General features: G+C 50.8%; 2 protein-coding genes across 2 annotated transcripts; one reads left to right on the forward strand and one right to left on the reverse strand.

Moving 5' to 3' along the window:
* Positions 1 to 3,521: 3,521 nt before the first annotated feature.
* Positions 3,522 to 24,496, reverse strand: ADAMTS8 (ADAM metallopeptidase with thrombospondin type 1 motif 8). The gene is made up of 9 exons (XM_058289520.2): positions 23,723 to 24,496; positions 15,909 to 16,148; positions 13,899 to 14,034; positions 13,258 to 13,425; positions 11,690 to 11,991; positions 9,333 to 9,516; positions 6,801 to 6,973; positions 6,509 to 6,684; positions 3,522 to 4,554 (listed from the first exon to the last, which is right to left on the reverse strand). Exons 1-9 carry the CDS (start codon positions 24,407 to 24,409, stop codon positions 3,984 to 3,986), a joined length of 2,637 nt encoding a protein of 878 aa, XP_058145503.1. The 5' UTR covers positions 24,410 to 24,496; the 3' UTR covers positions 3,522 to 3,983.
* Positions 24,497 to 40,539: 16,043 nt separating this feature from the next.
* Positions 40,540 to 65,172, forward strand: ADAMTS15 (ADAM metallopeptidase with thrombospondin type 1 motif 15). Its single transcript, XM_004453239.4, has 8 exons — positions 40,540 to 41,906; positions 52,311 to 52,443; positions 52,981 to 53,148; positions 53,650 to 53,933; positions 57,738 to 57,915; positions 58,836 to 59,017; positions 59,143 to 59,318; positions 62,264 to 65,172. Exons 1-8 carry the CDS (start codon positions 40,950 to 40,952, stop codon positions 63,030 to 63,032), a joined length of 2,847 nt encoding a protein of 948 aa, XP_004453296.4. The 5' UTR covers positions 40,540 to 40,949; the 3' UTR covers positions 63,033 to 65,172.
* The last annotated feature ends 76,290 nt before the right edge of the window (positions 65,173 to 141,462 follow it).

A 141,462-nucleotide genomic window follows, 5' to 3' on the forward strand; every position in this document is an offset into this window, starting at 1 on the left:
CTGCAGTCCCCGTGGGCGTGGCCTCCTGTGACCAGGAGAGCCTGGGGCTGCCTGCGGAAGCCCCCGCACCAGCCCAGTGCCGCCTCCTCAGCTGACAGAGCCTCTCCCTTGATGTGTCCTGGCCCACAAGTGGGACACCTCACGACCAAGCACGGGAGTTGAACAAGCAACAGTCAACATCTTCTTAAAAACATTCCTATTGCTCTTGTCATTTGTTATTTCTTCTTGGGAGTGGGGAGGGATGTGTTGAAAAATGAGGAGGGCTCCAGAGCAGGAAGAACTACATGCTGGGGTGCCAGGAGTACTCCTCAAGCTGGCCCAGTTGGTGAAAAAGCCCAGACATGAACTCTGTAGAACCCAAGGGGCATCATCCAAGATTAAGGTGTGGATCTAGTGGCAGCAGTCTTGGGTGTGATATTTCGAAGCTGTATGGATCCCAAAGAAGTATGTTCTTAAACTCAGCCCGTTCCTGGCTGGCGGCGGACTTGGCCCAGAGGTTAGGGCGTCCGTCTACCACATGGGAGGTCTGTGGTTTAAACCCTGGGCCTCCTTGCCCCGTGTGGAGCTGGCCATGCGCAGTGCTGATGCGCGCAAGGAGTGCCGCGCCACGCAGGGGTGTTCCCCACGTAGGGGAGCCCCACGCTCAAGGAGTGCGCCCCGTAAGGAGAGCCGCCCAGGGCGAAAGAAAGTGCAGCCTGCCCAGGAATGGCGCCGCACACACGGAGAGCTGACACAACAAGATGACGCAACAAAAAGAAACACAGATACCTGTGCCACGGACAAAGAAGATGCAGAAAATAGCCACAGAGAACAGACAACCAAGGTGGGGGGGGGGGGAGGGGAGGGGAGAGAAATAAATAAATCTATTAAAAAAAAATCAATCCCTTCTTGTGGGTGTGGACCCATTGTAAGTAGGCTCTTTCGGTGAGTAGGATCTTAACTTAAGATGTAAACTGCCTCATTCAGGGTGGGTCTTAATCCCCTTACTAGAGTCCTTCATGAGAGAATGAAATCCAGACAAAGAAAGAGAAAGTCATGGAAACAGGAAGCTGAAAGCAATGAAATCCGGAAGAGAAGGGAAAGACCAGCAGACACCACCATGTGCCTTGCCATGTGGCAGAGGGGTCCAGGGTTGCCAGCAGCTGGTCTTTGGGAGGAAGGTATCATCTTGATGACGCCTTGATTTGGACATTTTCATGGCCTCAGTCCTGTAAGTTTGTAAACTAATAAATTCTCATGATAAAAACCAACCCATTCATGGTATCTGCTTGAGCAGCCCAGTAAACTGGAACACTGGAAGAGGCAGGTAGTTTGCTAAAGTGATGTGGCATACGTTTGTCAATTCCTAAAACCCTCAGGTCACCTCAAAGGGAGCGAAGGGCAGGAAGCCACCCCCAGACTACGATCGACTCATCTTAAGGATGGAAGGTTGGAAATGAACTTGGATGCTGATGCAGCACCTTTGAAGTATTCCTGGCAGGTGCACAGAGGAACCAGGTTAATGACCAAGTCACCTGCAAAGTTAGGGCCTTAGGGATTTCCCATGAGGAGGCAGCTGTGCCGTTCCCATGAAGAACACTACTGGGAAAATGCAAACTCTCAGAGGAGGAAATGCAGCCTGCCCTTCTCTGGGGCTAAAAGGGTGGTCGTGGTGTGGTCTCTGCAGAGCTGTTTTCAGAGTCCCTGAGCTGCAGCTGTTGCATTTCCAGACACAAACAAGTATGTGTTCTGTGAGCCTGGCCGAGCCCACACAGTGCGGGAGAGCCAAGCTGGATTCCATTCCGCTTTGCACATAGCAGCTCGGCTGCCAGCTGAACTCCAGGGCACAGTCTGTGACTGGGAAGGGATGGAGACATTAGGGGTGGCACAGCTGGACTGGCGGGGGCAGTTCTGGGGAGTGCACTTGAACTTACTTGGGGAGAATGAAAACGGAAGGAGATAAAGAAACACACACAAACCTCGACAAAATGGGTGCACAGCGAGGAGAAATCTGATTTTACACGTGGTCCACAGTGTAGTTGAGTGTGCTTACTGATGTTCAGGTAGACCCAGAATCCCACTCACTAAAGAGAGAAGGCAGCCAGGAAGCTGTGGTCAACGCGAGCGTCCACTGCCACCGTGCCCAGCGGCTCAAGTCCGTGTACTACATAAGGGCCACCAGCGAAAGGGCCGGTAGGGGCTGAAATCCTGTGCTCCAAAGGTCTGGGGTACTTTTTCCTAACCCAAGCAAGGGCTCCAGGGAACATCTTCTCTGTCCAGATGCAGTGGGGGTCTCGAGAGGAACCAAAAGGGAAGGACAGAGGGGTCAAAAGGGGTGAAGAAAGGCCAAATGCGGAATTCGATCCTTTCCTTCTTTGGCTAAGAAGCTGTTTCCTCTCATCCGTACATGATGAAGGACGACGTTCCCACCACATGGACCCTAAGGAAGTCAGAGAAGGAGGGTTCCTGGGCCCAGGAGAAGCCGAGGAGATGTGTGGTGGAATACAGGATCTAGGGGAGACTTCTGGGGAAGGGGCTCTGAGTGGGACAACTGCAGGTTGCTTGGACCAAAAGAGTTGTGGAAGCGGGACTGTGATTTGGAGTGGGATGGGTGGAGAGAAGAGGGCATGAAGTTCCTGAGACAGGCTTAGAATTCCTGAGATCCCAGTAGGCTCTCGTGCCCTGGGCTGAAATAAAATAAGGCCGGCCCACGCGTAAGGGGACGAAGGGGAGGCATGCAGAGGGGAAGAGCACATTTCTTCTGGAGAAAAAGGAGCACAGAGTCCCAGAGCCATGGGCTTCTCTGTCATGAAAGTGCAGTGGTCCCCAGCAGCAGCTGCCCACCTGCAAGCTTATTAGACATGGGAATTCTCAGGCCCTACTCTGACCCAAGGAATCAGGGACCTTGGGGGTGGGGGTGGGGCTCAGGCCCTCCGGGTGGCTCTGATGCAGAAATTCAGGAATCACCGGTGCAGATCAAGCCCAGAATTGATGTGGAGTCAGTGGCCACGGGAGTTGCTGGGGCAGGGAGGGGGAAGAAGAGATGTGATGTGGAGGCATTTTCGGGACTTGGAGTTGTCCTAGATGATACTGCAGGGACAGATGCCGGACATTATATATCCTGCCATGACCCACTGAATGTACCGGGGGAGAGTGTAAACTACAGTGTAAACTGTAATCCATGCGGTACAGCAGTGCTCCAGAATGTATTCACCAAATGCAATGCATGTGCCACAATGATGAAAGAGGTTGTTGATGTGGGAGGAGTGGGCGTGGGGAGTGGCGTGGGGTATATGGGAACTTCTTATATTTTTTCAATGTAACATTTTTTGTGATTTACCTATCTTCAAAAAAATACAAAAAAAAAAAAAAGTTGCCCGAATGAGGTGGATTCTGCCAGGATGCTAGAACCCCAAGCAACGACATCACTATCTGCTCAGGAAGGAGATCTGAAGGCTCAGGCAAGATGCGCCCTAGCTCTGGTCTCTATCGCTCGGCTCGCGTCCCCTTTCCCAGAAAGAACGACCCAGGCCAGACCACCGTATCAGCACAAGATCACAATTTAGTTCTGAGGCACATTTGCATAAAGACTTGAAATGGACCTGTCCCTGCAGGTGGAGGCCCGAGAACACCTGGCCCCCACACCCCGCCACACTGGGGTCCTCGTGGCAACGGGTTTGAATTCTGCCGCTGCCACCACTTTCTAATAGGCAGCCCAGGGGCGCGGCCTCGCGCTTGCTCTGGAATGCACCAGGCGCTCCCTCCCCAGCCTTCTCCGTGCTCGACCTCCTCTGCTCTGAGGTAGATTACTTCTCGGGGAAACCGCATAGAAAAAAAATTTTCATTTAATAGTCCTTTGCAAAAAGGCTGACTCTAAGTCACCTGCTGGGGTCGATACATGTGCTTTTGACCTTGGAACCCAAGCCTTCTACTTGAACCCAGGCCAGGTCCAATCAGCCAGGCGGCTGGCTTGAAGATCTGTGGGTCCATGCCCCCTTCCAAATTCATGGGGGGCACGGGGGGCTTTCACAGGCCTTGGAATCCTCAGGCTTCAGAGCCTCGTTGCAGGTGGCAGAAGCCTGGCCGGAGGGGTCCCGGCACTCCACCGTCCGCCGCTGCCAGCCGGCGCCACAGGTGCTGGAACATTCCGACCAGTCCCCCAGCACCCACTGCGCGCTGAGCAGCGGCGGGATGATATTGGTGGTGGCTTTCTCCCTGCTGGTCGCGGGGCCGAAGTCCACGTCGTTGGGAACGAAGAAGGTGTACTTGACCTTGGGGGGGAGGACCTCGCCGGGGACGGTCAGCAGCTGGACGGTCAGGGGCTCGGGCAGGGGCCAGAAGCCCTGCAGCCGCTCCAGGCTGGCCATGGAGCCGCTGTACTTGAGGATGGTGCCCCTGACCGAGATGTCCTGCTCGATGGCCGAGATGGACAGGTTGCCGTTGAGCAGGTAGCGCCCGTCGGCTGTCCTCAGCGCCAGGTAGTTGCCGTCGTTCTGCACGCCGGGGTGGCTCCGCTGCTTCACGTCGATGTTAGTGGCGCCGGCTGGGATGGTGACGATGTCGTTGTAGCCATAGCTACAGAAGGAAGAGAGGGGCACCCTCAGGGTCTGCGGCTGCCAGCCGGGGTCGCCGTGGCACCCTGGGGTGGGCAGCCGGAGACAACCAGCAAGGAACGAGCTCGGCCCTGGGGCTCTCGCAAGGGACCTGCTGAGTCTGACTGGGACTTTTCGTACAGTTTGAATTTGTCTGCCTACTCTATTCCCAGCATCGGAGTTTGGCTATGTGGGTCTTTTTTTTTTTTTTTTAAAGATTCATTTTTAAAAATTTATTTATGTGGATCTTGATGATCCAGAGATGAGGGGGCCAGGACGCCTGAAAGCTGCCTAGGGCTGCAGGACCTGCGGCCTCTGAGCTCAGGTGAGTTCTCAGGTGCGTTTGGCTCCCTGCCCTCGTTAGGAAAACTCTCAGAGCTCAAACCCAGGTGGAGAAATCTGTTCTGCGGGTGCTTCCGGAGCCCTGCCGGGGTGGCGGCGTCATTTGGGCACTTTGAGCAGTCGGTGAGCTCCTCGCGTTGGAGGCACGTCCCCAGGGTGAGCATGGCCCCGCACGTGGGCGCCTGGGAGCTGTGCGGTGCTCCGGGACGGGTCTCAACCCTTACAGGCTCAGGGCTCTATGTGGGACGGAGACACCTTAGCTCATGGGCTTCTCTCCTGGAAAGAGTGTCGGGAATGGGCGGCCTGGCCCCTGACCACTCGTGCCCTGTCCCCAGCTGCGGCCACTGGCAGTCGTGAGAGCCCAGGCAAGCAGTGCCGGGACAGCCTGTGCTGCTCTTTCTATTGCCTTTGTGTTCAAATCTCAAAAGGTGCCCCATTTGTTTTTTGTCCACACATTCTGTTCTCTGAGCAGGGTGGGATGGCAGAGAGAGAGAGGGAAAGAAGGACAGAAAGGTGGGGGGGAGAGAAAGACTGAGAGGGAGAGAGAGGGAGGGGGAGAGAGAGGGAAAGAAAGAGTGAGGGAGAGAGAGATGGAGAGAGAGGGAGGGAGAGAAAGAGGGAGAGAGAGAGAAGGAGGGAAGGAGGGGGAGAGAAAGAAGGAGGGAGAGAGGAGAGAGAGAGGGAGAGAAAGAGGGAGGGGGGGAAGGAAAGAGAGAGGGAAAGAGAGAGGGAGAAAAAGAGGGAAAGAGGAGGAAGAGGGAGAAAAAGGAAGGGAGAGACGTAGAGAGAGGAGAAGGAGGGAAGGAGAGAGGGAGAGAAAAAGGGAGAGGAGGAAGAGTGAGAGAGAATGGGCAGGTGGGGACAAGCGTTCACCTGGTAGATACTAGTAAGGAAGTTCTAGGAGAGAGAGGAGCAGGGATGCTCACTTAGCCCCCAGGGGACACGGGCCCGAACCTGAGGCCAGCGTGGCCAGGAGTGGCCCACCTAAAGCACTGCCCTTGCCCCAACTCTTCGGGAATTGCCCAAGGAAAAGCCAGGAGCTAAGAGACTTTGTTTTTCCTCTTGGCTCTAACATTCACTCTCTTGGTCCTTAATCTTTTTGTGCCTCAGTTTCTTCATCTGTAAAATGGGGACCAGCGGCGTTGGCCCTGCCCACCCCACCGAATTATTTCGGGAATCAAATGAGACCACGGAAGTGCAAGCACGTTGGAAACCCTAGGATCGCCGGGACAGGGGGGTGAAGACAGGAGAAAAATGCCTGGAGGCCCCTGTCTGCACCCTCTTCTCAGCAGAGAGGCCTCCCTGGGGGCCCGGGATGATCCCCCAGGACAGGCGCGCTTCCTCCAAGGGGCTTGACTGCCAGCTGTCGCAGAAACGGCCACCCTCTCCCGCTGCATCCCGTGCTAATGAAAGCAGCGCTGGCCCAGTGCGGAGCCCTCGCAGGGACCCGAGACGACTGCCAGGATTTTCATCAAGAAACTGAAGCCCAGAGGGTTTAAACTAGCCAGCCGACGCCGCGGGGCGAGGGAGCAGCGGCCCCAGGCCACGCCGCCACCAGCCCCGGCCTGGCCACAGCAGTCCCGAGGGGGGCCCACCTGGAGGGGCTCAGGGCACCGGAGACCTTCCTGCAGGAGTTGCCTTTGCCCCCACACACCCCGCACTTGTCCAGCTTCCTTGGCGAGTCCACCACGTGGTCACAGCCGGCCTTGACGCACTGGCCGCGGACACAGATGGCCAGCGTCTCCGGCCCACAGAGGGTGCCATCGATCACCTGCGGCCGGAAAGGAGAGACGAGGGAGTGGGCGTGGGGAGCCCAGGAGCGGCCGCGGGGAGACACCCCCCCCCCCACCCCCAGCGCCGAGTCTGGGGTCCCGAGGCGGCGCTTGCCTTGGCCTCGAACACTTTGAACTCGCTCCTCCCCCGGGCGCGGCAGAACAACTTGCAGCGGTCCCGGGGTGACACCCCTGCGTATTTGGGGACCCACTGCAGGAGGTTCCCGTCCAGGTCCGTGTAGTTGTAGGCATTATACTTCTCACACTGCTGCTCTCGGAAGCTCTTCCCTGAAAAGAGGAAGAAGTGGCTTAGAGGAAACCCACCTGCCGAAGCAGCACGGGGGGACGGAGACACAGAACTGGGGAGACGCCTGGGTCAGGCCCCTCTCCTCCTCTGGCTCTGCACCCAAGCCGAGTCATCTGGACACACCTTGACCTTGATGCACGTGGGAGGCAAGGAAAAGGAGCTTCGGGGCCTGGAGGCTGGGCTCTCTGGGATAAATAGGCTTTCTTATTTGGGAAAGACATAGGCCCATTTTACAGGTGGATACACTTAGGAACGGGGAGATTTGGTAAGCCTGAAGGCAGCAGGGGTGCCTGGACTTGAGAGTTGGCTCTCTGCCCCTTTTGCTCTCTCATGGCTTCCTCCATGAGGTGAATCAATATCCAAGGCCCCCAAGCCTCCTTCTCCAGCCCTAAGCCTGCCCCTGCACCCCACTTCCTACCATTCCGGGTATCTAGGGGAGAACGCCATTGGTAGGGACTGCCCTCTCCTCCAGTTCAGCAAGGCCAAACTCCACCTGGCTCCTCCACTCGCTGGTTTGATTTTCATGTGGCGAACCCCTGGCGTATTCTGGATGTCCTAGCTGCTAGCCCCGCCGTTTCCAAGCTGTCGTGAAGTCCTGTGCTAGAGTCAGGACAATTTATAACTGAGCACGTCTCCTTTTCACCCTCATCAGCCCCGTGGTTTCACCCGGGACTCGGTCCGGCCCCTACAGGTACATCTTGCCCCCTCCCCACGCCTGCCGCCGGGCTTCCAGGCCAGGCATCTGAAGCAAGGCTTGGCTTGTTGTTTTTATCACACCCCTATCACGAGCATGCCGTGCCTACGGAGTTCCTCTGCTCCAGCTGTGCATCGGAATGACCATGGAGGGTTTTCAAAACGCTGTGTCCCCTTCCTGGGGATCCTGACTCAGTACATCGGAGGGGGGTCTGTGCCGCGTGCTTTGACAACGCTTCCCGGGGGCCCTGACGGCCCTGACGGCGCAGCCAGGACAAAGACTCTTCCAGCTTCCAAGGACCGTCACGGTCTGGCCTGGAAGTGCTAGCACATTCTGCTTTCTCCACCTGAACCCATCCCTGTTGTTCTCAAACCTTTCCCTCTCTCCTGGAATGTCCTCCCTGCACTTCGCCCCTCTCCGTCCTTCTAGCTCAGGCCTCACTCCTCCTTGACACTTTGACTAGCACAGGCCTTTCCTTTCCCGGATCTCCACATAAACCTAGAGCTGGTGCCACATAGATGAAGCCTTAACTGGTATGTAAATGCGGTTTGTATTTCAAACAGGATTGCGTGCTTCTTGAGGACAGAGTCCATAGGTTATCCATTTCTTTAATTTACAATATCTACTAATCACAGTTCCAGACATATAAGAGGTACTAAAAATGACTTAAGTGAAATGGCTCATCCTGGGGCAAAGTGACATTGTGATGCCATCTCTTGCCCTGCCTCCCCCAGCCTTCTACCTTGTATTCATCCATCCACCCACCCCTGCACTCCCGAGGGCCAGGAATGCCTCACCCTGTGCGTCAGGCAAACTCTCCTGATTCCAAGGCAGGGTTTCAGTGGTCTCATGCCATCACTGAGCTTTCCCATATTGCAAAACTGCAAAGCCGACAGATTCCCCTGTTAGACCCCAGCCCTGTGCCAGTCTGTTTTTGCACTTGGATCAATCTCTCTTAAAGCCATGCTGGTCTTTTCGTGCCTGGCAATATGCCCTGGAGCTGCACAAAGGGGAGCTGGATGGGGTGGTTAGGAAAAAAAACCCCTCCTGCTTTCCTCTCATGAGTTAGCCTGCTGCCCGACGGCCTCTACGGTAGTATGTGTGCTTCCTAGTGGGTACTGGGGGGAGGGCAGGGATATGCCAGGGAGAAGGAGGAGTGGGGCTGCTTCCTGGGAAGGTGCAGTGGGGCCACTGCCACGGCCACACGGAAGATGGGCAACTCTCTGCAGAAGGAATGTGTGTGGAGTCAGATTCAGAAATCCTTCCACCGCCCTGGGTTGAAAGTTGGCTGGAAAGCCACTGGTGGTCTGGCTCTGAAGCTTGCTTTGGAAAACGCTTCCATCCTGCACACATCCTGGCTCAAATGCCTCCAGGAGGATTACTCCCCGGGACCTGAGCTCCTCTGCAAATGCACCCTTTGGTCCCCCATCTCTTGGAAGATCAGGACAATCTCCCCTTGGCTTGCTCAGGCTCACTCAGCTTGAGGAGGGATGTCCAGAGTCCCTAAGGGCTGCCCGAAGATCGGGTGTCTTGCAGTGCCCATTGACGTCTGGATCACGGGCAAAGCTGCACCCCAGGAGATCCGGCCTTGCATCTCCCACGGGGAACCGCTGCAGCCACAGCGGCTGTGGCTTTGGGGGACCTACCATCAGGCGGGCATTCCTCCGTGTGGCATGACTGGTACTTGGCTCTGCGGCCCAGGCAGTAGCTCCCTCCATTCTGCGGCTCAGGGTCCTTGCACTCCCGGCTTGAGAACTGTACGCCTCCTCCGCAGGTCCTGGAACATTCTCCCCAGGGCCCCCACGGGGACCAGCCTCCGTCCACCGCAGCCTGCAACACACACGCATGGCCCTCAGCCACGGGTGGGGCGAGGAGGCCTCAGCGCTTAGGGCCCTGATCCCCTCACCTGGTTACTCTTGTCTTGGCATGTGGCGACCACTAATTTTTTTTTTTTTAATGATAGGAAATTTTTATATTACAAAAGTAGCACTTGTTTGCTATAACAAACTCAAACAACTTAAGAAGTCAAGGTTTTCCTTCCAATTTTCTAGTTCCATCTTACTGTGTTATATTTTGGAGTATATCCTTCCAAATACTTCTCAACACAGATGCAAACATAGAGTGAATTATATCATTCATGCATTTCATGTACACAAACCAACAGTACTGAGAAAATGAGAGAGGATAGACACTTTAAAAGTTGGAGATGATTATGCCAGCCTTTCCCCTCAGTGTCTGGGAGTCAGGGTGAGTTGGGAGAGCCACTTGCATCCCCAAGTGTGATGCAGGTTTAAAGATATACACTTTGCATGCACCATGATGGCCACTATTTGTCTAACGACCTTGTGGTCTGCATGCCGTACTCCCCAGCATCTAAGACTGTACCTCACCCTTGCTATGGTGCTCTATGGAATATTTGTTGCAGGAATGAATGAGTGAGCTCTTATGGGCATAAAGTTGGGTCTCCATCGTGGCTGATTTTGTCTTCCAGGGACACTGTGGCAGTGTTTGGAGACGTTTTGGTTGCCACGTCTGGTAGAAGGACAGGGTCTGTTCCTGGCAGTGGGTAGAGGCGAGGCAAGTTTCTTATCACCATACACTGCACAGACAATGCCCCACAACCAAGAATTATCCAGCCCAAATGTCGAGAGTGCTCATGTCGAGGATCCCTGCTCGGAAGGAATCACCACTGGGAGGATTTGCCTCTCGCCTACCAGCTACTCATTCCAATGGTAGCAGAATACTTGGGAAATAAACAGAGTCGCTTCCAGTTTTACAGTGGGCCCAGGACAACAAAGTTCTGCCCTTGGTAGGTTTACCTTGTTTTAAAAAAAATGCAACTCATTTTTAAAATATTATACAACCAATATTATATTATATTAAATATTATAAAACAAAAAGTAAAAAGAAATACAGAAAAGTGTAAAAAAAAAAAGCCCATTTAAAAAATACCACTACCCCCATAAGACCATTGATGCTGCTTTCGTGGCTATGTGTTCCTGTTTTCTACGCATGTATAATTGTAAAGATGTCTCTTTTTTAAACAAAGATATATCTCTATTGTAGATGTAGAACTTTAGGCTCTGCCTTTCCCCCTTAAGAGTTCAGCATAAACGTCATTTCCGGCCAACGTCTCTCCGTGTTTAGCTTGGCTCTGCTGCTGAGAATGGCTGCTTCAGTGACACGGGGTGTGCAGCTTGAAGGGCCCTCCGCCGACGAGGGGGAGGCTGGGAGCTGGCGGTGGACCACCCGCCCCTGCTCAGGCTGGGAGGCCGAGCCTGGGGTCTGCCCGGCCCATGCAGGCTCAGGTCAAAGCCCCTCTGCTGGAGCTGGCCCTCTGGGGTGCACCTGGGCCTCGTGTCACAGGGTTGGCTCAGGGACGCGCGGCAAGGGAAGTGCGCCTGGTCTCGTGGCCTTGAAGTATTCCGAGCGAGCGGGGTGAAGAGGTGAAGCGCAGGCGAGCCCGCGCTGGCACCGCTGTGCTTTTTTTGCAAGTGAGCTCTGTCGCGGGCCAAGTTTGCGCTGCCGGGGCAGGGGCGGTTCTGGTTCCTTCCCCCTCCTGCTCTGGCGTGGAATTCCCACCACCCCCTCGTTCCCTGGCCTCAGCTCCAAGAGGGGCAGGCCTGAACACCTGTCCCTCACCTCTCAGGGCACCTGTTCTGGCACCACTGGGCTCCTAACAGAATTCACGACGGCTCCCGTCTATTGAGGGGTCCCTGTTCCAGGCCTTCCCTGGAGCGGTTCACACCTGAGCCCCAATCCTGGTAAACGGGAAAGCAGTTCCAAAGGCCGGAGGCATGGGCAGCCTCGGGCCTCCAGGAGGGCAGCCTCGGGCCTCCAGGAGGGCAGCCTCGAGGGGGGCAAGTCCCACCTGCCCAGTCAAGACGCGCTGGCTTGCGGTTACCGCCTCAGTGCTCTGACTTCGGGGCGCCCCCTTGCACCCTGGCCTCGGGGCTCTCAGCACCCTCGGGCTTTGTCCCCCTGCCTCCCCACAGCCCCTCACCTTGGGCCTCTCCACGTCGCCCTCGGGCACGCAGCTGCCGTCCCAGCAGAGGTGCCTGGGCCCGCAGGGCGTCCCGTCGGCCCAGGGCAGGCTGCCGTTCTTGGTGTGGCAGAGGGGTTGGGTGCCGCCGCTGTGGCACCAGAGCTGCGCGCAGACGTCCTGCGCAGACGTGCTGGGGCAGTGGCGGAAGCGCGGCCCGAAGATCTGCCTGCACTGTCGGTCCAGCTCATAGAGGGGCCTGCGGCCGGGGGGGCCCGTGGGCAGGGGCAGGGCCGCCGTGGGCGCGTCCAGGAGACAGTCTCCTGAGCAGGGGACAGGGGAGGGGGAATCAGGCCCGAGCCCGGCCCCTCAGGACGCCCAGGGGCAGCTCTGCGCCGTGCCTACAGCACCTGGAAATTCCCACCATTGGGAGGGAAAGCTCTGGGCAGGGTGGCTTCCTTAGGCTCAACCCAAACCTGCCAGCACTCAGGGCTCCTGTGGAGCTCATCCAATTGTTCGTTATCCAGTCTGCCTTTCGGACTGGCTTTCTTCCATCCCCGGAACACCTGGGGTACATCTCCCCGATGGCAGGTGCTCCCGGGTTAGAACTGGCAATCGGCCAGCATTCCCTAAGTCATCCCTAATAGCTGGGGATGAGAAGCTGCTCTTAAAAACCAAGCATGCCACACGTAAAAATGGCAAACTTTGTGTTTTATGTATGTTACCACAATTAAAAAAGAAAAAACAAAAAACACATAGCAGGGAAGCGGACTTGGTGCAGTGGTTAGGGCATCTGTCTACCACATGGGAGGTCCACGGTTCAAACCCCGGGCCTCCTTGACCCATGTGGAGCTGGCCCACGCGCAGTGCTGATGCGCGCAAGGAGTGCCCTGCCACACAGGGGTGTCCACGCGTGGAGGAGCCCCACGTGCAAGCGGTGTGCCCTGTAAGGAGAGCCACCCAGCGCGAAAGAAAGTGCAGCCTGCCCAGGAATGGCGCCGCCCACACGGAGAACTGACACAACAAGATGATGCAACAAAAAGAAACACAGATTCCCGTGCCGCTGACAACAACAGAAGCAGACAAAGAAGATGCAGCAAACAGACACAGGGAACAGGCAACTGGGCAGGGCGGGAAGGGGAGAGAAATAAAGAAAATAAATCTTAAAAAAAAACAACACGTAGCAGGCAAAACAAAGCTGCAAAACTAAAGTCTGGATGAGCTCTTATGTTTGCATCCCACTTGTCTCCTGGAAGGGGAGGAATCCTGAAGCCAGCTGTGTCTTCATGGCTTCACAACCACTGTTTCCCCAGCAGCCTGACCCCTTCTCTCTGTTTGCCACCACCTCTTCCGAGCTGTCCCCGGGCCTCCAGCTCTGGCCTGGGCCCGGCTGCTGCCCCACATTTTTCCGCCCCTTTGTGCTCTGCTCAAACCCCCTGCTGCAGACAGGTTCCCAGGCTACTTCCACCCGCATGCTGCATGCAGCGGCTCCACCAGCTCAGCTCAGGCTGCGGGCTGTGGGGAGGTGGGGCTCGGCTAGGCGCCCAGGGGCCCGGTGGCGGGAGAGGGCGGCCGGCCCGGGGGCCTACCGTGCCCGCCATCGAAGAACTCGGTGATGTACATGGCGCTGCAGGGCGACCAGGGCGCCGTCTTGTTCAGGTGGACGAAGAGCGGGGCCATCATGTGGTGCCGGTCCATGGGCCCGAAGAGCCGCTCGCAGGGCTTGGAGTCGTCGTGGGGCATGCTGAGGACGTGCCCTGGGTGGGGGGAGGCTGGGTCAGCGCCCCCAGGCGCCCCACGCCCCTCCCAGCCCACCCTGGCCTGAGCGCCCTGGAACCCGCTCACCGTCAGGGCAAGAGGCCGCCCCCTTCCTCCCTCAAGAGTCTCATGGCAGGCCTTCCTCTTCCGGGAAGCCTTCCCAGGTTTCGGAGGAGCGCCCATACCCCTCGCCTTTCTGCCGCAGCCTGTCCCCACTCAGCTCTGCTACTTGCTCGCTCCTGGCACCGGCTTTACGGCTGACCTCCCCCCGCGTCCTGCCTTTATCTGAACCTTTGCTCCATGTTGGGGCCTTTTCGAGGTGCCCTTCAGGCCAGGCCAGGGCACTGAGTTTTAGTGTTTTGGCCTTAAGCTCAGGGGAGGGGCGCGCTATGTCTGGACCCCTCTCAGCGGGCAGCTGCCGGTGGCCCGGGGTCCGCGGCCTTGGAGAGGCAGCTCCCTGGGCGCGGCTTACCCAGCTCGTGGGCCAGCGTGTACGCCGCCTGCAGGCCCTCGTCCTCGATCACCGAGCAGCTCTTGCTGGGGTCGCAGATGGTGCCGATGTCTGCCACCCCCAGGGTGTCACACGTGCCCTCCTTCCCACAGAAGTTCTGCTGGGGGGAAAGAGAGCGGGAGAGGGAGGGAGGGAGAGAGCGAGAGAGTGAATGAGAAAGGGAGGGAGGGAGAGCAAGTGAGGAGAGAGGGAGAGAGACAGAACGAGTGAGAGAGAGCGAGAGAGAGGGAGGGAGAGAGAGAGGGAGGGAGGGAGGGGGGAGAGAGTGAGAGAAGAAGGGAGGGAGGGAGAGAAAGAGGGAGGGAGGGAGGGGGGAGAGAGTGAGAGAAGAAGGGAGGGAGGGAGTAAGAGAGCGTGAGTGAGAGAGAGAGGGAGAGGGAGGGAGTGAGGGAGAGAGGAAGAGAGGGGGAGGGAGGGAGAGAGTGAGAGAAAGGGAGGGAGGGAGGGAGAGAGGGAGAGAGCAAGAGAGCGAGAGAGTGAGAGAGCAAGAGAGCGAGAGAGAGAGAGGGAGTGAGAGAGAGTGAGAGGGAGAGAGAGGGAGGGAGGGAGAGAGCGAGAGAGAGAGCGAAGAGGGAGGGAGGGAGGAAGAGAGAGAGAGAAAGCACGGGTGGGAGAGGGTGCGCAGGTGCAGGTGAGAATGTGTGAGAACAAGGAAGAGCAGCAAGAGGAGAGCGAGAGAGCGAGGGGGAGAGAGAAGAGAGGGTGAGTGCAGGAGAGAAGAAGCAAGAATGAGAGAGGGAAAGGGAGAGAGAGCGAGGGAGTATGTGAGGAAGAGAGGGACAGAGAGAGGGAGAGAAGGGGGAACAGCAGAGAACAAGCAAGAACAAACAAGAGCAGAGAGAGTGAGAGAGCGTGCAAAAGAGAGAGAGAGAGAGTGAGAGTGTGTGAGAGAGAGCGAGCAAAAGAGAGAGTGAGAGAGCCAGAGTGAGAGAGCACGAGAGAGCGAGAGCGAGCAAGCAGCCGCAGCAACAGAGAAGGAGCGGAGAGAGGGAGAGAGCATGCGTTTAAGCGTGGGTGGGCAGCAGGCTCCCAGGAGGGAAAGTGGGTGCTGGGGTGCCCCTAAGCCTGGCCGCCCACAGGTGCATCTTCCATGACCCTGTCCTGTGTCCATGTTCCTTGGGTGAGGAGGGAGGGGCCAGCAGCGCCTCACCGGCCTGGGCGCTGATCCCGTGGCCCTGGGGCCTCGTGCCCGTTTCTGGCTTTTGGACAAGCCGTTCACCCGTCGCCCTGCCTCTCTGACTTGGAGAGCGACCCATGAAATTCACTTTTTAGAAAAGCAAAAACTGCATTGAAACACGTCCCAGAAGATATTCCTCTCTGCTCCTCCTGAGAAGGAGACTTTTAGGGCAGACCCGCTGCTCCTTCCGAGGCCGTGGGGGGAAGGCGGCCGTGCGGCCCTTCCCACGCGGGCAGTGTCAGGGGCCTGGGAGGCCGGGCGTGCCCACGCCAAGAGCGCCAGCCCCGCGTGGCCTCGGCTGTTGGCTCTGTGGCTGCCCGGTGTCCTCGGCCGTAAGCGGGAGCTGAGGGGACAGCTGCCCCCTGGGTGGCCGTGGGGCCCGGCGGAGGAGATGGGGCCTGGCACCCACGAGCCTGTTCTCCTGCTCCCGGAAGCCGCTCGCCTCTCCCACGCCCGCTGGGTGGGTGGCCCTCCCGGCTTGGGGATCCTGGGGAGACCCCGGTTCCTGGCGCCCAAGTTTAAAAGCCACAAGGACAGCCTTCCCGGGTCCCCACTCCGGGGCCCTCTTCTCGGCAGCTGAAGCCCCTTTGCTCGCGCCATGACTGCGGCGGACAGCTGGTGACCGGCTTTTGGAAAAGCGCCCTGGTGAGATTCTTCTCCCTCCTCGCCAATGCCTCCCGCCCCGGTGCTAGCCCTCGCCAGCTCCTCCTCAGGCTCTCGCGAGGCCGCACGTCCAGCCGGGGCAGCAGGGAGCCAGGTCCCCGGACGCGGCCCTCCCCCCGGCACCCGCTGACCTGTCTGGTGAGCAGGATGGCCGTGTCGTAGTGCTCGGGGTGGCGGTCACTGGGCTGGTTGAAGCGCTGCTGCCAGCTGCAGAAGCTGCGGAGCGTGAGCCCCCCGTTGTCGGACACCTCGGGACCCTGCTCCTCATCGTCCACGATCAGCACCTTGACCACCACCAGGTGGATGGCGTTCCGGATGCTGGGGTGCTGGTAGATCTGGGCCGCCACGGACGCCAGCGTCAGGACGTGGGTCTGCCGGGGAGGGGGCCGGGGGACAGGGAAGGAGCCGCGCTGAGCATCTGCCACCTGCTGCCTCCTTTAAGATTCGCCTCTCCCAAACCCGGAGACCCCTTCATTTTACAGAGGTGGAAACCAAGGCTCGGGAGCTGGCTGGGGTCACGGGGCTAATCAGTGCAGGGCCAGGATCCCAACCCAGACCGCCGGCCCCAAATCACGTGCGTTTAACATCCAGACCCAGGAAACGGACTTGGCCCAGTGGTTAGGGCGTCCGCCTACCACATGGGAGGTCTGCGGTTCAAACCCCGGGCCTCCTTGACCCGTGTGGAGCTGGCCCATGCGCAGTGCTGATGCGCACAAGGAGTGCCCTGCCACTCAGGGGTGTCCCCCGCATAGGGGAGCCCCACACGCAAGGAGTGCACCCCGTAAGGAGAGCCGCCCAGCGCGAAAGAAAGTGCAGCCTGCCCAGGAATGGCGCCGCACACATGGATTGCTGACACAACAAGATAACGCAACAGAAAGAAACACAGATTCCCAGTGCCTCTGATAAGGATAGAAGCGGTCACAGAAGAACACACAGCAAAGGGACAGAGAGAGCAGACAACTGGGGGGAGGGGAGGGGAGAGAAATAAATAACAACAACAAAACATCCAGATCCCTACCATCTGGTAGGGCAGCCCCCAGCCCCCAGTGGCCACGTGACTCAAAATGAATTGAATTAAGAAAAATTAAAATTCATTCGTTCCTCAGTTGCACTAGCCCCATTTCAAGTGTCCATAGCCACCCGTCCACCTGCTTGAGCAGAGGGACCATTTCCGTCCCAGAAAGTTCTGTGGGATGGTGCTGTTATGGGCCTTGACCTTGATGCCAACTGCCTCCTCCCCATGCCCCGCCCCTAGGTTTCATCCCAGAAGCAACCATCTCAGGGCGCCGCAGCTCAGGGCTGCTTTTGGCAATCCCAAAAGGTCGCTTGAGTAAGCCCCGCTCCCCTGACGGTCACGGGACAGGGGACAGGCCTTGGGATGAGCCGCCGCTTCCTGCTGTAACACCGCGAAGCAGGTGCCGCCGCCTCCCTTTCACGAGCAGGGCGGTGGCCGGGAGGTCCAAGCCCACACGGCTCTGCAGGGGGCATGCCGGCCCAGCCGTGGCTGCCCCCCGGAGCCCGCGCTCCTTCCGGGAAGTTTCCCGGAACTCGGCCTCCTCTTCGGCCCCGGGCGGCCCTGAGGGGTTCATTCCCTTCCATCTGGGGCTTGCGGCAACCCCCGTGGCCTGGGATCCCACCTGCTGCCAGTTCCACCCAAGCAGCTACGTCACAGCTTGGCTGCTGGCCTCCCCTTGGGCTGCCAACTGCTCCCATGCTGGATTGCGAGGTTTGGAGAGGAAGCCAGATGGGAGCGTGCTCTCCCGCCTGGGGCTTTTGAAGGGGGTCCTCGTGGGTTATTTTGCAGAAGTGGGGACAAAGGGGCAGGGCGAGGCACTGCCCTTGGCTGGGAGTGTCGGCCAGGCTGGCCTAGTCCCCTTGCCCTCCGCTCCTGTAACTCCCTCTTCTGTCTCCTGGGATCTGGAGGGTGGGAGGGAGAGGAGGGAAAGGCTGCAGAGTGACACTCCGCCCCGCGAGGCCCCGTGTGGGAGTTCCAGACGAATCCCATTATTTGTGAATGGGATCGGGCTGTTCACCCGGCCGGCAGGCAGCCAGGGCTTCGTGAGCCTCCCCGCCGGGGGCTGGCAGGTTACTCAGCGCCAAGCACTCCAGCTATGTTTAGGCTGATGTAAACATCTTATCAGCAGAGCTGAAGCTTGGCCCTTGCTCCCGGCGTCGTCGGATTCCTGAGGAAAATAAGCAATCACACCGTTATGCAACCCGGCGGGGGCAGCAGTGGTGAGAGATTTGGAAAAGCAGCTTGCCGAGGCCGAGTCGGGGTCCAGGCCCCCCTCAGTGCCCTTAAGCGGGGAAAGGCTCCTGGTCTTGCATCTTAGGAAGGCAAAGGGTCTGATGAGCCTCCCCGGCATTTCTTCGGGGTCAACCTGTCGTCACGGGGGTGGCGTCTCTCTGTGCCTCAGTTTCCCAGTCTGAAAATTGGGGAAGACGTCTTGGAAAGAAGGTGTGAAAAGAGGAGAGGTGCCGGCACTGAGGACCTGAGGGGCCCCTGCTCCAGAGGGGCCCTTGGCAGTGAGAACCGAGGCAAAACGGCCCCCGCCGGCGTGGGCACGCCAGGGGAGCCCGTTGGCAGCTTCCCAACACTACACGTTTACAGACCTTTGCTCTTTCAGGGCGCCTCCTCCTCAGTGGTTCCAGAAGGTTCTATAGTCATCTGTTCCAGGCGGATGGACTCGACAGCCCCTTTGCTTCCAGGCCCTGGGCTGGACGTGAGAGCACGTGAAGGTGCCTTCTGGCTTCTGACGGTCTCCGGAGATAATTTTCCTTGCATGAGGGCCGCCAAGGTTACGTGGCCCACGCTTGTTTACCATCGCCAGTCCTGCTTCTGTTCTCCTCCTCTTGGCTCTTCTTTCCTCGCGGAGCTTCTGGAGACTGGACGCACACTCCCCACTGCCGCCCCTCGCCGGCGCTGTCCAGAGGCGCCCGTGGGAAAGCCTTCGACGGGCAGCGCAGCGCCCGGCTCACGAGAGAGAGCTGCCGAGCCCAGGGCAGGGCGGGTGGCATGGCCCGGCCAGTCTCTGATTCTTGGCCAAGCCCCGGGGCCAAGGGGGCATGCCTGACGTCCCAGGGCCCGGGGAGCCCCTAGGAAGCAGTCAAGGAAAAGGTCAGAGCGCTTGCTCCACCAGCTGGTGCCTGTTCATACCCTCCCTGCACAACACCCAAGTGCAGGATGCTGGCTGAAGAATGTGGACAAGAACGGCTGTGCCCCACCCTGCACCCCCCGGTGGACACAACCTCCAGAAATCACACCCGGAGCCCCGAGCCCGTCAGCAGCCCTGCCCGCGGATGGTCAGCTGCCTGCTCCAGCGGCACTCGGGGCCCTCACTCCTTTAAGTGCAAGGTGGGCCTTCTTTGGGGAGCCTCCTCCTTTGCTGGTGCCCCCCAGACTTGCAAAAGAGAAAAAAACGCCCTGGCCAGCTTGGCTGGGGCATCATCCTCTTTGATTCTTCAAGATAAAGACCAGGAGACCCAGGGAGATCCCTGGCGTGGCCAAAAGCAGCTATGGCGGGCCCGGGGCCAGACGTGCTTCCAGCAGCTCGTCTCCTACCACACCCACTCCGTCTGTTCTGCTTCTTGGCGCTTCACGCAGCAGGTGCTACCGCTCTTCCTGCAGCCCTCCTGCAGTGGCCGGTGTAGGAAGAGGGACACAACGGGGACGCTCTGACCTCAGTAACTGGCACCATCGCGTTTCCTTCCTGGGGGTCTCTCCAGGGCTGAGATGGTGCCGGGGAAGGGGGGTCGCGGCAGAGGAGGAGTGAAGGAGCGATGGTGAGGGGAGGGATGGGCAGGGAGAGCCTGCACCTTTCCTCATTCTCACCTGGGCCAAGAGGGATGCCCCTCTCCAAAGCAGACTCTTGTGCTGAGCTGCAAGGAGCCATCAGCCTCAGACCCTTCGAGCTGGAGCAAGCCGGAAAAGGAGCATCTGGCCCTGCTGCCTTCCACACCGACAAACGGTTCCTGTCACCGAGGGCAGCTGCAACCCTAGGAATGGCTGTGCTGTGCTTAGCACCCGCTTCGGGCCAGCCTCTGGGGTGGTGCTTTCCATGTTTCTGGGGTGGTGCTTTCCATGCCCTCAAGACAACACTGGGGCATCAAGATACTTGGTCTCATTTTGCTGATGGAGAAACCCAGGTCCGGAGAGAGGCAACATGCTCAAAGACATTTTCTATTGCCCTCCCAACTCTATGCCGTTACTCACCACAGCAACGGCTGCCCGTCTCTGCTGCTGTGAGGAAAGCCGCAACCGAGCCAAAACAAACCCAAAGCGGGGAGCCGGCGAGCTGGCCTCAGCCTTGTCAGTGCTCCCCTGGGGGTGGTGGCGAGTTAAGACGTTTTCCTTGGGAAATACCTCACATCTTTGATCCCTCTGATTGCGGCAGACATAAAGAACAGAAAAGACCCCCATACTTCCGCCAGTGGGCAGAACCTAACTCACAGGGATGTGACACTTGTCTTTTGTCTGGGAAGACTTGGGCAGCTACAGAGCTAATAGCTGAGGCAGGGCGACTATATGATTTATAATCCAAGCCAGGATGCTTTTGAGAGGAAAAGAGGGTGTTGTGAAGAATGATGCCGGAACAGGCGTGAGCTGGGACTGTGTGGGGCAAACTGGGATGTGCGGTTGCATTTGAATTATGCCTTGTGGGAGACACTTTCCCCGGGGGGGTGTGGGCAAGGGGAAGAAGAAGAGGCTGTGGCTTAGCCCTTCCCTGGGATCTCTACCTGGTAGTTGGGCATCTCGGGGAAGCTTCTGGTCTGTTTTGGGAAAGATGAATGCCACCCCTAAATTCTCTGTGTTAGAAGAGAATTCAGAAGCTCAGCTCAGCGATTCCCAGCCGAGCTTCTGGCAGGACAGACTTCCCAGACTCAGCGTGGGCACTGGCCAGCCCACCCCTCACTGCCTTCAAGCTTCAGTGTCATCCAGGGTTCCAATTAGTGAGGTGGCCCCTCCTTTCAGGAAGCCCCTTTTGTGTGACCTCCTTGACTCTGACACCAGATAGGAAGGTGGGAGGCAGGGACCCTTTTGTCAAGGGATTAAGTGAACTCAATTGTACTGACTTCTGGAAAACCTCATGGTGGCTTAGCAGTGAGCACAGCCTCAAGCGTAGCGAATTCTCCCTTCTCTCATCCTTGCAGGTGGTTTTGTCTCAGGATAGGGCCCCCTGTCTCGGCTGGACGTCTTTGGACGTCTGGATTTTATGACCCATTCCTGAAACACGGACGAGTGCCAGAGGGTAAACAAAGTCACAAAGTCACAGACCCTCCTCATGCCGCACCTGCAGCATGGCACGATGCGGCTGCTAAGGTAGGGCTCGTGCTGGACCTACAGCAAGGCAGGACACAAAGAGCGCCGGATGCCCAGCCGGGGAGGTTTGGGTCGCTGACCCAGCCCTGCCATTTACCAGCCGTGTGACCTTAGGAAGCCCCATACACCCCTGCTTTCTTCCTCTGAGCTTTCTTCCTCCCTCACAGGCACTTCCGTTGTGGTGCCGTGGGTGAGACAACACTATAATGTGCCCGCCCAGAGACCGGCATCCTACATGGTGCTGGGGCTTCCGGAAGGTAGTTTGCCATGAACCAGCACGAAAGCCTGATTCTTAGGACGGAGGTGATGACTCAGTGGTCTAGTTCAGCTGCTTCACTTTACAGAGGAGGAAATCCCAGCCCTAGAGTGTCTTCCCCGTCACCCAGCCCCACACTGCTAATCCACCACCGAGCGCCTTCCATTGGTGAGCATGGAGTCTCCAGAGGCTCCGAGGAGAGCTCCGAACAAAGAGCTGCCTTCTATCTGGGAAGGTGGTCAGGACTTGCGGCCCCAGGACTTGATGCTCCCTCTTCTCACAGCTGTGCTCGTGGACCAGTTTTAGGAAGCCTAGGGGACAGAGCTGAGGCTTGTAAGACTGTCCCTAAGCATCTTCCTAGCTGGTGATGTTGGAGCAGAGGAGCCAGTGGGTGGTCACGGTGGAGGCTGTGCCTTGGCCCTCCCTTCTCCCAGTGGAGCAGGGCATAAGGACATCAAGGTGGGGGGTGGTTCCTTCAGGTATAAGTAGACTCCTAGGAAGAACCTGTCTGAGCAGCTCTCCTGCCCCAGGTTGATGGCCTTGGGCAGGGAGGCCCCTGTGTGTGTGTGTGGCTGTGAATGGTCTGCAAGTGAGTGCAGCGGGGTGGGGGACGGGCAATCTGAGCTAGGTCGTGGTGCCACTGAGTCCCTGGGGATGGCAGTGATCTTGGGTGGCGCCTGGACCTCAGGCTGAATCACACCAGCCCAGCTTGGAAGCAAGTCGTGATGTCTGTAGAAGGCAAGCGTGTCCCTGAGGTCCACACCCAGATCTCCAGTGCCTGTGTGCTTAGTTGGTGAGATGAAGGAAGGGCTCGAGGGGAGACACATTGGCTCTGAGGAGGGAAAACAATGACTTACTCCCCCCCTGTCACTTGCCCTTTTCTCGCTGGCTTTCCTACCTCTTGGTTCTCAGGTAGACGTCAGAAAGGAGTCTCCAAGTGGGGAGGGGCCGAGCATCTCTGCCCTGGGATAAAACGAGTGCCCCGCGGCGCCTGGCACCTGGAAAGAACCCTCTCCTCACCCCTCTCCTGCCGCCCTCTTGTGCCAGAAAAAAAACACAGTAAATCGGAGTAGATGTCTCAGAGCTGCCTGGCCCTGGAGAAGCGAAGACCATTAGAACGAGAGCATCAACGAGAGCGAGCGCGCGAGAGAACAGGTGGGTCTGCCCGCGGTTTAAACGTGCGGTGGCCAAACGCGCAGCACCTCTCACCCAGCATTTGCCACGCTGCTCCACCCAGAACGCACTTCCTCGGGGTTGCGGGGTGGGGGAGGGTGAGCGAGGGGCAAAGCACACACGGCCCCGGGTCTCTTCTGCCCACGGGGCGCGCAGGCCCTCGAGTCTCCACCAAGCCGGCGCCTGCTGAGCCGGGAAGAGGGTCCCGGGCCAAGGAAGCCATTCGTTGGACAAGCGCTAAGTGCGCCGCGACGGCTGCCAGGCCCCTGTTCCAGGGCTCTCTGCCTTTCTGGGTGGGTGGGCAGGCCTCACACTTGACCGGGTCCTTGGGGGAAGAGAGGGGCTCCGGGTGCCACGGTCACCTCCTGCTTAGTCCACAGCCTCTCTGAGTCCGGTTAGAAGTGGTCTGGCATTAGGACTCATCTCCTGGACTCGGTAGAGCCTGTCTCAGCCGAGAGCAGCTGGGCTGGCCCGAGGGCCCTTCTGGCTCCCGCAGGAACAGTCAGGGAAAGAGTTAACCCACTGCCTTCTCCGAGAGGCTTTGGTTTCCCGGGCTGAGCCCCCAGGCAGAAGCCCTAGTCCCCTCCCTTCTCACGCTGGATACTGGCACCGCCAAGTTCTGGCCGGGCGGAGCGCCAGGCTGGCGAGGTAGCCTGTGCCCCTTGATCAGAACCAGCTGGGCACAGGGAGGCGCGGGCAGCCCCCTTCCAGGTTCAGCTCCCTGTATTTTACCCTTGGTCGCCTGGGTTCCTTCCCTCAAGGGAACGGCAGAGCCACATCTTTCCATCCCCCTGCCTTTCCTTCAGAACCTGGCAGGCCCGGGGTGGGCCGGGGGCTGAGGAAATTGGGGACCGGCTGGACGCGGCTTCCCCAAGGGTCCGTTTCCATCTTGGTGCAGAGAGGCAGTGCCTGGGGGGTGGGGGGACTCTCCATCCCGCTTCCAATTCGCTTTGCCAGGTGCTGCAGGAGATGTGGGCGAGCGGCAGAGAGGAGGGCCCGCCAGGACCCTCACTCTAAATTGGAGGGGACCCTGGGGGAGGAGCGGGAGGTGGCCCACGCGAAGACCAGCGTTCCAGGGCTTTCTCCCAAAGGAATCGCCTTGTTTGGGGTCAGCCTGGGAGGGCGGGGACCGTGAAGGTGGGACTGGGAGGAAGAGAAGCATCGGCGACGCCGGGAAAGGCTCTCGGGGGTCCTACCTGCAGGTCATCCCCGTAGAAGGCGGCCATGGACGCGTCGGCCACCAGCAGCGTCTCCACGAAGCGCGCTTCCGACACCAGGCGCTTGGCCCGACTCGTGGCCCCCAGGGCCGCGGGGGGCTCCCCGGCGCCGTCGGCTTCTTCGCCCTCGCCCCCCGCCTCCTCGTCCTCCCACTCGCTGTCCTGCGGGGCCCGCCCGGGGCCGTCTTGCGCTCCGGGCGCGGGGCCGGCGCCCCAGCGCTGCAGGCGGTGCGGCCGCTCGAGGGGGCCCCCGGGGCGTTGCGGCTGCACCGTGAACTCCTCGCCGGCCAGGAGGAAGGCGCCGCGCAGCCCGCCGCACAGGCTCACGGCGGCCAGCGAGCCGGGCTCCCCGTTCACCGTGCCGGAGAAGAAGCAGCCGCGCACCCCGCGCGCAGCGCCCGCCGGCCCGCCGGGCGCCCCGAGGCGCTGCACGCTGAAGGCGGGCGCCAGGAAGCGCGCGTCGGGCGCCAGGCGCAGCTCGAAGGCCCGGCCGAAGGCCGACAGGTGGACGCGGAGCTGGCCCGCGCTGCCCCTCCGCGGCGCGGGCACCACCAGCGCCCAGGCCGGGCCCTGAGCGCCGGCGCGGGCCGGGGCGCCGCGGGCCAGCGGCGGCAGCAGCAGCAGCAGCAGGAGCGGCCAGCGGGGGCCGGCGGGGCCGCGGGGCATGGGGGCTGCGGGCGGCGGGGCACGGGGAGCGCGGTGGGCGGCCAGCAGGTGCGGCCCGGGCGCCCGACGCTCGCCCCGGGCAGAGCGAGGCACCGGGCGGGGCAGCCGCGGGGCGCCGGCAGCAGCGCGGGACCCCGGGAAGCGCACGGGGCGCGGGGAGCGGGGCGCGGGCAGCAGCGCGGGGCCTGCTCGGGCCCGAGGGCCGCGCGCCGAGCGAGCAGCGGGAGCCGCGCGTCGTCCGCCCCTTTCCTGCGCCGCGCGCCGGCCCCTTCCCCCCTGCGCCGCTGCTCCTCCCCACCCCGCCAGCCCCGAGGAGGCTGCGGACCTCCGTATTTATACTTCCCTCCGGCTTTGACATAGGAGGGTTATTTTTGATCTCTCACTATTCCCGATTCCCCTCCCCTGGGATCCGAGAGAGAAACCGAAAAGAGGGGGCGAGAGAGGAGGAAAAAAAAATTTTTTTTTTGGACTAAATGTAAAACCAATCGGGAGTCAGCGGGACCCATCCTCCCCCGCCCCCCGCCCCTGGAGCGTCAGCGCCAACTTTTTTCCCCTTTCCTTTTCCGCGCTCCATCCCACGTTAACTCCTCCCGTGCTGGGCCGCAGCTCCCGGGGACGTCCTCCCGGCGCTCCCTCCTCTGGCCCGGGCCGAGGACAACCAGCGAAGACGCTTCCGCGCCGGCCTCGGCTCTAGTGCTCGGGCTCCTGTGGTCACCCCCGAGACCCGACTGTGTCAGAAGAGGGGTCTCAGGAGAAGGTTCCAGGGCTTCAAATTGTACAGCCCAAGAGGGGGGTGGGAAAGGTCATTCTAGAATCATGCTCTCCACTGAAAACCGGGGCAGAGCTCTCCTAATTCTCCAGGCTGGTGATGGGGGGAAAAGTATGACCCGGTTCAAGCTGCCAGCAACACTCTGGTACCGCCAAGTCCCGAGGCAGATGGGGAAGTGGTAAGCTCCCGATACAAGCAGAGAGCTTGGCAGCACCGTGGGATCACCCCAGGGGAGAATTAGTGTTTCCCATGGAGGAAGACAGATCCCCCAGGAACCCCCTGCCTGGAGTCCCCCCAAACCTGTTTTCTCTTTTGGAACCCTGTTCAGTTGCCTGGGGGTGGGCGCTGCATGCAAGGTGATGGCAAGCTCCCTTGGCGGGCACTGCCCAGGGTCCCAGGTACAGACGCCTGGGAGGGTTTATTCATTCTGGTACCAAGTGGCCAGTGCCCCCTGGGGGTGGGGGAGACGGGCCTGGGGCACCCAGGGACGCAGAGTCCACAGCCTTCCCTTTCAAGACATCACAGCTCCCGACCCAGTCTTGATGGCACACCCCTTCTGCCCTTTCTCTGAGTTGTCGGTGTGGGAAACCCTTTGGGGTCATCACTTAGGACCCCCTGAAGTCCTCTGCCCGCCTCCGGCTCTGACAGTTGAGGTCATCTCTGCTGCTTTTTCAGCCCATCTCTCTTCCGGGTGACCGGTGAGTTCTGGAATTCCTATCACCGCCAGGGCTGTTACCTCCAGAGACAGGCTAGCGCAACCTCACAAGCATGTTTCCTAAAGCAGGATCCCGGGCAAGCCCCCCGGGCGTTTTGGGAGGCCACCCATTCCTTGTCTCTGCTTTCTCAGGAACAGGACAGGAAGGCTTCGTTCGATGAAATGGGGCAGAATCTCCTTTCCTGGGAAACTGGGGTGGGAATAACTTGAGTCCAGGATGGTTTGGGGGAAACACTTCTGGAGGCGGGGAGTTGGGAGAATGTCCTCTTCAACCTTTTTTTCCACAGATAAGCAGAGCGCCTCATCCCAGCACAGCTGTGTACTAGCCCTGGGGCAGCCTGACCTGGGCAGGCGAGGACGAATCCCGTTTGGCTTCAGGGCTCTTGGAACATTTCAGGAGTCAGTCATCAGTCTTTGCTTCTTTAAGTCCTCATTGCACCGAGTAAGATTCCTGACATTTCAATAGCAGTGAGAGCCTGTAGATGTTCATACTTTATCCTTTGTGAGCGTCTGGGCGGAGTGGGACCGGTGCTGTGTTCAGCCTTGCCCCCACCACGCTCCTGAATGTGTATCAACGGGGAGAAGTGGGAGACTTAACCAGACTAGCAAGTCTTGAATGAACTCGGAGCCCTCTGATCTCCCTGCGAAGGCACAGGTCTCTGAAAATTTCTTTTTTTAATGAATGAAATGCTCCAAGGACAGTCCTTTGAAAGCTCTTTTTGGAGAGAGAAGTCAGTTGGTGAACCCTGGACTTTATCCTGTCTCATTTCAACAACAACAACAACAACAATTGTTGGCTGCCCCTCTTGCCACCCCCCCAAACCTCAGGGGAAGTGTGCCCGGCTGGTAACTCTTAGGGTGGCACCTGCCTCTTCCAATGCAACCACAAGATGTCAGGCTTGCCTTAGCGATGATTTGAACCACGCACCAATGCGGCTGGGCCTGAAAAAGGGTCTGTGGTTTGTAGGAAAAGCCCACATAGAAATGTCAGATGAAAGAGTGTAACAAAACAAACACCTACAAAGCAACCAGTGAAAATCCCAGAAGGGTTTCCTATGTTACTTCTCCCATTCTCAATATATAATTACAGCAGGAGTTGTCAAACCTTGGCCTGCACGCTAAATCCATATGACTGCTTCTCTATTAGCTAAGATTTTTTTTTAATGGTTGGAAAAGAAAAAGAAAAAGAATAATAATATTTCATGGCACTTGAAAATTGTATGAAATTCAAAATTCTGTGTCCATGACTAAATTCTTACTGGAATGCAGCCCTACTATTCATTTACGAAATGGGTGCTTCTGTGTTACCAGGACAGGGTTGACTAAGCTTAAAATACTTGCAGTCTGGTCCTTTGGAGAAAAACGTTTGCTGACTCCTGAATTACAGTAAAGCAGCATTAATTTGGATTCCCCAGATTTGGAATGTGGGATTATTTGGACTCAGTGTATATGGTTCTTATGGGATAAGAAGCTTCAAAGCAATTTCCTGCTCAGATTAATGAAGGGGAAACTAGATGAAAATAAAAATAAAAATAAAAATATCTTAATTTTGTCCTTAATTCTGTATCTAGCAATTAATCCTTATTTAATTAGTTCTTAAATAATTAAAGGACTTTTATATTCATGGTGCCTAGTGTGAAGTTTAAGCTTTTTTTCCTCCCCCCCCCCGCCCCCGGTTGTTTGCTCTCTGTGTCCATTCGCTGTGTGTTCTTCTGTGACCGCTTCTATCCTTATCAGCAGTACCGGGAATCTGTGTTTCTTTTTGTTGCATCATCTTGTTGTGTCAGCTCTCTGTGCAGCGCCATTCTTGGGCAGGCTGCACTTTCCTTCGCGCTGGGCGGCTCTCCTTACGGGGTGCACTCCTTGCGCGTGGGGCTCCCCTACGCGGGGGACACCCCTGCGTGGCATGGCACTCCTTGCGCGCGTCAGCACGGCGTGTGGGCCAGCTCCACACGGGTCAAGGAGGCCCAGGGTTTGAACCGCGGACCTCTCATGTGGTAGACGGAGGCGCCATCCATTGGGCCAAGTCCACTTCCCTGAAGTTTAAGCTTATAATGAACTATTTTTTAGTTTATAACTAGAATTACATATAGTACATTGTAAATTAGAGTGGTTACTAGGCTCTGGTATTCTGTAGAATTCTAGACTTTTTAAGATTGGAAGAGACATCTAATCTAATATAATCTATTTCCACACACATTTTGCAGATAAGAAACGGAAATCCAGAAGTTTCAGTGTCTTGCTCAAAGTCACATAATTAGTGGTGGATCTCCCCCTCGCCCCCCAAATATTATGGTACCCCTTCCTGAAGGTAAAGAAAGTGTGTTGCTTTAAAATTTTATTTGCAGTCCCTACTTTCTCCTTAACATTGAGGGTTTACTATGGGCTGGGAATTGTTCTAAGCACTCGTTTTCATTTTAATTTAGTTTTCATTTAATCCTCAGTAGTAATTGCTTCTCTCTTTCGAGGGCTTGCTGTGGTCTAGGTACTGCGCTGAACAACTCACAAACATCATCTTGCACCTTCATCATGGCAGCCCACTGAAAAACACATACTACCGATGAGGAAATAAGGTTCAGAGAGGGTCAGTAACTTGCTTGGGGCTGTCCAGGTATTAAAAATAACTGGTAGAGAGAGGAGTCTTAACCCGGGCCAGATTCACAAACATGGCAACGAAATATTTTTCTGGTAAGGTTGTTTCCCTGGGAGTAGAACCAAAGATGAAATCATGGGATTTCAGGGCTGGAGGGACAGACCCTCAGCGTTCACCCAAGCAGATCTTCAAGGGCGCTGGTGCGTCTTTAAAGCTCTCAAAGGGAATGAAGAGCTTTCCCCAGAAGCCGGTTACAGCTCTTTCGTATAAACACAGTTGTTTCTTTCTAAACCAAACACGGTTCCCGTCAATGCTCTAGAGCGCTGGCTTCTGGGCCTGCCTGCCACCCACCCCCCACAGCCCGGAGAGCACGTCCCAGGCCGGCGGTGCTGGAGAGTAACCTCGCCCTACGTGCCGGCATTCACCTCGTCTCCTTCCACGACATCTGCATGTAGCGAGCGTTCTGTGTATTTTTTATCTGCTGAATTCTTTGATGGCTCTAAATATCCTTTCTTTTGGAACTTTTGGAGAATTACCCAGTATTTGGGAAACCATTCATTCATATTCTCGAGCCCACTTTAAGTTCAATTTCCTAGCTTCTGTGACGTGCCGGCTCCTCTGATTATTTTTCCTACTTTCCTTTGGCTGGCTGGCATTCCCAGAGAAAGTCTTAATTAGCATGCTAGCAGTCCTGTCATTTCCGAGGAAATGGTCCCTACCTTCCCAAGGTATGGTCTAATATGAGCATGCACATGGGTAAGTTGTCCAGGAGTCCACCTGAAATGCACCTGTGCGGACTAGTGTGACTGGCCAATAAGAGCCACTTGCACTTGGCAGTCATCAGAATGGCCACGGTGAGGACAAGAGGCGTGGGTACGCGCCTGAGCACTTTATGGCCAGCAGGTGTCACTGTTGGAACTCGGGTTTGACCCTCTTTTTTAAAAAATTACTTTGAGGAACTTTTTCAAAAGGTAGATCTCTACTCTCAGGGTATACAAGTCCGAGACCTCAGTCCTTCAAAACTGGACAAATAAAACAGCGACGTGTCTGTCGGATTTCTTGCAATCCCCGGACACCATTGCAGCAGTCACGGCTGTGTCTTGGTGGCACAACTTGGGTCTGTCCCTTTCCTGTAGCCCCTTTTTCACCTTTATCTGATCGTTTCTCTTGATTCAAAGGACCAGGCAGGCTGGGTGAGCTGCCAAGCGCAGCTGTCTCCAGGGTGGGGGACCACCTCCATCCTGAGAATAGCTTAGTTTCTATGTACCCTGGGTAACCCTTAACCCAAACAATACATTTCCCCCAAATCTTAGCTGTTGATTTCAACCACCAGATGGGAGTCTCGTCACGTTCCTTTTATAGCTGATGTACGAAGAGGGTCTGAAGTTGCTCTAAGCCATTGGTCTAAACATTTCCAAAAATATGTTTTTCTTATGGTTGTATCAACTTGCAAAACTGCGTCCAATCCTCCGTGTTTCAGAAGAGAAGACAAGAGGGGCAGGGCAGGGGGCTGGGATCTTCAGAACGGAGGGCAAGTCCACAGAGCAGGTGACACGTCTATTCAAGGCCATCCAGGAGCTTGTACTTCAAACTGGGAATAGCATGAGGAAAGTGCTGTCCTTTGACTCTATGGGTGAGCACAAACGAGGATTTCTGTGTGTACGTACATGTGATAGATCCAGTTTTTATAAAAGACATCGTGTCTTCACAGGGGGTTAGAATATGAAGTGCTAAGAAGGGCGCGGGGCACATCGCAAGCACTATATGCATGCTATTTTCTATCGTCATCATCATCATCGTCTCCCACCTGACCTGGTAGAAGAGTTAGTTGTAAGGACGTTGAGGAAAACAGGAGGAAGAAGGTATTGTGTAGATGTATGTCGTTTGGGCGTCTGTCCGTGTGGTGGGAACAATAGGCTTGTTTTCTGACCTGTTAGGGACTCCCTGGCACTACCGAGGTGGATACATGTCAGCGAAGCCCAGGCAGTGATGGGGACAGAAATGCAGATTCAGAAGCCAAATGTAATGAGGGTGTAGTTGAAGTGGGAGCGGGCGAGCACTCGGCTTTGTGAACGTCTGCGAGATTCGGGGTTCTCTGCCTTTCACGTTTCAAGTCTACCCATCCTTGCAGGTCTCCCCATTCCCCACTTCTCTCTCCTTCCGCCCTTTGAGGTGCACAGGGGAAGGTTGCTCCTGACGGCCCCTCGCCCCCTGCCCGGGGCCTCCCCAGAAGCAGCAGGCACCCTTGGGTTTCCTTTACAGAAATTACAGGCCTTCACCCAGGTTGGGCCGGGTGGTTTCCACAGGTCCTCCCGCTGGCCCAGTGGGAGATTCAGGGCCGGAGCTGGGCGCTTAGCTGCGTGTCTTCTCCACGTCGCATTGCCTTCCCCTCTCTCACAGCGAGCGGAAACTGAGCCCCTGCCCCTGAGCTGTGGGCAGGCCGCCGCGCTGCGGGCAGGCAAGCTGGCACCAGGCCCGCGGGGCAGCGCGCTTTCAGCATCGCCCGAACCGGGCCTACCCGGCGGGCTTCCTTTGGGTCTCCTCCTCTTTGTTCTTTTGGTTTTCTTATTCAGTTAAAAAAACACCTTCCACTACAGAGGCATTCGAAGTGCTTGACTTTAGGCAAATTTAGTGACTCACAGATGAGCGTTTCACCCTGTGTGACACTGTCTGAGAACGTGGAGGTATCGTCACACTGTCTTCGAAGACGATGGGGAGAAAGGAAAGGCCTTGCTTGGCCTTAGGAAGAGAGGGGGATTTAGGGTCCGGGGGTCAGGGGAGAAGGGGGGCGGGGTGGACGCGGCTGAGGCACTTGCATGGAAAAGTGTTTTAGTTAGTACTGAGCTTCCCCCTTCGAAGGCTTTTTTCTGTCTTGCCGTGTGTGTGTGTGTGTGTGTGTGTGTGTGTGTGTGTGTGTGTGTGTATGTGTACACATTCTGGTGGGATGGAGGGAGAAGTGGTAAACCTTTTCCATTTCTCCTCTTCCTTATGTTTCTTTCTTGTTCCCATCTCTGGGCATTCCCGCCTCCCCCCCCTACCGGGCTTTTGTCATCTCTTTGGATTTAAGGCAATTTTCTCCTCTTTCTGAATTTTTCTTCTTTCCTCCTTTCCTTCCTCATCTCCTCACTCTCTGTGTTTGCATTTTCTGTAAGTAATTACACAAACCTATTCAGCATCTTCAATGGTCCTGGGCACTGGGGGCCAAGAAATGCAAAAGACGATTCCCATGTTTTGATCATCTCTTTAATCAAGACAGCTCTTCTGATCAAAGAGGAAGTTTAATAAACAAATAATTAATATATCTAAAAGTATAGGCAAAATCCTGGTTTGTGGAATAGGAATTCAGTAAACATTTATTGAGTGGATTACTTAATTAATAAGTTATCAGAGTCCAGAGAAGGCAGTCATATCTGTGTTTTGGTGGGCATGGATCAGGTCGGGAAAATTTCCATTGGAGTAGTGTTTTTATTGGCTTTTAATAAATGACTAGAAGTGCTCCAATAGGGGGAAAACTCATTTCAGAAATGTGCATTGAGATACTCATATATATGTATCAATCCACAGGTATATGCCCTACAAATATATATACACACAAACATATATACATGCATAACCTATATAGTGACCCACTTACACACGACATGCATATATACATCACACACATCTTGATATATAGATATGGTATTTATATATACCATATATACATAAGCATGAAGACATTGCAGCCTGGTGCATTTGGGAAAGGAGGGCAGGGCAGTGAGTCTAGCAAGTCTGGAGTGTCAGACGGTGCCAAGCGGCAGGCGGTACAGCTGAAAGTCAGCTGGGGGAGCAGATGTGGCTCAAGTGGTTGAGCTCCCATCTCCACATGGAAAGTCCTGGGTTAGGTTCCCAGTGCCTCCTGAAAGGACAAAAACAAACAACAAACAGAAAATACACAAAAAACCAACTCAGGGAAGCCGATGTGGTTCAGTGGTTGGGTGCCGGCTTCCCACATATGAGGTCCAGGGTTCAATTCCCGGCCCAGGTACCTCAAAAAAAAAAAGCCAGTTGGGGCCACTGTGGGAAGGGGTGCACCTGCTACCCTGGATCCTGAGTTTTCTTTCAGAAGCACTGCAAACCCCCAAAAGAATTTTAAGTAGGGAAATGACATGACGCGTGTAGCAAGTATGTAGAGTAGGGCTGGCATTAAGGGAGCTATTGGAGTCATGGGACCTGCTGGCACCTGTTTCAAGAGTTGATGTGGGCCTGAGCCAAAGAAGTGGCCATGGAGGTGGGCAGGGTCCACCGGGGCCTTCTGGGCCCTGAGTGAGTGCTGCTGCTGGACTGGGGTGCACGTGGGGCCAGGGGCAGCTCAAGGCTGACCTGTTGAGAGCTGGGGCGAGGGGAGATGCCATTGGCTGAGCTGAGGACAACGAGAGGAAGGGGCTAATGCATCTATGTATGTTGTTTGGGGGTCTGTCCATGTGGGGGATAATAAGCTTGGGTTTTGACCTACAGACCCATGGGACTCTCAGTAGCGGTGGACACATGTAAATGGAGCCCAGGCAGTGATGGGGACAGAAATGCACATTAGGAATGTCGCATTATGAGTGCCTGTGAAATTCGGGGTACTCTGCCTTTCCTGTTTCAAGTCTCCCCACCTTTGCAGGTTTCCCTATTCCTCGACTTTTTTCTCTTTCCACCCTTCTAGGAGCACAGGGGAAAGCTGCCCCTGCAATCCCTCCTGCCGTCCCCTCTCCCCCTTCACCCAGCTCTTCCTAGAAGCAGGAGGCACCCTTGGGTTTCCTTGGCAGAAGGCAGTGACTTTCACCTATGGGGCTCTGTGGTCTACACGTGTCCTCACTTGGTCTGTTGGCTGATTTGAAATGTCAGGGTGGGATGTCAGGAGAAGGAGATTCTGGGCTCACTTGGGGAGAAAAGGTGGAAACTTGAATTGGGTGACTTGACTTTTGGAGCCTCTCCAACTAGAGCTTGAAAATATTGGGCAAGTGATGGGGCTGCTCCTGCCAGGTTGGCTAAGAAGTGACATTACTGGATTCCATCACGTCTTGGCTCTGAACCACTAGGGACAGAGGAGGCCGCGCAGAGGTGCAGAGGGAGAGAGGGAGTGAGGCGGAGCTGGAAGGGCCTTATGGAGGAGATAACATCTGGCCTTCAACGGAGCGTGGGGGAACCCTAAGTGGGGCAGCTGTGGGGTCTGCTGGGAGGAGGGCCCGAGCTGGGGCAGCCAGAGGCAGCTTTTCTCCTACCATGAGCCTGGGTCTGGGGCTCAGGTTACATTCTTTTTAGTTAGATACCCGAGTGTTCTATCCTCTGATTTCGAGTGTCCTTGAAGGTCAGAGAACACTCGGGTCTTTGAGCCTCCTGGGTGTCGGGTTGGGAGGCTCAGTTGGAAGTCTCCTCTGCCGCTTGGGCTCCCTGCTCTCGTATCTGCTGTTCAACGTGCTCATTGTCGTCGCCTGCTCCCTTCTCCAGGTGAAGCTGAGAGTCGTGAGCGTGGCGTGATGCAATGCACATCGACTCTAGGTTAACAAAAGATAGAAACAGATGAGGTATGGATTCTACAAAGCATTTCTAAATCACGCGTTGGACAAAAAACTTGAGGGCACTAGCTTAATAAGCGGAAACTCCTCTCGGTGCTGTCGGGATAGGAAGCGTGATGAGTGACAGCAGGGTGAGCAGATGCTATCAGTTGCTGCACACGTGGTTAGTCTCTGGGGTCCTCGTTTTTGAGAATTGTGCCCCCTAATGCTGGGCAGTGCACAACCTGCGCAACCGTTTATGGTGTCCCTGCTGGGAAGTTTTTCCTGTAACTCCTTTCTCCTTTTCCCCCTTGTAAAGGCCCTCCCTCTGTTGGCTGTTGTCTGAAACCCTACCACTGGAACTTTGTTCTCGAAAAAGACTTTGATCCTTTTGAGGTATAGATATATACGAAAGGGAAATATTGAAAATATTTTGTCAGTTATTTTTACCTTCGTGGAAATGAAGGCCCTGGCAGTGCATTCTGAGAAAGGGGAGTGAGGATGCAGGAGAAGGATGAGGGAGAGCAAGGAGAGTGAGGTGGTGGGGTGGGGCGCAGGCAGGGAACGGGGAGGCTGAAGGGGCACGGTGGGCACAGCAAGGGCTTGGAGCCTCCAGGTTTCCCCAGGCTCAATGCCAACCCCAGAATTTTATGTAGATGAAGAGAGAGAGCGCGAAGCCTGTTGCTCACCCCAGGCTTTCTTGGCAGAACAAATCAAATAAATTGCAAACTCCTGAAGGGCAAGAGCTGTTTCATACTTTGTCATGACAACAGTCCCAAACAATGCCGTTCCCTCTGTGGGCTTGCCCTCACGGATGGAAATAGGGACATCCTTCCTAATTCATAAGTGTAGGATGCAAAGCGCCAGGACACCGGGCGGTCCGGCTGGCATCCCCGAATAAACCAGCACGCCCTGGAGACGAGACTCTGAAACCTGGGGAAGGGAGCTGGGCGGCGCCTGCCCTCTTCCCAGGTGTGTTAGTGCTGGTCTTTCCGGCACACTCAGCCCTGTATGACTTTATTTTCCCAGCTCAGTCTTGGTGTGAGCAGGGCTTTCCGAACCTCTGGGAGTTGGGGACCGGGCTTCTGAGAGGCTGCACATCCCCCGAGGTCCTGTGCATTTGTGCGTGCACGTGTGCCTGGTGTTTTCCAGGGGAAGTTCCAAGGTGCTTGTGACATTCCGAAAGGCCCCCACGGGGCTACAAATGGTGGCGTTGGAGCAAGCTGCAATCTCTGCCAGAGCTAGAGGGAGGAGAGTGGAAGGGAATACAATGGGGAAAAAATGCTGTCCTAATGCAAATTAAATAATCCTCCCCTATTCTGGGTTTCTCCAGAGATAGTCCTTCTAGGGCCATAAAGTCAACTGTTGATCCAGAGTAGGCGGAGCTTAAAGGTGACTCACTGGATTCTCATAAATTCTATTTAAATGAATTTGAGAGTATGCATACAAGGAGTGGGTGCGGGGAAGGAAGATGGAGAAAGATCTGTAGATGGAGGGGAGTCAACAGCAGGACAGGAGAGGCGCCCTGCTGGTGTGACTTGAAGGGATGCAGGTGCATGGTCTTGTGAGAAGGAAGGCGGCTGCGGTCCGGGGGCAGCAGCACTGGGCTGGGATTCACATCCGGGTGAGTCTTCCCGTCTTCCCGCTTCTGCTCACCAACAAGTGGGTCTTCCACAAGTCACATAACCCCTTCTGACCCAAAGTGAAGACGTTAGGAATCCCTGTCCCCCGCTTCTGCTACTCGCCCCCATCCGGGGCCAGTGTGTTTGTGAGGAGGAAATGAGCTACTCCAGTCAGTGCTTATTAGTCGCAGAGTTGTGTTCTATAAGGTAACCTGGAATATTGGATTTGTGAATACCGAACCACTGCCCCTAAGGGAAATCCAGGTTTAGGTTCCCGGGAGTCTCTGGTCACATTTTGACAACAGAACAATACTTAACATTGTTTTATGTGTGTTTCTGTTTAAAGGCACAAATCTTTTGTGTCTCCTTAAACTTACGTAGAGTAACTCTTGAGGAAGCGCTTTGTTTCCCCAGCTTTTTAGAGGCTTCTTCCATTTAACCCTATGAAGAAACAGTGGCTTTGCTTTCAGAACATTTTAGAGCAATATAAATTTAAGCAAGTTTAATTATGAATCGCATTGGGAGGCAGCTAATTAGAGCTCATTAAATAAGGTGCTGATTCATTAACGTTGAGCTCACAGCCAAAAGAGCCATAACTCGTGTCTGAACCACATTTCTCTAACACATGTATTTTCCCTGGAAGGCACAACACAGTCCTCTTGCACTTAGGAACACTAGATAGCACTTCGGCATTACACTTGCACATCATGTTAAACAGTGCACTCACAAACAAAAAGCACAAAAATGCAAAAAAAATGTGGCATCAAATCTGCAAAAAGGACACTAGTTTACAATATGAGAGCTGAAAACAGAAGGCAGAGTATTGTCTGGTTCAGTCTCAGCTGAGAACGTGTGCATTGGCTGATGCAAATTTTTCACTGCTCTGCATGTCTTGAATGACCAAAAAATACCATAAGTATTGATTTTGGGATTACAAATACATTTTAGCATAGTATAGTATTATATTTGCAAATAATGAGTGCATAAATAAGGACGATTATAGATGAATTTATTTACAAATGGTTCACTCTTTTGGATATTCCAGTATTTCTGTTAGGAAGGCGATGGGTTGAGGGAAGAAAAAGGGGCACTGGGAGGAAAGATGACTTTCTTCTTGAGACTTAGTCTCACATTCTGAAGAAGGAGTCTAGAGGTGGTCCTTTACTATTGATTGGTGTGGAGGCTCAAGTTCCAGCTCACTCTCAAAGCTACTATTTTAGATGCTGAAGGTGATGGAGAAAGGGGTATACTGGGAAGAGTATAAGATATGGAAGCTTGTTTGGCAGAAAGGATTAATTTCTTTCTAGTTCCCTAGACAGGAGTTGAGGATTCGTTTCATCTACCCCACGCATTCTCTCTCAACCGGCCCAAAGGCCAAACATGTGGCTATATGCTGAACTGCCAGGAGCTCCAGAATAATTTACACTGGGGTCTGTGTAAGTGTATAAAATAGAATACTGAATGGGAGATCCAGAGATATGAGGGGTGGCTGTTATTTAACGTTGTATAGGGGGACTCAAATGGGAAAAAGAGGCAGATAGGAACAATTGCTTGGTAAGTCTCCCTAAGCCAACCCAGGGCCCTTTGGTCTAACTTCCTAGCATCCAAATAAGAACAGGGGCTAAGCACCCAAGACTCTTGGATTTAAATACTGAGCCCCAGAGAGAAAGGCAGAGTGGGTGGCTGAGAAGGAAAAAACAGAGTTAAGTATTTCCTGTCAACAGTGAAGAATGGACCCAGGCCCAGGGCTCTAATTCCTGGGGCCTTAGATGCGTCTCCAGCTGCCTCAGCTGTCTCCACATCTGGGAGAAGATTGGCTGCAGAGGTGGTGGAAGCCAGAGGAGGCTGCCGCTGGAGAGTTTAACACTCGCTGAGCCTTCCTTCCAAGCGCTTCCCCACGGCCTGTGGTTTTCACCGTGCCCCAGACTGTGCCCATCTCTGTGGCACAGTTTCCAAGAAGAAGAGATGAAACACAACTGGGACCTTCCAGGATCTTTGACAAAGAATGATAAAGATGTGAGGTATGGAAAGAATAAAGTAAAATTCTTACATCTATCTTCATGTTGCTATGTGAAAACAGATCTGAATCCAAGATGGTAAGCGAGTGGTTTAGAATATCTGATCTGACTTCTTTCTGTCACTTCCCTGCCCATAAACATCTTGCCTAGATCATAAAACTCATCTTCATCTCTCCACCCTGCCTTAATTCTTTTCTCCTGTTTTGGGGAGATATGCCAGGATCCTTGATTTTACAGTAGGCAGGAGCTATCCCAAGAATCTCCCCAGCCTTTCTCTGGGAAGGAGTGGCTTTTGATTTCCCTAAGACCTTAAGGTGAGGGAAGACAGGGGAAGCAAGGGGTGGGCGACTGCAGAGTTCCCATGTGAAATGACGTTGAAGGCCCTAAGCAGAGGTGGGAGAGGGTATTTCCATGAGTTTTCCAGAGACTTCAGAAGATGATGACAGCAGACCGAGCAAGACTTGATATTCATAACCACTGATGCAAATCATACCATTAACAGTAATATGTGATACCATTGAGTGAAGATTTTCTATGTATCAAGCAGGTGAGCACTTTATAAGCATTAACTCAATTAATCCTTATGATCATCATAGAAGGAGGGTAATACTATTATTCCCATTTTAAGAATGGGCATATCTTCTGGAAGTACCTTACTCAAGATTGCACAGCTAAGATCTGGTGGAGCAGGGAGGTAACTCTGGGCTTTCAGAGATGCCTTGATATTTAAGCTATGTTGCCTTCCGTAGGTCTCCAGAGGTCATGCACTGTGAAAGTGATCCCAGATTTTACCTAGACAAGCAATTTCTGGGGCAGTCTTTCAACTGGGGTAAATCCCTCCTCTTTGGACAGAGGAGAACATGAAGAAGCAGAGGATTGTAGCAGGAAATGCAGCCTTGAGCCTGCCTTCTCCTAACTCCTACCAAAGTGGTCTTTGTGCCATATGCCTAGACCCTCAGTCCTGGCTAGGAAGCCTTGCCAGTGGGTTGGACAGAACTGCAGTTCCCCCAGGGGAGAGACAAGCATCCTTAGACAGGGCAGAGCTAAGCTCATAGCAAGTGCTCAGCAGGTGCTTATGGATGGGGAAGGGGTTGTTCTCCCTGACCTTGTCCTCTTGATTGACAGGCACAGCCCTTGCCAAAACCTACTGGTCACAGTGACAGTAAAATGTCTTTGGAGACCTGGTAACCCCCTTCGAAAACTACCAGGTGTAGGAAAACATCACTGATGTAGGATTTGCTTGGTAGCCTGCATTTCTCCTTTCATTTCAGGCCCTCTTGAAGCACTCACATACACAGGGCCTTTGTAAACTTGAACTTCCTCCCTCCCTCACACAAATCCTCCCATGTGTCTGCCCTCCCTTTCATTTACAGAATGTAGACAGCTGTCTCTTACTCATTCACATAATGGATTTCAGCCCCTTGCATCTCAGATAAGGAGAATTATGGGCCCCAGTAGAATTATGGGCATTTGAGCTGCCTTCTTGTTCCAAGGTCCCAGGGACTCCCCTAAAATTGTGTCCATTATGGGGCTAAGAGAAGGGCAAAAAGTGCTCTTCACTGATGGGCCAATCCCAGCTTTGACCCTTTACATCCCTTTAACGTCCCTCCAATGACAGGACGATTTACTTGTGCAGCCATTTTCTTTATGAAAATTCCAAAGTTCTCCCCCACCACCGCCCTTCAGCTTAAAATCACTGCACGCTCCCCTTTCTTGCACTCTCCTCTTGTAAACTCAAGGCCCTTTGGTTCCAGCAAGATTTTCTAGGCATCAGGACAGGCTAAGAAAGCCCTTCTTCTCTCACTTGGCCTTTCTTCCTTCCCAAACTGGTTGGGAGCTTAGGGCTTGATGGCATCTTCCCTGATTCTCCTTCGGCCTTGCACGCCAGAGCCTGCCCAGGGAGTCCCCTCCTGGAGGGAGCACTGATAATGCTTCCCAGTTCTCGGGTCCTCTGCTCCTCCCTGGTGGGAGGCGGCGACCTCCTTCTCTGGCCACTTCCCTACTAGCCCCCCTCTGCCCATCCCCTCCAGGCACCTGTGCAAGTAAATGTTTAACCAAAGGTGCCCCAAAACCCGGGTAGGTTTGCCGATTGAGGTGGTGAGACTATTCCCACCAAGACCTGTTTCAAGTTCCACTGCCTGTCCGGGTGTGTGGAGAGGGGTGCATTTGCACCCCACTAGGCAGTGTTTCTGCCAGCCATACTTCCATCTCCCTCTGCTCTCCTGGAGCATGTGTGTGTGTGTGTGTGTGTGTGTAGGAAATCAAGAGTATGGATTAATAGTAAAATAATTAGAAAATCATGAGTTTTGACAATTACCTTTATTTTCAATATGATTTAACTGCAAGTTTATATAATTTACTTTTTAATCAACCACGGGTGTTTAACAACTGTCCTGCAAAGTTCCAGCGAATGTAACATTCTGCAGGAAACAGCACCCACTGCCTTCAGGACAGGCCGTGAGCTCTCAGGTTTGCAAAGGGCTCCCCATGTTCCTGGGAAGTCGCCCTTGTGGCAACAGGACCTCTACAGGGGCAATTCTTGGTTCTGGGCTCTTAGGGGACACCGCGTTTAAGGAAGAGCCGGAATGTTGCAAGGAGGGAGGAGGCGGGACAGAGACGCGAGTGCAACTTCTGCCCCGCGCTGCTTGGAGACGAAGGGGAGACCCGGGGAAGGGGACAGATGTCCGTCAGACCAGAAACGACTGAAGCGTGGGGACGCCGGGGCATCACCTACCGAGAGGGCAAGACAGCGCCGGTCGCTCCCGCCAGCCCACGCCTCCCGCCGCGGCTCCGCGCCACTCCCTCCCCGCCGAGTGGCTCTCGGCTCTGGAGGCGGGGCCAGTTCTCCGGTGGCCCCCGGAGGCCGGGGGCTGCGGGCTCCGCGAGGCTGGGAGGGAGGAGGGGAGGGGCGCCGACTGGGCCGGCCGGGAGGAGGGGGCCTTTAATAGACTCGCCCCGCGCCGGCTTTGCAGCCTGCGAGCGGCTGCGGCTCGGAGCAGCCGCCCAGCTGCTCCCGCTAGTTCGCGCCTGCGGCTCCTCGCCCTTGCACTTGACAGCGCTCGTACTTGGGCTCCCCGAGCGCGCTCTGGCTGGGACTGGCACAGGTAGGAGGCGCGGGCTCCCGGGGTCCCGCTCGCTGCTGGCTCGGGAGGAGTTCCCCGGCGTCTGCGCTCCTGGCTGGAGCCGCGGGTCGTCCCGCAGGGCTGGTGGCTCCGGTGCCGGCTGCGCGGAGCCCGTGCGGGCGGCGGCGGGGAGCCCGGCCAGCCCTTCCCAGCGCCGCCGCCGTGCGCTGCCCGGCGCCATGCTTCTGCTGGGCATCCTGACCCTGGCTCTCGCCGGGCGACCCGCTGGCGGCTCGGAACCAGAGCAGGAGGTGGTGGTCCCGCTCCGACTGGACCCGGACATCAACGGTCGCCGCTACTACCGGCGGGGTCCCGAGGACTCCGCGGCTCAGGGGCTCATTTTCCAGATCACTGCGTTCCAGGAGGACTTTTACCTCCACCTGACGCCGGATGCCCAGTTCCTGGCGCCCGCTGTCACCACGGAGCGCCTGGGCGTCCCCCTCCAGGGGCTGTCCCGGAGCGCCCAGGACCTCCGCCGGTGCTTCTTTTCCGGGGACGTGAACGCCGAGCCGGACTCGTTCGCCGCACTGAGCCTGTGCCGGGGGCTCCGCGGGGCCTTCGGCTACCGAGGCGCCGAGTATGTCATTAGCCCGCTGCCCAACGCCAGCGCGCCGGGCGCGCAGCGCAACGGCCTGGGCGCGCACCTCCTCCAGCGCCGGGGCGCCGCCGGCAGGCCTCCCAGGGACCCCACCTCTCGCTGCGGGGTGTCTTCGGGCTGGAATCCCGACATCCTACGGGCCCTAGACTCTTACAAGCCGCGGCTGACAGGCTCGGGGGACGGTCGCAGCCGGCGCAGGTCCGGGCGCGCCAAGCGCTTCGTGTCTATTCCGCGGTACGTGGAGACGCTGGTGGTGGCCGACGAGTCCATGGTCAAGTTCCACGGCGCGGACTTGGAGCATTATCTGTTGACTCTGCTGGCCACTGCGGCGCGACTCTACCGCCACCCCAGCATCCTCAACCCCATCAGCATCGTGGTGGTCAAGGTGCTGCTTCTCGGGAGCCGCGAAACCGGGCCCAAGGTCACGGGCAACGCCGCCCTGACGCTGCGCAACTTCTGCGCCTGGCAGAAGAAGCTGAACAAAGTGAGCGACAAGCACCCCGAGTACTGGGACACCGCCATCCTCTTCACCAGGCAGGTGAGTTGATCTGTCGCCTTTCTGGGCCTAGGTGGCCCCGTTCTCTTAAGGCCACCGCCTTAGCTCCCCAAATCCCCTTTGTGCCACTTTGTTGGTCTCTTCTGACTCCCCCTTTGGGGCGTCCTGACGCGGCCGGCTCCTCGGCTGCGTCGAGTCTGCGCACGTGCATCTGGGTGGTCGGAAGAAAGCTGCTGGTTCAGAAGGTGTTGACCAGGGGCGGCCAATCAGCGCCCAGGAAGTTGCCTCCCCGCAGCTGCAGTTTGCCGCCAGGGCCGATAGGATGCGCTCTGAGGATGGCGTTGGAGAGGGTGGGACGGGCCCGCCCCTGCTGCACGCGGGGGCGTCTAAGCCGGCGGAGGCTCCTGTTGCCAGCTTCCCTTCCCAGGCTGTAGAACTGGAAGGCGATCCCAGCATCCAGGGACCGCCGGGCCACATCTGGTGCAGGTAACGGGGGTCAGTTGTCTTCTCCTTGTCCTGGGTCTGAAAAACCTTGTTCAGGGAAAAAGGGAATCATCTGGGAAGTTGTGTGGGCTGCAGTGAAAGGACAGACCCTTGAGTCCAGGAGGCAGCATTCTCCTTCCTTGCTGCTTCTCTGGCGCCCTTCTCTGCTGGGTCTGTCTTCTCTCTTAGGGGTTTCCAGAGGGTTCTGAGCAGCCTTCATAGGCTCTTGTTTGGAGCTGTTTCAAGGGGACTTTCACAAAGACCTGAGATGGGAAAATCTCTTACAATTTTCCCATATCCTTGTCTGTGAAAGTGACTGTTGGCCCCGACATCCCCGGCTGGTGAGTTTGCTCGCTAAAACTTGCTGCTTGACCGCAGGCTCCAGCTTCTGCGCTGGTGCCAGTGTGGAAGCCACGGGAGCTTGGTAAAGACCATTCGGAGACTGCATTTGCAAGACTGGAAAGATACTGAATACTGGGATTAGAAAGATGGGGGCAGGTGGGGAAAGCGGCCCCGTCTTTTGTAGTGAGATCGTGCGTGCTTTGAAACGGGAGACGCAGGGGACGTCCAGGACGCCAGAGGGGTCTTCAAACCAGGTCTTTACCTGATATCTGATGACAGATAGGTTACGAGTCTGTGAAAGTTAAGAGTCATAGATGTTGGAGTGATTGGGTGCTGTGAAGTTTTTGGATTCTTGATATCTCTTGGGTACTGGAGACCAGGAGGAAAGGGGGCAGCGCCCGAGCCGTCTGCTTCGTCTGATTTGGGGGCTGTGAGTTGACGCTGCGTCCTGCTCTCTCCTTCTCGTTGTCCTAACCTCCACCTTCTGCGGGGTGACACCGAATCCTCAGCTACCTCCCGGCCTCTAACGCTTGCTCCACTGTCTCCAAATGGCCAGTCAAAGCTGGCCTGGTGCATTTGGGCTGGAACTGGCGGCTCCCACACTAACCCATTTGGCACGGGGCGTCCCTTCCTGGAGTTGAACCTCCTCCATTTCCCAGCCTCCTTCTCCTCCCACCACCTGGCTCCTCTGGGGAGGTGTTTGGCCCGAGTCTCTTTCCTGGCGCTCATTCTTCAACTGAGGTCTGCAGAGCGGCCACTTCCCAGCTCCTGCAAGTACCGCCTGAGTCACCGGGAAGCCACAGAGGAGGCGGCTTCGACCTCTGCACGCAGACGAGCTCTGCAGGCAGATGGCCGGGGACGAAGCAAAGGCCAAGAACAGGCTGACGGCAAAGCAGCTGCCGTCCCGTCCACTGCCCGGGTGCCCCTGTGGAGGCCACGCACAGACCTCGGTCTCCCCTGCCTGGGGACCCGGTGGACTCTTTGGAACCTGCAGTGGGAGGAGGACTTCTGCTGGGAATATGGGCTGTGCAATCTGAAGAATCCCGCCGTTGGAGGAAGCAGTGTGAGGGCTCCCCTTCTCGGTGGGGCCTCTAGACCCCCGGGGACTGTTCTGGCCGTGCCTAACGGGGGCAAGATGCATGCCCCCTTGGTGTGGAAGCAGTGCTGTGCATCTGTGACTTTCAGAAGCTGTCTTTCCCCCTGGAGTCTGGAGGGCAAAGCCAGAGCGGGGAGGCCTTGTTGGCAGGTCCCCCGTCAAGGGGCGTGCTGCGCTTCGTGTCTCCTTGCCAGCACGGGCTGCAGGGCGTGCTGCTTTCTCAGGCTTCGGAACTTTTCATTCCTGAACTCCCCCGGGCAGGTACAGCATTCGCTGAGAACACGAGCGTGCAGCTGCTCTTTCTTAGACCGAGGCAGACGTGGTCTCCGGAAACCTGGGGGGAGTCTCCTGCCAAATACTCCAACGCAAGAAAGAAGAGGAATTTTCATTTTCCTCTGTGAGGGCCAGTAATAATCCTTTAAGGCGGATGGATGAACTAGTCGGCTTAAACCCTGTTTCTTGTAATGGCATAACCAGTGCTTTTTCAAACTAAAATTTGGCCAATCTCTCTCCTCTGTGGCTGTTTGGGTAAGAGTATATATTGTCAAACACCTTTGCTTTTTTTCTGTAAGGGATCTTGAAATGAGAGCCACTTTAGAGCCACCCATTTCTTGGGTGCCCCAAAGAAATTTGAAAACTGATTAGTGCCACTTACTGTCTTAACCCCCCAAGTATGGTTTTCCTGGGGAGGAACCACCTAGGATGGGGTCTGGCTTGATCAAACTGTATTCCCTCCTTTGACCAAGAGATGCTGGCATGCACCCATAGAGCTCCAGGGTGCCGGGGCCCTCCAAAAGGAGAGCAGCAGGAGCAAGATGCCCGGTGTGTGGCGAGCTTGCTGTTTGACTGACAGTCAGGTTGCTGTGTGTGAAAACAAGTCTGGGCCAGGCTGAGGCCCCTTGGCAGGCAGAGGGAGGGCTGAGGGGTGTTGAAATCAGAACACGGATGAGATGGGCCCGGAGAGGACCTTGCAGCTGCTCTGTGAGAAGGATCAGATGATGGTCCGACACGCATTTGGGCAATCTGAGGCGCTTACCTGAAGACGCAGCATCACATCACAGGGCAGCAGGGCACGCCTGATTTTGCAAAGCACCCGGCCGCCAGATATTCTGCAGGGACCTCAGAACTGCAGGGTGAGGTCCGCTCAGAACTGGAACTACCATCTGTGGCAAATGAGCACCCACCTCGCTCTGGGTGGGCATTTATTTCTATGGGGCGGGGGGCGAGTTCCCACGGCTTCTTGTTGCAAGGGGCATGAGGAGCCAGACTCAGCAGGCCCCCTTTTCTCAGTCTTCTCTCTCTCTCCAGGTCCAAGGCCACGGCCGTTTGGGTAACCCTCTTTGGTAGACTGGCATTCATTCCTTTATCCAGACATTCCCTGAATACTTCTTGTGCTTCTATTACTTTGAGGTAGTCCATGGGGTGCTGGAGATACAGATATTAATAAGCTGTGGCCCCTGGTCCCAGGAATTCACTGTGGGATGGGGAGACCCCCAAGAAGTCAGCTCTCCCCCAGACGGTAACCGAGGGAGGAGCCCACGATGCGCCCTCCTTAGCGTTGAGCTGCCGAGGACCCCGTCGGGGGGTGGTCCCTGCTCTGGGGAAGCTGGCGGAGGGGAAGTGGGCTTGTGCTCTTCTCCGCTCAGTCACCTGTTAGGCTCTTTGAGACACTGCCTCCGCTGGGTCAGCCTGTGCAGTTGATGGTTTCCCTGCTCGCTCACGCCTTCATCGCTTTTAGTTTTCCTCCGTGCTTGGTGCCACTTCTCTTCGCTCACACTCTCCTCCAACCCTAGACTTGGCGCTTCTCTTGTTCTGGCCTTGAGCAGTGCGGGAGGAGAGCGGAACAGCGTTCCAGAAGCCCCTTGGATACAGAGGCCAGTTCTTGCTACGACAAAGCACTTGCTCTGCAGGAGGGAGATGTCGTGTTCAGTTGGAAGAACGAAGCGTTAATGGTAAAAGAATAAGGATGCATCTCTCCCGATATAATAGAAAGGGCCATCATCTCTTGCAGTCAGGCTTGGGAAGCTATTGCCGGGGAAGGGCAGCCTACAGACTTGGTATTTTAGAGCGTGTGATTCTGTGTCACTAAAGGCAAACTCAACAGCCCTCTGCTGCAGGGGAGGAGGGCCGGGGGCTGGGGACCGGGGGCCGGGGAAGAGGAGAGGGAGTGGGATAGGATCGTTTCCTGACCGTGGGGCGATGACTTCTCCCTTCCTTTCCTACTTACACAAAGTGAGTAAGTTCATTCTTGACAAGAGGATGACAGAGGAAGGCTGGAAGCAAAGAATGTGCCGTGGAATCCTTTTCTTTCTCCTTTTGTAAACACTGGTTTGGAGGCAGAAAGGCAAATGAGGTTTTCTCTGTCCTTAGGTCTAGCTCTTGCCCTGCCTTTAACTCCTCCGTATTTGCTCATGCCACACACCCAGCACTTAGCCTCCCTTTGCCTTGCCTCGGCTGCAGTGACAGAACAGAGGCTTGGAGCCGGGAGGGCTGACCTTAGGTCCTGGCTCTTGAACTTCGTAGTGGTGGGCTTTGGATGAGTTCGTTATCTTCACTTTCCTCGTCCTTACAATGGAGATCATAACGATGCTGATGCTGATGATACTTAAATTACAGGGCTCCTGTGAGGATGAGTTATTGAGTGATCCCAAGTGGGGATCCAATTAGCGACTGCTATTAGTACTTACTAATAGTCATCAACATATGTTTGTCATTGTTGAATAATAGCCCGCAGACCCCTTGCCAGGATTTCAACTGGGGATAGTCCTGGTTTAAAGCCGTCTGTCCCGTTGCCCTTGCAAGTACACTGAACACCCATCCGATTCCTATTTTTGGCTTGGAAACTATGGACACCAGCCTTGGCCGGTGCCAGGGATCTCGTGAGCTGCCTTCAGGCAGCCCCTGCAGCTCACCACGCAGGGAGAAGCCACTCGTCCTAGGTGCCCGGGAGGACGGTGCTGACGTCAGGCCAGGACCGCTTGTAGCTTGGGGGGCTGGGTGCTTTTACGCCTTTTCTGGGCATTGTTAGGCCAAGCTTCCGGGCTGTCAGTCTGCGGAGAGCGAGTCGAGGTTCTGGCATTTCACCCTGGCTCTTGGTCAGGTTTTGCCCTGGGGCAAGGAGGGACCTGGAGAGGAGTGTGTTTAGTCCATGCCTGGAGCACCGGACAAGGTGCAGGCAGGGGCTGCAGGAGTGGGGTGGGTGTGTTGGGGCAGGTGTGGGGCAGGGTGCCAGGAGCCGGTTCAGCAGCGGCGGTGGGCAGTGCTCAGGGCGTGCTCTCGCCCATTCGCCCCGATGTGGCGCCTTCTCTGGGATTTTGCCAGGACTCTCCCTTCTCTGGGGAGGAGAGGAGGGGCTTCTCTAGACTGCCCTGCGCCGCCCCCCATTCTTTGGGGCCCCAGAAGGCTCTGGAGTGCATGCTGCCCCAGACCCAATATGAAATCACGGAAAGAGCCCAGCTCTGTGGCTGCTCGGCTGGATGTCCATCCTGATGCCACCCCTCCCTGTCTGTTTGACCTTGGGTTACTGACCTTGGGTCTCAAACTGTAAAAAAAAGTGGGGACTAGCAATGGCTTCTCCTTCGAAATGCTATTGTGAGGATTCAATGGGCTTTACAGGCCAAGCTCTTAGAATAGCGGCTGGCTCATAGTAGCAGCTCAATAAATGGTAGCCGTCATCATTATTTTGGGTAGGCACCCTTTCTTGAAGTGATGCTTTCCGAGAAGGTTTAGGCTTCCAGCAAGTCCTGGGTTCCTCTTCTTCCTCCTCGAGGTAATCTTGGTGTTTGGGTTGCCTCGGTTTCTTTCTATCATCCCACCGCATGCATCTAGAGGGATTTCTCTTCTGCTAACAGAAGTATCTACCCTCTCCTCCAGGGTGTGTTATCTTCCTCATCCCAAGGCAGCCTTAGTCACATTTCCCAGGCACTGAGTTGCTAGATTTCCTTTTCTTCTAGTGAAGCAAGTCCCTCCCATCCTTGGGGATTACATCAGAAGTGGATTTGGGGCTGGAGGAGGAAATACAGGGATGGACGATAAAGATTCACATGGATACGAGTTAAAGGGGCAGGATGGGTACTCGCACGGCGTGGTTTTCATCCGTAACTGTGACTCAGAGGGAAGGACGCTGCTGGCCTCTGCGTCAAATGGCCTGGGTTGAAGACCCACCCGTTCCTCCCTTGACGGCGGTGGGACCCTGGGCGAGTGATTTCAACTCACCTGCTGGCTGGGAGGACGGCACTGAAGAGGTAATAAAACGTGGATGCTGTGACATGGCCATGAAAATTAGCCCCAGCTCATGGGCCTAAGAGAGCAGCATAATCAGGAAGCTGGCTACATGGGATTGCATATATTTTCTGCTGCACTTTTTTTTCTTAAATTAAAAAAAGCAACAACTTTCTTTGGGCCTGATCTTTATGGGTCCTTCTCTCTTCTGCTGGAAAATGGCGAATGTCTCAGCACAGGGCATGGGGAGTGGAGCGGGGTGTGGGGTCTGGAGAGAAGACAGAGGTTGAAAGTGGGCGGATTTAGGGAGTTGTCAGAAAGTATGGATCAAGCCATTGCGAGGTGTCATTCTTTACTATGATTATTAATTGTGGCTCCAGCTCTAACGGATTTTGAAAGAAGAGGCAGTTAGAAAGGAATAGCCCGGGAGGATTAGGTTCTTGGCCATGCTGCAAAAGCAGCTGCAGCTACAAAGAGAAAGGGCCAATTGCCAGTACGGGTGATCCGTGTGGGACCTGGGCTGCGAAGCACACCCATCCTCGGGGCTGAAGGACCCTGCACCGCTGTAATTTCTGGAGACAAACGCCTGCGCCCTAGAGGTGGAAGCAGTTGGAGTGTCTCTGAGTTCATTCCAGAAGGGTGGAGGCGCTTGGTGCCACAAATGAGCCATTCGAGCTGGGCATTTCCGGGTCCTGGGCAGCTGCGTGTAGGCGTTCAGAACGCTGAGGCTGAGCCTGGGGACAGAGGGACAGGCAGAGCCTCTGACCCCAAACAGCTGCAGCTTCCCCCAAACCACTGGTTTTTGCAGGAGGCTGCTCGCAGCTCCACCCCTGCCCTCAGGAAACCTGCCGGCTCTTTACGGTTCCTCTTGTTTGAGCGGGCAAACCAGGGCTTTCTTGATGGAAAGAACAGGTTGCTCCTGGCTAGCAAGGACCTGCAGCTGTCTGTCTTTGCTCCAGAGAGAACCCAGGCTCCTCGAGGCCACAGGACCGGCTGCGGACCGCTGCGCCCCAGGGGTTGTCTAAGTCCCAGTTGAAGTGCTCAGGTGGCCATTTCTGATCAGCAGGCGTGGGGGGAGAGTGAGCTCAGAACTCTGAATCCTCACCTGGGTGGTCCAGGGAAAGATAGCTTCGCTTTTCTGTGAGTTAGCGATATCAACTCCGAAAGGTGGGTCAGCGGGCAAGGTATCTTTGAGGTATCCATTCTAACAGGAGAGCATTCTATGGGATCCTTTTTTTTTTTAAAAAAAACAACTTTACTTCCACTTCAAAAAATAAAATAACAGATAAAAGGCAGCTTAACAAATTCTGGAAGCATTACTTTATACATACTTTTTTTTTAGGAGGTACCGGGGCTTGAACCCGGAAGCTTGCAGATGAGAAGCAGGTGCTCAACCACTGAACTGCTCCCAACTCTCCTGGAAGCATTACTTTAAAAAGTCCCCTCCGGGGACATTTATCTTATTTAATCTTAAACACTCAATTATTTCTCCAGTGTTCCAAAAGATGAATAAATGAGCACATTGGTTAAATGGCATGACCAAGGTCTCCTTGTTAGTGAAGAAAATGAAAAAAAAAATGCTTGATCGTATTTACATCACAAAAATGAAATCCCATATCCTTTTTCTGACCTGTAACATTGATAAGTGCCTTCTTTGCCTTTGCTACAAAAATATTACGATTTACTAACTATAGTCTAAGGTACTTTAGTTGTATTTTCCCCATGTATCACCATATTCTTACCAGCTTGTAAGAGAGGAAGTCTTGTATTTTTACTGTTGACCACAACCCTCGTCTAGTTCTGAAATTGTGAAATCCTTTTATAACCTGGAGGACCTGAAGGGCGTGCGCTCCCCAGCGTGTGGGAAGGGGTGGAAGGCTTAAGCGATGGTAGCCGCAGGGTCCTAGCAGAGAATTAGTCCATCCCCGGAGGGAAAAAACGGAAGGAAGGGTCTTGCCCAGAATCACTACTGCTGGGGACTGGACCGGAAATTTAGGCTTTGTGGTTCTCCTTCCTGGGCTCTCACTCTGTTACCAAAGGCTAGCAGTGTGTGCTCCTTGTCTTCCAGAGGGAACAGAGGGTGCTTTCCCTGGCTCTCTCGAAGGCTGCAGCCTTCAGGCTGGAAATCACACACTTCCACCTTCGTGGAATTTAGAGACCCCAGCATCCGGGGCTGCATGGTCGTATGGCCTGCCCACCTCCTTCAGGAGCCTTCATCGCAGCTTCATCACCCTCCTTCCAACCGCGTTCCTGTCCCTTAGCATCCCTTTCCCCAAACTGCCCGTCAAGGGCACAGCCCCTTCCCAAAGTGTTAACAGCAGTGGTTTCCTGGGCCTCCGAGCTCTGGAGGAGGAGCACTTGCTCTGGGAGATGGAGTCTCTGCAGAGGGACAGGTGCTGGAAAGCGAAGGGAATTTGAGGTTCAGCCCATGAGGTTCACAGATGTGGCAGAAGGGCGATTGTGTCAGCCCAGGAGAGCGGATCCAGGACTGGCGCGCCCCTTGCCTGCAGTCGACTTTGTGCCTTCTGGGATCACCTGATCACCTCGCAGGGCCACGGCTAGAATAACTGCTAACTCATTAGCAAGCGTGACTGGCACCTGACTGTGTGAAGGCAAGTTTGACTGCTCAGGTGGTAAACTTCTGAGTGCTTTGGATTAATTTTTGCTGATTTCCTGGACTCTGACCACGTTTCCTCCTCTGCCCCTGGCCCCCACTACCTCTGCTGCCCACCTTTCCCCCAGGTCAGCATATATGTGCTTGCAGATGCGTGCACTCACACGCACGTGCAGAATCCTGCACACGTGCACGTGCAGATGCGTGCACACACATGCACATGCAGAATCGTGCACACACACCTGCACACACACGTCCACATGCACTCAGCACACAGTCCCAAGGAGAAACACACTTGAGAAGAGCTCTGAGTGTGTCTGTGAACACGTGGCTCCCACAGGGGCCCTCAGCACCCCTTTCTCCTGCATTCGCGCAGGGGTTGCTGTGACCCTGCAGGGAGAGCACTGCTGGTGAGCCCCACTCACCCCGAAGCCGTGTGTCCACTCTGCCACGCGTTAGCCAGCGGCTTGAACCGCTCTGAGCTTCAGCTTCCTTGTCCACGTGAGGCAGGAATCATCGTCACTCAGTGGGATGGTACCAGGACGAAAGAGGCTCATATGTGTAGAGGACACGCCCAGGTTTAGCGTTTAATAAACTGGGGCCAGGATTACCCATGATCACAGTCTCCGCTTCCACCTTCGAAAACCAGGTATAATAATACAGCTGCCTCCTAAGACTGGGGTGAGGATTACGCCAGGTGATGCAAAGGTTAGCTTCCTGTAGACTGACGTGGGCCCTGGACTTCAGGGGCAGGGTGTAATGAAGAGCATACCGGCACCACCAAGCCAACACGTTCTTTTCAAGAGGAGCAGAACACGGACCAGTATCTTATCCATCGCCTGGACTTCTATCTAGATGGGTTGCTGGCACATAATGTTCTATAAGCTCTTTGAGAGCCCCTCTCTGGAGCCCCATCTTGCCCTTCCTTGTCCCCTGGAAATATTTGCTGCCAGGATTTGCTGCTGGCAGCCCCAGCATCTGCTGCAGGTGAAGCTCTGGGACAACAAGAGAGGCTGTCCTGCCTAGTGACAAGCCACTTAATTTATCTCTTCTTCCGAGCAGCCCTTGAACCCTCGGTCCCCTTGAACGTCTGTGGCCAGCGGAGCTCTGGCTAGATGGGGGAGCGTCTGTCTCCCTGTCCCTCACTCCAACCCACGGAAGCTCAGTCTCTGCCTGGTGTGGGCGGGTCCTTGGCTGGTGACCCTTTGGCTGAGAACCTGAACTTAATTCATGGTTGTCCAAAAGGCATGCACTTGGCAAGGCCCTTGGCTGCCCAGAGCTGACTCCGTATGGGTCAGAGCCTTGCCTTCCGCCCCGCTGCGTCCACCGGCCACTCCCGGCACCCCGCCCAGCTGGGGCGGCCACTGTTCCTCTGGTCCGGATGGCCATCTCTATATAAAGCAAAGGCCCTTGTCGTTTAAATTTGTACCTCCTAATTCCCCCCGTAGGACCTCCCTGGGTAGCATTTGGGCAGCATTTTCTGCGAGCCACAGAACTGAGGTCTACTCCCTTAGCCTGGGTTGACTTCACACATGGCCCCACATCCCCAGGGGAGAAAGGCTGGAAGGGGCCGGGCCTGGTGGGGGTTGGAATGGGGTTGAGTGGGAATTTCCTGGAGGCTGCGCTCTCCTCCTTCCTGCCTTTCTCAGTGTCCCTGACTTCTGGGCTCTGCTTCTCTCCCACCTGGCAGGACCTGTGCGGGGCCACCACCTGCGACACGCTGGGCATGGCCGACGTGGGTACCATGTGTGACCCCAAAAGGAGCTGTTCGGTGATTGAGGACGACGGCCTTCCGTCTGCTTTCACCACCGCCCACGAGCTGGGTAAGCCCGGGCGGGGGGCAGCAGTGTGCGCTGGGGTATCCCGGGTCTTCCTTCCCACGAGCTGGGTGAGCGCGGGTGGGGGGCAGCAGTGCAAGCTGGGGTGTCCCGGGTTCTTCCTTCCACTGGGCGGGTGGATGCACTTGTTTCTGAAGCCTTAGCCATCATTTTTAGGGCCAGGGTTTGCCTGCACAATGGCTTTTAAAAGTTCTTCCCGACTGGCCATCTCCGTTGGCAGGCGGTACTGCTGACAACCCCTGCCCTCGGGTTCTCGTCCGTTAGGCCTTGTGGGGACAATAGCTCAAAGAAAAGAGGAGCCATCCGCTACATCGCTGGTCCCCCTGAGTCCACCGCCTGGTGGAGGGGACAGGACACCTGAGCGGGTGCCGTGGAGGACGTTTGTGAGGCAGCCTACCCGTAGGTTGAAACGCCCAGCCCGAAAGCCGCTGCCCGGGCCTCTCCGCCCCCTGCCTTCCCTCCCAGCCCAGGCCTCCCCATGCCCAGCCCCTCCGCCCCCTGAGTCCTCTTGCTGCCCCACAGGCCACGTGTTCAACATGCCCCACGACAACGTCAGAGTGTGTGAGGAGGTGTTTGGAAAGCTCCAGGCCAACCACATGATGTCCCCGACGCTCATCCAGATTGACCGCGACAGGCCCTGGTCAGCTTGCAGCGCGGCCATCATCACTGACTTCCTGGACAGCGGGCACGGTGAGCCGGGGGCCGCGGGGAAGGCGGCCGTCCCTGGTGGCGGCTCTCCGCCCCCTCTGCACCTGCCGCCTTTCACCTGGGGTTCCCCTAACTCCAAGGGGTTGGCTCTGAAAGGGGTCCACACCAGTTCTTCCTCTCCCGACCATTTAGATGCTGGGACGTAAGAGGCCAAGTGGGGCCGCTGACGTCCTCAGCTGCTGGGGTTGGCCCTGGACCTTGGTTTTGGCAAACTACCTGGCTAGCCATCCGGGGCCTGGGTTCTAGCCCCATTTCGGTCCCTAGCTGAGGCCCGGTGAAGATTTAGCCTTCTTGGACTGCGTAGTTTCTTTAAAATGTGAGCACATTTCTTACCTTCTCCAATTAACCGTGAAGGTGAAATCGGCTGGTCAAGGGAGAGCACGTCGGCGTGAAATAACCATGGCACTGTCATTCCCGGGCCCTCGGCCGGCCAGGCCTCGCCGTCCCCAGGCTCCCCTAACGGATGCCCTTGGCTCTCTGCAGGTGACTGCCTCCTGGACCAGCCCAGCCAGGCCATCGCCCTGCCCGAGGACCTGCCGGGCGCCAGCTACCCGCTGAGCCAGCAGTGCGAGCTGGCCTTCGGCGTGGGCTCCAAACCCTGCCCCTACATGCAGTACTGCACCAAGCTCTGGTGCACCGGCAAGGCCAAGGGGCACATGGTGTGCCAGACGCGCCACTTCCCCTGGGCGGACGGCACCGGCTGCGGTGAGGGCAAGTTCTGCCTCAAAGGGGCCTGTGTGGAGAGACACGACCCCAACAAGTACAGGGTGAGTGCTGAAGTCTGCTGGCCAGGGGCCACTGGGCGGAGGGGAGTGGGCTTTGGGGCTGCCCCAGCCCAGGGCTCCAGGAGGAAGTACTCGCTGCAGGACTGCTGGGTGCTCACAGCCGCATCTCAGGGCTGCCCTCGGCCTGGGCTTCCCTGACGATGATCTAAGGGGGGAGAGAAAAGATGACGGGGGTCAGTGGACACGTCCTGCGTGCCTCGCCTTGTCCTCTCTGTGGCGTATCTCTGGGCCCAAAGCTCAACACGGGGTGCCAGCTTCCTCTGGGTGCCTTCATTGCTCCCCCCAACTATGGTAATATCTCTAGGAGTGCCCCCTGCGTCAGGGGCTGTGGACCACGCAGATGGACCAGTCTTGCTCATAGCCCCCCAGAGAACCTGCAGCATAGTGGGGGACTTCTACTTGGGTCTGGCCTGAAATGCCGCCAAGCCCTGGGCAAGCTTTGGCCATTCACTTCCTGCCAAATCAAGCCGTCCGCCTCGTTAGGATACTGCTTTTTTTTTTTTTTTTTTAAGATTTAAAAAAATTTATTTCTCTCCCCTTCCCTCCCCGTTGTCCACTCTTTGTGTCCATTTTCTGTGTGTCCTTCTGTGTCCACCTGCATTGTTGTCAGCGGCACTGGGATCTGTATCTCTTTTTGTTGCGTTGTCTTGCTGTGTCAGCTCTCCGTGTGTGCGGCACCACTCCTGGGCAGGCTGCACTTCTTTTGTGCAGGGTGGCTCTCCTTACAGGGTGCACTCCTTGTGCGTGGGGCACCCCTACGCAGGGGACACCTCTGCGTGGCAGGGCACTCCTTGTGTGCATCAGCACTGTGCATGGGCCAGCTCCACACGGGTCAGGAGGCCCTGGGTTTGAACTGTGGACTTCCCATGCGGCAGACGGACGCTCTATCAGCTGGGCAACATCCACTTCCCTGAAAATGCTTTTTACCTGGAGCGTGGTGGAGCACAAGTCTCCCTGCACCCCTGATAAACAGGAATAACAACTGAACCAGAGCAAGTTCAGAACCCCAAAGATTCTCTGAATATTATAGCAGCTTTCTATTCTCCCAGTCTTGGGTTGAAGTAGTAAAGGGATTTGCCATTTTCCAGGCAGTACTGAGAAGCTGTCCTCTCCTTTCATTGGTCATTTCTCGCACCCCCACATCCAGTTCAAGCAGATCTTCCTGTTGACTTTCCTCAGAACATACCCAGGCTCTCCCCACTCCCCACCACCCCTCTGCCGCCACACCTCCCTGGATTATTACATCGCCCCTCGCTGGCCTCCTGCTTTTCGTCCTGCTCCTTTTACAGACCCCTCCCAGCCCAGCACCCAGAGGGGTCCTGTAACGAGCCGGGCAGGTCACGCCACTTCTCTGCTCAGGGCCCTTCAAAGGCTCATCCCACCTTGGCAGGAATGCTGAAACCCTTCCGTGGCCCTGGGGCTCCTCTCCCTGCCTTCGTCTCCTGCGTCGCTCCCTGTTGCTTTTTCTGATCCAGGGATGCTGGAGTGCTCAAGCGCTGGCCTTCTCAGGGCCCTGTTCTCTGCTCTGCCCAACTTCAGCACAGCTCACCCCACATTTCCTTCCTCAGGCCTCTACTCAGAGGCCATCCCCGCCATGAGGCCCCCTGGGGCCCCCAAAACACAGAGCTCCATTCCCGGCCCCATCACCCTCCTGCTTTCAACCCTGCCTCTAGATACTGGCTCATCTGTTCTTTGAGTGTCTTGCCCCACAAGGAGGTAGTTGCTTTGCAGGCCAGAGGTTTTTTCAGATGGTTCCTGGCATGTCTGCAACAGAGAGGTGGCAGATGGGGGATGAAGAGACATGTTAGGTGCATTGCGAAGGTATAGTGGACCAACGGGCGGGAAGAAGTGACACCCAGGTCAAGGCACGGGCTTGGAGCCACAGGACAGTGTTAACTATGGAAGGAAATCGGAGGTGACGAGGCCGAGATGCTCACCCTCTCAGTCTTTAGAAGGTCCTTGCGGTCAAGGCATGAGGGGGTGTGGCCAGGTTGCAGGGCCCGTGGGGTAGGGATGTGGAAAGGGCAGATGCGATGCCAGCCACCTCTGCTGGAGAGCGAATGGCTGGAGGGAGGAGGGCCACCCCTTGGAGAGAAAGCGAAGGGACAGCTTTCATAAAGGACAAAGCTGACACGCTGACCCAATGAAACAAGCTATGCAACACAGGAGCAGATGGAATCGGTGGACACCTCCATGAGCGCCAGGGTTTGCGTTGCGTGCTGCTCACTCCCGGTGAGCTCTGCGCGGCGTATTCGCTCGATGGATTATCTGTGGTTTTAATCTTCGATTGTTCAATCGAGTTTCTTCCTCTGTTGCTTGACTGATGGGTGCTCAGGGAATGAAAAGTCCTTTTACGGTCATCCTAAGAAAAACATCATGAAAATTATACATTTCCTACCCCTTCTCCACCATCTTAAAGAATACCCTGCATAATTCACCCCACAGCCAAATAGAGTTTTAGGATGGCTTAGGAGACGTCACCTATATCTCCTCTTAACACAAACATCACAGCTACTTTAGTGACACTTGCTAAAGTTTAGTCCCTGATTGAGATTAAGATCAGTCTGGTTTGGTGAGAAGTCTGAAGGAAGCAACATTGACGAATAAGGTTGTGTCAATATCCGTGGCTGCATTTGTTTCCTGGAGAGGCTGAGGGCTGGCCCTGCCTTAGACTTAGAGGGTCCGATAAATATATTAACAGATAGATAATGAGAGACCTTGAGTTCCTGCTCTGTGGAAGGCCTAGTGCTAGGAACTATTATTATTCTTTTAAACAATAATCTTTATTTTTAGAGCTGTTTTAGGTTTATGGAAAAATGATCAGAAAGTACAGAGGTTCCCATCCACTCACTGCCCGCCTCAAGAGTTTCCCTATTATTAACATCTTGTATTATGTGGTATGTTGTTTGTAATTGGTGAATCGGTTTGATACACTGTTAGTGACTAAAGCTCATAGTTTACAGCATGGTTCACTCTTGGCACGTACGGTTCCACGGGTTTGGACCAGAGCAGAGGGCCACGGTGGAGACATGCTACTTTGTTTAAATCTTCCAGCCAACTTCAGACCTGATTGTTTTTTAGCTCCGTATTTGTCGATGACGTGTCTGCACCTGAAGGGGACTTGACTGTTTGCTCAAGACCACCTGTCTAGACAGGGAAGGGCCAATTGTGAAACTGCCCCAAGGGGGCTGTCTCTTCTTAGTGTCTTTATTTTTTTTTTAAGATTTATTTATTTCTCTCCCCCTCACCCCGGTTGTCTGTTCTCTGTGCCTATTTGCTGCGTCTTTGTCCGCTTCTCTTGTTGTCAGCAGCATTGGGAATCTGTGTTTCTTTTTGTTGTGTCATCTTGCTGCGTCAGCTCTCCCTGTGTGCGGCACCATTCCTGGGCAGGCTGCACTCTCTTTCGTGCTGGGTGGCTCTCCTTACGGGGCGCACTCCTTGTGCATGAGGCTCCCCTACGCGGGGGACACCCCTGCGTGGCAGGGCACTCCTTGCGCGCATCAGCACTGTGCATGGGCCAGCTCCACACGGGTCAAGGAGGCCCGGGGTTTGAACCGGGGACCTCCCATGTGGTAGATGGACGTCCTATCCACTGGGCCAAGTCTGCTTCCCTTCTTAGCGTCTTGATGGCCGTTTTCCCCCTCGTGATACAGAGTGAATTTCCTTCTCAAGGGAGGAGAACGCGGGGGCGGGCAAGGCTGCACCAGAGTGGCTTTCCCGGGGTCCAGGGCACAGGTGCGCCGCGGGAGACCCCGCGGGGAGCTGATGGCGGACCTTCCCTCGCAGGTGGACGGCGCCTGGGCCAAGTGGGAGCCCTACGGCCCCTGCTCGCGGACCTGTGGCGGCGGCGTGCAGCTGGCCAGGCGGCAGTGCAGCAGCCCGGCCCCTGCCAACGGCGGCAGGTACTGCGAGGGCGTGAGGGTGAAGTACCGGTCCTGCAGCCTGGAGCCGTGCCCCAGCTCAGGTGAGGCGCGCGGGATGGCCAGCGCCCAGGCAGGCCCGGCCACGCCACGCCCCAGCCACGCCCCAGGCTCCCGAACCCAGGATTCTAACCCCCAGGACGAAGTCTGGGAGCCGGGCGGTGCCGTTCCTTTCCGGATCATTCTGCCCTCCACTCACCTTCGGTCAGGCTCTTCTGGATGGTTAGACTGCAAGGCTAAATGGTTAAGGGGAATGTGACCCCGGAAGCCCTCCCAGTGAGGGGCTCACACACCCCGCTTCGTGAACAATAATTCCTAAACCAAGGGTCTCTAGTCTGACTACACTTTAGTATTCTCTTCCGTTAGAAATGTAGGTGACAAGCTGCATTAGTGGTAGCCATACGTGTGATTTCACCATTAACAGAAACCATGGGTATTTTCATGTCACATTTAATTCGTTGCAGAAATCTCAAAATACTATTTTGTCATCACTAGGTCAAAATTAACAGGAGCTATTACTCTTCATTGAATCATGTTACTTAATGTGGTCACAAAGAAACACGTACGTCACACACACATTTTAAGATCTATGGATAGTTGTGTAGCCACGTAATTAGTATCCCTTGCAATCTAATGCGATTTATTTAATGCATCTAATAACGCAGTTCTGAAAATAGTTGCACTAGACTGCTGAAGGGGGTCCGTTGCACAGTAAATGTTTAGGCAATTGTCCTTGAGCATTTAAGGTTAGAGAGCTGTCGGGGAAGGTGGCATGTTGCTGGGGTTCTGTAACCCCTGGGGCTGGATCCTTTGGGACCTGCCTGCTTGAGTCCTTTGAGATGCGGAGGCTGCAGCTTCAGCCAAGAGGGTGGTGGGGCAGAAGCTGGAAGGAGCTGAGCTTCCCTGGAGGGCTGCTCTCACTGCCCTTCCCGTAGCATCCTGGCTCTGCTTCCTCCATCCCTAGCTTCCGGCAAGAGCTTCCGGGAAGAGCAGTGTGAGGCTTTCAACGGCTACAACCACAACACCAACCGCCTCACCCTCACCGTGGCTTGGGTGCCCAAGTACTCGGGCGTGTCTCTGCGGGACAAGTGCAAGCTCATCTGCCGAGCCAATGGCACCGGCTACTTCTACGTGCTGGCACCCAAGGTGGGCAGGCCAGGGTGGGCGGCCGCGGCCGGGACAGGGGGCTCTGGGAGGGCTTCCAGCCGGCGGGGGCCACGAGCTGAGCTGCCCCCTCTCACCCTCTTCTTCCCTTCCCGGGGGCTCTGCAGGTGGTGGATGGGACCCCCTGCACCCCTGACTCCACCTCGGTCTGCGTCCAAGGCAAGTGCATCAAGGCCGGCTGTGATGGGAACCTGGGCTCCAAGAAGAAGTTTGACAAGTGCGGGGTGTGCGGGGGAGACAACAAGAGCTGTAAGAAGGTGACGGGGCTCTTCACCAAGCCCATGTGAGTTTTGGGCCCTGCGGGGGGCAGGCGGGGGCAGGGGTGTGGCCGCAGGGAGGGGCTTCCTCCAGTGTGTGGAGCTTGGCTCAGACTGGGAGCGGTGTCGCCTGGCCTTGCGGTGGAGGCTGTGCGCCCTTCCAGGGCTGAGCTCCACCTCCTTTGTGCAGCACACACGCGACGTGCAAGGGTGAACGAATTTGCACTTCAGTAGCGATTGAGGTTTGGATCTCAGGTCATCTGTAATCGGGTGGCCTTGGGCTGGTGACTCAATGTCCACAAGGCTCCATCTCCTCATTTGTAGAGTGGGTGTAATACCTATAGACAGAGTTCACGTGAGGCCTGAGGGACTTAATCCAAAGGAAATGCTCAGCGTGGGGCCTGGTGCCTCCCTCCGCTAAGCACTAAGGACGCTGATAACAGAACTGGAGCTGCAGGCCTGGGTCGTGGCGGCCTGAGGCGCCGGCCCTGGGGATGGGGTGGAGGAGAGAAGGGCTGGAGACCCGCAGGGAGCTGGCAGAGTCGGGCACACCAGCCCTGGGATCCACCCCAAGACACATCTTGGAGCCGCTGGTTTTCCCGGCACCAGAGCCTGGAGCTCCCGAGCTTGTGCTTCCGGAGCCTGAGCACATTCCCCCCTCTCCCTGCACCGCCCCCTTTTTTTAATGTGTTGTATTTCTTCTTGCTTTTTTTTAAAAAAGACATTCAGATTACATAAATGTTACATAAAAAATATAGGGGCTTCCCATATGCCCTGCTACCCTCACCGCCCACCTTTGCCTCCATTAACAACATCCTTCGTTAGTGAGGTACAGTCATTGCAATTGATGAGCACATTTGGAGCACTGCCACACAGCATGGATTATAGCTTATGTTGTAGTTTACACGCTCGCCCACTCAATGCTGTAGGTTATGGCAGGATATATAATGGCCTGCATCTGTCTTTGCAATGTCATTCAGGACAAGTCCTGGAAGTGCCCCCGTATTACCCGTTTTCCCTCTCCCTGCCCTCAGAACCTCCAGAGAGCACTGCCTCCACATCAGTGATGCACATTCTTCCGTTGCTAGAGTCCCAGTAAGTCTGTAGTAGAATGCCAGCAAGTCTGCTGAGTCCACAGTTCCTTCCCAGCCCTGAGGACTCTGGGATGGGGACGCCCACACCCCCTCTGATAGGGAGGGGCTCCAGCCCTTTATGGCCGATGGATGGGACCCTTCTGCTTCCTAGTGGAATGTGTTTTGAATGTCCTGACCCATTCTCTGCGGGAGGCTGGGGCAAGCCGAGCACCTGAGGTCTCTGCTGTGACGGGGGTATGGTTGACACTGAAAACTTGGAGTCCCAGAAGCTGAGGACTGAGAGTCCTGGGTGGCTGCCGGGACCCTCAGCTGGCACCTGGGCATGGCCCTCTGCTGAGCGCCTGGGAGGGCATGCAGAGGGAGGACAGCCAGCCCCCCCCACTCAGGAGCTCGGGCACGCAGTTCCGGACGGTCCCTCACTAGGTCAGGTGGGGAAGGAAATGCAGAGACCCCCCAGACATGCTGCACTGGTGAATGTCAGGTGCTCTTCCCATAGGCTGTTAGGGGTGGCAGGAGCCTTGGCGATGATCTTCTTTCACCCAGTGCCGATGCAAAGTCCCAGAAGTGGGTTGGCGTTTATAATGGGAAATTTATGAGGGGTAAAATCTTACAGCTCCAAGGCCGGGAAATGCCCGACCAAGGCACCGTCAGAGATGCCTTCTCACCTAAGCCAGCTCCTGGAGAGCCTAAGCCAGCTCCTGGAGAGCCTAAGCCAGCTCCTGGTGAGCCTAAGCCAGCTCCTGGAGAGCCTAAGCCAGCTCCTGGTGAGCCTAAGCCAGCTCCTGGAGAGCCTAAGCCAGATCCTGGAGAGCCTGGGGGCCCCATGTGGCAGTCAGGCATGCGGCAGGGCTTGTCCCTGTGGGCCCAGCCCCTCGGGGGTCTCCCTCTGTGTCCCTGTGCCTTGCTAAGTCCAGACTCCGGGACCTCCCTCGGCCTCCCGAACTTCTTTGCCCTTCTGCAGCTGTCCTGCCTCTCACACGGCAGGACCGAAACAGCAGCTTCCCTTTTCCGTGTCCCTTCCTCTGTCTCTGCTCATACACGGCCCAGCAGGAGGGCGGAACCCACTCCGTGCCATGCCCCAGCGCCGTGGTCCAACCACAAGGGCCCCACACCTGCACGGATGGATTAGTTCAAAAACATAATCTTGCTCTTTTTGGGATTCATAAAAGAACTTCAAACTGCCACGCCCACCCATCGTGCAGATGAGGACACTGGAACCCAGAGAAACGCACGTGCTGAAATCACACACGGTGCCCTGGGGCTAGATCCCGGGTCTCCTGGGTCCAAGGCCAGGGCCATTTCACCAAATGGAGCTTTCCAGCCTGGGACTCAGGGTCTGGAGATTTATTTCCTTCTCCTCCTCCCCCTGTTCCCCCCATTTCTCCACCTCCTCCTCCTCCTAGCTAATATTTATCGGGGGCTTACTATGTGCCAGGCACAGTGCAAGGGGTTTCTGTCCTTTACTTTATTTAATCTTGCAAGCACTTCAATGAGCTGTGCTTATTTACAAGTGAGGAGACCAAGCTTCGAGAAGCTCTGACTTCTCTAGTCTTAGAGATCAGCTGAGCAGCGGGGAGGGATCTGACTCCAAAACTTGTGCACTTCTCCCATGCTAGAATTCACCAAGACATAAATCTAGCAAGGAAGGAAAATCCCAAGGTGATCAAGCCAGTGTATTTCATTTTAGGGTACCAGGCGATAATCGGATGCACCAGCTCCCTGCCTGCAAGCGTCACAGGAGGTGATGCATCTTAGGCAGACTGGCTGGTCGCTGTGCTCCGCCAGTGCCAGGGTCTGTGACTCTAGAGGGGGACGGGGGCTCCCTGTCCTCAAGCACGGGTGTCGGTCTGATGCGTGGTCCCCTCTTCCTGCCCCAGGCACGGCTACAACTTTGTGGTGGCCATCCCGGCGGGCGCCTCGAGCATCGACATCCGCCAGCGGGGCTACAAGGGGCTCATCGGGGACGACAACTACCTGGCCCTGCGGAACGGTCAGGGCAAGTACCTGCTCAACGGGCACTTCATCGTGTCGGCGGTGGAGCGGGACCTGGTGGTCAAGGGCAGCGTGCTGCACTACAGCGGCACCGGCACTGCCGTGGAGAGCCTGCAGGCGTCCCGGCCCATCCTGGAGCCCCTGACCGTGGAGCTCCTCTCCGTGGGGAAAATGACGCCTCCCCGGGTCCGCTACTCCTTCTACCTGCCCAAAGAGCCCCGCGAGGACCGGCCCTCGCCCCGCCTGGACCCGCGGGCCCCCTCCGTGCCGCGCCACAGCGAGCTCAGCCTCTCCAACCAGGTGGAGCAGGCCGACCACAGGCCCCCTGCGCGCTGGGTGGCGGGCAGCTGGGGCCCCTGCTCCCTGAGCTGCGGCGGCGGCCTGCAGCGGCGGGCGGTGGACTGCCGGGGCCCCCCGGGGCCGCTCCTGGCCTGCGACGCCGCCCACCGGCCGGCGGAGACGCGAACCTGCGGGGAGCCCTGCCCGGCGTGGGAGCTGGGCGCCTGGTCACCCTGCTCCAAGAGCTGCGGCCGGGGCTTCAAGAGGCGGCCGCTCCAGTGCGTGGGCCACGGGGGGCAGCTGCTGGCCCGGGACCGGTGCAGCCTGCTGCGCAAGCCCCAGGAGCTGGACTTCTGCGTCTTGAGGCCGTGCTGAGCCGGGCCGTCCCCTTCTCCCTGTCGCGCTCCGTCCCACGGGCGCTGCCAGTGTCCCGGCCGGCGGGAACCACGGGTGGCTGGCCGATGCGGAGACGCCGCTTCCTGGGGGGCCAGGACCACAGCCCGGGCTGAGTGGCCTCCCCCAGACCCCTGGCCTGGGTGGGGGGATGTGAACACAAAGTCTACCTCACGCCCGGCTCCTCTGGGGCCCAGTTGCCGAGGAGAGGCCAGGAGGCCGCTGGGAGAGCCGGGCCGGCCGCTTGGCACCCACGGGGGCCGAGCCAGGCGGGTTTCGAGGGTGCTTCCTGCCCACTGCCGTTTTCTGGCCGCCGTGGCACCGAGAATAGAGCCTGGTGGAGACTGGGGGGCGGAGCGGGATTGGGTGCAGCCGGGGCCATGGAGGTGCCACTTGGGGGGTGTACAGAGGGGGTCCTGAGGCCTTGGCTCTCCCTTTGCCCCCCTCTCCCTGAGGGCTCCCCCATGTCGGGTGGCTGGGGGGGCATCCACATGGGCTCGCCTGTGGCCTGGTGGAGAGAGGTGGAAGTTCTCCAGGGGCCCTGCTGTTTCCACAAGGGAAACGAGGCCGTTAAGAAAAAGGTGCTGCGGCTTCTAAGGGGGGATGGACGCTTGGCTGAAGCCGCGGGTGAGGAGGGACCCGGGGGGTACGCTGCCCCTGGGGTGGGGCCTGGCTCTGGGCGGACATCTCCTTGGGGTGCCCCAGCCTCATCTTGAGAAGCAGCGCCAGCCCTGCTTGCTCCTTCCTCCAGAGAAGCCCGCGGAAGGCTCTGAGCTGTCCCCGGGAGCTTTCAAAGAGGCCACAGCTCTGTGCCCGCAAAGAGGGGACGAGTGGGTGCCGGTGCGCCAAGACCCCTGCCACCCCGAGTGTCCTGCCCCGCCCCCCAAGACCCCGGCCTCTCCGGCTGGGAATCGGGGTCCGCCGTTTGCTACCTCAGGTTCTGTCTCTGGGATCCCACCCTTGTCCCTCCCGCGGGGCAGCGGTGCCCGTGGTGCTTCTGCCAGATCCCTCCACGCCCTTCATAGTCGAGGACGAGGCTCCACTGCCCAGCGGGAGGGCACCCCCAGCCGCCCCTCAGCCCCGAGGGCAAGGAGCCCCCACCCCAGGAGCCCGTCGGCCACCAGCGAGGGGAGCTGGAGACCTGGCTACCTCGGAAATACACCTGGGGGGCGGGGGGGGGGGCGACCAGGGCGCTTCCTAGAGCTCCCAGGGCCGAGGAGTGCTGGCCTTAGAGGTGACCGGCCGAGCAGGGCGCCCGGGCCTCACCTGGGAATTCGGTTTCTGAGCGTTGGGGATGCATTTGACCTTGAGGGAGGCCAGGGGCTCCACGGAGACCTTCGCTGAGGTGAGCCCAGGCAGGTGGAGGGTCCTCCCTGGGGAAAAGGGGCTCGTCTTCCTATTTGCTTTCCCTTCGATGGGCGGAATCCCCAGTCCAGGCGGTCAGCGGCAGGCCCCTTACAGGGCCGGGCTCCCCGGAGGCGGCAGGGAATGGAATGCAGGGGCGTGAGGGACGCAGGGCCTAGGGTGAGGCGCACAGCGACGACAGCCGCACCTGCGCCCGGGGCGCCCCGGTGGGGGCCAGTGCACAGGTGCTGGGGGGCCGGGCAGGGGCGGGCGGGGTTGGGCAGAGCGGCCCTGCTGCCACGCACTTTACGAGCCACTGCACAGAGGAGACCCCGCGTGGCCCTTCCGCTGGTGTGACGGGTCACCCAGGGAGGAGCAGGCGAGGCTCCAGGGACAGGCTTCTGGTGGGGTAAGAGGTGAGGGAGTGTGTCGGGCGTGTCAGGCTGGGGCCCAGCCCCTTCTCCAGTGGGGTGGCCAAGGAGCGGTCCCTGTCCCTTCTGCCCGCCGGGCGCACGTGGAACCTGACCCCAGCGCGGTCCTGCTGCGCCGGGCCGGGGAGCTGCAAGGCTGGAGGGAGCCGAGGCCAGTCTTCCCAGCCCGGGGGTTGGCTCCGGAGGCACCAACACTGTCCGGCACGGAGCTGCCCACCCCTGGGGTGTGCGGTCCTTGTGTACGCCACGCACGGCGGAAGCGCGGCTGGCTGTGTATACTGTGTATACAGGGAGCTGGCTGCCGCGCGGGCAGGAGCCCGCTCCCAATAAAGTTGTAAGGATCTAAAGCCTGTGTCCTGCCTCCGTGACTTCATCTCGCCACCCGCTCGCTCAGCACGTCTAGGGGACGCCGCCGTGTGCCAGCGGCGCTCGGGGTACAGCAGGACGAGGCGGGCGCGGGGCTGTGCTTTGAGGCTCACGGTTTAGATGGAGACAGGAAAGCCAGAAGAGCGCCCAGGAGCAGTGATTAGGGACCGTGGCACGGGCTTAGGGTAACGAGTCGGGCGCTGTGAAAGTGGGTGTGAGTGTGGGGACCGGAAAGCCGTTAAGGGGAGGTGACAACGGACCTAAGGTCAGAGAGGAGACCCAGCAGCCCGAGGAAAGGGGCAGGGCTCGCGGCTGGGGGTGGGGGCAGCACCCTCAGGCTGGGGACCGGGAGGGGCTGGGGGTACAGAGGACCCGAGCAGGCCCACGTGGACAGCCTGTGCAGCAGAAGACCAGGGGTCAGCAGAAGTAGAAGACCCCCTCATGCAGGACTGCGGGTCTTAGGTGGGAACCCCAGGTTTCCTTCTGTTTGGAGAATGTTTCACGCTTCCTAGTGATGTTTTGGTCTAACAATTTTAGCAAATATCCAGGTAGCAGAGGAAGGTGATGCATTTTATTTTATTTTTATTTTTAAAGATTTATTTTTTATTTATTTCTCCCCCCACCCCAGTTGTCTGCTCTCTGTGTCTATTTGCTGTGTGTTCTTTGGTGTCTGCTTGTATTCTTGGCAGCAGCACCGGGAATCTGTCTTTTCGTTGTGTCATCTTGCTATGTCAGCTCTCGGTGTGTGCGGCGCCATTCCTGGGCAGGCTGCACTTTCTTTTGCGCTGGGTGGCTCTCCTTATGGGGCGCACTCCTTGCGCATGGGGCTCCCCTATGCGGGGGACACCCCTGCGTGGCACGGCACTCCTTGCGCGCATCAGCACTGCACATGGGCCAGCTCCACACGGGTCAGGAGGCCCTGGGTTTGAACCCTGGACTTTGGGGGATGGAACCAGTCTCGGTGTGGGGGCCGGAGATGAACGGGCCTCTCTCCTTGCCCTCCTCTGGAGCAAGGCGAAGACTTCACGAGCTAGGGGGATGGAGAGCTGCCCCTTGGGGTATGTGGGTGAGAGGTGCAAAGCAGGGCCTTGGCCCAAGCTGCTCACTTGATGGAAAGTTCTGGTGGAAGGAGGAGCAAGGCAGAAGAGACTGCATGACTCTGCAAGCCTGTTTGAGGCCGGGAAGGGTCCTGGGGGAGTTTGGGTTAATGTCTAAGCCAGAAAGTCAGCAACTGTGAGATCTTCCTAAAACTGTTCAAAACCTTGGGACACTCCCCAGGGTTGTGACTTTTTTTTTTTTTAAATCCCTTCTGGTTTCTATTGTAGCAATTACCAGTAAATAAGGGAAAGACCCCGTGGGCTGGTTTGGGGGTGGGCAAATCAAAGAGGAGAAAGCAGAGGAGGCGGGGTCCCGTGCCGCAGCCGGTCCTGGGGCGCCTTCAGGTGCGGGATTGGGGGGGTCAGCTCCCAGCCAAGATGAGCCGGGCTGCATTCTTAAGCCTTCTGGAGAAGAGGCGTTTCCCACCCTTGCTGGCTTTGGAAGCGAGCAGGAACCGTTTGCTTTGTAAGGCATGCCCGGCTGGGGGGTGCGCGCTCGCCCCAGTGGAGAAGGAGCTCCATATAATTGCACAAAGGTCTTCGCTCCCCGGGCGCGGGCCCCCTGCCAAGCAGCCTGGGCTGGCACGCAGCAGGCTGAGCTGGCATGCTCGAGCGCGGCGGGTGTGACCCCAAGACTCTTTCTGTTCCTCCTTGGCCTGCGCCCAGGCCCTCGTGGGTTGAGTCAGTGCCGATGCCTGCCATCCTGGCATAACTCCCTGAACAGGAAAATGACTCCCTTTCGGATGCCACCATGTCACCCACCAGCCCATGGCAGCGTGAGAGGTTACAAGGGTACCCTTGGGTCCCAACCCCGAGAGTCTCCAAAAGGAAGGAGCTGTGTTGGGCGCCCCACGCTCACCCACTCTCTCCCACCCAGGCCCTGGGCAGCCCTGCCACCCCCTACGCCTCCCATTTCTGCTCCATTCAGGAGGTGCCACTGTCGTCTGTTCCCAAGGCCTCTGGGCTGTGGTCAGTAACGAAAACCACTTTCCAAGGACTGACCAGAGGCCGGGAGGGAGGGAGATAAGTGTCCCAGAGAAGAAACGGAGCGACCCGTTTCCAAAGGAGAGCACTTTTGGCAGAAAGGGTGAGATAGAAGGAGGTGGAGGAGAGAAGGGACTCTCATCCTGAAAGGTTGGATTGGGGAAGACGGTGAAAATAGCATCATGGTGAGTGGCTGGAGGCTGGTGGGATTTCAGCCGTGGCTCACTCATGTTCCTGAAGGGCTACAAACAATCCCCTCCTCGCTTCCACACCTGGCCACTGGCCCAGGCAGCATGCAGGGGCTTGAGACGCTGTTGACCAACTGCCCCCATGGCCTCATGGGGCCGGGGTTCTAGTCTCAGCTGGGAGGACCCCTCACCTACGCCGTAGGGAAACCTGTCCGATAATCCCGGGTCGTCATCATTTTGAGGATTTTGAGAAGCACGCCTTTGGGAATCTCCAGGAAACATGTTCAGGAGGTGACATGTGCTCCTGAAGAACGCTGTTTGGGGCTGGGAATGGGCAGGTACACACGGCACCCAGGCGGAGGCAGGGGCCTGCGGGCGATGGTGGACGATTGTTTCCAAGATGGAGGCTTCTGGGGCCACCCACCAAGACAGGAGGACGAAGGTGTCTGCCTTCTCCAGGACTGCAACGGCGCTTCTCTGCCGTGGGTGCTGTTCTCATCACGCATGCGATCTCACTTGATCTTTGCAACAACCCTCTGAGGTCTTACAGCAGCTGTAAGACCGGGGCTTCAAAATGTGCAGGAGTTGAGGGAAGTAGCCCTGACAGGTGGTGGTGCTGGGATTGAGTCAGGTTCAGGTCCTCCACTCTTCCCCACTTCTCCACCTCAGAAGCTCCAGCCAGAGCCCTTTGGTAAGGCAGGGGGATCGTGACCTTTCTTTTGCCCTGAAATGTTTCTTGGAATGACTTAGGAGCATGTTCTTGAGGCAATGTTTCTTGTTCCTAAAAGGACCTGTTAACACAGCCCAAGCTTGTCCTAGATTCCCATGGTCTCCCTTAATAGAAAACCTATCCACTTGACTGGTTTCTTGGTATGTTTCCCAGTGGAGCTTCTTCTGAGGTTTTGAAGATTGGGGTTTGGTTTCACCCTGCCACCAAATGAACCGCAAGTGCAGAGGGAGCCTCAGAGATCTCAGCTGGTTTGAGCTACTTTGAACGTCAAAGCATGAGAGCGAATAAAAACTCTGGTGATGGGGACAGCAAGCCACGGGGCTCTGTTTTTCCTTGGAAACCTCCAGAGGTTTTCTTTTCCTTAACATAACAATGAAATATTTAAGACGGACAAAAGGCACCAAGGATAATAAAATAAACCCTAGATACGAATCCCTCTGTTGAAGAATAAAACCTCACCCAAAGAGTTGCAGCCCCATTTGTGCCCTTCACCCCTCTCTCGGGGGTACCCATTGCCTTGAATTTGGTGGTTATCACCCCCAATATACGAATATTCTTTTACTACTTATATTTGCAATCTTAAATAACGCATAGTTGACTTTGCCATGCTTTTCACCGTATAGAAAGGTAGCATTTTATTTACACTCTGTGACAACTTGTTTTCTTTGTTTAACATTAGTTGTGGTAGTGATTCAAGTAGATTGTTTCTCAGTCAGGAATATCATTTCATTATGTGGATACAAGTGACAGACATTTAGGTTGTTTCCAGTATTTTGCTATTATAAACCATGCTGCTGTGAAAATTCTTATATGTGCTTTCCAGTGCATGAATATGAGAACTGTCTTTTTTTTTGGGGGGGGGGGCATTTCTGGGCCATCGTGTATGTGCATCTTCAACTTTATCACTAGCTATTTCCAAATTGTTCTGTAAAGTTGTTTTACCTTGCCCTGAGTTTTGCTGATTTGCCTTTCTTCCTTCAAGACATAGCTATTTCCAAATTGTTCTGTAAAGTTGTTTTACCTTGCCCTGAATTTTGCTGATTTGCCTTTCTTCCTTTAAGAAGTTTTCACCACCTTCTCTCCACCCCTCTCTTGTAGCTCCTGGGGTTCCCTCCTGACCCATCTTGCTATTGGGTGGGATTTTTTTTCTTCTGTTATTTTCTCTCTCTCTCTTTGTATCCATCAGGGTCCAGGCAGGAAATAGATGGCATACTCAAGCTGGGTTAACTCCAGGAGAGTTGAATAAAGAGCAGTTTGCAAAAGGTTTGCTGGTGACTAATATGTTTCTTTTCATAGTTGTTTCCCTGACTTTTTGTAAAATAGGAAATGTGGCATCACCACAAGTTTTGTACTTGTCCAGGGATCTGGCTGCAGATTTTTATCTAGTTCCTCAGGTTTCAACGTGATCTTGGTTTCCAGGCTATGACAGAGCCATTTTTGGGAAAGGAATCTATAAGGGTCAGGAGACTAAATCTCTAATTCTTTTACCCAATTTTTATTATGAGGGATCTCAGACATCTAATACTTGAGAGTATAGAGTAATGGACACACATTTCCCCTACTTAGGGTCGAGTCTGTAATTGTTATTTTATTATATTTGCTCCATCTGTTTTAGAGAGAGATTGTTGTCAAACCATTTGGAATTTGCTGGTGTCCTAACTCCTCACCCCTGCATAGTTTAACGTGCATTTCCTAAGAATAGGACAGTCAACCCCACCAGCCCAATACCGCGATCATACTGAAGAAGATGAACAATTCTGTGATAGCGTCTGCTACCAAGCCTGTCTTCAAATTCCCCCAATTGTTCCAAGAGTATCTTTTATAGGATCCGATCGAGGATCTCACGCTGAATTTCATCCTCTGATGGTTTCCTCATGTTGTCTTTTGATGTGACCCTCTTTCCCCTCTATTTCCTGTATACTTACCAAGGCTTGCTTTAATTTAGGTTAAATATTTTTGCCAAGAACCCTACACAGATGAAGCAGAGGCCCTTATGTAGCCTCACAGATGGTGTCTCAGAATGTCAGGGTTTTGGGAAGCAGATGTGGCTCAACAGAGCGTCTGCCTACCATATAGGAGGTTCAAGGGTTCGATGCCCAGAGCCTCCTGGCTCATGGGGTAAGCTAGCCCACGTGCAGGGCTGCTGTGTGCAAGGAGTGCCGTGCCATGCAGGGATGTCCCCGTGTAAGGGTGCCCCCCATGTAAGGAGTGGCCCCTGTGCGAGGAGAGCTGCCCCGTGTGAAACTGCAGCCTGCCCAGGAGTGGTGCCACACACACGGAGAGCTGATGCAGCAAGATGACGCAACAAAAAGAGACAGATCCCCAGTGCCACCTGATGAGAATACAAGCTGACACAGAAGAACACCCAGCGAATGGATGCAGAGAACAGCCAATGGGGGGCAGGGTGGGAGAGAAATAAATAAATCTTTAGGAAAAAAAAAAGAATGTCAGGGTTTCCTCTGGCGATGAAGCTGCCTGACCGCTTGGTCTCCCTGATCTTTTTCAGGTGGGCTTGAAGGAATTTATGCTGTCTTTGTCACTTTTTCCTTCTCAGAATGGAGTTTAACCAGCCTCCCCCTGTCCCTCCCTCCTTCATCTTAAATACTCTGAAGATTCTATTAGGGCAAAATAATAGGTGCGACCTGAATGGCCATTCATAGATCTCCAGCTATTCTTTCATTTGTTCTGTAAATATCATCCATAAATCTACCAGGTGTCAGGTACTAAGAAAAATCTGAAGACTGTTCTCCACTTTCTTGGCTGTTTCTGTGCTGTTTCTCTCTCAGTTGTCCTCTCAAGCTCCTATTCCTTCTCTAGCCCTCAAAAACTGTTCTCTTCAGATGGCCAGCTCAGCTCAAGGTGTACTCTTCCCTTGAGGACTATGTTTTCTCCCTCTGCTTCAGTTACAACCAACATGTTTTCTCCTGCATATCTAAACCAATCTTCCACCTGTGCTCACCCAGACTCTCCCTAACATAGACCCCCAACATCTCATCATTCATCTAATCCCCTGATTTGATTCTTCCTCCTTTGTGTCTATAAAATCTGGCCCCTCCTTTCCTTGTCACTGCTGCTGCTTTGGTGTCGGCCGGCTTCCCTACTTACTTGGAGCCCATCAATATACCAGGTCCATCCTGGATCCAGATTCATCCCCTTCTCTCTTTCCCCCAGGAGTGATTTTCCCCCTTGGCAGCTCATTTTGTGCTCTCCTGGCCCTCTCTCTGCATCCTTCTGACATTGCACTAATGATTTGTGTTTTGATTATACCCTATGGATTTTGAGAGCAGGTCTTGATGGACCTGGCACTGAGTCAGTGCATGGCACATAGTCATAATATTAATAGAAGTCACCATTTAATATTAACCATGTACAAACATCATGGGAGGGGCTTTATTTGTGTTATTGTGCTTATTCTTCGTAACAACACAATGAGTGAGAGTCTACCATGGTCTCCTTTTCCATATGAGGAAACCGATGTCAGAGACCTTGCATATGTCCCCTAACTTGTAAATGGAAGAGTCAGGACTCTGACTTTATCGAATGAGTCATGGAATGAAACCACTTGTCATTAGTGGCGGAGACAGGCATAAGCAAATAATTATGCTGCAGAGTCGAAGTTCTATAGTAGAAACATGTTTGTAGATCCATTGGATTATGGAAGAACCAGTTGCAGCAAAAACTTTGAATGGATCTGCAAAGCGCTATTGGAGGAAGTGATGCTTGAGCTGGAATTTGTTGAGCAGATAAGGAGGGAAGGCCCTTCCCTGCAGTGGGACCCACGTATACAGTGGCATGAAATGTTTAGGAATGGAAACAAATTGGGAAAACTGGAACCTAGAATTCATGGAAGAGACGTGGGAGATGGGGCTTGAGGGTTGGGCTGGGGCTAATCATGAAGGGCCTCTATGCCATGCTAAGGAATCTGGACTTTGTTGGGCAGGCAGTGGAGAGCCAAGGAAGGAGTTTCGGTCATATCTGTCCCAACTCTGGTAGGCTGGTAAGAAGCATGGGTTGGAATAGGAAAAGGTCTGTTTGAAGAAAGACTGGGTAGGAGGCTTCTGCAATAATTGAGACGTAAGACCATGGAAGCCTGGACTGAGGCAGTGTGAGTGGATTGGATGGATGGCATGGATTCTAGAATATTCTAGGAGTAGAGTGAGCTGCTCTTGATAACTATCTGTGTACAGGGTCTGGCCATGAAAGAAGAGTCAGAGAAAGTGGCAGACAAATATTTTCCATCTATGACCCTGCTGATTTTACAAAGGAGGAAATCAGGCCCTTCCTTGACACATGGTTATGATCATGCAAAAGTGGGTATTCTTGATTGCCTCTTGGGATTAGGTTCTAAAACATATCACGGCTGGGATTCAGAGGAATGAGATAAGTGATACTTTTTCCCCAACTTCCTACCACACCTCTTTGCTCACTGCCTTGTTCCTGGTGCTGCATCCCCTACCTCTACTCTTATTATTCTGTAGTTAGTTCAGCACCAAGAAAACATAAAAGGAGACACAGGAGATTGAGAGGGAAAAGTATAGAGAGATCAGAGGAAAAGCCAGAGAGACTGTCTACATACATTAGTGGGAAAGCAACTACATGGTATTTCAAATGTATTTCAGCATAGGTCATATAAACAGATTTATTTCTTCATATACCCCCTGTACCTTTCAATTAACTGAACACTCTGCATAATATATTTCCATACACATATCTCAGGATGAGAATAGTAGAAACATATGTTAACAGAGTTATTTTAACTGTAGGGACAATACCACCAGGTTATGAGATACTATGGCTCGATATGTTAGAGCTACATATGTTATCCATAAGGAGTCCTGTGGCTTTAATGTGTAACACACTCCGGACTGGACTGGCAAGTGGGTTGGAGTCAGGCCGAGAAATAAAAGGATCTTCTGAATGAGAAAGTTTATATGCTGTATCTGGGCAAAGAAAACTGCCACAAAGTGCTCTGGGTCAATCTTCTTGCTGCTAGACTCTATCTGCAATGGAGATGCCAAAAGTTTGGCCACTGCTATTTTCTCTCCACCACCTTGGGGAAGTTTTACCTAAGATTGCCTTTGAGCTAAGGAGACAAATACCTAATGGCTTAATAGCAAAGTCTCTTCTAGTTCTTCTAGTTCCTGAGAGTGCAGGGCTTGATGACTTGGTGAATGAGTTTGCTCTTATTGACCCTGGCAGGCTGGGCAGGTGCTGTCCTGGGCATTAAGACACCAGCCTTGGGTCTCCACTCCACTCCACTGGCTGAGTGGCCTTGTGTAAATACTTGGTCTTCTCCAGGTGTCCATTTCCTCGTTCTTTAAGTGAGGCATTCGACTTGATAACTAATTATACTGCCCCTTCAAGCCCTAGGATTCATCAATGCCTTAAACTGAGGATTTCAGCTCTAATTGGATTTCCAAACGTTTTTGACTGTCACTTCTGAAACAAAAGGAGTTGTATCCTTATGACTTTATACTTTGGAAACTCCTGATTTCTTCCATTCCTATTGGGAAGTTCCCCATCCAAGTCATGCCTACTTACTCTTCCACTTACACTGCCCTTGGAAGGAGGATATTTATTTGAGAAACCTCAGCCTGTAGGTTTGCTACTGCCTCTGGGGTTTTCTTGGTCTCTCTGGATTTTTTTTTTTTCGTGTGTGTGTATGTGACAATTTAGCCATTTTTTATGTGTACGATTCAGTGGCATTAATTACATCTACGATGTTGTGCTACCATCACCACTATCCACTACCAAAACTTTTTCATCACTCCAAGTTAAGTAATAACTGCATTCTCCCCTTCCCCTGGTCTGTGGTACCTCTAATCTACTTTCTACCTCTATGTTTTTGCTTAGTCTAGCTGGTTCATGTAAGTGGAGTCATATAATATTTTCCCTTATGTTTCTTGTTAATTTCACTCAGCATAAGGTTCTTCTTTGTTTTAGCACGTATTAGAACTTCATTCCTTTTTATTGCTGAATAATATTCGATTGCATGCATGTACCATGTTTCATCTATTCATCTGTTGACAGACACTTAGGCTGTTCCTACATTTTGGTTTTTGTGAATAATACTGCAATGAATATTGGTGTGCAAGTATCTGTTTGTGACCCTGTTTTCAATTCCTTTGGGTATATACCTAGGAATAGAATTGATGACCATATAGTAATTATGTTTAACTTTTTGAGGAACCATCAAGATGCCTTTGATAGAGGCTGCACCATTTTACATTCTAACAAAGGTCGACACTTATTTGCCATGTTAAAAAACACAATAGTCATTCTTGTGGGCATGAAGTGGTATCTCACTGTGGTTTTGATTTGCACTTCCCTAATGGCTAAATGATAGTATCTTTTTGTGTGCTTATTGGCCATTTGTGTATCTTCTTTGGAGAACTGTCTCTCCAAGTCCTTTGCCCATTTCCCTCTCAATTTTTAAAGTAGTTTTAGGTGTCAGGGACCAGGAGGAATGATACTTGACTATTTCTTCTATTTCTTCTCTGCGCTTTACCATGCCCACGCTTAGAACTTAGATGAAGCCTAAATCTGTTTTGAACTCTGCACTGCTGCCCAGGAGGTAGCTCTCATCACTGCATTCTCTCTGTACTTGGGGAAGGAAGCCTGGGCTCTTTTTGGAAGGTGGAATAATAATAGTTTTGTTGCTGCTGCTGATAATGGAGGATTGTCTATATCGGATATGGTTAAGTTTATATGTTACATGTGTTTATAATTTATGTTTATATGTTGTTTATCTTCATAACCCCTTGATAAAGTAGATTCTATCGTTAACTCCATATTGCAGATTAGAACACTGAGATTTAGGAAGGTTGGTAAGTGACAATGGTCTTGGTCTGATTTAGGGCTGAAAACCTGAGAATGGTTCCTCCTGGACCTCTGATCTTACAGAAATTCTCAACCGTCATTTTTCTGTCTCAACTGCTATTTCAAGCATCAGGGAAGAACGGATTTATTGTTGGATAGTTTTTCCAGTTGAGCTCAATAAATACCTATGCTAGCATGTGCTTGGGGCTGTGAGGATTAATAAAGAAGTTCAACGTGTGGTCCTTTTCCTTTGTAAGTGGCTTTGTAAGTCAGTTCAAGATATTACTTAGATATACTTAGGAAATAAATAACCCAGAGAGTTGCACAGAGGAGAAGTTGAGATGAGTGAGGAAAGCGTGGGTACGACTTAGAGGCTGGAGAAGATAGATGGATGATGGCTTGGGTGTGGAAAGTAATCTTCAGGCAGGGAAGATCTGTGCCTGTTCTTTTTCTCCTCTTTCCAACTTTTCAGTATTTATTATTTGCTCCCTATATTCCAGGTATCTGGAGGATGAGACATAGACTCAATACTCAAGGAGCTCACAGTAAAATGGAGAAGCTATATAATTAATTGTAATTCCAATATTTAAGGCGGTAGGTGCCTCAAAAGAGGCATATACTAGTGTCAGGACAGTACCTGATCAGTTCTGCTGGAGAAAGTTCAGGAAACATTTCACAAAGCAGAGAACTATTCAATAGAGTGGTCTTAAAGAGGTGAGTAGCAGAGATGTATGAAGGCAATTGGCTGATGCATGATCAATATTGATTTTAATTGAATAGTCAATGTTGCCCAGCAAGGTAGAAGAGGTACACTCTATGGAAAAGTGTGGATCATTTTCTAAATGGAGCACATCTTGCTTTTGACCAGCCATTTCCACTAATGGTGGAAGACCAGTTAAAGCTGCCTTTTAGCATAGCTTAGCTCTTCTTCCAGGCTAACTCAATGTCTCTGAGTAAGTTGGAAATCAGTTCTCATTTTCAGCATTGTCTTAGAGCGCTCTCTCCCTTGCCTTCATCTTCACAATTTCCTTCCTTAGTGCGGCCATGTGCTCCACGGTGGCATGGAGCGGTTGGCCATGTGTGTGTCTGTGCCTGCACCCACGTCCACATCCACAACTATGTCCAGGTCTACACTTGTGTCTGGGTCCATGCCTCTGCCTACACCTGTACCTTCAGCTAGGATTATGACTATGTCTATGTCTGCAAGCGTCTGTCTCTGAACTCGCTACAGACCTCTGAGTGGGTTGGGGGTAGTCTATTCTTGGGAGCCCTTTGCTCCTTTCCTAATTCACGGTTGATCCTGACAGTTCGTTTGTCAAGCTGTGTATGAGTTACCTATTGCTGAATAACAAAGCACCACAAACTTAGAAGCTTAAAATAACACACATGTATTATCTCATAGTTTCTATTGGTCAAGAATCCAGGCATGAGCCTCTGCTTGGGTCTTTCTTACACGGCTGCCCTCAGGGGTCGGCCAGGGCTGGCGTCTCATTGGAAGCTTGACCAGGCAAGGATCTGCGTCCAAGCTCACGTGATTGTTGGCAGGAATGTAATTCCTTGTGGGAGGTAGGGCTGAGGCCTCAGCTCCTTGCTATCTGTTTTCTTGAGGTTGAGCTTTGCTATGTTTGGGCATTTCTGGTTGGCGGTTTCCCCCATCAAAGCATGCAAGCCAAGCAGCCAACACAGAAGCTGTGCTCGCAAGATGGAAGTTGTAATCTTATATAGCGTAATCATGGAAGAGATATCCCATCACCTTTGCAATATTCTATTGGCTAGAAACTTGTCGTGGGTCCCACCCACACTCAAGGGGAGGGGATTACACAAGGCTGTGACTTCCAGCAGGCAGGGATAATTGTCTGCCACTATGGGATCCTGCTTCTCTAAGCCCTGCTCCCCATTCTTTCTTTTTAAAAAAAGATTTATTTATTTATTTCCCCTGCATTGTTTGAGCTCACTGTCTGCCCTCTGTGTCCACTCTTCTTTTCTTTAGGAGGGACTGGGAACCGAACCTGGGATCTCCCATGTGATAGGTGGGAGCTCAGTCACTTGAGTCATATCCGCTTCCCCCCATTCTAGCTTGATCTCAGGCCTCTGCCAGCCACATGGTCTTTCTGACCCCACTGAGGCATGTAGGGCTGTGAGTCTCCTGTGTGCTAATGCTGGCATGTAGCTCAGCTTCTGTCCACTCTTTCTGATCTATGCCCTGCCACCTGGATCTGGCTGGGAAGGGGACAGCCAGCCCAGCTAGTCTCTTTTCACCCTCAACCTGTCAGGGTCTCTGTCATCTTGCGTTTCTGACTTTAAGGGAGAACTAGGAATTGGGAGTCAGGAGCAGGGAGATGCTGGTCCCTCTTCCATAACCAGGCTGTGTATTCTCACACTAGGACCCAGCTCTTGCCTTCCTCCCATGGCTGAAGGCTCTCTCTATCCTCTTCTTGTTGGTGGAGACTTCCCATAGGCTGTGTCCTCCATCTCCATACACTACGGTTTATGACCCTTACTATCTGGTTCTTTATATATAAAGGGAAACCTTCAAAACATAGAAAACTGTAGAAAAGAACTGAACCTGGCTCCAAAGTCTGTTTTCTCATTCAGGAGTCAAAAATCCATCTTTTCATGTGCCTACTGTCCATTTGTGTGTCTTCTTTGGAGAAATGTCTGTACAAGTATTTGTCCATTTTTTAATTGGGTTATTTGTCTTTTTGTCATTGTATTATAAAAGTTCTTTATAAACTCTGGATACTAAGCCCTTATCCAATAGGGTTTGCAACTATTTTCTCCCATTCTATAATTTAACTTTTCCCTGTCTTGAGAATGTCCTTTGATGTACAAAAGTTTCTAATGTTGATAAAGAAAAAATAATCTATTGTTAAAAAAAATCCTATTTAGGAAGTCAAATCTGAATATTGCCTCTTATTCTTCGCATGCCTAGGTGTGAATCCCCAGGAGACGTGAATGCCCCTGGCTCAGTTGGGGCTGTTCACCTACATGGAAGTCTACAGTGAAAGCACAATAATCTATGTATCAGGAATATGAACCTGAGCAAAGGCACAAGGCAGGGGTAACTGCTGCTTCTTTGCAGGGCGAGAAGCTGGCTCACAGCAGAGGGTTGTGCCTGAGAGGTGTGGTGCCTAAGAGCAGATGAGAACCAGCCTGGAGGACTTGGATTCCTGCCCCAAAAGTTTGGGCTTCATACTGAGCCATAGCAGTGGGGAGTTTGGTTTCTAAACAGGGATTGACATTCTGAAATCGCATGGTACTGACTTTTTAAAGTAAGAGGAATGAGGAGAGGAGGGAGGAATCTTGATTATATGCTTCGTGCCAGAAACAGGCCTGCACATTAATGTGCCAGAAATGGGACCTGTTTCAACTCTTTGAAACCAACGATGGACAACTCCCAATTCTGTCCTGCCCAGAACGATGCTGGGAGGGACTTAGCAAGGATAGCAACCCTACCTTTATGATCCCTTCACGTCTAGGTTGTTTGGTATGGGCTCTACAAGTTTAAGGAATTGCTTGGAGAACTCAGGAGATCAGGGGCCCCAAATTGAAACTAGAGACAGAATAGGCTTCTTGACTGCCACGGGGCAGAAGTGCTACTTCATTTTAGAGAGTTGGGCACAAGATTGAGTTTTTGATTTTTTTTTTCTCACTCTATGTAATGGTCAACTGCAATCCAAAAAAAAAGAAAAAAAAAGAAACAGGAGAAATAGAAAGGAGAACAGGAAGCCAATTTAGTACAGGGAAAGAACTGTGATGAAATTCTTCATCAAATGATATGCATGCAAAACTCAAAACTCCCAGACAATGTGTACTGACTTATGCTTCTTCTTTGACCTGGGAACTGCTCTTTGATAAATCTGTCCTATAGAATGACTCACTCACAAATGTGCAAGGGATTACCTGTGGGAATGTTCATTACGGCATTGTTGATAATTGGAGAGAGAGGCTGAGAGAATGAGAAAGAGAGAAAGAGAACAAACTTAGAAACGTACTGCATTAGTCAGGGTTCCCTAGGGAAATAGACCCAACAGGAGGTATCTGTATACATAATGAGAATTTTGTAAGAATTGTCTCAGATGACAGTGGGGATGGGCAAGTCCAAATTCCCTAGTTCAAGTTACCAGCTAGGAACACCATGAAGATATTTGAATTCCCCAGGAGAAGCTGGCTGGCTGAAGTGGAGATGGGGATTCTCTCTTTTGATGGCTGAAATCACTTTTCATTTGAAGGCCTTCAACTGATTGGATGAGACATCTCTCATTGCTGAAAGCAATCTCCTAGTTGATTGTAGATGCAATCAGCCATAGATGCAATCACTTACTGAGGATTTAAACCCATGAAATACCCTCCCAGGAACAATCAGGCTAGTGCTTGCTTGACCAAACAACTGGACACCATCACCTGGCCCAGTTGACACATGGACTTAACCATCACAGTGAATGAGGGGCCATTTGTTTTTTGCAGTCTTGGACACAAATCCACAAATGAATCCCAGTTCAAAGTGTGAGAGAGGCAGTATCATGGGGAGGAAGAGCACGTTCCCAGGAGAAAGCAGATTGGTAGGTAGGCTCTGGTTCTAGGGTGCCTGTCCATCCCAACTGCACCCACTCGCTGCACCTTCCAAACCCTGTGTGCTGCTGTCAGTGGAACCCTCTGTTTAATTCTACAAGACTGGCTTGTCAAGGCCAACTTGACAGAAAGTAAAAAATAAATTTAGGCTAGAAATGGGAACTATTGCATTGCTTCTTTTTCTCCATCCTTTCCTTTGTGGGAAGCCATGTGGAACTGGCTTTCTTAGGGAGGATGAGGAAGACATACTACCATGCTTTGAGCAGGGGTGGAGTTGGAGGAAGGATGGAGAGAGGGCGGCAGAAGAACCTCAAGAAGATGTGCTGAGTGAGCTCAGGCAGGTGTAACCCAAGCACTCTATGGAATTGGGTAATGAGGGACCCTGATGTGAGTGGCTTGAGGGACAGAGTATCATCTGGGAGGGGAGAAAAAGAGAGTACTCAGGGAAACCAGGCAGGGGATGGTGAGTTCAGTGGTAAGGATTGGCTCAGGCTCTGAGCCAAAGGTTTCAGGTTCAAATCCCAGCTGAGCTGCTCAGGAACATTGCATGACCTTGGGTCATCAGTACCACTTCCTGGGTGGAGGAGTCCTTATCTGTAAATGGAGATAATAATAGCACCTGCCTGAAAGTTCTGCTGTGGGAAATAAGTAAGATAACACCAAGCCAAGACTTAGACCTCTTGAGTGCCTGGCTATGATTAGCACCTAGTAAAGACTGGCGGTTGATATTGTCCCCCCAAGCATGCTGTGGAGACCTGAGTGTGGAGAGCAGCCTGAAGCATGTGGACAGGTGGGGTACGGGAGGCCCCCTTCTGTCTAGCCCCAGGAGCCGGCTCCCTTCCTGCCTCTCGCTCCTATCTCCTGCTATCAGGCAGGTTCTCCGTGGGAATCATTCCTCACCCAATAAAGTCATTGTCCTAAACCACCAGGGCTGGGCGGAGGGCAACCCCTGGGCACCCACCATCCAGGCCCCTTTGGGGTGGAGCCACCTTGTCCAGTGTCCGATCTTACTGGCTCTGGACATCCAGGCCCAGTGGACAGAGAGATGGGCCTCAACCATGAGTGTCTCCTGGCTCACACCAGCTTTCCCGGGCCAGCTCGTCGAGCCTCTTCCACGCCCTGCTGAGAGCAGGGCTCAGCCCTTCCTGGGCGTTCTTATTGGAAATATGAAGTGTGACTTCCCCTGCGGGAAGTCGGAGCCAGCCCGGAGCTGGGCTTATCTCTTTCTTCAGCACAGTGTTTGTTTTAGGAAAGCCAAAGCACTTTCTTTTCTCTGTTTTCTTCAAGGGAGGAACTACAGAGCAACGGCTGTTTGGGGGCAGGGGTTGCTAAGTTCAGAAAGGCTGGGTGGGTAGTTCCACTTAGACCCTTTGTTTCTTTCCTGGGTGGATGGAATTAGATGAGATGGGAGCACCGTTGAATGGCACTCAGAAACCTGCATCTGGCATCCTCTCTGAACTTGTTTGGGGAGAGGAGCCTGCCCTGCCTTTACCTGCTTGGCAGAAACCGTCACCTCCAGCCATTACCTTTGCCCTTCAGTGTTCCCATCACCTCCCTTCCTAGCGGATGCGCCCTTCTGCCATGCCAGCTGCACAGCATCTCCCGTGTCTGCAGCTCCAGGCGTTGGCTCCACTGGAAAAGTATCCCTCACCTTCCATTCCTCTCTTTCCTCCCTCTCCAGAGCCACCACATTGGCCCTTGAGCGATGCCCTCCCACCCCCAGCCGCGGTCAAAATTCCCAACTGCAGACACCGAGAGAGCTGAAACCAGTTCCTGTGAGCCCCAGCCAGAGGCTGGGAACAATCAGCTCATTGTTTGAGGTATTTCCAGGAGCTGTCAAAGGCCACTGGATCCCCAGGTCCCCTCGGCCGGCCCAAAGACAAGGCCGGTGTGTGCCTTGGAGAGCCACGGCAGACCTCCTGGCCCCTGGGTCACAGCAGCTGCAGGGAATTGTTGCTAACCCCCTGGACGGGGCCTTGCAGGGATCGAATCACTTTTCACATCCAGAGCCTTGCAGGATCAGGTGCCGTGCCCTCAAGTGTTTCATACACACAAAAGTGGAGAGAATACAACAAGGACCACCCAGGTACTCATCCCCCAGATTCAAAATGCCCCCACTTTCCGTGGGTGCGTTTCCTCCTTCACCTGCCTCTCACCCCTCGTTGGCAATACTCTTCCCTTTAACTTGCAAACCATTGATGACTTTCTGATGACTTTGGACATGCCCTTCTGCCGCAGTAAACAGTGAGCCAATGCTGCTTATCTACTTATGCTGGTTTATTATCGTGCCTGAATTTTTTTTTTTTTCTACACTGAAGGGCCCATGATTTAAGAGAGAGCTTAATCCAGTGGCAAATTATTGTCAGACAGAATAGCCCAGCGTCATGCCAAATGGAAAATAGTTGTAGGCAGGCCTTTTTCTACACCTAATCAGACAATATCAAATGATGATGTGAGCAGGCAGGGCAGGCAGCTGCTTGGGGCTGGGAGTCTGTTTTCTGCAAGCCCCTGCTCTTGGCGGTAGGGCCTCTCTCTTTAGCAGCTTTGCTCATCTGGTGATGGGGCAGTTGAGGATGTTGCCCACAATGTTATTTGTGAGCCATTTTTAAAAGATTATGACAACGTAAATTCTTCCAGAAGGCAGTTCCAGGAAAGGGTTTGTCTTTCCTGATAACTGGAATTTTTTTTTTTTCCTTGACGAAAAGAACTGTGAACACCTTGTCTTATGCTTTTTGCCTTGGCTGCCAGGAAGATTAGAGCTAAATTTAGAGCTCAATCATGGTGACTGTTTCACGTATGGCTCAGTTATATTATCTCCCCGTGTTTCCTATCTATGATTTCCGATTTCTCCATTTTACCTTTATCTGCTTGTGGTATTTGGCTTTTATTAGACCCAACCTTCATTTTCTTGCCTTTGAAATTAGGAGTGGTCGAAATTAAAAGCCAAAGCAAACAGAACACATCTACACCTTCCCCATGCTCCTTGACCATGGAACCTTGCTTTTAAGAAACCCCAAGGGGTTAAACTACCAGTTCAAACTCACAAGAGTAAGTGATGGACCAATCAGAACTCACACGCACGCAGTGCATTTGTCTTTAACAATTTATGACTTAAACTTTTAAAGGAGCTTCCTCTGAGCTTGTCTCAATTTGTTCTGGATTTCTTCTTTCAACAAATATGTTGCCTGTTTCATATGTGCCAGAGTAGACACTCTGGGTGCACAAATAAAGATAAGCCAGACGTTCATCCTTAGGGAATTTACAGTCTTTTAAGGGAATATCAGACCTGTTCATCATATCACAATGGAAGATAAAAAGTGATAAATGCCTTAGGAGTGTTTCAGATAAAGTTTATAGGCGTTGGGAGGAGGGAGAGGTTATTTGAAGATGAAGAGTGAGAGAAGATTTTGTGTAGAAGTTGGCATTTAAACCGATTCTTGAAGGAGAAAGGAAGTATAGCCATACGAACCTTATGTTCTTCATCTATTATCCTCTTTTTATGGGGGATGAAGTCAACACGGGCAGAGGAAGTGAATTTCCCCAAATCGCCCAATTAGATGTGCCCCTGCCCTATTACTGCTGTAATTGTCCCACCTCGCGTGCTGGAGGCTGGCTCTGGGACTTCAGGGCAACTGAAGGCTGGATTGCTTTTGTTCTTAGGTGACAACCGTGTAACCGCAGGTACTTTAATGGCCAAAGTCCATGTCCTGGTATTTGAGCCAATACTGTATTAGTTGCAAGGCACAGAACATGACCTCAAGCTAACTTGGGGCTAGAAAGGGGGTTGTTTATGGGAGGCCGCTGTAGGAAAGGGTTAAGTTTAATTTTCACCAAGGGGAAGCCAGAGCCCGCAGCGAGGGAGGAGGGAGGGAGGGGGTTCTAGTGGCATTGGCGCGCCAGGAATTTGAAAAGTGGCGCCAAAACGAGGGGGGCCAATGGTAAGAGGTGAGGGCGGGGCCTAAGTGAGATGGGCCAATGGTGAGAAGAGAGGGCGGGGAAAAAGCTAGAAGGACCAATGGTGAGAGGTGGGGGTGCGGCCAATAGTGAAAGCAGCGCCAGTCCACCCAGCCTGCGGCACTGTAGAGAGCTGGGGAGCCGGGCTGAGAGCGGGAGTCACGAAACTTAGACATCTCGGATAGGCTGTAACCCCTGAAGTGCCCAATCAGTGGGGAACAGGGGAGGGACCTGCGTGTTAGGTTTAGGGTATAAATGTCAGTGTTTCTTCCTGTTTGGCTCACCGGCCATTTTATCCAGGTCAGGCAGTTCTTGCAAGATTAATAAAATTCTTTTCTCCTCCAAATCGGGCGGGCTTTTGTTCTCTTACAGGTGCAGCTTCTTTCTAACAGCCGCTGAAGTGTCCCAGGTACTGAAGGAGGGTGGAAGCACCGGCTGGGGCTCAGAGTCGGGGGAGCTGGGCCCTCAGGCCTCCAGCAGCCTCTTTGCACCTGTGCTTCAGAGTGTCCCCTCGCCTTTCTTTACCTGCAGCCTGGGTTCCTCCACACAACAGCACACCTGACGGCCTTTTTTCACAGTTCCTGTTTGAAGGTTTCTGACTGGCCCCGCTTGGCCAGGGTCATGCCTTTGGATCCATCACCTACGGCTATGGAGGCCGTTTACAGGATCATGGAGCGAGCCCGAGGAAGGCATAGAGGGAAGCTCTGTTCCCAAAAGAAGTGGATGCTGTTTCCCAGAGAATGTAACGGGGCCAGGGAGGCAAAACGAGAGATATTCGCCCCTCTCTGCTTACGCTGCTGTGGCTAAACCTGGCTAAAGCTTCCCATGGCACTTGTGCAGCGCTTGACAGGTCTTTGGCAGAGCAGAAGTTTTCAATTTTGATGAAGTCTGACATCTTAGTTTTTTCCTTCTACAAACTATGGTTCTTGTGTCAAGTCTAGGAACTCTATGCCTAGTTCTAGATTGGAAAGATTTTTCTATTTTTTTCTAAAGGTTTTATATTTTTATGTTTCACATTTAAGTCCATGAATTAATTTTTGTATAAGGTGTGAAACTGGGGATGTGTTTCTTTTCACTGCCTCACCTGCATTGTTTGTTGAGCAAGCTAGCTCTCCTCCATGAATTGTTTTTGCATTGTTAGAAAAAAATCAGTTGCTTATTTGTATGGGTCTGTTTCTGGATTCTTCATTCTATTCATTTGATCTACGCATCTTTCCCTCTGCCAATAGCACATAGCATTTATTACCATAGTGTTATCATAAGTCTTTTTTTTGCAAATTGAAAGCTTATGGCAATGCTGTGTTGAGCAAGTTCCTTGGTGTCATTTTCTAACAGCCTGTGCTTGCTGATTTCATGTCTCTGTGTCACATTTTAATTAAGGTATGTATTTTACTTTTTAAAAGACATAATGCTATTGCACACTTAAGAGACTACAGTATGGTGTAAACACAACTTTTATACACACTGGGAAACCAAAAAATTTGTGTGACTCACTTTATTGCAGTGGTCTGGAATGGAACTCACAATATCTCTGAGGTATGCCTGTAATTTTTCTATGTATTTCTGAATTCTATTTGCTAATACTTTGTTAAAGATTTTGGCATGTTTCTCATGGAGAATATCAGTCTATAGTTTTCTTTTTCTGTCCTGTTTTCCGTGGTTTTGGTATCAGGATAATACCAGCTATTTTATAAAATGAACTGGAAAGTGTTTTCTCCTCTTCTATTTTTTGGAAGAAATGGTGTTAATTCTTCTTTAAATGTTGGGTAGAATTTTCCAGTGAAGGCATCTGGACCAGGAGATTTTTCTTTCGGGAGTTGTAAAATTACGCATTTGATTTCCCTAATATATATAGGGCTATTCAAATGATCTTTATCATATTGAGTGAGTTGTGATGGTTTGTGTTTTTCAAGAGATTGGTTCATTTAATCCAAGTTGTTAAATTTATATGTGTAGAGTTGTTCACAGTGTTTTTTAATTTTATTATCCTCTTGATCTCCGAAAGGTCTTCACTGATAACACCTGTTTCATTCCTAGTGTTGGAAATTTGTGTCTTCTCTCTTTTTTACTTTGTCAGTCTTGCTAGAAGTTTGTTAACTTAATTGTTCCTTTCAGAGAACTTGCTCTTTGTATCATTGATTTTCTCTATTTTTTTTTTTACTATTTCATTGATTTCTGCTTATGTATTTATTATTTCCTTTCTTCTGCATGCTTTGGATTTGTTTGCTCTTCTTTTCCTAAGTACTTGAGAAGGGAGCTTAACTATTGATTTGGGACTTTTCCTTTTTTTCCAGTATATGGATTTTGTTATATAAATTTCTATTGAAGCACTGCTTTATCTGTATCCTACAAATTTTGATATGCTGCATTTTTATTTTCATTCAGTACAATGTCTTTTTCGATCTTCCTTGAGATATCCTCTTTGAGATATAAGTTGTTTAGAATTATTTATTTACTTGCTATCTTTCTGTTACTGATTTCTAGCTTGATCTTGTTTTAAATTTATTGAAGTTGGTTTTATGGTCCAGATATGGTCTTTTTAAAAGGTCTTTTTAAAACTTTTATTGTGGCAACATACAAACAACTCAAAATTTCCCATTTTAAGCATTTTCAAGTGTAAAATTCAGTGGCATTAATTACATTTAGAATATTATGCTACTATCACTAACCTCCATTAACCCAATTTTTCATCACCTCAAATAGAAACTCTTTACCCATTAAGCAATAGTATCCTCTTTTCCTTTATTCCCTGGCCACTGGTGACCTGTAATCTACTATCTGGCTCTATGAATTTGCCTATTCTGTCTGGCTTATTTCATTCAACATGATGTCTTTAAGGATCATTCATGTGGTTATATGTATCAGACTGCATTCATTTTCACAGCTGAATAATATTCCATTGTGGAAAGCAGATTTGGCTCAATGATGGAACATCTGCCTACCACATGGGAGGTCCAGGGTTCAAACCCAGGGCCTCCTGACCCAAGTGATGAGCTGGCCCACGTGCAGGGCTGATGTGCGCAAGTAGTGCCATGCCATGCAGGGGTGTCCCCCACATAGGCGAGCCCCATGCGCAAGGAGTGTGCCCCCTAAGGAGAGCCACCCAGCGTGAAAAAATTGTAGTCTGCCCAGGAGTGGCGCCGCACTCATGGAGAGCTGACACAGCAAGAAGATGCAACAAAAAGAGACACAGATTCCTGGTGCTGCTGACAAGAATATAAGGGGACACAGAAGAGCGCACAGTGAATGGACACAGAGAGCAGCCAACTGGGGGGGGGGGAGGGGGGAAGGGGAGAGAAATAAATTAAAAAAATTAATAAAATCTTAAAAAAATATATTCCGTTGTGTGTATTGACTGTATTTTGTTTCCATTCATCTTTTGATGGATACTTGAGTGCCTTCCATCTTTTGGCAATTGTGAATAATGTGGCTATGAACATTAGTGTGCAAGTATCTATTTAACTCTCTGCTTTCGATTCTTTAGGGTATATCCTTAGAAGGGGGATTTCTGGGTTATATGGTAATTCAATGTTCAATTTTCTGAGGAACTGCCAAACTGATCTCCACAGTGGCCATACCATTTTACAATCCTACCCAACAATATTTAAGAGTTCTAAATTCTTTGCATCCTCAGCAACACTTGGTATTTTCTGGTTTTGTTTTTTTAATAATAGCAATCCTAGAGGATGCAAAGTAACAGATATCTCATTGTAGTTTTGGCTTGCATTTCTCTGATGACCAATGATGTTGAGCATATTTTCATGTAATTAATGACCATTTATATATCTTCTTTGTGGAGAAATGTCTGTTCAACTTCTTAGTCCACTTTTAATTGGGTCATTTGTCTTTTTGTTGTTGAGTTGTAGCAATTCTTTATTTGTTCTTCTTATTAAACCCTTATTGGATATGGTTTCTCTTGGTATATCTTCTCTGTGCACTTGAAAAGAATATCTACTCTACTGTGTTTGGAGTGTTCTATAAATGTCAATTACATGCTATTTGTTGATGATGTCATTCAGTTCTTCTATATCCTTGCTGATTTTATGTGCAGTTTTTCTATCAGTTGCTGAGAGAGGGTTATTTAAGTCTCTAATATAATTGTGAATTTGCTTATTTCTCTTTTCAGTTCCATTAATTTTTGCTTCACATAATTTGCAATTCTGTTGTTTGATGCATAGACAGGCATTTAGGATTGCTATGTCTCCTGGTGGATTAACCCTTTTATCATTATATAATGTCCCTCTCTATCTCTGGTAATTGTTTTTGCTCTGATGTCTATTTTATCTGATATTAATATAGCCATTTCTGTTTTCTTTTATATGATATAAATTTTCTCATTGTTTTACTTTCAGTCTCTTTATTTTATTTAGATTTATTATTATTATTAATATTAAATAACATATAGTTGGGCCAAGGTTTTGAATCTATTCTACCAATCTCTGTCTTTTAATTGGTGTATTTAGACCATTTATATTTAATGTAATTATTGATATATTAGGGCTTATGTCTGTAATTTCCTTTTTTATTTCCTGTTTTTTAAGCAAATTTTTAATTGTCTTTTTTTAAAAAGTACATAGATCACAAGAAATGTTACATTAAAAATATAAGAGGTTCCCATATACCCCACCCCACCCCCCTATTTTCTGTTTATTTCTTTATTTTCTTTTTCTTGCCTTCCTGTAGGTTACTTGAACATTATTTTAGAATTATGTTTGGACTTATCTGTGGTGTTTTTGAGAATATCTCTTTGTATAGCTTTTTTTAGTGGTTGCTCTAGATATTACTTCATATATACATACCTTATCACTGTCTATTCATGTCAACATTTTATCCCCCATTTATGATAGAATTATCTTAAATATTTTCTTTGCATACATTTTGCACCACATTAGGTAGTGTTATAATTTTTTATTCAAATGTCAAAAACTGTCTAGCAAACTCAAGAGGAAGAGGAGATTTTTTAATCCATATTTTTATTCTTTTCAATTGTATTGTTTTTCCTTCCCTATGTTCCATGATTCTTTCTATTTTTTTCCATTTTGCTTAGAGAACTTCCTTTAGCTGTTATTTTAGGGTAGGCCCATTGGCCACAAATTTTCTGAGTTTTCCTTTATTATAGGATGTCTTGATTTCCCCTTCATTCAAGAAGGATATTTTTGCTGGATATAGAATTCTGGGTTGACACTGATTTTCTTTCTGCACTTAGGAAATGTTGTGCTACTTCCTCCTAGCCTTCATGATTTCTGGTAAAAAAATCTTCTGTTACTTGAGTTGCTTGTCCTCTCTAGGTAAGGTTCCATCTCTCTTGCTGCTTTCAAGCCTTTGTCTTTAGTTTACTAAAACTATGATATATTGTGATGTAGCTTTCTTTGATGTGTCATGATGTAGGTCTTCTGAGATTTATCCTCTTGGGTTTTGCTCAGTTTCTTTAATCTGTATATTTCTGTTTTTTACCAAATTTGGGAAACTTTCAGCCACTAATTTTTGAAGCACTTTTCCAGTCCTGCCCTCTTTCTCCTCTCCTGGAACTCTGATGAGTTTGAACTATAAATTTTTTTTGGCTACAGTCCCACATGTCTCTGAGTTTCTGTCCATATCTTTTTTTTTTCATTCTATTTTCTTTCTTTTGTTATTGTTTTGTAATTTTTATTGTTCTATCTTGAAGTTCACGAATTATTTTCCCTGTCCTTCTGTTCTGCTGTTGAGTCTGTCCATTGAGTTTTTATTTCAGTTGTATTTTTCAGTTCTGAAAGTTCCATTTGTTTCTTCTTTATATCTCCTATTGCTTTGCTGAGGCTTTCTAAGTTTTGCTTCAAGCATGTTCATGAATTGTTCATTGGCACATTCTTATGGTGACTGCTTTAAAATCTTTGTCAGAGAATTCTAACATTTTTTATCTTGGTGGTGGTGTGTATTGATTGTCTTTTACATTTAAGTTGTTTTCCTCACTGTTGGTAGGATGAATAATTTTCAATTGAAATCTGGACATTTTGAGTATTACGAGAATTTGGGTCTTATTTAAACTTTCTGTTTTAGATGTTATTTTATTTTAATTTTTATACCAGTCCAGCATTGGAAGGGCACCTTCTAATGGCTCTGTATGCATAAAAGGCCATGATCCCTACTGGGCCTCATTGATACCCAAGGGAAGATGTTCTCATTACTAACTGCCAGTGGGGATGAAATTCCTGACTCCCTTGGTCTTGTGTGATACCACCACGGGAGGGTGTTGGAGGCACCCTGGTACAGCCTGGCGAGGGTGGAGAAGTGTAGGCTCCCCCTCAGCCTTTGCTGGCATGGGAGGTGGTGGAGCCCAGGTTTTTTTGTGATGTTTGGCTGGAGTACACCAGTATTGTCTGGGTATTTTCTGTCTTGCTAGGGCCCTTTTCTTGATCCTTTGAGTAGAGAGCCCCTTGTTGGGGCTTTGTCTGTCTGTGCCCGTTGGCTGGCTTCTTCAGCTCTAAGTCTGGGATACTTGAGTCAATAAGAAAGCCAAGGGGATGCTTCAAGGCATTGTTCCTGGGGTCCTGAGGTCCCTCGCCAGTCAGCCTTCTCTCCTTTTAGAGTCCTCTTATGTTTACTTTATACATAATATCCCGTATTTGTAGTTGTACTTAGTTGGAAGAATAAGTATGCCAGTCTTCCCAGAAGTAAGAAATTCAGTCCTGTTTATGAACTCTCACAAAAGTTTTCATAATCATCTAAATTGAGGCCTGGACCCTGAGGAGGGGCAGCTTTTAAATTTGAATTTTTTTTCCTAATACTTTATTAAGTGAAAATGTATTTAACATTAAATATTAAGATTTAATAGCCAGGAGCTGTGCAAGTCACTTTTATTGTCTTTGACAGATGAAGAAACTGAGGCTGGATAAGATGGTGAATGGCAGGGCTGGGTTCTGACCCTGCATCTGATTTCAAAACCCAAGATTCTAACCACTGCGTTCTTCTGTCTGAGAAACCTGGCGGGCTGGAAGCTCATTGATTGATCATTGACTGAAGAGTTAGGTGGTTTGGCAAGAATCTTAGTTACTGTGGTTATCGGTGCCTTTCTAAACTCCCACTGACCAAGGAAGGTGCTTGGGGACAAAGCTTAGAGAGTCAGGGTTGAGTCGTGGATCTCAGGGCCATGCCTTCACTTTTCCAGTCTCTGAACCAAAACAAGTCATGTCCTTTACAAAGAGCCTGTCCCATCTGCCCACCTTTCAGGAAATTGGTCTTATTTAAGAGCTTTGACCAGGTTATTAAACTTGCACTTGACTTTGCACCCTGGAATCTCTAAAGCAGAGAAGAAAATCTTCCTCAATCCAAAGAGCTCCCTCCCTGTGCCCTTGAATGCCTGTAAAAGGAGATTTCCCCCCTTGTAATAAGTTTGCTTGGTTTTTAGCTCTGGAGGCCTGGTTTAAAAACAAACATCAAACATTTGTCTTGGACCTCAACCAACTCCACCAATCTGGCACTCTTTTTGAAGTGCGGTTGTAACTCCAAAGTATGTGGTGAAGAATGAAAACGAAAGCCCCTTCACATGTCTGTCCCTGACAGCAGCTGAGAGCCCATTTCTCCAGCTGTTGGCAGTGTGGGTCATGCTTATTCTGGGGGACTTGGGCTTAAGGGTTTAGGGAATGTGGTAGATCGAATTATGCACCCCAATAAGGATATTATCTTAATCTTAACCTATGTTCCCATGAGTGTGAACCCATTTGTAAATAGAACCCTTTGACGATGTATTTTCAGTTAAGGTGTGGACTCAGTTGTAAAGAGGATCTTACTGAGATCCTACTAAGTTGTGGCCAAACTGAATAAGGTTGGGTTTAATCTGTTACTGCAGGCCTTATAAAAAGAAGGTCACAGGAAAAATCTGGATGTCCGTGGAAACTGGAAGGGCAGGTGAAAATGTAGAGAAAGAGAGAGATGGCCATGTACTGGAGACAGAGCTGTGAGCCAAGGAACCCAAAGGATTGTGGCCAGCCAGCCCCAGAGTGTCACAGACTGCCGGGAGAAAGCATGACCTTGCTGACATCTTGGTTTTGGACTTCCAGCCTTCCAGACCGTAAGCCAATGTATTCTTGTAGCTTAAGTCAACCCACTGTGTGGTATTTGTCATAGCAGCCTGGCAAACTGAGACAAGTAATGTCAGGGGTTGCCGTCTAGGACACTATACCCAACTCCTATGTTCACACCAAAGAGAAAGATTTCAGAATTTAGATTCCCAGGAAATTTAGCCATATGCCAACAAATTCGTGCATCCTGATAGCTATTCCCAAGTGCTAGAATCTATGAAGAAGCCAGAGCCTGAAAGATTCTCGTGAACTAGAGATGATTAAGAGAAATCTTAGTTCACGCTTGGCTTCATTCCTTGCAACTGTGTGCCTTTGGGAAGATTACTTAACCTCTTTGAGCTTCAACTTCCTCAACTGTAGAGTGAAGAGAACAGTACCTGACCCACAGGGTTGCTGTAATGAGGATTAAATTAGATGACACAGGTCAAATGCCTGGTATGTAGTAAGTACTCAACAAATGTTAGCTTCAGGGGATCCTACTTTGAGAACCCTCAACTCATGCCATAGTCAAAATGCAACTTGATTCTTGGGCGTCTCATCCCTCTGAGAGATATTCGGTGGGTGCCATATTGCTTTGCCTAGAAGGAAAGTATGTCTTCCTGACACATCCAGTCACTAACACGACCTCAATTCAGAAACTGCAAGGTCCAGCCCAAGATGTTAATTGAAACTGGGAGCTGGCTATCGCGTTTAGGCGCCTCCCCTGCCTTAGCTCAGGGGAGTCTCAGGCTGGATCTGGCTGGGATCAGCAGTGGGACAGGGGTGGGGGGGGGGTGCTTGACGACTCTATTTCTCAGTGTTTTCATCCCATTTCCTCAGGTGACTGAATCCCCCCACCCAGTGTCCTGGGGCTTTCCAGGTTCCGACCTTGCCCACTGCTCTTACTCATGGAGTGCTCCTGGGGAAGAACTTTGGGGGGAACTGTGCAGGGGTGAGGTGGGCAGAGGGGTAAGAAGCGGTGGGCATGGTGCACTTTCCCAGACGCCCCCCTGTAGCAGCTGGCTGGGATCCTGGCCAGCCCCTCGACCCTGAGCTCAGGTCTGTGCAGCTCTGAGAGTCAGCTGCAGTCCGAGCTGGAAGGGCCATGGCAGGAGCCTGCAGTCCTTCCCCCTGTGGGCTGATGCCCGGCTCGCTGGCTCCAACAGAGCACACCCCTAGTTCTCACGCTGGGGCGCAGGCCAAGGGGGCTCACCTTCCCTGCAGCCTCCACGTGGCTTCCGCTTCAGATTTGCGGCCACCCATGAACTCAATGAAGGGGTCCTCTGCTCTGCAGCACGGCAAGCTCCCGTGTCATGGAGACACGTGATCAGACTCTTCTGGGGACAGACGAGGCTTGTGGAGGGACAGTTGCTGACCCTGTGCTGCCCGGAGGGAAGTCAGGCTCCCCATGAGTGTCACAGAGAGCAGGTGGACCCTCTCCTTGCCCCACCACGTGGCAGGGTCCCGGACTCCCTGCCTGGCCCTCTTCCCTTCACGGCCTGCTCTCCTGGTCGGGTTCTGTCGGGGCAGGGGAGATCAGAAGTCTAGACCAGCAGTTCTCAAACCTGGAGGGCTCGTTCAAACACAGACTGCTGGGCCCGGTCTCTGGCATTTCTGACTCAGCAGGTGAAGGGGTGGGGGCCCAGTAGTCGGCATTTGCTGCTATGCTATTGTTCTGGGGGCCCCACCTTGAGAGCTGCTGGCCTCGACCTTTCCTGGCCCCAGGTGCCGCCCTGGGAAGGGTAGAGGGGTGCAGGGTGGACGTGGAGGGTTGACTAGCTTTAGGCTGGTGGGTGAACGGTGGCTTTGGGTGGGGTCTTTGAGAGGCTGAGTTCTAAGCAGAGATAGCTGGGACTCAGAGGGCCAAATACCCACTTGCTCCCTCTCCAGGCTCAGAGGGGGCTTGAGGCCAATTGTCTTTATCAATTTAAACGGGAATCAGCCCTGCATGGGTATCAGAGCCAGATGCGCATCATCGGGGTTCAGACTGCTGGGCCTGGCCGGCCAACGAGGCCGTGCCTGCAGCTGCTCCCTGCTTGTGCCTGTGGAACGGGACCTTCCCAGCGGGCCTCGAGGGACAGTGCTCAGTGCAGATGTTGAAAGTCCCATGGGGACTGTGCTCCAGAGGAGCCAAGGGACGCCCTTGTCGACCCCCTGACTCCACTCTTGGAGGGCCACCTGCCGTTGGAACGCCGGCCACTGGCTTCAGATGCTGCCTCAGGGTGAACAGAGGGCAGAGCTGCCTTCTCGACCACAGGTGTGCACCGGCCTGCGAGCCAGGTGTGCCCGGCTGCCCCCGGCCCACTGCAGGGCTCGGGGAGGTCTGTCCGTCCGTCACACGTGCATCTCTCCAACTCACAAGCTGTTAGGAGGCCAAACCTGGACTCTTTGTTCCCACTTAGCCAAGTGCAGGGGCAGCTCAGGCCGAGGCTGGGGAAACTTGCTGCGGTGTTTTGAAGCACCCCTGCTTTGGGCGAGGGTGGAGATGACATCCAGGCAGGGCAGCCTGGCGGCTCCATTTCCAGCAGTGCTGAAGGGGCAGGGGGTGGGCGAGGGCGAGGGCTGTGGACAGCAGTCAGCTCCCTCAAACTGTGACAGCACACGGGAGGCTGGCCCGTGCGAGATGGACGTTGTGAAAGGTGACACGCCGCCCCGAAATCCGTCCCTTGAAAGCTTCCCAGCTGCGCAGCCCTGGGCAGGCTGCGGGAGGACATCTCTCTCCTTGCAAGGGCTCCCTCTGCCCTCCTCTTTCCTTGCTCCCCACCCAGGCCTGGCTTGTTTGGCTCTGCAGGTTCTTTCTTCTTTGCTGCTGGCCCCTGGGTGAGCCCGCTGTGGGCCCCCAAATTGGCAGAAGCGGTGGAGGGGTGCAGGCAGGTCAGGTCCCGTTAACTCTCAGAAACGGGGATCCGAAGGACGAGGTTGCTGGACGTTTGCCTTCGGGAATGGTTGAATATTGCAGGGAAAAGCAACTGCAGAAGAGAACATTTAGGCTCGGAAAAGTGACCGACACGCCCCAGGGACTACTTGCTGGTGGAACTGGGATTTGATCTGGGACACATGGATTCCTTCTCCTGGGCCTCTCAGCTCTCTAATCCCATCCCTGCCGTGGGGTTTCCTTCTGGCCCCTCGTGTGGGTGGGGACGACAGGAGGGCTGTTAGTGTTTGCATTTGACCTGCCCGCACCTGTCCAGGTGTTGAAAGAAGCTGCTCATTCTACACAGGTATCAGCGTTCGACCAGGGAAGCAGCACCGCCATGGATTATGGGCTAAGAGACGTGCTCTGGAAATGAAGCCTTATCCAGTGCGTGAGGGGCCAGGCTGGGCGGGAGGAGGAGTCAGTTTGAGAAGCCAGGCTCCTTCCCTCCCTTGCCAGAGAGGCACAGGAGGGAAGCTGGCAGCAAACCAAGGGGAAGCCAGGGTTTGGTGATGGGCTGAGACCCTAAGGGGAGGGCAGGGCCAGTGTTGGAAGGGGCAGACATAGGGTGTATTAGTTGTTCTCTCCAGAAAAAGAACTGATAGGATTTAAATGTATTAAGAAATTTATTATAGGGAAGCCGACGTGGCTCAACTGATAGAGCGTCCGCCTACCATATGGAGGGTCCAGGGTTCAAACCCAGGGCCTCCTGACCCATGTGGTGGGCTGTCTCATGCACAAGGAGTGCTGTGCCACGCAGGGGCGCCCCTGCGTGGGGGTGCCCCATGCACAAGGAGTGCACCCTGCAAGGACAGCCGCCCTGCATGAAAAAAGTGCAGCCTGCCCAGGAGTGGTGCTGCACACACGGAGAACTGATGTGGCAAGATGACACAATGAGAAAGAGAAGCAGTTTCCTGGTGCCATCGAGGGTGCAAGCAGGCACAGAAGAACACACAGCAAGTGGACACAGATAGCAGACAATGGGGTGGAGGGGGGAGAGTAGAGAAATAAATAAAACTTAAAAAAAAAAGAAATTTATTCTAGGCATTGGCTCATGTGACCACGTAAACTGGCAAGTCTGAATTCCATCGGGCAGTCCACAGTTTGGAAACTTGCTGAAGGTGACACTGAATTCCTTGGGAGAAGTGGCCTGGTGGAAGCAGAGACAGAACTTCTTTCTGACTTTTAAGATCCTCGGTCTTCTCTTTATGGCCTCCACCTGATGAGAGGAGGAGGCCCCCTCCTTGCTGAGGGCAATCTCCTTTGCTAATTGTAGATGCAATCAACTGACTATAGATGCAAATCTGTCTACAAAATACCCTTACAGTAACAATCAGGCCAGAGCTTGCTTGGCTGAACAACAGGACCCCTTCACACAGACACATTGACCCATGCACTTGACCGTCACAGGAGTGAGGAGTGGGGGACAGGCTGGGTCACCCTGGCCTCCTCCGCATCTAGCCGTCCCTGCATCTAATTCTGATGTCCATCACCCAGCCATGGCCTGTGCTCCACTTCTCTCTCCAGAGCTCCTTGAAGCTCCTTTTTTGGCCAAGCCTAACCTGGAACCATCCAAAGAATGGTATTTGGGAAATGCAGTCCCAGAGCTGTTACTAGAACAGGACACCACAGTATAAAAAATTTTTTCAGTTTCTAGGTCAGTAGTCATTTAAATCCTCTCCTACCCACTTGACAGTCTACAACCCCTTACATTAGAGAGGAGAAAGAGAGGACCGCCTTAAGGGCTTCAAAAACTCTTTGAGAGAAGAACTCTTCCACCTATAACCCAAAATGGACTGCCTTTCTTTAGAAGGCAAGCCCCCGGGGCCTTTTCCTTGGTCCTTTTGTCTAGGGTGACCCAGGATCCCAGTTTGCCCCACTCCAATTTGCATCTGTTGTCCCTGCGGAATCACCAGCAAGGCCTGCTGCGTTCCCGGGAGTGTGCCGGTCAGGATGATAAATGACATGGCCTGGGCCTGGAGCTCAACGTTGAGATGCCGTGTTGGGGAGGCGAGGCGGGTGGGGGCATGCGGGGCAGAGGGATGGAGGCGCCAGGATTCCTCGAAGCCCCCGCCCTCCGGCTGGCTGCCAGGCATCTTGTCCCCTGGGTTTCTGGGGGGAGGCCCCTGGGCTGCAACATCAAGACCTGAGACACATAACCAAAGGGGAAGAAGACCCCTGAGCTACCCAGCCCCGCCCCTCTGCTTCCCAGGACCTTCAGGAGGACCCCTGCCTGTGTCCTGAGCTCCCGAGGCCCGGCCCCGGGGAGGGGGCCTTGGAGCTGGGCCAACGCGGGGGCCCACGCTGCTGTCCCTGAGCCTCACGCCAAGTCCTGCCCAAGGTCTGGGTGGCCCTCGCTTCCCAGGGTCATCTTCGGGGTTTTGCTGTCTGGAGGGGAACGCCCTGCAGGATGCAGGGGTGGGGTAGGGGGCACGACTCAAGGACCCCCCTCAACCTCAGGGGGATGGAGCTCTTCCCTGGAGCGCCCCTAGCCCACAGGGCCCGGAGATTGTGGGAGACCCTCCGAGGAGGTGGGGGGATGGCCGCGCTCTGCTGGCGGGCGTGGGCTGACTTTTGAGGGTGGTCTCTCTCAAGACGAGGTCCTGGGCTTTTTCTCCGGCGGCTCAGGCTCTTAACGCAAAGTACCACATTCTGCAGCAGTAAAAGCCAGGGCTGCGAAATCAGGCAGGGCCCCAGGTTGGCCTCCACCCTTCACCCGCTGAGCTCTGCCCTTCACCAGCTGTGGGACGTTAGACCCATTGCTTAACGTTTCTAAGCCACGGGAGTCTTCTTCATAAAACCAGGAAAGAAGAGATACGATGTGGGGCATTTTCAGGACTTGGAGTTGTCCTGGGTGGTGCTGCAGGGACAGTTGCTGGACATTGTATGTCCTGCCATGGCCCACTGGGTGCACTGGGGGAGAGAGTAAACTACAATGTAAACCACTATCCATGTGGTGCAGCAGTGCTCCAAAATGTATTCACCAAATGCAACGAATGTGCCATGATGATGAAAGAGGTTGTTGATGTGGGAAGAGTAGGGTGAGGGGGGTGGGGGTATATGGGCACCTCTTATATTTTTTGAATGTAACATTAAAAAATAAATAAAGAGAGAGAGAAAAAATGGGGATAAGGCTGATTACCTTGCAGGTTGGTAATAAATAAATTAAGGCTGGGCTCAGTGCCTTGCACAGGGCAGGAGCTCAGTTACCCTCTTCCTTCCTGCAGCTCGAAGCAGCTGACATGACATGACAAGCCCAGAAGCGAGGGCTTGCGCCAGGCAAAGCTCCACCGGCACTTCCTTGGAGAAACGTGACTGGATTCCGACAGGGGTTAATTGAAATTCAACGTTTTTTAACATCTGTTTCCTTAGGTTGTGAAAGAATGGGTGAACGAATGAAGAAATCACTAGGTTTGTTAGAGGCGTTATTTGCGGTGGGGGAAGAATGAAAATGAATCTTAGTGTTAAATCTCAACTCAGGGAACTTTCCTGTCCAGTAGGAGAAACTATTCCTCTCGTCATTATAGTGACTAGGAGAGCTGGGCCCCAATAAGTGCAGTGATTAGAGAGGAGGAAGCAAAGGCTCCGACTGGGGGGAGGACGGTGGAGAGAAGTAGAGACATTACTGGATCTTATCTAGGTTCTTGGCAGTGCTGCAGAAATGAATTTTAAGAGCTCGCCGGGTGTTAGGTCAGTAATTTATTCAGGTAGGGAGGGAGGAGAAATGGGAGAAAATAACAGAGCAGGGGTCCCAGGTAGAGAGGAAAGGGGTGAAAAGGGATAAAAGAGGGTTGATTTACAAGCTACAAGTCCCCATTATAGGTTATAAGTGCCCGGGTTTTACTTGCATGGCCACGTGGCAGAAGAAAAATGGTGAGAGCGGCACACAGAGGACAGGAGCAGGTCCAGAGGCCAGAGAGCGAGGCGAGATTGTGCTCAGTCCTTGGGGTCTGCTTTATAAACTATTACTTATCCCACCCCTTTGCTAATGGCAGGGGAGGGTTTCCAGCTATTTGCTGTTTTGATTGATTACCCCACCCATCAATCTCCCAGGAGGACCCAATGATAAAGTCCTTGGGGAATATCCGGGGCTTTTCCTTGCTTTGTCTTTGCCCTGGATGGCAGGATCCTGGGGGTTGCTGATGTCCATGTGGACTCTCTGCCAGGTTCCAGATGCGTCTGTTAATTCCTTATTTTACTAGCCTGCTTCAGAAATAGGACCTGGACTCTTTCTGAGTCCCATTCTCTTCCTCTGTGAAGTGGGGATGATAATACCTACCTCCCAGGGTGATTATATACACAAGGGTGGCTGTCTACATAAAGCGATGATCGCGGTGGCTATCAGTGAGCAGCAGCTCTGGACACTGGCTGGTTCCCAGCCACAGCCCAAGTGCCGGCCTCAGCATCCCCTGCGTCCTGCCTGCTCGTTTCCTCCTCCTGGCTTCTCTGTACTGCTTTGTCCCCTGAAATGCTCCCCACCCATTCTGTTTCCTGCCCCATCAGAGCCCCGTCTCTCTCTCCTCGGAGTCCCTTCCTTCCTTCAACATGGATGGTGCGTGGCTTTGGGTTGATCTGTGCCCTTCCCTGGGCAGACGTGGTCTCACCCCCCCAGGGTGGTGGTGGCATCCTGGTGGGTGGGAGGTCTTTCTGTTGTGGCCCCCCCCAGCCCCAGGGCCGCGTCATGGACACCCAGTGCCGCCTAATGACAGTTTGCGGGATGTCCATCTGTCCGCAGGCCGCCTCCTGAGTCCTGCCCGCCCGCTGCAGTGAAGGACTTGACGGGAGGCCAAGCTCGAGAACAGCCGACTGCGGGTGCCACGGGCTCCGCTGTTGCCCAACAACATTCTCGAGATCACAGCAGCTCATCCTCCACCCTGGCCGCCTCGCCCTGGTTTCCCAACTCGGGAGACTGAGGGTTGCAGGAACTCAGAAACGCCGAGCCCCCAGGGTGCGGGAGCCTGCGGAATGTCGCCTGTCAGCTCAGTTAGGAGCCTGGAATGACAAGCATCTTCCCAGGCAGAGTCCTGGTGGCCAGCTGGGCCTCTTGGGCCTTCTGAGCCTCGTGGTGGTCAGGGAGCCCTTTGCAGCCACCGCCTGGGAGGAGCAGCCCTGGTGAAGGTGCGCGCAAAGCGTGAGCGCCTGCGTGGCCCGAGAGGGGCAAAGGCAGGGAAGGTGGAGGGGCTGGCGCTTCCCCCGGCGGCCCCTCTGTCAGGATATCCGATGGAAGTGGAGGATAAAGTGCAACCCCGGGGGATCTAAGGTTCAGACACGAAACCGTCTAGGGCGGAGCTGCTCGATGACGGCCGTGGCCTGCTCCCCCCCTGCAAACTTCAGCCCCTTCTGGGCCTCGTCCCCCCCCCCCAGCCACCAGGTGGCCTGGATCCCACCCTCCTCCCCCACGGTCCACAGCTTCCACCACCTGCACCGCCCACAGCCCACGGAGCGCAGCAGGGGGCCGCCCAGCGGAAGGCCTTGGCGGCCCTGGATGGGCAGAGATGAGAGACTGGGTGCTGCCGGCGCTGGGCTGGAGCGGGGGCCAGGGCCGCGGGGGCACCGAGGAGGGCGGGCAGCCGGGGGGGGGGGACTTTCCCGAAGATCGCACTGGAAGATTTTATAAAAGAATTTTTGTGGGGTGGGGTGGGCAGTAAACTTCCTGAGCCACTTGGGTCCTTCAGGAGTTTCTCTTCAGGCAAGTTTTTCTCTTTTTAATATATAACTATAATATATATAAGGTCCCTGCCTCGCCCCGCGATGCTAGTGTCATTTTCACGGTGGGGTGCGCCTCGCAGGAGATGGACCTGACAACGAGTGCACACTCAGTAATTTAGTCCCACGTCATCTTTCCACGGGAGTGTGCCACGTGGAGGGCACCATTCAGCGTTAGGCTCTGCGGCACCACCAAGCTCTTTTTTTTTTTTTGTGTCTTATGAAACACATTGTGTGCATTTCTTTCTTTTTTTTTTTTTTTTTTAAATTTTTTTATTTTTTATTGACTTTGTAATAATATTACATTAAAAATATATATGTGAGGTCCCATTCAACCCCACCCCCCCACCCCCCCTCTCCCCCCCCCCAACAACACTCGTTCCCATCATCATGACACATCCACTGGACCTGGTAAGTACATCTTTGGGCACCTCTGCACCTCACATACATTGGTTCACATCATGGCCCATACTCTCCTCCATTCCATCAAGTAGGCCCTGTGAGGATTTACAATGTCCGGTGATTACCTCTGAAGCACCATCCAGGTCAGCTCCATGTCCCGAAGACGCCTCCACCTCTCATCTCTTCCTGCCTTTCCCCATACCCTTTGTCCATTATGTCCCCTTTTCCCAATCCAATGCCACCTCTTCTATGTGGCCACTGGATTGGTTGTGTCCATTGCACCTTTATGTCAAGAGGAGGCTCAGATTCCACCTGGATGCTGGATGCAATCCTCCCATTTTCAGTTGTAATCACTCTAGGCTCCATGGTGTGGTGGTTGTCCTTCTTCACCTCCATCTTAGCTGAGTACCACCAAGCTCTTAAGGGTGACGTCCCCGGGGTGGAGAGGAGGTTCTCAGGAAAGAAGATGTTAGGGCAGCACTCGAGAGTGTTGACTTGGTCTCCCGGTGGAGGCAGCAGGTACCCCGAGGGGGGCGTTTGTGCGCAGCCGGGAGTAAGGGGTGGTGACGGGGGCGTCTGCGTGGGGCCCGGGCGGGGACAGCCGCCCTGTGTGTGGTCTCGCTCGCGTTGCCCGTCACGCAGGCTGCGTCTGGATGTCACCCTCAGCCTTGGAGGAGCTTGAGCTGTTTCCAGCAGGGCTGGTGGGTGGTGACGAGCCGCGGGTGACGGCTGTGGGAGTGGCAGCCGCCGGCTGCGCCTCTGAGGTAGCCGGCTTCCTTAGCTCCCCTGGGAGCGGGCAGGGGCGCACACGCTGGGTGGGAAAGGAGGGCCACCCGTGGGTGGGGAGGATAACGCCTGCGTGGGGTGGGAGGGGTCGGGGAAGGAGGCAGAGGGGGCGTCTTGGGGGAATAAGCAGAAAAGGGCTTGAAAACTGGGATAAGGCATTTCTCCAGCACTTGGCTCCCTTTATCTCTTAAAATTAAAGCCAGGCCTCGATTGGAACATTCCGTTTGGGTTCTGCTGGGAAACAGAAATGATTGGGGGAGGAGTGGGTGGTGAGTTGGACTTTTCTGCCTCAGTTGATAGTGTATGTGCTGAGTTGGGCAGCACAGGACTTTTGGTATTTATTACTTCATCAGTTTAGTTGAGCACCTACTGTGTTCCAAGCCCTAGCTTAAGGGATCTGAAAAATAGAAATCATGGTCCCTGCTTTCTAAGAGCTCACCAACTAATGGAGAATGCAGAGAAGTAAAGAGATGATGCTATGAAATGAAAGCATCTCCATGGTATTCACGCTAGAATGATACCATAGTATATATATGCACACACATATGTACATACACATATATATACACAAACACGCATAAGCATGCGTGTATACACCCACACACCCACATAGAGAGGTCTTCTGCATTGTTCTTCACCTCTCACTCATGCAATCCCTGCAACAAGCTGTGAAGCAGAAACTATAATAATCATTATCCCATCTCAGGAAGAGAAACTTGAGTCACAGCAGGGAGCTCTGCAAAGTCACAGAGCTGGACTTGAACCCAAGCAGCCTTTTGCCAGGATCTTTCTCGTGCTGACCCGGCCCTGCAGCCTCCTGCTGCAGGTATACCCAGGGTGCCAGATCAGCCTGGAAATCAGAACACTGACCTCTGCCCACGGGAGTCAGGAGTGGCTTCAGTCTGGCATGAGCCGTGTTCGAATGACTCGTTTTCCGAGACCCTGTGTGTGTACCTTTTTCTGGGATGGTGTGGAAGGCATTCCTAGCAAGGAGCCTGAGCACCCCAGGGCACGGTTGTGAAGACAAGCAAGCACCTGAGGCCGGGGACGGCTCTCAGATTGGTCCAGAGCATCTCCCAGGCACCCGAGTCCTGCCTTCTCCTCCCACGCGTTAGAAGGCGTGCCAGGGCCCCGAGGTCACCCAGGGCTGGCTGCACCACGGGCTCTGGGCTTGCTGAGCAGTGCCAAATCTAGCCAGCTCAGGAAGGGGCGGAGCGGGGAAGGGAGGATGGGGGAGGGATTTAGGCCTCCTATTTCCCAGCAGTGATGTCCTGTCCAGCTAGCAACTCTTTGCCAGAGGGGTCAGTCAGCACATGGAGCGAGGGGGAGTTCCGAGGGTTGTCTGCAATGTTGCTCAACCTCCGGCACGTGGAGTCCGGTGGCCGGGGTCAGCTGGCCGTCAGCGTCTTGCTTAGCATCCGTACCCCTGTGGGCCCTGCCCTCCCGCCCATCTGGATGGCGCAAGGGGAGGTTTGCAGGCAGAGGGACACTTGTGTGCTCTTGTTGTGTTTCTCTAACCCAACAGATGCTTGGAGAAATAAACAGACAAGCCTTAGGAGAGGTTGTGTCAGGCTGAGTTGAGACATGCTGTCCCTTTGGAAGGTGTTGCTGTGCTCGGCTAGATCAACATCTGGGGGCAGATGTTATCCAACTGTGCTTGATAGCTGGGCTTCCCAGGTCACGGACAATAAAGGTATCTAGTATTTGTCTAACGTGTCACAGGTTCCACAGTCCCGAGAGCACTAGTCCACAAAGAGTTAAGTGGGGACTTGAATTCAAGGTCCTGCACTCCAAATCTTGAGTCGTTTTTTTATCCCGTTATGTGGACTGTTAACCTTGGAGGTTAGTCTAGATAACGTGAGTTGTCCCCTCCTGGGGGGCAAGCTGTGTTTCACTGATGCTGTGATCTTGCTGATTACAGAATTTAGGAGAGCAGACAGAGGAAAGTGAGAGGACAGAACTCAGAGGGTTTTACTCTGAGGGGTGGGAAGAGAGTCAGCCAGGGCTCAGCCAAACAACCGGCGTTTTTGAACTCTGGTTTCATTTGGTGGGAACCGGGGTGAGTTAGTTAACTGTCCTGAATCTCGATTTTCCCATCAATCAAGTGGCGATACAAACGTCTTATTCACAGGGTTTGGGGACGTTTCCCAGGGTGGGGATTCAACAACTGTACTCTCCCTTCTCCTTATTGCCTGGCTTGGTCCTCAGGCTTCTTCTGGAAGGACAGCCATGTCCAATTGCTTTGGCTCCCCTCTTCTCCCTTTACTTGGCTGCCTCCTTTGTAAGTCACTCTGTATTCTTCACCAGTCCTCTCTTAGTCACCTATTAGATGCGCTCCCACCAAGACATGGGGATACAAGATGGATAGGCTGGAATGAGATAACCTCTCTACTTAGGAGAGTTTGCTAACCTATTCAGTAAATGTCAGCCAGGACTAATACTGTTGTTAAATGGGATTCATGAGGGAAAACCTAAAAGGTTCACAAGGTCTGGGGACTGGAGGGGACCCTGGTGATCATTCTTCTCCTTTTCCTCTTTTGGCAGATGAGACCTCAGCAGTGTAGCATGAACAGGTCTGGGAGTGGATCCCAGTACTAACTGAGTCATTCGTTCCTTCATTTAACAAACACTCATTGAGCACTTTCTATGTCCAATTACTGTACCAAGTATTGGAGAAATCAGACACAGTTCCAGCCATCAAGGAGCTCAAGATCTCCCGGGAAGACTGAGACGTGGAGTAGAATATGTTGTCATTGAAATAAAAGGATTATTGAAAAATGCCCAGGGTTTTGCTACACCCTTGAAGGAACAGCAAATGCTTCCTGGAGTCAGTGGTGCCTGCACTACATTTTAAAGCAGTGCAAGCTGGTAGGTAATTCAGCCAGCTGTTTCTTATGAAAGCGTCCAGGAGAGAAACAACTTGGTACATCAGGGAACTCTGCAGCTCCCTGACTTCTGGTCCCAGATTTCATAGGAGTAACCTTGAGTAGGAGTTTAAAAAGGGAAAGAACACTTAATTGGTATAGTAGAGTGAAATCCCTCCCCCACACACTGAATCAGGCCTTGAAGACAAAAGCAGCAAAATTATGTGTACTTACACAAAACACACTCTTGTGTATTTACAAGTGTGCAATGTGTGTAATGTGTGTAGGTTTTATAGGTGCGCTGTATCCTGTAGGACAAAATGTTGAGTCGTGGGTAGTCCTGGGTGGAATGGGCAGTGAATACAAATGCAACACCTAGCTCAGTGACCTGCTCAGCTGTCCAAGAGGACGTGGGGAGCCTCACCCGAAAGAAGGGCTCTTGGCCTTCTTGGTCACCCCATGAAAAGCAGGGGCTTCCTTTTGAGACATTTCCTGTTACAACTCAGCATAAATCAGGGTTCTTGGTTGAAAAAAGAAACAAATTTGATTAACTTGAGAAGAAAAAAAAAATATTGGAATGGTAGTTGGTAGCTCTTGAAATTATGGCAGACTGGAGAACCAGACTTGGGCACAAACCAAGCGAGGCAGGGCTCAGCCAAATCCAACCATAGGTACAGGGGGCTTAGGACACGCCGCCGTACCCTTGGACAGTACTGCCCCTGGACACGTGGCATCAAAAGATAAATCTCTAACTGATCCTTGGCTTGGCTTCACTGCTAGAGTGAAATCACCAGAGAGTTGAAATCCTGTGTGGGTGGCCTCTGACGGGCCACGCTTGGGTCACACGCCCTTCCTCTAGCTGCCGAGAAGCGGGGGAAGAGGGCTGTGAGCTCCTTTGGCTCCCACAGTAAGGGGGTCCGGTCTCCCAGCTGTTTTGGAATTTCCTCCCCAAATACCCGAGTATTTGGATGCTTCAGATCACAAGCAACTACCATGACCTTTGACCTTCCAGACCCACCCTGACAGACATTCTGCCCAAAGCTGCCTCCCTTTGGGTTCATAGCAATTCTGAGACGTGAGGGAGGGAGAAGTTTTCCTGGGCACCCTTGAGGGCAGCCATCTCATGACTCCTTCATCTGTCTCTTCCAATTCCTTCTTTTTTAAAAAAAAAATGTTGTAAATTATCTATGACATAAAGTCAGCCATTTTAAGTGTACAGCTCGGCGATGTTAATTATATTTGCAATGTTGTGCAACCATCACCACTAGCTATTTCCAAAATTTTTCATCATCCCCAAGAGAAACTCTGTACCCATTGAGCAATAATTTCCCATTTCTCCCTCCCCCTGGCCTCCGGTAACCTCTAATCTACTTTCTTTCTCTGGATTTGCCTGTTCTAGATATTTCATAAAATTGGAATCACACAATATTTGTCCTTCTGTGTTTGACTTATTTCTCTTAGCATAATGTTTTCATAACTCATCCATGCTCTTGCATGTGTCAGAACCTCATTCCTTCTTATGGCTGAATAATATTTCGTTGTATGTATATACCACATTTTGTTTATCCATTCCTCTGTTGATGGACACTTGGGTTGTTACTACCTTTTGGCTACTGTGGATAATGCTGTTATGAGCAAACATTGGTGTACAAGTATCTATTTGAGGATCTGCTTTCAATTCTTTTGGGTATATACATATAGGTGGGATTGCTGGGTTATATGGTAATTCTATACTTAATTTTTGAGGAGCCACCAAACTGTTTTCAACAGAGATTGCACTCATTTTATATTCCTATCAGCGGTTCCCATCAGTGTTCCATTCTATCCACATCCACATGAATTCTTGTCATTATATATATATTTATTTATTTACTTTATTTTAGCCACACCAGAGGTATGAAGTAATACCACACTGTGGCTTTCATTTGCATTTCCCTAATGACAAATGACATTGAGCATTTTTCCACTTATTGGCCATTTGTATATCTTCTTTGGAGAAATGTCTATTCTAGTCCTCTGTGCATTTAGAAATTGGGTTTATCTTTTTGTTGTTGGGTAGTAGGAGTCCTTTAGACATTCGTGATATTAAACCCTTATAAGATATATGACTTGCAAATATTTTCCCCCATTCTGTGGGTTATCTTTTCACTCTCTTGATCACGTCCTCCAACTCCTTTTAAAAGGTACTATTTCCTTTTGACCCAAAGAAGATGTAACCGTCAGTTGTAAATGAGCCACTCACTTCCTCTGAGAGATTGCTGCCAGGAGCTTCTCCTTTCCTTATTTGCACACATCAGAAGAACAAGGTGGGAAGGAGGGTCAGGAACAAGTCAGTCAGTCTGACTTTTTCAGCATTTCGCTGCTTTAACAAATGGCATAATTTCACTGTCTTCCATTGAGTAGGGCCCAAGTTAAAAATTTCTGAGTCATCTAGACTCTTGAGATCTGATCCACTTCTTTTCTTGATCCTTTGGTAGATTTAATTTAGGTTGACTCAAAACCCAACTGTCTCTGGATTTATCTCCTAGAAGAAAAGGGGGCGATTGGGGAACCTGGATGGAGGTATGGATTTTGAACCTCTTGGAGTTCAAATAATACTTGTATTATTTACTGGAAGATAAAATTTGGTTCTGGCCCTAATATGGATTGAGAAAGTTCATGTTTAAAATGAGAAGCTCTAAGTTAGTCAGGGCAGTAGGATGTCTGAGGAGGGTATAATGCAGACCTTTTTTTTTTTAAAGATTTATTTTTTATTTGTTTCTCTTCCCTTCCCCTTCCTCCCCCGTTGTCTACTCTCTCGTGTCCATTCCCTGTGTGTTCTTCTGTGTCCACTTGCATTCTTGGTGGCACTGGGAATCGGTGTCTCTTTTTGTTGCATCATCTTGCTGCGTCAGCTCTCCATGTGTGTGGCACCACTCTTGACCAGGCTGCGCTTTTTTCACTTGGGGAGGCTCAGTGCGGGATGCACTCTTTGCACGTTGGGCTCCCCTACGCGGGGGACAACCCTGCGTGGCACATCACTCCTTGTGCGCAGCAGTGCTGCACATGGGCCAGCTCACCACATAGGCCAGGAGGCCCTGGGTTCGAACCCTGGACCTCCCATATGGTAGGTGGATGCTCTATCAGTTGAGTCACGCTGCTTCCTTAATGCAGACCTTTTGCTTTTCTTCCTTCTCCTTCTTGCCTCTTGATCTTTGGCTGCTTCATTGTTTGTTAATCCTGCCACTGGAGGATGAAAGAAGTGGAAGAGGAGGTCAAAATCATTCCATTGCCTTTACATCTTATGAGTTCTCCAGAAAATGTTTTTTGAGTAGATGGCTAAAGGTGAGTTACGTCAAAATGAAGTCTATAACAGTTTATTATCCATGTCTCTCAGTTGCTGTCCACATTTTCTTCCCTTTATGTCATCTATTCATTAAGATCTAGGTAACTTTCCAAAGGCTACATGACTATGGGATCTTCAGGAATCCTGGAGGCCTGAGGTTTCATTAACAGGAGCTAAGGATGTTCCAAAAACAGAAAGGAGATACATGTCCTGAGTGCCCCAAATTTCTCAAAATGTCAGAGTTAAGTTTCCCAGTCACAGTACTTCTATGGAAACAAACTTGTCTCACAGGGGATGGGAGAGGAAGGATAAAAAAAAAAATTAAGTTTTTACAGTTAATCCATTCCTATGGGTGTGGACCCATTATAAGTAGAATCCTTTGGTGAGTAGGATGGTAACTTAAGATGTGACCCATCTTATTCAGGGTAGGTCTTAATCCTCTGACTGGAGTCTTTTATATGTGAAAGAAATTCAGACAAGGAGAGAAAGCCATGGAAGCAAAAAGCTGCAAGCAACGAAACCCAAAGAGAAGGAAGAGACCAGCAATGCCACCATGTACCTTGCCATGTGACAGAGGAGTCCAGGGTCACTGGCTGTCAGTCTTCAGGAAGAAGGTATTGTCTTGATGATGCTCTGATTTAGATATTTTCATGGCTTTAGTACCGTAAGCTTGTAAGCTAATAAATTCCCATTGTAAAAGCCAATGTGTTTCATGGTACCTGCTTTAAGCAGCTCAGCAAATGACAACAAGGTTTTCCCTTTCTCATTTCAACAGATCACATTTCCAAGGCCAATCCAACCAGAGGAGTAGAACTTGGGGTGGCTGGAAGGAACACGACTAGGTTTCCTCTATCACCAGGATCTTAGCGTTATGGGAGAAGTTCCTGATCACTCAAAGGCCAGAATTACATCTAATTTTCAACCCAAAGCTTGATAGGTGTCTTAGTTTGCCAGGGCTGCTATAATAAATATGCTATAATAAATATCACACAGTGGGTTGGCTTAAACAATAAGAATTTATCATCTCATGGGTTTGCAGCCAGAAGCACAAAATCAAGTTGTTGGCAAGGCCATACTTTCTCCTGGAGTAGCAGAGTTTTGGTGATTGCCATCTTCCATAGCCTGACAATCTCTCTCTCCTTTCTGGCTCCTGCTGACTTCCAGCGTCTTTAGCTTCTGGCTTCTCCTGCTCAGCGTCTGAATTTCCTCTCTTTATAAGGCCTCCAGTCATATGGGTTAAGACCCACTCTGATTCAGTTTGGCCACACCTTCAATAGGCCATATTACAAAGGGTTCACATCTACAGGATTATGGATTAAAATTTGAACATGTCTTTTGTTGGGGACATGAGTTCGTTCCCAACAGTAGGCTACATGGCCCAATGTTCAAAGCCCCATTGCTGTTTGTGACTTCACCACCAGAGGCAGATGGGATCATCAAAAGGTAGTAGTCCATGACCTTTAACCCTTCTTCTCCTCCTTTCTCCCCTTTCTCCCCGTCCCTCCCTGACAGTGACCAGAGCCACATTCCTTCATTATCACACTTCCTTCTACAGACTGAACAGGCCCCTTCCAGGACACAGATCTGTGTGAAAGCTCGCCAGGGCTGGTAGGAATGCCGCACCCAGAAAGAATCTGACTTGTTTCAGAAGCTTATCTTCTGGCACTTGCTCTTCCAAATAAAAAGGCTGAGGCAGGAGAAAAGAGGCAAGCCAAGCGGGTGTGAAATGGAGCCGGTCACAGGCAGCCTCACAGCCCACTCCAGGGACGAGGGTGAGAAGGAAGAGCCGTGTTGCCCAAAACCCTCACCTACAGTTTGTAAGAGATAAATTAATATACCCAACTTACGTTTCAGCCAGCTGCGCTCAGGGTTGTTTGTTCAAGCGCTTTGATTAGCTTGGGTCCAGTCGGCTGTGGCTTGCATTGGGGTTACCAAGGAGAATAACAGCTTCCTGACGGGGTTCTTCACAGGGCAGTTTCACTGGAAGAGGATGTAGGAACAAGCTAGGGGGTACAGTTGACATCTCTTTGATGTAGGGAAGTGGCAGTGAGGGATCCAGGGCTCTATGTAGACATACACATATTCACGTATATGTGAGAGGGAGGAAGTACATATTTGCTGGCTCCAGACAGATACTCGTGTTGGAGGCTAGAGATGGAGAATGAGTGGTAGAGCTGGGAACGGGTGGGATGGGGTGGGCACGGCACAGGAGAATGGGGGTGGTGGGGCGGTCATGAACGTGGGTGGCAGAAGAGCTGATTTTCCAGCTGAATGCTGTTTGAAAATCCTTTTGTCTGCTTAAAATGAAAGGGTAAAAACTTTTTTCTATGCTGAATAATTATTTTATTTTCCCTTTGTCTCCTTTGTTTCTTTTTGCCTAATAATTTCCCAATATCTCCTTAAAAAAACCCCAACAAACTTCCCCCCCAAAGACCAAGACTCTCAAATGGGTTCAAGGTGCAGAAAGCACAGCTGAGCTCCATGGGAAGGCCAGGCCTGGGAGAGCCCAGGCCGGGGCTGGGACATGCTCCTCTACTGCTTCCTCCACCCCTGCCCTAGGAGGTGCCTGCCCACCCATTTGGAAAAGCTACTCTTTATCTTTTGTTTTGGTTTTATTGGCATCTTCTTTCTTTTCTTTTAACTGTGTCCAATTACATTGGCACGGATTAGGCTTGGGAAGGCTGCTTGGAGCCGTCCCATTCCTTCTGCCTAATCAGCTCTGGGGTTTCTGCTTCTCCTCCTGTCCCGTCTTCTGTCCCCAGCTCACCCTGCCTGCACGCTTATGACCCCACCTTTCTCCTAGTGTGTTCGTAAAATTCTGCTCATACTTTTTGGTGTTGGAGGGTAGGGACGTGGAATAACAAAAATAGTAAGAGAGAGGAAGACACTTTCATCAATATTATTAGCCACGCATATTTTGCATATTTTCATTTACCCCCGTACTTTCTCCAGGTTGCAGATATAGGACACTGAGTTTTGGGGAGACAAAATAAATTGCGTGGAATATTTAACAGAGCTAGCAACAAGCGTGGAGTTTTTATTCCTCATTTGGTTCTCTGAGCTCTTCCTTCCTTTTCCATTTTAATTTCTGAAGGGCAGTAGACTAAAAGACTTTTCGTGTTGGAGGGATCCTTAAAGACCATTGGAATACAGGGGTCTTCATACAGTGCCCCAGGAAGCCCCCTCAGAATCCACACGTGTCTGCCTCACTCAGAGCCTGATTTCAACATGAGCTTGGGCAAGTGGGAAATCCTTCTGGTGTATTTCATGCACCTCCCTATTTAGTAAATAAGTAAAATCGAGGTTCAGACAATAAAGGAAAAAAAAAAAGAAAAGAAATATTTTCAATCACCTGTCCATTATTTTTTTTAAAAAGGCAAACCAAAGCTCTAATTTTTGCTGCTGTTGTTTAAATAAAAATTTATTAAATTTTTTCTTAAATTTTTTTTTTATTTTTAAAGAAGTTTTAGATTACATAAATGTTACATAAAAAGTATAAGGGATACCCGTATGCCCCCCTCCCTCCCCCTCCCACACTTTTCCCACATTAACAACATCCTTCGTTAGTGTGGTACATTTGTTACAACTGATGAACGCATATTGAAGCATTGCTGCTAGCCATGGACTACAGTTTACATTATAGCTTACACTCTGTCCGGCAAAATTTTAGAGGTTCTGACAAAATATACAATGGCCTGGAGCTGTCACTGCAATGTCATGCAGGACAAATCCAATGTCCCCAAAATGCCCCCGTGTTATACCTATTCTTTCCTCTCCATCCCTCAGAACCTCTGGTGGCCACTGCCTTTACATCAATGATTGCTAGAATAATAATATGTCTGTAGTAGAATAATAATAAGTCTACTTTTAGCCCATTGTTCATTTCCCAGTCTTGAGGATTGGGGATGGTGATGCCCACTCTGCTTCTAGTAGAGAGGGCTTAGATCCCGTGGGGCAGATGGATGGCACTATCTTGCTTGCAGTTGCAGACTTTTTCTGTTCCTTGGGATGGGTGTTGTCCATCATCATCTCCTTGTTAGTTGTCTTGGGTAAGTCCAGTGAACTGGAGAGTAGGTATTGCATCTCTGTTGAGATTCAGGACTCAACTGGCACATGGACGGACCAAAGATTTAAGTCTCTTGGACATATATTTATCAAGTATAGTACTAATTATAGGTTCAAATGAAAGGGGCAGAATTGCCATGCAAAGAGAACTTATTTATAAATGAGTCTAACTCTGTTGCACTGGGAAGCATAAATTCCAAAGTAAGAGAGCCCTAATGTTTTAATAGTTAGGTGACATTTATCAAGACAAGAGTAGAAAATCTTGACAAAATACTGGGGATAAGAACCGTTTGAAGTTAACAATGTGTTTTAAATTTTGTTGGCACGGAGGGAGAAGATTGTTGCAACTATAAACGACTGCAGCACATTTTTTTATCTTAGGGACATAAATGAAGGTGACAGGAGATAAGGTGCAAATGAAGGCTAATAATGGTAATACTGCTGATTAAACTCCTAGGTTGGGGACAGGTGATTTTCTTTGGGTGTTTGTGGTAGGTTGGCTACGTACCCCAATGAAAACATGTTATTAATTTCAATCTGTGTGAACCCATGTAAATAGGACCTTTTGAAGAAGCTCGTTTTAGTTAAAGTGGGCCAGCTGAATCAGAGTGGGTCTTAATCCATATTACTGGATGGGGAAAGACAGGCGGGTGGAAGGAGCTGGGCGTGACCAAGTCACAGGTGCCCGTCTGCGGAGCTGGGCCTCCCGTCTCCAGGCTCTTTCTTCTGCATCAGCCTTGGGTCTCTGCGTCCCTGTCCCTCCCTGCTCTGAGCAGCTCCAGATGGAGCTGACGTGAGTGCCTCTTCTTTTCTCCTTCTATTGCTTATTGCCCGCTCCTCGAGGTCACTTGGTCTCCAGGTCCCCCCCTCCCCCCCCTGCAGTTAGACCCACGGGGCTGCTGCGTCTCCCCAGGAGCCTGATTGAGCTAACGCGGGCCACAAGGGTTTATTTTCAGTAATCCAGTGGGCGACAGCATCCCTTTTCTTCCTAGAGAAGCTTCTGAAATCCCAGACAGTACTGGCAAAAAGACAACCTGAGGTTTTTTGTTTTTTAATACCCCAATTTATTTTAGTTTTTCTAAATTATTATGTATTCTATTTCTAATCTTTAAACCTGTCATTACTATTTCATTTTCCTACTAATTGAATTTGGCAATATATTAGGCTTCATTTTTGAAGAAGTTTTGAATCACAGAGGGGTTCAACTATGGCAGGGGAGGAGCACTGGTGTGGGGTGTCATTGATGGGGGACACATGGGTGGGAGGGAGCTCTCCAGGGCAGGCATATAGGGTATATAGATAAGTCCGGATGTCTGTTGGGTGTTGACATAGTGGGTAGAGTTTCACATGACAATTGAGGAAGTGCTTAGTTCCTAGCCAGGGGAGCTATTTTGCATTCCCCAATGGAACAGCAACAATCCCCCAAGTGCAAGGGCAAAGACCAGTGAAGAAGGATGGTCCAATGATGGGCCCTTGATCCTGATGACTGTGCTTATGAGACTGTTGTGCCTGAAATTTCAACTAGGCCTAGAGCTGCAGGGTGCCTAAGAGTTACCATGCAATTGTATAATGAAATCTGATTTCAACATACTCTAATGTCTTGCCTTGCCCAAATATTCCCTTCCTGATTGACGATTTGAAACAATAATTCAAAATCTTTTAAAATTTAGACCTCCAGATAATGAAATTACTGTTTAATTCATCTATTCGGTCTATCCATCAATTCTATCATCCATCAATTCCTTTGCACAATCAAAAACTACAGGAATGTAGGGATCTTTTTTTTACCCACCTCCCCACCAAGATGGTTCCCTTGTCGGTTTATTGTTTTTGTTCATTGTCTGCTTGTTGTTTTTGCTTGTTGTCTTTGTTGGTTGTCTGCTTGTTGTCTGTTTGTTTTTTCTTTAAGAGGCACAGGGAACTGAACCCTGGACCTCCTATGTGGGAGGCGGGCACTCAACTGCTTGAGCTACATCCACTCCCCTGTAGGATCTTTTGATCATAGACTTTGGAGGAACTGTGCATATCATCTAATTCAGTAGTTTCCAAACTATTCTCCAAAAAGAGAGAACTCGTTTATTCAAGTGCTGAAAGAGAGTAAGAGCGAATTAGAAGTAAAGGTATGCTGTAAGGGGGCGGGGTGGTTTGGGCTCACTAGCCCTCTTCCAACCAGAGAAGTACTTATCACAATTGCCTGGGAGAGCTTTAGAAGCTATACCCTCTGGTCTATGTAGGCCTTACTTTGAGTAAATCATGGTTTTCAATCTTCGTGCTTAGCAATGGAATTCTTTTTTTCTGCAAAAAATCTTCTGATTGTGTGTATATGTATGGATATACTGAATATTGTCTATGTTATAAATGATAAAATATATGAGATAGGACCAGATATAAAACAGAAAGGGCCCGACTAAAAAAAGGGTGATGAGCCCAGAGCCCTCCCAGTTTGGCTTCCCTTGTTCCTCTGAGATAAGTTCACATAACTTTATGATTTTAGGGATCATAGCATGGAAACCATCATTCTAGACAACAGATATGCACTTAAAACATTATGTATAATTGGATTTTTTGCAAATGAAATAACATCTCATATGACCAAGGATGTTTTCTTTGTGTTTAGTTGAGGAAGACTAACTACAGGCAGACCACTTGGAGAGGTACTTTAGAGATACTGCATAGTTACCTGTCTAATGAAGTAGCATCGTGGTAACCACTGGGAAGCACAGGTGGCAGAGAGGCCCTCTGTCTATGATCCTCTGATGACTGCTGGGTACAGGTGGTGATGAAGCTCATTCTGAAAGGGTGCAGGGGAGGCCAGCAAAAAGACAAAGACATGATCTGAGAAGATGTTATTTCCAACCCACCACCAGTGATTTGGGTGGTTTTGTTGTTTGTTTCCAGCAAGGTCCATCTTGAAACTCACATATGTCTTTCTCAGGTGCTTAGTTGAGGCTGGGGTTTAAGTCCATGGTGTAAGAATAGATTTTTTTTTCTGTGAGAAGCTAAAAGGCTTGTGGCATAATGAACCATGGCTTGGGCCTCCCTAGCCCCATTAATTAACTCTAACTACAAATATTTATTGTGCTTCGAACATACCAGGCCCAGGCTTTAATGGATTGAAATGATTTGATATGGCAATGGAGAGTGGGTTTGAGCTAGTCAATGCCTTCAAAATACAGTTACTAGCCTTGGATCTTGACATACGATACCAGCCATTATTCTTCTATTAAGATCTGCACTTTTTTTCTTCTTTCCTTTTTCAGGAGGTACCTACCAGGGATTGAACCTGGGACCTCATATGCAAAGCAGGCACTCAACCACTAAGCCACACCTGCTCCCCGTGAGCTGCACTTGATAGTGGAAGAGCTCATCCACGATGTCTGGATTGGTGGTTTTGCCTCTGCTGGGGGATGGGAGCCTGTCGTCGGCCCTAAGTCAGAGTTTGTAATCCACCCAGCAGGCTCCCATGCCTTCTGGGTGGGCTTGCGTCTTCAGTTACTTATATGTTCCTGAATCCCGACCACTTCTGAACTCTCCTTGGAGAATGAGTCCAGGTGCTGTTGGTGGGGTGGGCAGACTGGGGTCTAATCTAATTTGTTCTACTTGCCTTCAGGCCTTCAGCACTAATTCATTTGTTTGTATTTGGAGGAGGAAAAAAAGCTCCCTTATTGTCTTTTCCTTTATTTCCTGGAACTTGACATGAAAGTTGTCATTGTTTAGTTAGAGACCACCGAGGGAATAAACCGTTTGAACGAGAGCCACATCAGCAGCGACTCTGGGTATGGGGTTTCAAGCTGTTTGACTTGTAAGTCTGGGGTCCATCCTATTAGAATTGAATGTGCACTGAATTTGGGGTTTGTGGAAGGAGGCAAGTATCTATTTTTAAACTGCTTTGTCTCTAACTAAATCCAGCTGCCTTTCCAACAAGTGTGCTGGTCTTTCCATCGATAGGTTAAGCTAAAGCTGGAGGGGTTTCCAGCGTTTTGACTTTTCCCAATTTAACCTAGTTGTGTTTGACCTTTTATCCTTTCACCTTTCAGTGCCTCAGACTTTGACCATGGACTGACGAATGCGTTCTTTTTTGATTCCTGCTATACTTGCGGCTCCTACTGGCACTTTTAGTTTGTGGGAGACAGATGCAGGACCCCTCCCTCACTGTTGGGCAGAGTGGGGATGTGGTGGCTCCCCTCCTCAGCAGGGTGGCCCAGCTTCTCTGACTGTTGCACATGATCCCAACTCCACATCCAAAGTGGGCACATCCTCTCGTGTGCCAGGGGAACATTCCTTCACAGGGGCACTCCAGTATGCAACTCCAGTTACTTTTTCTCCAGATTACAAGCACTGAATTAAAACTTTCTTGAGGGGAGCAGGTGAAGCTCAAGTGGTTGAGTGCCTGCTTCCCATGTACAAGGTCCTGGGTTCAATCCCTGGTACCTTCTTAAAAACAACAACAACAACTCTTATTTGAGCCTATAGACTGGGGTACAGGAGGGCTGGGGGTATAGAAACACAGTCCAGCTGGGAGCAGACCACACATAGTGTCACGCTGTCCACCTGTATTAGTTTGGCCACATGAGAATGCCAAAGAATGATTTACTAGGTATCTTTCTCACCTCATATGGATGATTCAGGAAATTACGGAATGTACTTATTCTTTTCCTGTAGCAGAATGCTTTTGGTGGGGATGCTTCCCAGTTATTAAATGGGGCAATGAGGGAAGCAGATTTGGCTCGACTGATAGAGTATCCACCTACCACATGGGAGTTCCAGGGTTCAAACCCAGGGCCTCCTGAACTGTGTGGAGCTGGGCTATGCGCAGTACTGCTGCGTGCAAGGAGTGCCGTGCCACGCAAGGGTGTCCCCCGCATAGGGGAACCCCACGTGCAAGGAGTGTGCCCCATAAGGAGAGCCTCTTGGTGTGACAAAAGTGCAGCCTGCCCAGGAGTGGCGCCGCACACGTGGAAAACTGACACAGCAAGATGATGCAAAAAAAGAGGCACAGATTCCCGGTGCCACCGACAAGAATACAAGCAAACACAGAAGAACACACAGCAAATGGACACAGACAGCAGACAACGGGGGGTGGGGAGGAAGGGGAGAGAAATAAATAAAAATAAATCTTTAAAAAAATAAAAAAAAATAAAATGGGGCAATGAGGTGAGCTATAAATGCAAACAATATGGGAAAATACAGAAGAAATAAGTAAGGCAAAGGAGATGACACAGGAGATTGTCAAGGAGAAAGAAAAGATTAAAAATAGGTGAAGAGAAGGACAAAGAAGCATTGTTGGGATTCCATGGGAGGGAGTAAGCATTCTGAAAAGGTAGGTAAAACATCAGTAATAGAGTCAAGGAAAGCATAGCAATGACTTTGCCCCTTCTCCACCCCCTAAAAACAGACAGGGCTGGGGGAAGGGTTGGATGGGGAAACTGAACTTGTAGGTCAGTGGAAGAAACATCAAGATCAAGAATAAGGAGCTCAGTGATTTTCAGGTCATTGGACACCCTGAAGCTGTGGGTAATGTGCATTTCAGAAGGATTTGGGCAAATTTCCATAGAACATGATATAGTGTGTCTTGAGTTTTTACGGAGGAGGAGGCTCTGTAGACCAGAGAATTATACACAGCTGAGTCTTTACAGCTATATCCAGTTTCCATGTAGTTTTCTTTCTTTTCTGGTTTCCACTTGTCTGTGTCAAATATATTTAGCTCTTGATTCTATTCAGCTTAGTGAATTGTTTCTATTATTCTCTTCCAGTTCTTTTTAGTATATTTTCTCATATTCAACAAAATTGAGTTTCTTAGGGACAAGGAGAGAGCTTGTATTTCTCTTGTATTATTCACAGCCCTGTAAAATGGGCAAATGGTAGATATAGAGGGGCAGTGGGGTGAAATGGAGACTTCATAGGAAAAACTTCTCTCCTTTCCTCCTGTCCTCTCTTCTTCCATCCCTTCCTACCCTTACTCTCCCCTTCTCTCCCTTCCTTTAGATATTTATCAGACACATACTGTGATGGTTAATTTTATTTGTCAACCTGGCTAGGTTATAGTGTTTAGCTGTTTGGTCAAGTAAGCACTGCCTGATTATTACTGTGAGGGTATTTTATTTCATAGATAGATTTACATCATTTGTCAGTTGATTGCATCTGAGGCTGATTGCATCTACAATCAACAAAGGAGATTGTCCCCAGCAATGAGTGGCATCACTCAGCCAATCAGGTCTTAAAGCGAGAACTGAGGATTTCAACCATCAGAAAGAAGAATTTCTATCTTTCCTTCAGTCAGCCTGCTTCTCCTGAGAAATACAGCTACAGCTTCATCAGTTTCCAATTTGGGGCCTGCCCTGTGGAATTCAGTCTTGCCAATCCCCACAGTCTCATGGGGCCAATTCCTGTAATAAATCTTTTCATATTTATATATCCTATTGGTTCCATTTCTCTGGAGAACCCTGACCTGTGCCATGCACTGGGGATGAGCAGTAAACAAACCAGACAAGTGCTGTGAAGCTTGTATTTCAGTAGGGGGAGAAAGACAAGCCAACCACTCCCACCACAAAATGAGCATGCTTATAATGCCCCAGATGGTGGTTAAATACTGCGAAGGACAGTTAAGGGGAGAGAGACGGAGAGAGACGGACGGCAGTGGCAGAATGGTGGTGTGGGCCCTTCTATTTTATACAAGGTGCTGTGCTGTCCTCTTTTTATTAGTGGCATTTGAATGAAATGAGGTCTCCGGGGGAGAGCGCTCTGGGCATGAGGTCCTGAGGTCAGATGAAGCTGGAGGCTTTGCCCAGGGGAGTCCTAAAGGGGTGGCAAGGTCTGAGAGGGAGCACCGGGCCAGATGGAGCTGGCCACAGTAAGGAAAGTACATTGGATTATATTCTGGGGGAAGTGGAGAGCAGAATGCTATGACTTTGAAATCATTGTTGGCGCTGCAGTGAATAGACCCAGGGAACGGAAGTCAGGAGAACACAGGGTCCACAGCAGTGGGAGAGGAAGGAACGGATGACGGCGTGGACTCGGGCGGAAGGGGCTGGGATGACAAGAAGTGGTTGGATTCTGGACTTTTTGGAAGATGTGGCAGATGAAACTTGCTGCTGGGCTTGATGTGGGGAGCGGGAGAAGCAAAGGCCTGGGAGAGGGCTTGAGGTTGGTGCTTTGTCAAGAGATGCGTGTGTCCCTTGCGTTTTGTGACTTTGGGCGCGTCGTTGAACAATGGAGGCACTGAAATGAACCTGGACCGTCATTTCCTCAGTGACTTGTCTGGAATGATGACTACGTGAGTGGATGGTTGCCAAGCTACACCTCAGCTCAAGATCAGGGACAGGCTCTGGTTAATTCATTAATTTGCTCTACAAGTGTTTACAGCACATCCATTATGGCACAGTTCTAGGTGATGTTTTAGGTTATTTTGCCTCATTTATCTAGCTAGAATTTTCTATTGTTTTTGGATCTGAACTCATTCTGAGTTTTAAAAAATACCCAATCCAACCTAACCTCAGTGTAATTTTGAGGTGATCAGTGAATGTTTCTGAACCTTTCCACCCCCACTGCTCTTTATTTTCCCTCCACATCTGCATATAACTCATGTTATCCAAATAAAGGTACAGATAACATCAGGACCCCCAACAGACTCAAATTCTTATACACAGCAGACATAAAGGGAAAATATTTAGTTTCTAATTAAGTCTGTTGGAAGATTCCTTGGAGAGCCAGGCCTCTGGCTATTTCTTATTTTCTTGTTTTTTTTTCAGTTCAGAGATGCATATCTTCTCTTGGAGGGCCTCAGCTTTCTAATTTCACTGTGTCAGCCACCCATGGCCCTCCCTCTTCTCACATTAATCTTGGCTTTTCTCTCATTCTAAGTCAGGAATAAACTGAGATAGAACTGGTTTTTAAAATCTCTTTTGGTCAAGACATCTTGACCTTGTTTTTGCTATGTGTCATGCATAACATTTTTTTGAGGTTTCCCGAGTTTTAACTTTGACTTTTTTGGTTGTCTATTCATGCACCATGATCCTAAGGAAGCAGGTACTCAGTAGTACAGTTATGGAGAACTCCAGAAGAACCGGATGTTAATCCTCCTGAAGCAATGTTCATGGTCAGCTCAGAGGTATGGCAATTATTGCATCTCACAACCCACGGGTAGCCAGTGCTTGGGCAGAAGCAGGTCTGTGCTTGGCCAATGATTCAGTCCAGGACAAATTATGGTGTCAGCCCAGAATGGACTTCGGTGAGGGTCACAATTTTGGGCAACATTGCTCCTTCTGGCAAGTTCTGGAAGTATGGGCCAAGTTCTGAAATGTGTTATTAATAAAAATTTCAAGTGCTCTTGAAAGGATTATTTTTTAAAAAGTAAAAACCACATGATTAATATATGAAGACAGGACTATGCAAGGAGAAGCAGAGGATGCAGCATGATGGACGCTGCTCAAGAGTAACATGACAGCAGATGAAAGGCTCATGTGTGGGGCGTGGAGGAGCAGCCAAGGCTGAAAGGGAAGTCACAGGTGTCAGAGAGGGTCTCCAGACTTGCCTCTGGTAGCCCAGGCTGGTAGTTGGTCAGCAGGTTGGTTCCATCTTCATCATCAGGGAGGAGCTGTAAAAATTTACCTTAAAGACTGATTAAGTGGGTTTGGAATAGGGCCTAGGAATCTGTTTTCTAAGAAGAGCTGCCATCCCTTTCCCAGGTGAGGGCGATTAACATCGGATTCATGAAGTCCTTGGCTTGGACTAGGGTAGGCAAACTCAGGGCTGCCGCCTGCTTCCTTTAGTCACTGACTACGAAAGGTTTTACATTCGTACAGCGTTGTTAAAAAGAAACCCAAAACAAAAGGGAATATGTGGCAAAGATGTAAGTGGCCTGCAGAGCCTAAAATATTTACTCCCTGGCCTTTTATAGGAAAAGCTTGGGAAGCAGATTTGGCTCAACGGATAGAGCATCCACCTACCATATAGGAGGTTCAGGGTTCAAATCCCGGGCCTCCTGACCCGTGTGGAGCTGGCCCACACTCAGTGCTGATGCACGCAAGCAGTGCCGTGCCATACAGGGGTGTCCCCGCATAGGGGAGCCCCACGAGCAAGGAGGGTGCCCCGCAAGGAGAGCCACTCCATGTGAAAAAAGTGCAACCTGCCCAGGAGTGGCGCCATACACATAGAGAGCTGATGCAGCAAGATGACGCAACAAAAAAAGATGTAGTTTCCAAGTGCTGCTGACAGGAATACAAGCGGACACAGAAGAACACACAGTGAATGGACACAAAGAGCAGACTCCTTGGCGGGGTGGGGAAAGGGGAGAGAAATAAATGTAAAAAAAAAAATCTTAAAAAAAAAAAGAAAGAAAAGCTTGCTGACCTCTGACTTAGGGAGGGAATAAATAAATCTGATTCTACAGCTGGTGACTAGGTAATGAGCTCTGTAACATTTCTACCTTGAGTCACCCTCTGTACAGGCAAGGGCAGATTCTGCTTTGTGTATGGGTCTTACTGGAGTGGGATGCTCTAGGGTTTGATACACCCACTTTGTGCAGGTCTTGTTAGGTGGGTTATATTGGCATCCATGCAATCAGGTTCCAGTTGTGGCAGACATAAAGGAGCTGCCCACTGAGGGGATTACTTAAAATCATTTTGAATCTTCCTTTGTTAAGCTGGGGGAAGAGAGAGCAGATGCGACCTGGGACATTCAAGATACAAAACGCAAATATAAGGCACCTAATTAGACATCTGTTGTCCTGAGATAAGAGCATAACTGCACTTTTTTGGAAAAATGGCTTAGCAAATGCTGCTTCACATCTTGGTGTGCAAACCTGGTCCACGGGGAGAGGGAGAAAGATGTGAAAGATATGAAGAAAGTGGCTCAGTTTGCAAAAGGATTTGAATAGGAAAGGCCCAGTCCCCAACTAAATGGTAGCCCAAACTCAAGACGAAGGCTGAGGTTTGTGGGCAAGGACGGGGGTTGTGTGTGTCAAGTGCCTGGGTTCGAGTCTGACCTACACTCATCCAGAAGTTGTGATCCAGGAACAGGGGCTGAGGATGGAATGTGAATAAAGAGGTCTGTCACGTTGGGGCCCCATCTTGGGCACCACAGGAAATGCCAGAGCCGAAGCACGCATTCTTGCTCCAGAAGCAGCATCTACTTGAGTTGTGCTGGACAAGTCTCTGCAGCATCAAGCGACAGCAGTGCGCTGCCCCAGTAGTGCCCTGATCAGACTTGCCTTTGGTTGAAGACAGGATGCCTTTGGATTGAGTAAATCTTGGGGTTTTGGGAAAACTCCTTGACCACATAGCCTTCTGAGGGAAACACGAGGCTTTCAGATGATATGTCATGGGGTGTGAAGAATTTTCTGAGACACCCAAAGCAATATACTTGTATTCTTATCCTGAGTTTGTGCAGATGGGTTGTACACATTAATTCATTCGTTCTTGTATAGAGGTGGAAATGGCGGCTTGACAAAGTGAAGGATCTTGCCCAAGTTACATGCCGACTTGGGGAATTCAGGAATTCAAACCCAGCATGTATGATTGCAAAGCCCACTCTCTTTCCACGTATCCCACAGACTGACTAGTAACCATTTTCAGATGAGAGACTGAGACTCAGAGAGGTGAAACAACTTGTTCAAGGTTGCTCAACTAATTATTAGAATTCCCACAGTCGGCTTCCGGAATAAGGAGATCTGAGTTACCATGAACTTCTAAGAGCTTCTTATCAAAGGAATGGAGAATGTCAAATGGAGTGTTTTGAAGGCTTTAGGGATAAAGGAGCATTGAGGGAAAAGGAACTTAGCAGAGTGAGCACATTTCACTTTTCTTAATGACCTGGCAGTTGATACCCTCTTTGAAAAGGCTTTGTGAAGGCAGGAAGGTAAGAGCTGCTTTTTGGCAGTTTAGCCCCAAAAGTACTTTTTTTTTTTTTAAATCAAACCCTTTAAACATTAACTTGGCTAGTCTAAAGCAACCACTCCTAAGTTTGGAGTTCATGGACACAGGCCAGGTAAGGGAAAACTCCTCTCCACCCAACCCAGAATCTCTAAAAGAGCCTGAATCTAGATTGATACCCAGAAATTTTGTGGATCTGTGATCTGGCTACCCAAACTTTTCAATTGGCTCAGCTGCTAATGGAGTGGAAGTGGTATTCAAGATGGAGCTTAAGATCCACCAAGTTTTCAAGTTCCTATCTCAGGGCTCCATCTGAGAGCTTGCAACTGCCAGGAACAAAAGCCCAAAGCCCCATGTCTTTCTGCCACTCTGAGTCAGTTTTCAAAACCCTGAGGGGAGAGCCCAGGCTTTCTGACCTGTATAGCTTCCTGAGATATATTATAGAGAATCCTATTAGAACTCAGCTTCATGCCAGTGCACTGAGGTACACAGCCTGGAGAAGTTGTCAAATTCCTCTGGAGATGGTTAAGGGCAGGATTTTGGTATGCCATTCCTAGAGGTGGGGGATGGTGATCTCTTTAACCTCTTGTCTTTAGAGTCCACAGTTTTGACCATAAGAGCTAAGAGAGATGAAGGGTCATATGAACGTGACATGAATTAAATTAGTTTGGGCAGCCAGGCTGAATGGGGGCAGGCAGATTGGGATCCGGCCCTCAAATTATTTGGGTGGTTCACCCAGTTTCCACCCTCACTTTATTGCTGCGAGTTGATATAAATCTGGATAGGATGTACAGATGGAGTGGACACCTTTTCTTCTAGTTTGGGTCATTCCTGTAATCCAAAAAGATCAACAGCTCAGGTCCAGCTGCCTTATCCACAAAGGGACCAGGATTGCTCTGCAGGCTCTTTGGTAAAATATTCAAAGATGGTTAGAGCTATAAGAGTCCTCAAATAATTTTTTGTTGAATGCCCTGGTTTTCAGGGGAGAGAAATCAGACTCAGAGAGGAGATGTGAGGTATTGACTTGAGCCACATGGAGGAGGGCCAGGGCCAGGACTGGACTTTGAAGTCTCAGGCCAGGAAGTTTATGCCTGCTGCATGGTCTCCTACTGCCTCTGAAATAGGGATACCAAATCAAAATCCTCAGTCCAGGGAAGCAGATATGGCTCAAGTGATAGAGCTTCTGTCTACCATATGGGAGGACCTAGGTTTGATTCCTGGGGCCTCCTGGTGAAAAAGAAGAAGAGAAAGCATGCCCTCGTGGCAAGCCAGCACCCACGCAAGTACCTGCATGGTAAGCCAGTGCTGCACGAGTGCCCTTGTGACGAGCCAGTGCCCCACACAAGTGAGTCACGCAGCAAGACAATGATGCATCAAGAGAGAGACAAGGGGAGAGTCAAGGTGAAGTGCAGCAGAAACCAGGAACTGAGGTGGGACAATTGACAGGGACCCTCTCTTCCCTCAGAGGTCTCCAGGATCAAATCCTGGTGAATCCTAGAGGAGAGGAAATGAGAAGACAACATAGACAGCAAAACAGCATGAGGGGAAGAGGGGAAGGGGGAAAATAAATAAATAAATCTTGAAAAAAAAAATCCTTAGTCCACTGTGGAAGGAGGGAGGAGACTTGTTCTGTCATTCATTCAAGAAAGTTCATTGAACTGCCAATGGGCATAACAAAGACCAAGACTGATCAAGTTCCCATCCACTTCTGGTGCTTACAGACACCGGATATTTGCAGAGAACAAATGTGGACTTGGTTCTTTTGCCCTCTCTTCTGTTGGTGAGAAACAGATGCTAGAAAAGGAGTTTTTAGGAAGATGAGAAGAAAATGAGGTATGACCGGAGGAGAGAGGAGGGGACTATCTCCTGAAGGATGCTCTCAGAGCAGGACAATTTTGGCTGCTGCTTCTTTTTTCTTAATTGTGGTTAGCTGACTCGTATCACACTTCTCTACTCTCTCAAAGGTCGACTTTTCCACTTTCTGGTAAACTTGAGTTGCCATGGTGAGACAGTGGCCTGGGACAAGTCAACTGTGAAACATTGGAAACAACACCCAGTCCAGTGCTACATATCGAAAAGTTAATTAGAATGGGCTGCCATGTGTTTCCCATTCCCTACAACCCATTTGACTGCTTTATGATTTATCACCTGTTTTTCTAAGCAAAGCTTTAGCCCTCATTCTCAGCTCTCCTTTTTTTTTTTTTTAATGTGTTAAGAAAGGTTGGGGGAGCAGAGAATGTAGGGAAAGTAGACCAAGTGAATAAATCCCTGTTGCTACTTCAAAAGTCTTTCTTAAACCAACCCAAAAACCTTATTCGATCTGTCCCCTCCTGTCATGATTCCTGGTGCCACTACTTGCCCAATGCCACCTGCATTGCTGCCTCTTTCTTGGGGATTACATGAACCAACTTGTAGAATGTGACTTGGAAGTCCACAATGAAAGAATCTACTGTGTTTGCATTTCATTTTGTCCAGTCTTTATGATAACCTTGAGAAGTAGAAGGACCGGTGTTCCCATAACTATTTCCTACCTACCAGAATGGGAATGGAGACTGAGAGAGGCCTGCTCATCGTTGTTCCCACAGAAATGGGTTCACGTGTGAGTCTGAGTTCAGGCTTATGGCTCAGCAGTTCTCTTTATAGTTCTCCTGTGCTGTAAACGATTTGTGAACTTACCCAGCACAATGGGGATTGCTTATAACTTTAAATCAGAAAACCAAAGAAAGTGACTTCTCTCTAGTCTTCTCAGCTTTCTCGACTATAAATTAAGACAGTCGGAAAGAAAGTTTGCCCCTCTGGTCCTAATGGATTCTAACATTCTCTGTTAAATGGTTTCAGTCTAGGAAAACATTGACTGAGGCTGGGTCTCTGAGCAACAGTGAGAACAGGTCTTTAGCTTTAAATATTTTATTTTATACAGTGGTGTATTCATTCAAAAAGTTATCTATTACTGGACAAATATGAGCAATCTTAAGGTTAGTTTTGCTGGTAAGAGTTATAAAGAGAAAATATCTGGTTAAGGCATGGACAACTTAACTTTAATGGGGCCACTTAAGATTCAAGCACTGAGGAATTTTTTAGATCTAAAATCTGATTGCAATGGCTCACCCAGAGATGATCAAACAGGATGAACTTGATCAGTCCAAATTTAATCAGACTAACAATGACAAAAATTTCTAGCCTTTTTTGGACACTTAAAATGCAGAGCATTTTCCCTGGATTGTTCGATTTTAATCTTCCCAATAGCCAACGAGGATGGTACTATTATCCCCTTGACAATGAGGAATTTAGACCAAGAGATGTTAAATGGTTTGTTCAATGTCTTCCAGCTAGTAGAAGGTTAGAGTCAGATTCCAGAAGAAAGCCAGAACACCAATTTACTAACTTGCAGTGGACAAGTACCATTAGAGAGCTGAGCAAGGCCATTGTCTTTGTAAGACCAGCCCTCTTATTCAGCAATTTCACTGAGGACACCAAGTGACAGAGAAGACTTTCCTTGGAGATCTTGGAATTAGACCAAAAGGAATTGGCTGTCCAAGGGATGCTTCAATCTAACAGAACTGATAGTTGAGAAGTAGAACCCTGGGCTGGGGTGGAGAAACCCTGGAGAGTGCTGGGTTCTTATTTTTCCAGACTCCTGGGGACCCCCACCCTCTGTTATGACAACACAACATTACATCAGAAATATTCAACTGAGTAGATTTCCATAAACCACATTCCAATGTGTTTTCCTGGGGAGACACCCTGGGGTTCCGGTGACTGGACTTGGGGGGAGGCTCTAGGATCCTTAATTGAATTTGTAAGGCATCTCGTTCTACTTGACAGGAAATGGGGAGAGGTCCTACTCCGTCACCAATCCATTAACAACCTTCTCCTACGTGGTTTATTTCTACACATGGAGTAATCTCAGTCATTTTATGTTCTTATTGTTTTCAATTTACTGACCAAATTCTGGGAGTGGACCTGCTTTAGTTTCCTAGCTGCTAAAACAAATGCCATACAATGGGTTGGCTTAACAACAGGAATTTATTGGCTCATTGTTTCAGAGGCTAGAAAGCTTTTCCCAGAGTCAGGATGTTTTGGCTGTCCAACAATCTTTGGGGTTTGGCTTTTCTGTTTCATGGCAATGCACTTGGTGGTATCATCTCCTTTCTCTTCCAGTTCAGTTGATGTACAACTTCAGCTTCTTCCATGGCTTCTCTCTGTGTCCAATTTCCTTTGCTTATAAGGACTTCAGCCATATTGGATTAAAGGCCCACCCTCATTCAGTCTGGGCAGCCCTTACCTCATAACATCTTCAAAGACCCTATTTACAAATGGGTTCACAACCTTAGGACCAGGGGTTGGGCCTGAATATGCCTTTTGTGGGAGACATGAGTCAATCCCCCACAGGACCCAATTTGAGATTTGTAACCCCTTATATGCTTAAATAGAGGACAATTAATGAATTTCTCAAGTTTTGGCTTCTGATTCAGACTCTGGTTTTTAAGGGGTCAGCTAGGTATTCTGTTTTTATATGTATATAGATATACATGTATAAACACATACACACATTTATTCAGAAATAAGTGTATTTGATCTAACTGACTTTATAGCTGGAGGGGATCGTAATCTGCCTCCCTCTTTTTGTACATCTTGCTTGCCGTGATAGACCCATCTTCTGCCCCTTTCCCTTTCTTTACTTTTGACTTAGTTCTCCCACCTGAATTATTTTCATAACAGGAATTGGATATATTCAACTACTTTAGATGCCTATGTCTTCATTTATTTAATCCCACTCTTATAGCACAGACTGTGTGCCAGACAGTACTCTGAACGCTTGACAAATATTAACTGATGTCACCCTTATTACAACTCTTTGAAGTGCATTCTAATTACTATCCTTTTTTTTTTTCAGACCAGGGAACTGAGGCAGGTTTCCTTATCTGCCCAGGAAATGGATCTGTATGGGGAGGTGATGTGCAACCCTGCTGCTGTGTTGAAGGGGTTGTTTTATTTTCCATATAAAAAGCTGTGGTATGATAATGCTAAGAGTGATAGAAAAAGAATGGCTGGCTATTCCTCTTGGCCAGAAAACCTAGACTCATCAAGGGCTGGATTTACTTAATGTTGTCTTGGTTTTATGGCTCTGCACTTATAACTGCTAAAAACAATTTTATTATCGAAATTCCTGCAGGAAACATGACTTTGTTATTATATACTCTCTAGCTTCTACCCTTCCCTCCCTTGGAAACAATTATGTGCATAACAGGATTTTTCATAATCTCTGCTTTCTCTGGAATGCAAATGTCTTATTAGAGCAAAGCAGACCCTATTTCCTGAAGCTTTTGGTCTCCCTACCGCTGCACCCAAGGTGACTGCTGCGGAGAATACTTGTTCTCACTCAAGCATGGAAATGCCTTCTCCTTTAAGGCTCCGGGTTAGAATAGATACAGCACGTGAGGTCTTCCCTGTCTCACCAGCTTCTGCTTGGCCATTGGAGTCAGTCGAACCTGGGCTCACACAGTGAATGGCTGATGAGCCCTGGCTTTGACCCAGAAGATGATTGGCTAGGCTAAGGGGCGAATAGATTCAGGCTATGCTTTAGAGGTCAGAAGGACAGGAATTGGTGATTGACTGATTGTGGGACATGGGAAGACGGGATCGGCTGTAGAACCGGAATTGTCTGCACATCTCTCTTCCACTTGGCTCTCGCTGCCCTGACTTCAGGAACATTTATATTTTAGTGTCTGCTGCGGTGCTTGCACATAATAAGCAATTGATAAATATTTATTGAAAATATGAACAAATGAGTGATGGATAAAGAAAATGTGATCCAACAAAATTCTGTGACATGCTCAAAGCACCTAACTATTTACTAGAATCTGGGCGACCTGATTTTGAAAAAACCTTTGGCTCTCTGTCCTTTGTGTGGTCTATCTTGCCTCCTTTTTCAGATTTTTAACTTGTTGAAGGAAGGGATTGTGCAGGTACAAATGTGCTTTACCTTTGGGGGTAAGGGAGGAAATAGCTGGGGAAAGACTGGAAATTAACAGATACTGTAAGTTTCCCTGGTCCTTCTGCTGCCAAAAATATCAGCTTTGCTTTCTCATTATTTCTTGCATCTGTCCTTTCTTCTCCATTCCCACTTCTACTGTCCTAGCAATGGCCCTACCAAACCCTTCCTTCGAGAAAGCAATGGCTCCCTGACCATCCATCTTGTTTCATAGCTTTTTATGGTCTATGGAATTCCTCAAATAGAATCAGCATCTTAGCTTTGCACTTATTTAGGAGGGTGACCTTGGCCAAGCCATTGATGTTTTCTGAGCCTGAGTTTACTCTTCTGCCGAAAGTGGATAATGACAAAGCACATGCTAAAATATTATAGGGTTGTTGTGAAAATTTGTTGAAAATATTGGTATGAACTAGGCCAGACCACAGAGGCTGGGCCAGGCTAGAGGACTGGAGAGACTGACCATTCACATTTGGCTCAGACTACATCCTCTTTGGTTTGCTAGTTCTTTAGCTAGCAATCAATGCAAGGCGCCTAAAGGAATACAATGGCACAAGGAGAAACTGCTCCCCAGGGTGAGTCCAAGGTTCAGTGGCTGTGGCACCTTCTTGATCTTTCAGTGAAACCTTTAAGGACCAAGCCCATCTCAATGTTGACTTCTGTGCAGATACTCAAGGGTTCTGTTCCTTCTGATGCCATCAACGCTTCTAGAGCCTGTCTCACTCTGGGAGATATTTTTGCATCCTTCATCTTATTAAGTCAACATGACAAAGATGGGAAGTAGGATTAATTATCACCACTTAACAGATGAGGTATTTTGTAGAAAAGTTATGTAACTTGCCCACCACCATGCAACTAGGTTTCAAATCAGGATTTGAACCCACCATCTAAACTCAGATCTATATTATTCCTAGTCGAGTAATCTCAAATTACAGCCATTATAAAACTCTGCACTCCTTGAGGCAAGATCTTTATGATGTAATTTTTTATCCCCATGGTGCCTTGTATGTAACAGGTACTTAGTACATATTTTTAAATGAATGAATGGGTAAATAACAGTGTCCTGTTTTACAGGGTATGGGTTACAAATTGAGAAAATCTGGAAGGCTCTTGGAGAGTAAGAAAATTCTTGGAAAGCAATTCTGAGAAGACTAGGATTGAGGACGGCTGGAGGTCTTGGCCTGAATTAAACTTCAAAGTCTGGATGCAGAGATGAGGATGTTTGGGAACATCCAGTGATTTATGCCAATCTGAGAAGCTTCACCAGGAGAATAAGAACAGATTGATCTTTGTCCAAGAGCCAGATGATGGCCATGGAAAGCAATTTTGGCCAAAAGCCAAAAAGAAATCAGGATGATACTAAAACAGTGTTTCCCAAAGTCTGTTCCAGGGAACCCTATACCCAAGAGCCACTGTCCTGCAAGATACTTGACCCCCAAAATCGTGGCTAAATACATATGGGAAACACTACATGCTATTAACCCCTTGTGGTATATATTAGCACATTGAAGGCTGAGAATTCCTATAATTGATAAAAAGGTACAGCTAACAATAACAAAGCCCTTTACTTTAGCAGTTTTCCCAAGCATTTTTAACCTTATATCTTCTTCCATTATTCCACTGCTCCTGTTTACATACCTAGGAACTAGTGGTTATCAGAGCTCACTGAGGAATGCTAAAAAAGTAAAGCTTTTCTCCTCCCTCCTTTTTCATGCCTTCTTATTCAATAGTTGTATAATTTTGTAATTGGTGATAGGGGCTGGTCTTCTAGTTTTTTTCATATATTCATTAAATAAATATTTACTAAAAACCTATAAAGCAAAAAGCAGGGTATGCTCTTGGCCTCCTGAGGAAGGAAAGAGGAAGATGTTGGGGAGAGAAGTATACTGGGATGTTGAGACTCATGAGAAGTTAAGTTCCCATTGTTTCTAGCCTTCACAAGTTATTAATGTCAGAATAGCAATAGTTTAAGCCTCTATTCTACTGCCACCAAAGAGTTCAGTATTGTATTAAGTTTTTCTCCTCAAGCAATTTTTGGTTGCTCCTTAAGGGAGCTTTCCTTGTTTCCCACATATTCCTGCTCTAGCCTGGCTCTGGTTCTGGCTAATACTGTACTTCTGCTGATCTCTCCTTGTTAACTTGTAATAGCTTCCCTAGGTATCGTCTTTCTGCTTCTTTCCAAGGGCAATTAAACTTTTTCAATTATAATATGGCTTAAACCTAGATTTAAGAAAAACTTCTCTAATGCTGCAGGTCAATAATTCTGCTAGTTACAATCAATTTATATGCCCAAATGGAAGATTTAGCTTCTCAGCCTGAAGCATATGCATATATACAAATATGAAGTGTGGGGTGGTGGTGGTAGGTGTCTTAGCATCAACAATACTAAATGGTTCATCAAAATGTTCCTTGCCAGAATGAAAGGGCAGTCTGCACCCTAAAATATAGAAGTTGATTGCAACTCCCAAATGACGCTTTTCCAACTTGCAAAAACTTAAGATCTGGTCTCTACTAGGTGGCCCATCACATATAGAGGAGATGACATAGATTTTTGGAACAAAGAGAATTTCTATAACAAATGATGTGATTCCTGGATTCTGCTTACATATACAGAAACAGCAATGAAAAGTCTTGGCCAAGCTGGAATCAGACATACACTGAAAGAGCGGTCCAAGAAATCCCTGTTAGAAAAACAGCAGGATAATCTATGTATGATGTTTTGGACTTCTTAACTTGCAGGAGATTTGAAGAGGAGAAGAGATTAATATTGGAGGTAGAATCGTCTTTCCTTTTGAGAACATAGGGAGGGCAACTGTCTCGGCCTGGATTCTTCCAGAAAACAGAGCTTGATCTGAGGGTTTTGTGAGGATAATTAGTTTGAACAGTGAAAAAGAGGGAAAGCCAAGGCTATGTATGTTACTGAGCTGGTTATTCCTACGGGCAAGTAGGGCTCAGTCTGGCTCTGCAAAATCCTGTGTGAAACTATGTAGAAGGTGCCTTAGAACTTTCTGTGTATCTGCCTGTTGGCTCCTGTCCTGATCAAGGCTTGCTCATCAGGTATTAACTCTCTCTCTTCCAGGCTTGCTCCTAAGTCAGATGATTGATGAGTACCAGTGGGTGAAGAGAAGGCCCAGGAAGCATGGGAGAGATAGCAGCGACTGTAAAGTTACGCTGGCATTCCTTTCCAGTCTGTTCCATTGATTTATCATGTCACGTTCAGCTCAGGTCTCTATTTGAAGCAGCTTCTCTGGTCAAGGGTCCCTTGCTCTTAAAGCGATGGGCTGCCTAAGGAAAGCATAAATAAAATGGGGCGTAAACTAAAATCAGCAAGTGAGATTACCTTTGCCAGTGGTGGTTCCCCCCTTTTCCATTTTTTTTTTCTGGCTGTCATTTATTCAGCAGACTTCATGTACCATCCCCTGCACTAGGCACTTTATGTGGATTCTCTCTCTCACTTAATCCTCAGGAGGTGGGCATGATGAGTGTCTCCATTTGAGCAGGTCATCAGAAGCAAATGTTGTGGCTCAGCTATTCCAGAGCATCGCATTCTGTTGCCAAAGGACTGAGAGGTTCAGGTATTTGATAAGTATGAAGACAATGAGTGAAGATCTACTTTCACCCTGGCTTGGAAAAGACCTAGCTATCCACCTATTATTCTGCTTTACTATTCTTCTTAGCATATTATTTATTGGTTTGTCTATTTGTTTATCATCGATCTTCCACTAGAATGTAAGTGTCATTGGAGCCGGGACTTTATCTGTTTTGTTAGATCAATGCTGGGAACATAGTAGGTAGTTAATCAATATTTACTATTGAATGGAAAAGGAGAAGTGAGCTTCCATTGGTGTAGATGCAATGAAGTTTATCCTCTTTTAGAACTTTTTGATAAAGAGTTGATAGGCTCTGGTACAGGTAAGTGACAAGTTACAAAATCTCAGTGGGCAGAATAGGTCTCAGTTGGAAGCCCATAGGATATGGATTCAGTGGTGAGAGAATGTAAAGAAAAAGAATGAAAAGGGAAAAGATGGGGAGGGATCCATCACAATCACCCCAATTATCAAGTATTTATTGGGTATCTTACCTAGTACACAATGGAGGGCACAGTTGTTGAGATGCGAGGTAGTAAAATGTAGAGGAAATACCAAAAGGCGGAGCAGAAACTACAGAGAAATTTAGAGGCAGAAAGAGGCTTGAAGAAGGTCTTTCCCTGAAGCTGTGCCAGTGCGTTGAGGTGTGTGTTGGGTGAAAGGATTGCAAGGCTTCTCACACTAGAGAATCCTGGAGAAAATTTGATGTTGTTGCTCAATTTTTAGGGTCAGAGAAGTCCTTTTCTGCTGAGTTAGGTTGTCAAGAGATACCCAGAAGTCCGCAGGATGGAGGAATAAAATATGGATGAGAGTAGACTTACTGGTATTCTACTTAGAACTATTGTGACTCTAGCAATGGAAGAAATTGTATCATTGATGTGGAGACAGTGGCCACAGAGTTGTTGAGGGAAGGAAGAGGGAAGGAAGAGGGAAGAAGACGTGTGATATGGGGGCATTTTCAGGACTTGGAATTGTCCTGAATGATATTACAGGGACAGATGTAGGACATTATATATCCTGCCATAACCCACTGAATGTACTTTGGGAGAGTGTAAACTACAATGTAAACTATAATCCACGTGGTGTAGCAGCGCTCCAAAGTGTATTCACCAAATGCAATGAAAGTACCACACTGATGAAAGAGGTTGTTGATGTGGGAGGAGTGTGGGGGTGTGGGGGGTGGGGTATATGGGACCCTTTCATATTTTTTAATGTAACATTTTGGGTGATCTAGGTATCTTTAAAAAAACACACAAAACAAAACAAAACCAAAAAAGAGATACCCAGAAATGGAGCAGGTGTAACTCAGTGGTTGAGTGCCTGCTTCCCATGTACGAGGTCCTGGGTTCAATGCCCAGTACCTCCTAAAAAAAAAAAGATCCAGAAATGGACAGCAGCTTTGATAGCAAGATTAAACGGAAGCTAAAAATCCTGTAAAAATTAGCTTCCTGAAGGTGAATATTTTAAAAGTGGCTAAGTTTAGAAAATCTGAGCAAAAAAAAGAATAAGACCAATTACTCCGGCAATGAGGGTGACCAGGCACGAGGCAACCGAACCGGAACTATTGAGTGAATCACTATTTTCTCCAACAAAGAAGGACTTGTCACACAGACATTCAAGTGGTTAAAGGATCCCAAGGGCCCGGGAGAAATGTGCTTCCCTTCTTCCCTTGCCGCCTCCAGCCCCTCTTCTGCCATGGTCCACGGCTGAAATCCCTCACTCTGGGGGCAGGGGGTGGGCCTGGGGCTGGAGGCGGGAAGCACAGGTGCAGTCCTGACTCCCTCGCACCTCTGTTCCTTCCCTTTCTTTCTCTGCCGGGACTCTGGGGGGCCCGGCTGGCACTTCCGGCCTTTTCTGAAATTCTAATAGATAATATCATGATTTCATCAGGGATATAAGTCAAGCCTGGAACACGCAGTGCAGGGGAAAAAGTACGTTTTGTGTTTTCAAGTCTTCTTTTCTTTTGGCAAAAACTTGTTCCCCTCCTTGCGAGGGCAGAAACAAACAGAACCCACTTGGCGTGGAGGGGGAGGGCGTGTTCGCCTCGACGGCCTTACTGGAGCGGGTGCCGCGGCCCAGGCAGGTCCGGGGGTGCCCCCGTGGGAACACAGGGATGCTGGGTTCAGGAGTGGGCGCCCCCCACGCCTCCCACCGCAGTTTCAGCCAGTGCCGGGTCTTCTTGGGCTAAAATGCTGCATTTCAGAGTTGGCCAGACCTCCCTGGTCTGCATCAGGGAAGGCCTGAAGGGAGAGGGAACGTCGGATGTGCTATCCTTCAGATCCTGAAGTCGGTATCCTTTGTGGAATCTCCATTCTTCTTGTCACTCAGGCTGGAAAAAGTAGTCATTGAAAAAAATGTCTTTCATTTATGACCGAGATAGAACAGTCACCAGATCTGGTATTGCAAAAGCAATCGCTTCCGGCTGTCCCTTTCCGCTTCCGGGTCGGCTGTCTCGTGGTGCGGCTCAGCCACGGGAGGCGGCGGGGAGAAGGGACTTCCGGGAAAGGCGGCTCCTTGTCTGCCATTCGGCTCCGTCATCAGACTTGGGCTGCTAACCTTTCTGAGCTTCAGGTGGTTTTTCTCACACGGGGATGATAAGCATTCTTCCTCTGCAGGGCTGTTGTGAGGATTAAATTTTATAAAAGAGCAGATGTCCCATTTTTTAGAAAAAAGACACGGTGATGAGTAGAAAGAAGGACATGTGCCAAAGTGTTAATGGCATTTTTATAACTGGGTGGTAGGATTTATGTTTTTTTTAAAAAAAACTTCCCTCTGTGTTTTTCTGTGTTTAAAAATTTCCTAATGGATGTGGATCATTTCTGTATCTATGAATTATAAATAATTTAATGTTTCACCCAACTTTTCAGAATCAGCTTTTTTACTGAAAACTTTCTAGTCCTTCCCATCGGCAGGGGTCTCTATCCAGGCAGATTACTGAACAACTCTAAGGCCCAGCTCCTTCACCTGTAAAATGGAGGTTAACACCATATGGAGGCGGCGGGTTTGGCCCAGTGGTTAGGGTGTCTGTCTACCACCTACCACATGAGAGGTCCCCAGTTCAAACCCCGGGCCTCCTTGACCTGTGTGCAGCTGGCCCATGTGCAGTGCTGATGCGCGCAAGGAGTGCCATGCCACGCAGGGGAGTCCCCCGCGTAGGGGAGCCCCACGCGCAAGGAGTGCACCCCGTAAGGAGAGCCGCAGGAAAGAAAGAAAAGCCTGCCCAGGAATGGCGCCGCACACACGGAGAGCTGACACAACAAGATGACGCAGCAAAAAGAAACACAGATTCCCGTGCCGTTGACAACAACAGAAGCAGACAAAGAAGATGCAGCAAATAGACAACAGAGAACAGACAACCGGGGGGCGGAGAGGAGAGAAATAAATAAATAAATAAATCTTTAAAACGAAAACAAAAACAAAACACCATATGGAGTTTTGGGGAACTCTAAATGGAACAGACAAAATATATAGTATAATACATATATATACACATACATGCTTTTATATCTGTCGCTATAGCTTTGCCTATCTGTAGATCTGTACCTCTAATGCAATACCTGGGCTCCAGAAAATGCTCAGTAAATGTACTTTACTTTCTCGAATAACAGAAACACTTTGTACCTCTCTTGAATACCTGTTGAGTTTACTGTGTATGGTAGTTACCTGTGAATTTCTTCTATCTCTACTGGACATGAGCTCTCTGTGTGGAAGGGAAGGGTGCGTTCTCCTCGATGGCACATTCGCTGGAGCTAATGCTTGGTTGGTTACAGAAGGTGCCACAGTAGGAAGCACAGTGGGTGGTGGGCTCAGGCCCTGGGCCCCTCTGGGGCAACAACTGAGTTCTACTCTTGTGCAACATGGGGCTTAACGTCTTAAGCAAAACAGGTCCTGAATAAATACTCTGCATGATTTCATGCCTCATAAAAGAGGAGGCCCCAGAAACAAGTGCTGAACGAGCCTGGCCTCTGGCAGTGCCCTGGGCATGGGGAGGAGGTTGGCTCTCTGGGCAGGCTGGGGTCAGAAACTCTGACTGCTGTCCAGGGCTCATCCCTCTGACCCCAGGACCTGTGCCTGAGTGCTAAAGAGAGGGGAGACAGGACTGTGACCAAATGAGAAGCTAGAGGAAATGAAATGAAAAGAGTGGCTTTCCTAAGTGCACCTCTGGTACGGAGGGGAGGAGCAAGCAGCCCTGCTTCTGCAACAGGGCGGGGAGAGGGATTCTCTTCACTCACACATGCAGCATTGTGACATCTGCCCACAGGGTGGCATTGGCTGGGCAGGGTTTCTGTGGGCATCTGTGGGTGCTGCTACCAAGAGCAGAGCCAGGGCGCTTTCACAAAGCTTTGCAAACAAAGAGGAGAAGAAAGTGAAAATGACGGGGCCTCATGGCATCCAAGAGAGCTGGGGAATATAGAAAGTACGAGCACGTTTTAAATGAAGACGGGAGATTTGGGTGGGATAGAGGTGGGCAGAGCCTGAGTGACACTGGTTACCCTACTACTGTGGCACTCTTCTACTGTTGGTTAATGTAGCCCAAGAAAGAAGGGATGTATCCACCTATTATCCACCATATCTATGTATCTATCTATATCTATCTATCTATCTATCTATCTATCTATCTATCTATCTATCTATCTATCTATCTATCTATCTAGTGTATCTGTCTATCATCTATTCTCTATTTATCTACCTACCTACTGTGTGTTTACAGAGTAAAGAAATAGCTTGGAAAAGAAAAAGAATTCAGAAACAATAATAGCCCATTAAGAGAACAGATGTGCCAACTGAGAAGAAAGACACAAATTAAACCCTGAATCTTAATGTAGTGCACCTGGAAGGGACGGTGGGACAAAATCCCAGGCGGCTCCTAGAGATTGGTGAGAATTTGTGTGAAGTCACTGGTCTCCTTTGCCAAAAGGTGTGAAGGTCAACTCCTACCTATTCTCTCAGGTATTTATCTCAGGAAGGAAACAGTGCGTAGATGTGTAGGGCTGGTAGGTAGACCAAGAGCAAATAAAGAATATTTTTAAGTACCTACTTTGTGCATGACAAAATGTTCAGATACACACTGTAATACTAGACAAAGAGAAGAACTGAAAATATTACAATACTTAAACAGAACTTCAAGATGACAGACAGTGTCATAGAAGACATGAACGATAAAATATTTTTAGAGGGCTTTACAGATTTCATTACTCTTTCACAAATATTATTTCATCTTATCCGATGACAATGCTGTGAGGTAGGTATTCACCATCCCATTTTACAGATGAGTAAACAGACTTGGAGAGTAAAGTGATTTGCCCACAGTGAGTTGCAAGGTGGGGATTTGAGACTAGGTCTTCAGGACTCAAAATTCTTTGCTGTAGCAGTATTTTATAGCTTATGTCTCATTTTATATCTTCTATGTGAAATAGTTGATATCATATCTCTATATATCTTATATCCCTCCAATCATTCTTTCAGAAAACCTGGGTCTTATTCTGATAGAAATAGAACATCTACTTTTTCCAAGAAGGACATTTATATATTCATAGACTGTTTCTCTATGGTTCCCAATAAAGTTTATGGACATACACTTTTCAAGGACATTACTGGGAATAGATTTTATTGTGCTCTCTTAGTTGTTATTCTGAAAATTCTGTGCCCACTTAGATATTTGCATCTTACGGATGACACCCCACCACACCCACAAATGGTTGTGGGAATGGTCAAGGAGCATACAGTTTGGGTTGGTGGCATCGAGGCACACTGCCAAGGGAGGATTTCTTGCTCTAGCGGCAGGGAGTGTTGTCACTAGATAGCCTTCAACTTCAGACCTGGTCCAAGTTCACCCCATCCTGGGACTGCCCACGTCCAAGAACTGGCCAAGACCCAAGTATAAAAGCCCAGACATTTTGGCCAAGGGAGATCAACTCTGATGGACTAGTTTAGCTCCAGAGCTGCCGTGGGGTCAGCTGAGGTTGTTGAGGACCCTGTGTCACAGCTTGACCTTCCTCCCTGCCCACTCCCACTTCCTTCCCCGCCTTCTGCAGGCGTGGATCCCATAGGCGTTCCCTATTTAACATCCTGGACCTAAAACTCCTTCTGAGTCCACTTTCTGGAGAGCTCAGATTTCACCAGTTGGGCTTAACTATCCTTTCCTCTGGCTCAGGCAATTTTTTTCTGTAAAAGGCCAGGGAGTACGTAGTTTATTCTCTGGGGTCCAAGCAGTTTATGTTGTCACTGCTCAGCTCTGCCTTTGTAGCTCGAAAGCAGCCATAGATAATATATGAATCTATGAGCATGGCTGTGTCCCAATAATTTTTTTTTTTTACAGAAACAGGTAGTGGGCTGGATTTGACCAATGGGTGTGGTTGGACCACCCTGCTTTGGAGAATTACCGACCAGCTTCTTCATGCCCAGTATTGGATAAGGTACAGATCAGCCCATTATTTTGCCCGTTGAGTGCTGAAGGTTGCAGGAAGCCAGTAGGACCTAGCCTGAACAGAGTTAACAGCCCACAAATCCGTTTTCAATATGAGACAAATTTATGATCTAATACTAGAAGGTACGTTTAGAAGTTGTCTTCTGCCCTGGGCAGTTATTTCCCTCCAGCCCTGAATTCATTAGCCACTTTGGCATCCCTTTCCCGGCTCCTTGGAGGTGGAGGAAGAAGCCTCTCAAGGGAAAGCATGAAGGAAGGAAATGAACATTATTGAGCAATACTTGCGGGCCAAGGATCCTGCCAGGACCTCTGCGTATGTTATTTCACTTAATTCTCACAATACCTGTGAGTGTTAGCAATGCTGTTTTACGGATGAGGAGGGAGAGTCTCAGAGAAGGGGAGACCTGTGTTTTGGGTTGCAAAGCTCGTCAGTCGTGGGGCCATTTCAAACCCAGGTCTGGCCGGCTCCGAAGCCCATACCCTCTCCACCTCAGGCTGGCCTGGCAGGCTTTTGGCCTGGGCTTGGAGACTGTTCCTTCTCAATGCTGGTCTTTTCTGCTTGAGGGCCTTGGCCCCAGGACTGGGCTCCTGGGCCGGCTCGGGTGTCTCCATTCCTGAGGGTGGCGGGAGCTGCGTCTCCAGCCTTGCCTTGACTAGCCGCGGGCTGTGGCACCTGATGAGCCGTGTGCCTGGCCGCAGGTTGCTGGCCGTGATGGGCTCAGCTTTCCAGTGCTTGGACTGGACCCAGGAGTTAAATTGCTTCCATCCTTGCAGGTCTGAGCCCCTGGCCCTGCCACCTTCTGTCTGCGGCTGTCATTGCCCCCCCCAGGCTGTTCTTTCACAGCCCGTTGCCAGAGAGGAAATTGGGAGGCTGGGGGCTGGACAAACTCACACCAGCACTATTCTCCCTCGCTACGGGCCTGATGGAAGTAACACTGACCCGGTAGATTCGGCTGTAGCACACTGACTGTGTGGCCTTGGGTGAATCACGGAATATCTCAGCTGGTGAGAAAGGTAACCCTTCCTGCCGGCCTACCTACCGTGATAGGTGGTGAGTGATTTGGAGGTAATGTGCTTAGGGAAGGAGTGTGCCAGCATCTCCTGGTTCTCACACATTAGGGTACACGTAGGGCCTGCGAATGCACAGATTTCCTGGTCCCCCTAGAGAGTCTAATTCAGTCGACCTGGGGGTGGGGCCTGAGAACGTGCTTTTCTAACAGGAGACTTACTCGTTCTTCAAGGCCTGTTCCAAGTCTGGTTTCTATAAAGCCTTCTTTAGGCACCCTGGCTCCAGCTGGCCTCTCTCGTCTGACCCCTAAGCTGGAGTGTCACCTGTTGGGTGTCACAACTCCCATGAAGAACAAGAGCGGCTGCCTCCTTCGGCATCCCTGGGGAAGCTGGAGCCACGTCCTGGCTCGGGGGCAGTGTGGGCACGTCGGTGTGCAGGGGAGGTGGAGGCACGCGTCACAGGCTCACCTCACCCATGGCTTGGTTACCTGCTCTCCTGCCCTGGACGCGTGCTGGCCCTGTCCTCACAATTACATGATATACTTTCTTTTTCATTTGAAATAATTTTATATTTACAGGACAGTTGCAAAAATAATATGAAACCTATACAGAGAGCTCCAGCATATCTCCAGTCCTCTAAATACCCAGATCTACCAATTGTAACATTGCGCCACATTTGCTGTATCTCTCTCTCTATCCGTCTATCTATTAATTGCTATATATCTGTAATCTACCATCGCTCTATCTCAGGGGTTCTTAACCTTTTTTGTTCCATGGACCCCTTTGAAATTCAGCTGAAACCCCGGACTCCTTACTAAGTCCACACTGTACTGTGTATTATTTAATAAATATATCACATCTGCACCAACACAGCCCCACAAGAATAATGCTTTTTTAATAATTTCAGTTCAAGTTCAAGGACCCCTTGTTAAGAATCCCTGTATTTATTTTCTGCACATTTGAGATTGTGTACATCCTGCTCTTCAAAAACATAATACTGCCATTCATATTTCCTAAGAAGAAGGATATTCATTTATGTAACCGCCCTTAAGTGCAGTTACTCAGGCTTGAGAAATTTAACTTTGATATAAAGTTTATGATCTATACTCCAATTTTTTTCATGTGTCCCAATAATGTTTTTCTCCTGCATTATTAGATCCCATCCAGGATCACATATTGTATTTAGTTGTTATTGTCTCTTTAGTTCTTTATTTTTTGAATTGGAATGATACATTTCTTGATGCCAGAAGCAATGTCATTTACTGATGTGTCTCCCATGGTACTTGATCTGAGCTCACATTTCTCAGGACCTGCATCCTGCCCAGTTTGGTTCTTTGGGACAGGCACAGCGGTGCTAGGCTGTGGCAGTGGCGGAAAATATTCTTTACTCAATCAAATGATCATGCTCAAATACTGGAAGAATGTTTCCTCAGACTTTTCCTCTTGTCACAATGCAATAACCACACACATGGCACAATTCGACATATAGCCTGCATTATTAACACTTTCTCCATCACTTTCTGAAGTTCAGGCAATCAATAAGCCAATAAATGAGGCATTGATTTACTTATGTATTTATTTTTACATTTTAAAAATTAAAGTTAATGTATCACAAAGAACGTTACATTAAAAAACATAAAAAAACATAAGAGGTTCCCATATACTGCACTCCCCACCCACCACCTCATCATATTTGTAAATTGTATTTTTTGAAGATATACACATCACACAAAAAAACGTTACATTAAAAAATATAAGAGGTTCCCATATACCCCCCATTCCCCGACCCCACTCCTCCCACACCAACAACCTCCTCCATCATTGTGGCATACTCTTCGCACTCGGTGAATACATTCTGGAGCACTGCTGCACCACATAGATAATAGTTTACCCTGTAGTTCACACTTTCCTCCAGTACATTCAGTAGCTTATGGCAGGATATATAAA

Source organism: Dasypus novemcinctus, chromosome 27 (assembly GCF_030445035.2).
Source record: "Dasypus novemcinctus isolate mDasNov1 chromosome 27, mDasNov1.1.hap2, whole genome shotgun sequence".
NCBI lineage: Eukaryota > Metazoa > Chordata > Mammalia > Cingulata > Dasypodidae > Dasypus > Dasypus novemcinctus.

Coding starts and splice junctions, on each gene's coding strand:
- ADAMTS8 (XM_058289520.2), bottom strand. CDS start 24,409: ATGCCCCGCGGCCCCGCCGGCCCCCGCTGGCCGCTCCTGCTGCTGCTG. Junction 16,149..23,722: donor TCTACGGGGATGACCTGCAG/GTAGGACCCCCG, acceptor CCTCCCCGGCAG/ACCCACGTCCTGACGCTGGC. Junction 13,426..13,898: donor CACGCTGGCCCACGAGCTGG/GTAAGCCGCGCC, acceptor CCCCCCACCCAG/GGCACGTCCTCAGCATGCCC.
- ADAMTS15 (XM_004453239.4), top strand. CDS start 40,950: ATGCTTCTGCTGGGCATCCTGACCCTGGCTCTCGCCGGGCGACCCGCT. Junction 53,149..53,649: donor CTTCCTGGACAGCGGGCACG/GTGAGCCGGGGG, acceptor GGCTCTCTGCAG/GTGACTGCCTCCTGGACCAG. Junction 59,018..59,142: donor TCTACGTGCTGGCACCCAAG/GTGGGCAGGCCA, acceptor GGGGCTCTGCAG/GTGGTGGATGGGACCCCCTG.